This window comes from Mytilus galloprovincialis, chromosome 10 (assembly GCF_965363235.1).
Source record: "Mytilus galloprovincialis chromosome 10, xbMytGall1.hap1.1, whole genome shotgun sequence".
Classification (NCBI taxonomy): domain Eukaryota; kingdom Metazoa; phylum Mollusca; class Bivalvia; order Mytilida; family Mytilidae; genus Mytilus; species Mytilus galloprovincialis.
In genome coordinates, this window is record NC_134847.1 from 51,588,043 (window position 1) to 51,704,256 (window position 116,214).

At 32.6% G+C, this 116,214-nt stretch overlaps 4 protein-coding genes and 3 long non-coding RNA genes across 8 annotated transcripts in view; 4 read left to right on the forward strand and 3 right to left on the reverse strand.

Moving 5' to 3' along the window:
- Positions 1 to 4,784: 4,784 nt before the first annotated feature.
- On the reverse strand, positions 4,785 to 24,752 carry LOC143047783 (lysosomal acid lipase/cholesteryl ester hydrolase-like). The gene is made up of 10 exons (XM_076221040.1): positions 24,562 to 24,752; positions 21,319 to 21,520; positions 13,224 to 13,338; positions 12,238 to 12,388; positions 11,047 to 11,133; positions 10,382 to 10,537; positions 10,035 to 10,106; positions 9,535 to 9,603; positions 8,517 to 8,603; positions 4,785 to 5,158 (listed from the first exon to the last, which is right to left on the reverse strand). The coding sequence occupies exons 1-10, from the start codon at positions 24,697 to 24,699 to the stop codon at positions 5,018 to 5,020; spliced, it is 1,218 nt and encodes a 405-aa protein (XP_076077155.1). The 5' UTR covers positions 24,700 to 24,752; the 3' UTR covers positions 4,785 to 5,017.
- A 2,241-nt stretch (positions 24,753 to 26,993) lies between these two features.
- Positions 26,994 to 34,970, forward strand: LOC143047784 (uncharacterized). The gene is made up of 4 exons (XM_076221041.1): positions 26,994 to 27,673; positions 28,981 to 29,112; positions 30,133 to 30,248; positions 34,295 to 34,970. Exons 1-4 carry the CDS (start codon positions 27,598 to 27,600, stop codon positions 34,604 to 34,606), a joined length of 636 nt encoding a protein of 211 aa, XP_076077156.1. The 5' UTR covers positions 26,994 to 27,597; the 3' UTR covers positions 34,607 to 34,970.
- A 5,262-nt stretch (positions 34,971 to 40,232) lies between these two features.
- On the forward strand, positions 40,233 to 47,754 carry LOC143049521 (large ribosomal subunit protein bL21m-like). Its single transcript, XM_076223127.1, has 7 exons — positions 40,233 to 40,386; positions 42,118 to 42,217; positions 42,973 to 43,037; positions 43,666 to 43,832; positions 44,501 to 44,553; positions 46,283 to 46,386; positions 47,582 to 47,754. The coding sequence occupies exons 1-7, from the start codon at positions 40,233 to 40,235 to the stop codon at positions 47,647 to 47,649; spliced, it is 711 nt and encodes a 236-aa protein (XP_076079242.1). The 3' UTR covers positions 47,650 to 47,754.
- Positions 47,755 to 53,391: 5,637 nt separating this feature from the next.
- LOC143049221 (kyphoscoliosis peptidase-like) lies at positions 53,392 to 67,667 on the forward strand. Of its 2 annotated transcripts, none has more exons than XM_076222930.1 (5): positions 53,392 to 53,617; positions 58,124 to 58,312; positions 62,986 to 63,098; positions 64,844 to 64,942; positions 67,392 to 67,667. In XM_076222930.1, exons 1-5 carry the CDS (start codon positions 53,615 to 53,617, stop codon positions 67,633 to 67,635), a joined length of 648 nt encoding a protein of 215 aa, XP_076079045.1. In that variant the 5' UTR covers positions 53,392 to 53,614; the 3' UTR covers positions 67,636 to 67,667. The 2 variants fall into 2 exon arrangements, with proteins under 2 accessions (XP_076079045.1, XP_076079046.1); XM_076222931.1 differs by having other exon boundaries at positions 53,414 to 53,534.
- A 3,619-nt stretch (positions 67,668 to 71,286) lies between these two features.
- On the reverse strand, positions 71,287 to 84,378 carry LOC143047785 (uncharacterized). Its single transcript, XR_012969659.1, has 5 exons — positions 84,201 to 84,378; positions 79,804 to 79,944; positions 78,867 to 79,300; positions 76,718 to 76,886; positions 71,287 to 75,651 (listed from the first exon to the last, which is right to left on the reverse strand). It is a non-coding gene; the product is annotated as an uncharacterized LOC143047785 (long non-coding RNA).
- Positions 84,247 to 96,495, forward strand: LOC143047786 (uncharacterized). Its single transcript, XR_012969660.1, has 3 exons — positions 84,247 to 84,375; positions 88,704 to 88,806; positions 95,350 to 96,495. It is a non-coding gene; the product is annotated as an uncharacterized LOC143047786 (long non-coding RNA).
- Positions 96,496 to 114,817: 18,322 nt separating this feature from the next.
- The window catches only part of LOC143049222 (uncharacterized), a 4,027-nt gene continuing 2,630 nt past the window's right edge, over positions 114,818 to 116,214 (reverse strand). The window contains exon 3 of the long non-coding RNA XR_012970134.1: positions 114,818 to 114,877. This is a non-coding gene — a long non-coding RNA (uncharacterized LOC143049222). The remainder of the gene's footprint in view (positions 114,878 to 116,214) is intronic.

Below are 116,214 nucleotides of genomic sequence, written 5' to 3' on the forward strand. Positions count from 1 at the left end.
AACATTTTTTTTCAAGTTTGACCAAAGTGAGCGATGAATCTGAAAGTACATTGAACAGTATAGTATGCTCACATGAAGGTTAGATTGTAGTTCCTGAAAAAAATTGAAAGTTTTATGGGACACAAAGAGTCACAGACAGAAAGACCACATACAAAAACCAGTAAGCCCTAACTTTTTGAGCAAGGATGAAATAAATCCTACACCTTCTAGATTCAAATAAAACCACAAGGAAAGTGCAAATCTAGAGGATGGAACTAGTTTTGTTAGAATTGAAACTCTCCTTATTACCTCAAAAATCACTATAATGTAGCTAGGTTTGGTTATCTGTTTATAATACAGAAGTAACAGTTGACATAATACTGTGGTGAGAACTGGTGGATGGATATATTATACATTATACTTTTCATTTGTCTTCATTTGCCCCTTAACTGACCAACCTGGACATCTGTAAAGGTATGCTATTTTTATGCCCCACCTACGATAGTAGAGGGGCATTATGTTTTCTGGTCTGTGCCTCCGCTCGTTCGTTTGTTTGTTCGTCTGTCTGTGCGTCCATTCGCTTCAGGTTAAAGTTTTTGTCAAGGTAGTTTTTGATAAAGTTGAAGTTACATCAACTTGAAACTTAGTACACATGTTCCCTATGATATGATCTTTGTAATTATAATTCCAAATTATAAGTTTGACCCCAATTTCACGGTCCACTGAACATAGAAAATGATAGTGCGAGTGGGGCATCCATGTACTATGGACACATTCTTGTTCTTTACTGGTTGAAGTGGTTGTTTAATATGGCAGCCACAATACGATATTCAGATTTGCTGCCCAATAACAATTGAGATGAATATGTTGTGCCTCATCTAAGCAAAGATGACCAGGAAACTGCAAAAACTTGTCTTGCCAGTTTATTATACCAACATGAAAACCTTATTGAAAAACCAGTTTCTTCATGCATGTACTAGGGTGCATCTTTTAAGGAATCAGATCACTAAATATGAGATAATATGTGTCCACACTTGCACTACATGAACTAGATTCCTTAAAAATAATAGATTATATCATTCAGAATATTTCAAATTTGAAAAAAGTTTTAAAAAGTTAATTATCTTTCTTAATTTTTATTTACTGACTACAATACTAGTAGAGGGGCATTATGGATTCCTGTCTGTCAAGTATCAGGTTATAGGTTAAGTTTTATTTTGTATTAACTTAAATTTGAAACTTAATGCTCAAAGCACACCTCCTTGTGTGAGATTTTCTCTCTGAATTAAAGACTCATTGGTGGCCTTCTACTTTTTTCTGCTCTTTGGTCGGTGTGTTGTCTCTGACACATTCTCCATTTTCATTCTCAATTTTAAATTCATTATGAAGTGAACTTTTAAATATGTAAATATATGCTAAATAAGGGTTTTGACTCAGATTTCTTGGGGTCAGTTTTTGGTTATTTGTTAGTTATGGTCACATCAACTTCAAAAGGAATACAAATATTCATTTTTAAGTGAACTGTTCAATCAATTTGTCAAATTAACAGTTTGAGCATAATTTTATTGGTTACTGAACACTTAAAGTGATAGTACAAGAGGGGCATGGTGGCATTGGAAACATATTCTTGTTTATCCTTTTTGGGCTATATTAAAACTAAGAACATATATATTTACAAAATTTATTTTCAATGCAGAAAATACATGTACATGTATAATCTTTGTTAGTACATATGTAATACAAAAAAATAAAAATAATCAATAAACATCATTTCTAATGCTTAGTATACATGGGAGTTACTTCATTAATAGACCTTGTTGCTATTTAGTCCACCCCTGGAAAAAAACAGTCATTTTCAGTGTGTGTCAAGTGATGCAAAAACAAGGGGCATCAGTAATGGGGAAGAAGAAAAAAGTTGAAATTGAACACTTTGAAAATTTAATAGATTATTATCTATTTTTTGAAAAAAACAAATCAAAGACCTAGAAATGCTAAGCTTTAAATGTTTACGATGGCTAAAATATGACTGAAAAGTTTTATGCACAATACTTTGATAGCTTCAACTTATTTGTAACATCCTTCTTGACAAGTATGGTAATAAATAACAAACAAATATAATTTTGTAATTTTATAAAATGCCTAGAATGGATAGGATCTAAAGAATTTACACCCAAATAATGCCATTCTTAGTTAATGTCTAATAACAATGGAATGCCAAATAAAAAAAAATGTCAAAATCAACACAGCTAGTCATGCATACTGTGGATTTATTATTATTGGTTTGATACCAATATGCATGGGTTTCGTGGGTGCAGGTGAACCACTAATTTAAATGTTCAACGAAAAACAAGTTGTATCCAGACTTTGGCAGAACCACAAAATCAAATATCCACGAAAATTGGTACCAACGAAAATAAAAGAATCAACAGTACTTGATTTATCAGGAGATGTTCTCAAAGGGACAACATCTTTAAAGGGAGTATAAAAATACCTTCAAAATTAATTAGAATCTCCATATAAATGTATCAGAGTTCCAAATAATAATGCATGCATTGTCATGCTTATAGGCATATCCAAATCATAATTCTAAGTATAACAAAAAAATAGAATAAATATTTGACATAAAACTTATAATGGCCTGACAAAATAAAAATTATATTATAAGTACCAGTAAAACAGACAGTAGGGCAACTGTAAATGCTATTTACATGTATATCCCTCACCCATAGGCTGAGGGTATAATATAACAATAATGAGATCAAATGCAATTGACATAAAAAATCAGAAATACAATAACAAGTATGAGAACTATATACATCAATAAAATCATAATGGCAAGACTTCACAAAAATAAACATAAAAAATTCTCATTACAAAAATAGATACATAAATTGTTGGTTAATACAAAAAATAAAATAAAAAAGGCTAGTCATTCAAAAGTCAGCAGGTTGAGAAAAAAAACTATCTCTATTTGGTATCAGCATCTAATTCTCTTTAAAAGGCCACACCGCTTTTACTTATATCTAATAACAAAATATGCAATCATCCTGTATATGATTTAATGCACATTATCTATAAAATGCTTCCACATTACAAAACAGATATATGAAAGACTAGGTATTAAACAAGATGTAACCAGGTGACACCAATCCCCCACCTGCAGCCTCATTATGAACAAGTGAAACTGCGAGCTACTGCTCACTGATGATACCCCCGCCGCAAGTGGATAATATTAATAGTGTAAAAATATGCAAGTGTTCGGTAAACAGGAAGTTGTCGAGTGATGAATCTGAAAACGCATCACACGGTATAGCTGACTTATAAAAATCCTGAAACCAAATTTCAGAAATCCTTGTATTGTAGTTCCTGAGAAAAATGTGACGAAAATTTTTAACTTGGTTATCATGTGTAAAATCATACAATTGTTCGGTAAACAGGAAGTTGTCGAGTGATGAATCTGAAAACGCATCACACGGTATAGCTGACTTATATAAATCCTGAAACCAAATTTCAGAAATCCTTGTATTGTAGTTCCTGAGAAAAATGTGACGAAAATTTTCAACTTGGCTATCATATGTAAATTCATACAAGTGTTCGGTAAACAGGAAGTTGTCGAGTGATGAATCTGAAAACGCATCACACGGTATAGCTGACTTATATAAATCCTGAAACCAAATTTCAGAAATCCTTGTATTGTAGTTCCTGAGAAAAATGTGACGAAAAATTTCAACTTGGCTATCATGTGTAAAATCAGACAAGTGTTCGGTAAACAGGAAGTTGTCAAGTGATGAGTCTGAAAACGCATCACACGGTATGGCTGACATATATAAATGTTGATACCAAATTACAGAAAGGGTGGATGTGTAGTTCCTGAGAAAAATGTGACGAAAGTTTCATGGGACGGACTGACTGACGGACGGACTGACGGACGGACTGACGGACGGACTGACGGACGGACTGACGGACGGACTGACGGACTGATGGACGGACTGACGGACAGACAGAGGTAAAACAGTATACCCCCCCTTTTTTAAAGCGGGGGTATAAAAACAGTCAACCTGAGAACAAGGCACACTCAATACATAGGTCATTAATATACAGTATACACATGATACACTAATGTACCAAAAATCAGATCCATATCTGTAGGCATTGCAATAAAAAGTCCTCACTAGTACATATTTCATGGAATGTAAATGCTATTACTTTGCTAAAAAAAATAGATAAAAGGGAACTCTATACTATTTTATTAAAAAAGAGCTACAGATCTTATGCTTTACAATAAAAGTCTTGACATGAAAAATTCATTAATAGTACCAATAAGTCCACAAAAATATCTAAACAATATACAATTGCAAACTCAATCTGTCATTATTAAACACAAATACACCAAAAATCTAATCAATATTTACAGGCAGAAAGAAAAAAAGTCCCAAACTATTTGATTTCAGAATGAGGTTAATACTGACATGGGTAACCCTACATACATACAAAATAATGCTTTTCTCTCTAAAAAAATTAAAGTCATAAGAAACCAGTGACTGGTGAAAAATAATGTCTATCCAATTCTTGAACCAATGCATCTATATCTTATTATCGTCAAAAAATATTTCACTTGGTCTGTTATGATGTGAAAATATATCAGCTAATCAACTGTCGTGTTTTGAAGTCAAAGTTTACATATAGTCACCTTAGTAAGCAAACAACAAAGAAGCATGGATATTGAGCACATGTATATTACATGTTAAAATAGAATAATAGTTAACTTCAATGACAGAACAGATTTTCATGAGAAAGGTCATGCTGAGTTCACTGCATACAGAAAATATGTCGACAAATAATTGTCTGGGAAGCCAATTATTAAAAAAAAAAAGTAAATTTCTTATAAATTTGGACAAGCTATAGAATTTTCTTGAGAAAAAAGTATATGTAAATAACTAGCCATTTAGTTATAAAAACATTTGCATATTTTTTTTTTAATTTGAAGTTTCTTAAGACTTTAAGAGCCATGGAACATTTCTCTGATAAAATCAAACTATTAACTTTTCAGAATTTGTATGAGTTGACTATACAGTATTTTTCCAGCATCAATTCCCCAAGTAAAGTCCAAATGATTCCACTTAGGAATTTCTGTACTGTTGTATCTGGTGTGTAGTTGAGTTTTCAAGTAGGACACATCCTGAAAATTACAGAAAAAAAAATCAAATTCTGGTTATACTGATCATTGAATGTACTTCCTTCTTTAAAGATTAAAAATAGAGCAGGAGCCTGTAATACAGTGGTTGTTGGGTCATGTGTGTCATCTTTGTTTTTATGTAAATTGTTTTTTTATAAGTTAGGCAATTTTTCTCCTTTGAATTGTTTTCCTCTTTTTTGGAGACTTTTACAGCTGGCTATACAGTATGTGTTTTTCTCATTGATGAAGGTCATACTGTGGCCTTTATCTATAATTGCTTACTACCACTTCATTTTAACTCTGGTGGTTATTTGTTTTAGAGACAATCATACCAAAATCCTCCTTTTTATAGTACTAGATCACAACCGCGAATTCGCGGGCAAACACAGTTGTAAACTGTTGTAGGATGAATTTTTGTAAAAGATATTATGTCTGGAGAATTTCATAAAAGGTATCAAAAGCCCCCTCACTTTTGTTCCTAAGTCCGTTATCTGTTGCCTTTCTGTTAAATTCAATTATGTTCATGTCTCTGGCCTCAAACCACAATTATTCTACCACTTTGCTACAATGCATTTTCTTTGTAAAAGTCAAATCAAATTATCAAATTAAAAATTTGCACTGCTTCAAACATAAAATAAATTTAACTGCTTATAGACCATTATTATTCAATAAACAAAAATAAATATGCTTCTAGGACAATCCATCAAGGCTTTTTTTTCTTTTGAGAGCCCTATTAACATGCCAATGATAGGATTTGAATCTTGTATAAATGACGAAGGCTAATTTGAGGGGTCACAGGTCGGAGGGGTCCTCATCCAGAAATCCCGGGCTTAAAAACATGAAATCCAGAGGTGCCGAATTTAAAGACATTCATATCCCGACATCCCGAAATTCGATAAAAAAATATTCCCGGATCACGAAATGATCAATCCCGAAATCCCTAGCTTAAAAACACCCGATCCTAACGTCCCGAAAAAGTCCTGCCTCCCTCAAGCCTCCACCCTACTTTCATTTTAGCCAAATCACTACTTTCACTTTCAACAATAAATTTTTATGCTCCATTTAAGGGCATTATGTTTCCTAGTCTGTGCCACCGTTTGTTCGTTTGTTCGTCCGTCCGTCTGTCCGGCTTCAGGTTTAACTTTTTGGTCGAGGTAGTTTTTGATGAAGTTGAAGTTCAATCAACTCGAAACTTAGTAAATAATTATGTTCCCTATGATATAATCTTTCTAATTTTGAATGCCAAATTAGAGATGTTACTCAATTTCACGGTCCACTGAACATAGAAAATGATAGTGCCGATATGGCATCCGTGTGCTATGGACACATTCTTTTTTCCACATGTTTTACTTATTTCAATGATATATGCAACTGGTATGACCCCTTAAATAGTCATTTCAAAGAAAACAGTAGACAGAATTATACAGAAAGTCTCTTTATATCATAGTATTATAATCGTAGCTTACATGTAGATAAACACGAAAAATAATTGTCCTCTCTAAGGAGGTATAATAGTTGTGGTTCTTTCGATCTAAACACCATGATATGGAGAACGCTCTGATTGGCTTATTTATTTTTCATTTTTGTTATCCATCATACGATTGGTTGTAGTTGTGCTTGTTTAAAACCGGAAAACCTATCTATGACCAAAAGTCAGTCATGTGACGGAATCAATATCCGGACACCCTTTTTGTCCTTTTTCACCCAAAATAACTCAATCTGAATAATCATAAGAATGGATGACAAATGCGACTATGCATGTTACCTATAGGACAAAGAGGCATGATGATTAATTTATTGTCAAAGGAAGAGAAGCGACACACAAAATGAGGTCTTCTCGTTTAATAGTATAGATACAAATTTCTCCAGCTGGTAAATAGTTATGAAAAAGCAGGGAGTATTATGTTTTTAGGTCCGTGTCTGTGACAATTTAATGTTAATGCATTTTTGTAAACATGTTCATTATGATGTCAACTTTTAAAGGTATATGCCAAGTTTAGGGTTTTGACTTATATTTCACAGTTCACTGAAGATGGAAATTTGAAAGTTAGGAAATGGTGTCCTTATTTCGACATTTGAGTGTCTGAGTGATAATTTTTTAATGCAACTGTTATTTTTGATTGCTTTAGTAATCATTGCAAATATTTAGGTGCTGCTATGAAGATGAAAATATTCCAAATTCAAATATTTTTTTTTCTTCAGGAAACTCATTCCGAAATTTAACTGGTTTTCAACATTTGAATTCTGAAGTTGATTCCATGCATGATCTCTAAAGTTCACTGATAACCAAATGATGCAAATATTGATTTTTTATTTATTGATTGAAAGGCATCATATAAATCTTTAGTCCAATTGTGAAAAAACACAGACCTATAAACAACTTCATGTTCATGTCATGTGACACAAAAAAACATAGGACATCAGTAAAGACTTGAGGGAGGAAAACACATAAAAAATGAATATTTTGATATTTTGATAGAAATGATCAACAATTTTGAAATTTTGATCACAAATTAAAGTCTTATCAAGAATGTGTCAATAGTACATGGATGTTCTACCTGCACTATCATTTTCTATCTTCAGTTGACTGTCAAATTGGGGGCAAAACTCTAATTTAGCATTAACGTTAGAAAGATCATATCATAGAGAACATATGTACTGAGTTTCAAGTTGATTGGACTTGAACTTCATTAAAAACTACCTTGACCAAAAACCTGAAGCAGGACAGATGGACAAATAGAAGGACAAATGGAGGAACAAACGGACGCACAGACCAAAATCAATATTGCCCCTAAGTTGGGAAGAAAATACTTTATTTGAAGTGTGGATGATGGTTTAAACATAAATATATCCTTTAAAATTTCTATACACAATACATCGTCTTAGATAGCTTCAACTGGTTTATTACGTCTAGAGCAAGTTGTGTAATTTCAGAACTTATTGGAAACAAGAATGTGTCCATAGTACATGGATGCCCCAATCCAACTATTATTTCCTATGTTCAGTGGACCCTGAAATTTGGGTCAAAACTCTAATTTGGCATTAATAAGAAAGATCATATCATAAGGAACATGTGTACTAAGGTTCAAGTTGACAGTACTTCAACTTCATCAAAAACTATCTTGACCAAAATCTTTAAACTGAAGCGGGACAGATGGACGGACCAACAAACGAACAGAATGCCCATTAATGGGGCCAAAAAAAATAGAGATGTACATAATGGCTCCAACTACATGTATGAGTATCTTTATAAACTTTCAGAAAGAGAAAGGGAGTGAAACTCAATAGATAACTTTGTTTACTTGATGAAGAATGGACAATATATGTATAATTCCATGTAATCAAAGTAAATAATTTGTACCTTTGGATCAGCCAACCAATCATTCACTGCTGAATACAAAAGTACAGGTGTCTTCATGTTACCTACATCATACTGGGGTGGTGTTTTCTGAAATAAAATTAATAATTCATTTACATGTATATATTATGTAAGATACATGTTTAAAATATGTGGATCAGATACTTATTGATTATAGTAGGTCATCTCAACAAGATTGATTTTCACACATGAGCTGGTACGGCGAAAGTGAGAAAAACAATGGAGTTGAGATGACCAATGATACTCAGTTTATTGCTATTTTACCTATGACAAAGTTTGTTAATTTCATTGATAAAGGCCATGTGCTCCCTTAGTTTCTAGTGATAATTTTTCATTTCACTCTACTGTGCTGAGAAAGGAAATTATCAGTCAGTAAATCAACAAAAAATTTCTTAAAATAGCAATAAATATATTTTATTTAGGAAATACATTTAAATTTTCTATTAATAATGACTTAAAAAGAAAATATGTTTCTTCTCCCAATTGTGCAAAAGCATTATTTTTTTGGGTACATTTTGTCATAAGAAAAAGAGAATGTATCAAATGGGACACAGTTGCCAAAGCTTATACAATTGAGGCAGTTGTAGCATCAGTTATAAAAGGGTTGGAACAGTTTTTTTTTTATGTGAAGACAAAAAGCTTTATCATTAAATTGGACAGTTAATTAAATAATCTCTACAGGAAGCATTGTCAGTTGCTGTATTGTGGAGCAACATGACAGGTGCCACATGTGGAGCAGGACCTGCTTACCCTTTCAGAGCACTTGAGATTACCCTCAGATTTTGGTGGGGTTGGTGTTGCTTGGTCTATTGTGTCTTGTGTACTATTATATGTCTGTTTGTCTTTGTTTGTTTTTTAGCCATCCAGGCGTTGTCAGAATATTTTCAATCTATGAGTTTTGATGTCCCTATGGTATCTTTTGCCCCTCTTTCAAATATCTTATTTGCAGTTAAGAGTGGAGAAAGTTGGCATTTGAAGATCAAATTTTTACTTCTCTAACCTGGCCATAGTGCTGTTTGTTTCCAACAGGGCCATAATCATACTTCTGGTACTTTCCTGACTTTATTGCCTGAAATGCAGTTCATATAAAATATTTATTAAGGATAAAAAAAAACGCAACAATAAAACATTGACAAACCAATACTAGGTTTAGTTGACATGAAAATAAAATATGACTGCAGCTTTCATAATTTTGCTAAAATTTCTTAAACATCAAGTTGAAAAAAATAAAACTGTGAAGTTTTAGATATGACCAGGGTTAATAAAAAAATATAACAAAACTGATAAATATATAAAAATATTATTTTCAGACAACACAGACCAACAAATGTACAGAGAAAGAGGGCTATTTTACAAATGTATTTAGTATAACTGATGAGCTTCACTGGACAAGCACCTTTAGAAGTAAAATTCAAGGTTTACTTCTTTATGAGATAGTCATTGAAATGTTTCAATGGTCACCTATTTTATCGGACAGTCATTAAAGCATTTTACTCATACCTGTGAATAATGTATCATATTTTTGACTGATGTTCCTGCAGGACTATGGCCGACATATACTGGTAGTCTGGACTGAAAAGTTACACAACAATATCAATCTAACAATAAATATATATATTTAAATTTTTCTTCAAAATTGGTATAAAAGTTTTATAAATTATGTTTCAAGGAGGAACCTGAGTCAATCCAAATATTAACAGAAAATAAATATTAAAGATAAAAAAAATAATAATTAACTCAGAGGAAAATTCCTAACTGAAGTCTCTAAGCATATGACAAAATCAAAAGCTCAAACACATCAATTGAATGGATATTGACTGTCATATTTCTGACTTTACTGTATGTACCTGATTTAGATTTTTGTAATCATAACCACAGAGAAGAAATAATACATTGGTACAGATTGGTAGGGTCAATTTGTCTCTACAAGCTGTTAAAGCCATCAACTTGAAGAACCAATTAGAAGGCAGAAAATCCTTGTCTCCAAATACATCATAGTAAACCTATAAAATAAAAGTTTTTTTTCATAATATGGCCATGAACAATATAGTTTCACTATTCAGGTATGGCAATACACATAAAAACATATGCTTTTTTTAATATATGAGTATACATATTTATAACCCTGAGAGAGGAAAAGATTTAGGAATGCAAGATTACTGATCACTGATTTTGTACTTACCATAGGCAATATGGTGGGTGCTACTAGTGGAGCAAGATCTGCTTACTTCTCTGGAGCACCTGAAATCACCCCTCATTTTTTGTGGGTGCTCAGCCTTTAGTTTTCTAAGCATTTTTTGTGATGTTAATTTTTAGTTGTTTATCCTCTTTTGCCAAGAATCTTGTCAGTTTCTATTCACCTTATGAGTTTAAAATGGACCTGTGATATCCCTGGCTTTTTATTCAAATAATTTTACTGTTAATGGCTTAAATCTACAGACCAATGTGTAAATTCAAGTCTTGAATGTTAAGTATTAAAATAAAAACATTTGTATTGAACTTATTTGCCAACCTGTGCAGGCCAATGAGCCAGTATCTTCAGTGGAGTTTCAGTATGTCCTAAATAGGCTACTGGTGCTAATGCTATAAAAAGCTTCACCTGAAAAAATAAATAAATTCAGTAAATTCAAAAAATTTTGCATACATGTTTTTTTTAACTGTTGAAAAATGGACAAAGAAGTGAGTTACAATTATAATGATATTATGAAATGCTGCATAGAAATAATGTTATAAAATTTAAAATGTAATTATTTGAGCAAAACAAGGTCCAGCATTTTCCCCAATAATAAAAATATTGCATCATTCTAGAATACAACCAGGAAAGATGGATGTTACCTAGACCCAATATTGCTATAACGTATTAGAAAATGTGATTTGCCATAAGATTTCAATATGTGCTACAAATGCCGCCTTGTCTGCCAGCTATTCAATATCAAATAAAGAGTGTTTTTTGTAAAATACTTGTCTTCCAATCCTTAATACCCAAAACAAAAAAAAAGTTTCCATGTACTTTCAGTGGAGATTTTGTAAATGGCCACATCAGAGTGAAAGATAGTCATTGGTGGCCATGTTTTACAGTTTATTGGAAGCCAACAAGGATTATTTGCAAAAGACCTTCCATGATTCAATCATGCCAAGTTTGTCTAAAATTCGAAAGGAGTTTCATGTTTTTGTGACAAGTTTACTGATAACACTAAGTGATGACAAAAGTTCACACGGACTTTAAAGCTAGATCTGGTCTTAAAATTAAAGGTTCATTTAGCATAATAATTGTCTATTAAAGACTCAATAATTTAATTTTGAACAAGGTTTACTTTAAGGCTTACATCGGCTTGTTAAAGTTCCTTCTCTTTCAGAGCAGTGGTGTACATTAAATTGGTATTAACTTATGTTATGGTAGTTGTTGTTTGTTGCTGTGTATCTATTTGTTTTTCGTTTATTGTTTGGTACATAAATCAGGCAGTTTTCTTTCTCGTTTGAATTGTTTTAAATTCATCATTTCGGGGCCTTTAATAGCTAACCGTGCAGTATGGGTTTTGCTCTTGTTGAAGGCATTATAGTGACCTACAGTTGTTAACTTCTATGTAATTTTAGTCTTTGGTGGAGAGTCTCATTGACAATCATACCACATCTTCTTATCTTACATAGTTGCGTAACTATACTTCATTTCCTTGACTAATTTTTGCTTTCTATTATTTATTACCTTTTTAGCAATTTGTTGATTCTGTGAAAAGGCTGAGAAACCAATGAGAGTTCCTTGGGAATGTCCAATATAATACAATTGTTGTTGGCCTGTTGTATTTATGATATAATCAATGGCTGCTGGAATATCATATTGGGCCATTTCATCCCAACTAAAAGTTTTTAAAATTAATCACTTTTTTATATGTGAGTAAAAAACGTTCAGTATAATTATTAACAGTTTATTTTTGCACTTCATGATAATCCATATTTAGGTGATGTTTATGTAATGGCCCAGTCTTTCAGAATTTTATGAAATTTTGTATGCATTTAGACCTCATTTAACTGCTTCAGAATATTTTAAAAATATGTATCATTAATTTTTTACAAATCAGGTAAAAAAGTGTGAAATAGATCTAAAAATTGTTCCCTTGTGTAAATATGTCTTATGATTGAGTTAAGCCATTCAATTGATAATTCCTAGTGTGTCAATCTATGTTGTGATGTTACACTATTGTTTTCAGATAAGGGTAAGGTTTGGTGCCATAAAATCATGTAATCCCGCTGCAATTGTTTGCACCTGTCCTAAGTCTGGTATCTAATGTTCAGTAGTTGTCTTTTGTTGATGTGGTTCATAAGTGTTTCTAGTTTCTTGCTTTTTATATAGATGAGAACATTGGTTTTCACGTTTGAATGGTTTTACACTAGTAATTTTCGGGGCCCTTTATAGCTTGCTGTGCAGTGTAATCCAAGGCTCCATGTTGAAGACCGTACTTTGACCTATAATGGTTTACTTTTATAAACTGTGACTTGGATAGAGAGTTGTCTCATTGGCACTCATACCACATCCTCTTATATCTATAAAGAACATGTAAAAAGAAACAGAGAAAACAAAGATGCATGAAAATGAGATAGTTATCATCTCTATATCTTGCATTCTTTGACACTTGGTGTAGGTGAGACATAACTTGTATTTTTATTGTTTTCACAACTTTGAAGTTTATTTACCTCCAATCCCAAAACTTTGGATTTTTAGGAAATAGTGTCTTGTGTCTTCTGGAATAGGTGTTTCCACGAGAATTGCCCAGCCAAACATCAAATCCAGCATCTGCTAGCAGAAAAGCTGAAAATATTCTATAACATTAATCTAATATATAAATCAAATCAATCAAATCAAATAATTTTATTGGTGTAAATTCCTATACAAAAATGATACCAGCCGACATTTACAAAATACAAATACAAAAATAAACAAACAAACAAACAAATAAACCAACCAAACATATTTTCTCAATGATCATGATAAGAGATACATATTTTATATTTACATTGCGTGGAGGTGTTATTCATACAATATTATTAATCCAAGCTGTTACAATCAGCTTTAATAAGTACTATACAAGAGGCTCTCAAGAGCCTGAATCGCTCACCTTGATTCTTTTGGTTAAATCTCTCATCAATGATTATTTTGGCTTTTCAATTTATTTAAATGTTTTTTGGATCGTCCTATTTTCTTCAAAAGCCAAAAAAAATAATCATTTTCTCCTATGTTCTATTTTAGCCATAGGAGCTATGTTTCTTGACATACAAGGAAATAAAATATAAAATTTATACTAGATACTCTGAAACTCATTTAGCCTAAGTTTGGCTGAAATTGATACAGCAGTTTCAAAGGAAAAGATTTTTTAAAGTAAGTCAACATGATGAACAAATTGTGAAAAAAGTCTTTAAAGGGCAATAACTCCTTAAGTGGTCAATTGACAATTTTGGTCAATTTGACTTAATTGAAGATCTTACTTTGCTGAACATTATTGCAGTTTACAGTTTATTTCTATCTATAATTACATTCAAGATAATAAACAAAAACAGCAAAATTTCCTTAAAATTATCAATTCAGGGGCAGCAACCCAACAACAGGTTGTCTGATTCATCTGAAAATTTCAGGGCAGATAGATCTTGACCTGATAAACAATATTACCAAACGTCAGATTTGCTCTAAATGCTTTGGTTTTTGAGTTATAAGCCAAAAACTTCATTTGACCCCTATGTTCTATTTTTAGCAATGGCAACCATGTTTGTTGATAGATCATAACTTCGGATACAATTTACAAACTAGATACCCTAAGGAACATTCAGTTAAAGTTTGGAAGTATTTGGCCCAGTAGTTTCAGAGGAGAAGATTTTTGTAAAAGATTTCTAAGATTTACGAAAAATGGTTAAAAATTGACTATAAAGGGCAATAACTCCTAAAGGGGTCAACTGACCATTTCCGTCATGTTGACTTATTTGTAAATCTTACTTTGCTGAACATTATTGCTGTTTACAGTTTATCTCTATCTATAATAATATTCAAGATAATAAACAAAAACAGCAAAATTTCTTTAAAATTACCAATTCAGGGGCAGTAACCCAACAACAGGTTGTCTGATTCATCTGAAAATTTCAGGGCAGATAGATCTTGACCTGATAAACAATATTATCCCATGTCAGATTTGCTCTAAATGCTTTGGTTTTTGAGTTATAAGCCAAAAACTGCATTTGACCCCTATGTTCTATTTTTAGCAATGGCGACCATGTTTGTTGATAGATCACAACTTCGAATACAGTTTACAAACTAGATACCCTAAGGAACATTCAGTTAAAGTTTGGAAGTATTTGGCCCAGTAGTTTCAGAGGAGAAGATTTTTGTAAAAGATTACTAAGATTTACGAAAAATGGTTAAAAATTGACTATAAAGGGCAATAACTCCTAAAGGGGTCAACTGACCATTTCCGTCATGTTGACTTATTTGTAAATCTTACTTTGCTGAACATTATTCCTGTTTACAGTTTATCTCTATCTATAATAATATTCAAGATAATAACCAAAAAGAGCAAAATTTCCTTAAAATTACCAATTCAGGGGCAGCAACCCAACAACAGGTTGTCTGATTCATCTGAAAATTTCAGGGCAGATAGATCTTGACCTGATAAACAATATTATCCCATGTCAGATTTGCTCTAAATGCTTTGGTTTTTGAGTTATAAGCCAAAAACTGCATTTGACCCCTATGTTCTATTTTTAGCAATGGCGACCATGTTTGTTGATAGATCATAACTTCGGATACAATTTACAAACTAGATACCCTAAGAAACATTCAATTAAAGTTTGGAAGTATTTGGCCCAGTAGTTTCAGAGGAGAAGATTTTTGTAAAAGATTACTAAGATTTACGAAAAATGGTTAAAAATTGACTATAAAGGGCAATAACTCCTAAAGGGGTCAACTGACCATTTCCATCATGTTGACTTTTTTGTAAATCTTACTTTGCTGAACATTATTCCTGTTTACAGTTTATCTCTATCTATAATAATATTCAAGATAATAACCAAAAACAGCAAAATTTCCTTAAAATTACCAATTCAGGGGCAGCAACCCAACAACGGGTTGTCCGATTCATCTGAAAATTTCAGGGCAGATAGATCTTGACCTGATAAACAATATTACCAAACGTCAGATTTGCTCTAAATGCTTTGGTTTTTGAGTTATAAGCCAAAAACTTCATTTGACCCCTATGTTCTATTTTTAGCAATGGCGACCATGTTTGTTGATAGATCATAACTTCGGATACAATTTACAAACTAGATACCCTAAGGAACATTCAGTTAAAGTTTGGAAGTATTTGGCCCAGTAGTTTCAGAGGAGAAGATTTTTGTAAAAGATTACTAAGATTTACGAAAAATGGTTAAAAATTGACTATAAAGGGCAATAACTCCTAAAGGGGTCAACTGACCATTTCCGTCATGTTGACTTATTTGTAAATCTTACTTTGCTGAACATTATTCCTCTTTACAGTTTATCTCTATCTATAATAATATTCAAGATAATAACCAAAAACAGCAAAATTTCCTTAAAATTACCAATTCAGGGGCAGCAACCCAACAAGTGGTTGTCTGATTCATCTGAAAATTTCAGGGCAGATAGATCTTGACCTGATAAACAATATTACCCCGTCAGATTTGCTCTAAATGCTTTGGTTTTTGAGTTATAAGCCAAAAACTGCATTTGACCCCTATGTTCTATTTTTAGCAATGGCGACCATGTTTGTTGATAGATCATAACTTCGGATACAATTTACAAACTAGATACCCTAAGGAACATTCAATTAAAGTTTGGAAGTATTTGGCCCAGTAGTTTCAGAGGAGAAGATTTTTGTAAAAGATTACTAAGATTTACGAAAAATGGTTAAAAATTGACTATAAAGGGCAATAACTCCTAAAGGGGTCAACTGACCATTTCCATCATGTTGACTTATTTGTAAATCTTACTTTGCTGAACATTATTCCTGTTTACAGTTTATCTCTATCTATAATAATATTCAAGATAATAACCAAAAACAGCAAAATTTCCTTAAAATCACCAATTCAGGGGCAGCAACCCAACAACGGGTTGTCCGATTCATCTGAAAATTTCAGGGCAGATAGATCTTGACCTGATAAACAATATTACCCCTGTCAGATTTGCTCTAAATGCTTTGGTTTTTGAGTTATAAGCCAAAAACTGCATTTGACCCCTATGTTCTATTTTTAGCAATGGCGACCATGTTTGTTGATAGATCCAAACTTCGGATACAATTTATAAATTAGATACCCTAAGGAACATTCAGTTAAAGTTTGAAGGTATTTGGCCCAGTAGTTTCAGAGGAGAAGATTCTTGAAATAGTTTACGACGACGACAGACGACGACAGACGACGACAGACGACGACAGACGACGGACGACGACGGACGCCAAGTGATGGCATAAGTTCACTTGTCCCTTCGGGACAGGTGAGCTAAAAAGCTCTTAACAACATTATGTTTGCTTTAAATGAATGTTCAAATCATACATATCGCTTATTCCAGCTACACTTACAGTACTAATGTCCATATCATTACTTTTCAAAATGAAACTAAACTTGTCTTATTCACACATATTAACAAAAGATGGAACTATATCACTTAAATTACTAAAAAGTACATTTCTATTAAGTTCTAACGCTTTACATTGAATGAGAAAATGGAACTCATCTTCAATTCCATCCTTACAAATTGGACAAATTCTCTGTTCTAAAGGTGTTCTAGTATATCTACCAACTTCTATTAGTAATTTACTATTACTAATTCTGATTTTTACCATTTTAGAAATAACACTTTTGTTAAGGTCCAGTAGAAGATATTTTTCTAATTCAAAATTATTTTTAACTTTGCGATATGTTCTTAGTTTATTACCATGACTATTACCATTATTAGAGTCACAAAAAAGAGCTTGTTTCCAGTATTTTATGAATTCCTCTTCTAATTTCTTTTGAAATGAAACAAGAGGTTCTCAAGAGCCTGAATCGCTCACCTTAAATTTTTTGCTTAAATCTTCCATCAATGATTATTTTGGGTTTTCAATTTATATAAATGGTTCTTCGATTCTGTCATATCTTCTTCAAAAGCAAAAACAAGAGTCGACACACTGAAATGTCTCGTTTGTCTCGTGTTCATAATATAATTTATGATGAAAGTATAAAAAAACATTGTATACCCCAAGCATTACATTATTGCTGTTTACAGTTTATCTACATCTATAATAATATTCAAGATAATAACCAAAAACAGCAAAATTTCCTTAAAATTACCAATTCAGGGGTGGCAACCCAACAACGGGTTGTCCGATTCATCTGAAAATTTCAGGGCAGATAGATCTTGACCTGACCCGTCAGATTTGCTCTAAATGCTTTGGTTTTTGAGTTATAAGCTAAAAACTGCATTTTACCCCTATGTTCTATTTTTAGCCATGGCGGCCATCTTGGTTGGTTAGCCGGGTCACCAGACACAATTTTTAAACTAGATACCCTAATAATGATTTTGGCCATGTTTGGTTAAATTTGGCCCAGTAGTTTCAGAGAAGATTTTTGTAAAAGATAACTAAGATTTACGGAAAATGGTTAAAAATTGACTATAAAGGGCCATAACTCCTAAAGGGGTCAACTGACCATTTCGGTCATGTTGACTTATTTGTAAATCTTACTTTGCTGAACATTTTTGCTGTTTACAGTTTATCTCTATCTATAATAATATTCATGATAATAACCAAAAACAGCAAAATTTCCTTAAAATAACCAATTCAGAGGCAGCAACCTAACAATCGGTTGTCTGATTCATCTGAAAATTTCAGGGCAGATAGATCTTGACCTGATAAACCATTTAACCTCATGTCAGATTTGCTCTAAATGCTTTGGTTTTTGAGTTATAAGCCAAAAACTGATTTTACCCCCATGTTCTATTTTTAGCCATGGTGGCCATCTTGGTTGGTTGGCCGGGTCACGGGACACAATTTTTAAACTAGTTACCCCAATGATGATTGTTGCCAAGTTTGGTTCAATTTGGCCCAGTAGTTTCAGAGGAGAAGATTTTTGTAAAAGATAACTAAGATTTACGGAAAATGGTAAAAAATTAACTATAAAGGGCCATAACTCCTAAAGGGGTCAACTGACCATTTCGGTCATGTTGACTTATTTGTAAATCTTACTTTGCTGAACATTTTTGCTGTTTACAGTTTATCTCTATAATAATATTCATGATAATAACCAAAAACAGCAAAATTTCCTTAAAATTACCAATTCAGGGGCAGTAACCTAACAACGGGTTGTCCGATTCATCTGAAAATTTCAGGGCAGATAGATCTTGACCTGATAAACAATTTTACCCTGTCAGATTTGCTCTAAATGCTTTGGTTTTTGAGTTATAAGCTAAAAACTGCATTTTACCCCTATGTTCTATTTCTAGCCATGGCGGCCATGTTTTTTGATGAAATGGGAATTAAAACACAAACTTTATTCTAGATACCCTAGGAATCAATCAGATGATTTTTGGTTTGAATTGGTTCCGTAGTTTCAGAGGAGAAGATCTTTGAAATGGTTTACGACGGACGGACGACGACGGACGCCAAGTGATGGCAAAAGCTCACATTTCCTTTTGGAAAGGTGAGCTAAAAAGTAATTTTTTCTTTGACATAGTATTTTGATTTTCCCAGACATGCTGAAAACCAAGTTTACCTAATAACACTTTTAATTTACTACAAAAACCATTAGGAAAGTTTAAGTTTTCATTGTATGCTTTCTTTACCATACTCTCACTGTCCATATTAATGATATGAAGCCAGAAGTTAATTGTATTTTTAAGGACTGACAATGAAAGTGGGAATAAACCTAATTCAGAAAGTACAGCATTATTAACAGCACCTTTATTTACACCTAATAAAAATTTAGCAAATTTTATTTGAATTTTATTCGGACTGAAGTTTGCATAGTTTGACTCGATGGTAGTATTTTGTTTCACTAAACTAATAGTAGCCCAAACTTCACTGCTATATAACAGAATAGGTTTAACGCATGAATCAAAAAGCTTTAAATGTGGTAGTAAATTCATCTTTTCAGAAAATAATAGTTTTCTAATACAAAATATAGCTTTACTAGCCTTTTTACATAACTGATCAATTGCTGTGGTAAAAGATCCAGATGGTTTAAAAATTAAACCTAGATACTTGTATTCATCAGTTAACTCTAGTAATTTTCCATTATAATAGAATTTGTGCTTTTTAATAATTTTCCCTGCTTTATTGAATATTACAATTTTGGTTTTATTAAGATTTACAGATAGATTCCATTTTTCACAAAATAAATTTAATTTATCTAAAGCATTTTGTAGGCCAGATGCAGATTCTGATATTACTACTAAATCATCTGCATAGAGAAGACAAGACACTTGTTTATTATCAAGGCATGCCGGATCACATTTGTAATCAAACATTTCAACCAGTTCATTTATACACAATGAAAATAATGTAGGGCTTAATATACAACCCTGTTTTAATCCTACACATGAGGGAAACGTTTGTGTTAGTCCCTCTTTTAATTTTACACAGAAAGATACATCTTTGTACATATCTTTTAAAATATTGAAAAAAAAACCTTTTATATTATATTTTAGTAACTTATGAAAAAGCCCATCTCTATTGATTGTGTCAAACGCTTTTCTTAGATCTACAAAGCAAGTGTAGAGATGTTTAGATTTTTTAAAGGTCTTGTCAATCAGAGTTTTTAATGTTAAAATGTGGTCACTTGTTCTGCTATTTTTCCTGAAGCCTATTTGCTCCTTATGTAATATACTGTTAGTTTCTAGAAAGTTGTCTAATCTGGTAGATAATATTTTTAAGAAAAATTTACCTAAACAGCTCGAAAGAGCTATACCCCTGTAGTTTGAAGGATCATTAAAACACCCTCCTTTAAAAATAGGCTTAATTATGTTTTCTCTCCATACAGAAGAAAAGATTCCACTTTTAAATATCAAATTAAAAATCAACACATATGTTTCAACTAATTTACCACATGACACTCTAATCATTTCATTTGTTATACCATCACAACCAGCAGACTTTTTTAACTTTAAGTCTTTTACAACCTTTAACACCTCCTCCACAGTAATATTATTATTCAAACAATCATTATTACAATCAATACTACTAATGTTTTCATCAAAATTATTACAATGTTGAAAATTCATTAAATCTTTCAAATACTTAAACCATTCATCATGAGAAATATTGGAACTAGGGTCTTCCTTTGTTTTCTCCTTTAATAAATTTACAGATTTCCAAAATTCAGCAGGGTTTTTCTCAGATAGGTCAAGTATATTTTTTAATATTTCATTTTTATAGACCCGATGTTTTTTACGTACAAGCTTGTTGAAGTTTTTTCTCTCCGTAAAACTTTTTAATCTCAAACTGGATAAATGATTTGAAGTATATAAAAAAAATTAAAAAGTGACATTTCCTTTTCTGAGGAGATTTTTTTATATATTTTGATCCAAGCATACTTGTGCTAGTCCATGACATGTAAAACATGCCTTAAATATGACAATTAAAGAATCTGCAAATAAAAAAAGATTTAAAGTTTAAAAATCAAAGTCTGGACAACTGTTTGATAATCAGAATGACTCATCAACAGACATAGTTAACATTTATAAATAATAATGAAAAAGGAATGAAAAAAAGTATTCTTGCTATGACTTAAATGAAGTAAAGAAAGGAATTAAAAGTACCTAAGCTGTCTTTTACAATATTTGTAACCCACAAAGTAGAGTCACAAAGCAATCCATGTTGTAAATACACTACAGGCCTTGGTCCATTTCTTACTCGACCATGAGCTCCATGTGGTATTCTCTGTATCCCCAGAATAAAGCCATCAGCTGTGGTTACTGTGTGATCTTGACAAGGATAGCCTTTACTTGTGATCAGCTGTGTCTGAAACAAACAGTCCTCAAAATACAGTTTTTTTATACTCACTAAATTGATGCAGAAAGGTAATTTTCCCCATAAATTCACTTTTATGCTCTGTATTTATTCTACATAAATTTAAAAAATATATATACTTAACAGATAACTGACCAACTAATCAGTCTTTAAATTTCGCTATCTTTACAAATAATTGTATTGAGTTATATGTAATCTGAATACGTTAGTCAAATAGTGATGTCATTGTTACAATAGATTAACTGTTTCCTGCCATATTGCATTGTAAAATAGCAATACACAATCAGTCCAGTTCTTTCCTAAAAACAGCAAGTTTTGGAACAGATGGCAATTAATATATATGACTGTTTATCTAAATAAAAAAAATAAGTGATTTGTTGCACTATTTAGAGTTTCAAAAAATATCAAATATTTGTTTTTGTTCGATTAAATTTTTTACTTAACCATAAGTTGCGATCTCTTAAAAGTTTTTTTTTGTAAAGTAGTGTTAATGATTTATTTTTTTTACTTTTAGCAAGAAAACAAGGGGAGATAACTCTTATAGAAAATATTTCATAAAGGAATGTTTCAGCAAGAAAACAAATTTCAATGACATCATTCTTTCTGTTTATTTTTTAAAACATATTACGATACCTATCTTTTAAAAAAATAAATTACACATTGTAATTCTATATATCTCTTTACTACATTTGTACTATACAAAACCTTGCTCACAAATGTCTATTTATTTACAAATAAGTGTTTCTTCATCAATATTACAATAATTTAATCAAAATTGAACTGTTTTGCTTGACCAATAGATTGAAAAATTACATATGTCACCCATACTTTTGATTTTATTTTTGAAAAAAAGAGCATGCCACATTTCGTCAAAGTAAATCGTCATCATTACTTGTACTTTTCAGACTACACGAATGAATTTTATTTTTACAGGACATTCGGTCTGGTAAGCATCCTAGCTTTACCAGACCGAATAAAATTTTACCAGACCAATTTTTTTTACATCTAATTGTATATTATCCGACAAAAAACAACAAACATATGACATATGCCCTACTCCTCCCCAAAATGCACAAATTAAAACAAAATGATGTAACAAGAGGGTATATTGTTATGAAAGTTGTGCACAATTGCTTGAATGCATTTCAGTGAAGAGTAATGTCCCATTTTATTGGATTTTGACAATGTTTGTGGACTAAAAATAATTTAGAGTTTATGTATAAAATATTATTTCCTGTTTCTTCTTTCTTTTTCATATATCTTTTGGTTTTCAATTCTAGTGTTTATATTTCATAGCTAAATTTTGTGATCTGCTTGGATTTTTATTCAATTATTGTATTTAATCGGTAAACCCGGAATTATCCTTAGTTTCTTCTTTATTCTTTCCTCCACTATCTGGAGTACCACTACTTTTGTAGTGTAGCACGATAAGCAACTGATTGGTACATGTACTATAAGCAACTGTGTGCATGTGCAGGAATATTTTACAGTGAATATGATCGGTGCACAAACCAGTATTATTTCGCCTAAGATTAATTGTTCAAGATACTGGTGTATAGGATATCATCACAGCCTGGCGTACCCACCACCAATTTACAACGCAACGGCAGTTGGTCTTATCCAAAATGAGCTAAGGCTGCTGGGTGCTCAATTAAATCCTTATCCGTTCCCAGAATCTGATCCGGTTTTATTTACATTTCCGGTTGTGCCAATGATGGCATTCATTGTTGTTTTTGACAGTCAGATATGTTTTTACACATTACACATTACTGGTTGGCGATGTTCGACATAAAGCTAGCGGTTGAACAAAATAAACATCGCTGTGATGAATAATAAAGATGAAAATGAATTTGAGATCGTTTGGCAATTTTGCTAGAATGTTAGAAAAATCCATGAAAAAAAACACCGGACGTTCGGACCAGAATTCAACAAAATTTTACCAGACCGATCCATTATTCACCGGATTTGTCCGACGGTCCGACGAATTTCATGTAGTCCGACTTTTAGGGAAATCTTGCAGCTGGTACAATATTTTTGCACTCATTTTTTACTTTAAATATCTAATTAGTAATTGTAGATCTGTATTTCTGCTGTTTAGTCAAATTTGTTTTATATAAGAAAACATCAAAGCCAATCATATTCTAACAGAACCAGTTTTTACAACTGTTGTTTATAAGTTTTGTTAAATCAGTGCTGAAGTTTGACTTAGCATGATACACTTAAACTTGCTAATTGGAACATGTATACACCTCTATCTCTAATTGTTCCCCATTATTGGACATCACAAAGGTTTCCCAAAAATTTGGTCTTCATAATACAAAATATCCGACGCCAAGATGGCACGAATTGAAAAGTAATTGTTGTACGACGTCAATAGTTCAAGCAGGGTAGATTCTTGTGTCAACCAGGATGGATTCCCAAACAGCAATATGTTGTATTCATCAGGCTTAGTTAGTCCTATAATATAAGACTTTGACTGGCGAAAGTTCATTTCATTAATTTACATTCAATTTTTTTTCTGGATATTTCTTTTTTTACTATCAATGATCTAGGACGTATAACTAACATGTAATATATGTCCTTGCAATGATGAACCATTCAACAATTGAACATTGATAGTAAAAAAAAAATATCATTAAAAAAACTTTGAATGTAAATGATGTGAACATTCAGTCTTGTACACCTAATAACTAGTCCTAGCTGACCTGAACACTTGAACTTTTGACGTCATACAACAATCACTTTTCCATGTGGCATCTGATATTTTGTTTTATGATGTCAAAATTTTATGGCAATATGATATCCAGTAATGGCGGACAAATAGCGATAATAAGGTGTATTATTTATAGAACTATAATCATGATAATAGGCTAAATCAGTGTGCAAGCTGGAACTTTGATCGTCCTTGATATGTATGATATATTTGCCACTGGACGTTAAGTAACGAACAATCAATCACAGCTTTGAATGTAAGTGAGTGTACATAAACAGATAAACACAGGTTTAATTTTCGGTTATAAACAAATTCTTACAATGTTGCGAAATACATCAGGATCAACTGCATGACAGTGCATCACTTGAATGAAGACAACAACACAAACAACAAAAGAAAAGCCAACTTTCAGAAGCATAATGTTTGTAAATGTTTTCTTTTCCAAACATTTCCTCATTCAGCATTCATTTCCCATTTCAAAGTCCATTTTGCAGACAACACAAGGGAGTTAATCGTGAACTGATATTAAAAGAGAAAATCGGAATCGGAATATCGTAAAATATCCGTAATTTATGGTCAACGACATAACAAAATCACAAAAACCAACAACTAGTACAGTTGTGAAACTATAATGAAATGCTGTAAACCATTAACCAGTCATTAAGCATATTAGATCATATAACTAGATTAATTCATCTATCGAAACATGGTTTTCCCCCTGATAAGCTAACTTGAGGAGGCACTGCATGATACAGCAATGATTAGTACTTGACGTGTGATCATTTCCTAAAAATTACTTCATTCCTGTCAGTTTATCCAATCTAAAAATTTATTATTAATAGTTTTTCCGACAACATCTTTGGTCAATTTTTAATCAGTAAAATTGAGAATGGAAATCGGGGGAATGTGTCAAAGAGACAACAACCCGACTTTAGCAAGAGCAGACCTGGGAGCAGACAACAGCCTATAATTGCATGCAGGAATGAATACGACTGTCAAACAAATCCATTAAAACTCTTAGAAGATTTATTAGAAACGTGCTTGGAAATGTATAAGGTTAGGCATGGCTGAAATAAATATCCTTGCCTTTGACAGGATGAAAAAAAAATATTCTTCACTGACAGAAAATGCCAGAAACAGTTGTGTCATAAAAGTGAAAATACGGGGCAAATCATTATGTGTGGCACACAAATGAAAATAAAAAGTCATGCCACCAAAAAAATCAAATGGTCCTTCACTAATGAATATTCAGCAGCTTTTCTCATTGAAAAGCGTTTGACTGCCTACCCAATGTCATTCTTATCTGTAAACGTCATATGGCATACTATGTGAGAGTGCTACGTTTTGCTACAATGATCGCCATGATAATATGTAATAGATACCAAAACTGAGAACAATAAGGAATGGTAAAGATTTTTTTAAGTAAACTGTTCTAGTTCTCTTCATTAACTCTCTTCCCGACAAATAACTGAGATAGTGCTCAAATTTAAGTCCATTATATATGCTGGAGGAGTAAAGCATGTCCCCGAGCTGCATGGCCGGGTTGTTTACAGATACATATATACATCTATAGATATAGTTGTCATAATTAAAATAAAAACTGCTGTTAGTGAAAAAAATATGTAAGCACTCCAGGCCCTAAAGAAGCTACACTCATGTTCATCATACCGGTAAGCAAATGGTAAAACAAATGTAAAAGTCATCTTGATTCTGAGTGATTTTTAATATTCCCTGTTATATTTGTCTTTGTCTGTATTACATAATTCATTTGGTATGCACATTAATGTGATGACGCAATTAAACAGCTGTTGTATTCGTCTGGATGTTTTCGGGGAAATTGAATAAGGGACGACATCAAAAGTTCAATGTAGGATAAAAAACTTAATTCACATAGTTTTTTCACTGACCCCCCCCCCCCTCTTAACTTAATTTGGGAAAAATTGATTTACCAAAAGGGATATATGTAAAAATCGATTTTTGATATACAAAACTTGCAGAATTTTACCCCCCCCCCCCCAAACTATTTGATTTAAGTTTTTTATCCTACATCGATCTTTTGATGTCGTCCCTAAATTGAATAAAACTAAAGATATGAATCCATTATGCATTTTACATGTTTTAACTTTGAAATAAAAAAAAAAGCAACTCAATAAAGAGTTATGAAAGATGATAAAAGCTACACAAGATACCAGTACATTAAAACAATATGTCATATAAGCTATAGGTATATTTGCAAAACACTGGCAAACTCTGATCTGTGTTTTTTTTTTTTTTTTAATTTAAATAATATCGCAGGTTTTGGAACATATTCTGACTATACACTGATATCGAAAAATAAAAATAATTAAACTATTTTCTACAATGTTAAAAATTCATAAGATCTGGTTCCAAACTTAATACTCCGATAAACATATAAAATCCTGACGAAAGAGCATATTATGTGATTTAATTATGGCACTCTTTCCATTTTTTTCGATGTAAAATTATATTTTGATCTTTTTTTTTTTTTTTTTTTTTAAAGTTTAGAATCTCTTGGTATGCCATATTATGTTGAGGTCCCTGTAATTACATGGTCGTATTGAATATCGCTAAACTTCCATTTTTGAAGAGCGGCATTTTTTAACCTACTAAAAGTTAGCATGTAATGAAGTAAAAAGTAAAATAACAAATAAACCAAACTCAAGGAAAATGCAAAGGAAAAGGAATTTCCTTATGTAGAAAATGGTGATATAGCTAGCCAAACTTCTCGCTAGTAATGAGTTGTCTATCCGTACTAGGTGATCTTAATTACCGAACGTTTAATTTTAATGAATGTTCTGACTGAATCTAATGTTTCAGAGTTTAAAGCAATAAACACATACATTGGTTATCATTTAGGAAAGTATAGATTTGACATTACTAAAATAAAACAGAAAAAAAGATGATATAAATTTTTTCTAATATCTTTATATTCTCATTTATAAAATTTCGAATCGAATGATTTATAGTTTGATGTTACATTCCTTACCAATTGTCTGGTAAGTTTTGCTTAACCGTGGTAATATAGACTTTATAAAAAACGAGAGATGGAGTAGATATTTATTTGACGCTTATAAAATGTCTGTGTAATTGTGTTAAAAGCTGATACATTATACTAGTACTTTTATGAAATCTTACAGCTGGTACAATATTATTGCACTCATTTTGTACTCAGTTTAATATCTAATTACAACCATAGACACTTCTGCTGTATAATCAAATTGATTTCTATATATGTAAACATCAAAGCCAATCATATTCTAACAGAACCAGTAACTGTTATTTCTAAGTTTTGTTGGACCAGTTGTTTTAAAGTTTTGCTGAAGTTTGACTCAGCATGTGTTCTGGATATTCCTTTTTTGGAACAGCATTTGGGTGTCTTTGCATTTTCATTTGCATTTTCAGCGTTACGAGTAAGTAGACCGGGAAAACAAATCACGTATTACTCAAAGTAGATAGAAAAAAACAACGCAAGTAGCTATAAACTAGGAATAAAATATAATAATACTTTATTCAGAAGCAATACAGCTTATAGAATATATAATTTTACAATATTTTGTATCAGTGAAATATAAATACGATAATTATACACAATACATGTATGGCGGAGAATGAAAATAAATTCATATGATAAATAATTAATACAACTACATATTACGAATTTTTTCAATATTAAACAAAAATTAAAAAGGAATAAAAAGCAGGTAAGTGGCTTCACTAGGAATAAAAAGGAATAAAAAGCACGTAAGTAGCTGCACTAGGAATAAAAAGCAGGTAAATAGCTAGATCGGGAATAAAATGCACTACAAACAGTGACGAGACACGCCCTTCGTATACAAGTTGAAATTTTTACACTATTCAACAGAAGTAATTAAATCAAAAGTAAAAAGAAATAAACATGTAGAAACATTTTCTCTCGTTTTTGGATGGACTGATAAATTGACGTACGGACAAATCGGTAGATAAGGTAATGCGTCCCTTTTACAAAAAATCCTCGGGATTTATTTCTTTTCAGAATCAGATTCATAATGTTTTTTTACAATTATGGTTAATTCAAACTCATGTCCGCCTGTAAACGCTCATTTTGTGGCACATACCAATTTGCTAACATCATCTTCTTAAGCGGAATATGTTCAAGGAACATATGACAACGTTCAGTACTTTAATTGTGATATTTTTTTTCAAATGCTTCTTACTTCGGCATGTGTCATTTAGTGCAATATCCATCATTTTTTAGTACAGGTTTGAGAACCTCGCTAATTGTATATACATGTACAACGATCAAGTGTTCGTTAAATGACATCCCTATAAAATAAAATAAAATAAAAAGTTTAGAAACATAGAATTCATAGCGTATAAAACATTATAATTCTCAAGTTGCCTATTGTTTGTTATTTGTAACTTTGCTATCATTCCGATTCACTCAAAGAGAATTCTTAATATGTACGCAAATTGTTCTAGTAAAATTCTCTTTCGAGTTGGTGTTTATCGATGTCGTTGGATAGAAATGAAGAAGTAAAAACTGAAACAAACAAAGACATGAATTTCGGTATTTAAAAAATAAGAACATGCAAATCATAAAAATATAAATGATACGAGAAAAATAAGACGGTTTAGGCACTTAGTATCAATGAAAAGTATGTTTTTATATTTAGTCTGTATTTGTTTCTTTTCTTTCACACCAATCAAAATACATTGTTCATTTGCACACATATTATAGGCAACAGAAAAGTGTGTAGAGCTGTCAATGGAAAATGCAAATCAAAATCAGCTGACTGTAGTGTCCTTGGATCTGGATTTGAAGCTTATTCACCAGGAAACTGCTGTGGAAGGACAAAGTGTTGTGCACCATGTAAGTTGTCCAGTAGAGATCTGTAGAATATAACAGAAGAGATAATTCATATTTTTAACGTGCATATTAAAATCCCCGTTTTTTTTTGTGTGTGTATTTCGGGTTGCTCTCCCGGTTGCTCTTTAGTTTTCTATGTTATGTTTTGTATACTTTTTTTATTATTCTTTTTTGGCCATGGTGGGCGTTGTCAGATTATTTTCGACTTGCACTGTTATCATGTAATATCACCCAGAAAGATGGCTGCTTTTAACGCACTATTCACTTGCTTCAATTATGGAATTTCCATCAAAAGCACAGATACAAATAGAGTACAACAACCATTACTAAAAGAGATGGCATATTTTTCTAGAATTTATTGACGTTTCATCATTTTGGAACGATTAGTATGACAAGTGTTTCCACCGTACGCCAGCCCTTATTCTATATACCCATATACATATGTATTTTAACTACTGACCCTGTTGTTCAGGATTTATATGTCATTCCCATGTTTATATATGTGTCAAAATGTCTACCGGATCTACATTTATCACCAACGTATATATTTTAGTTGAACCAGACAGTTATGCCTCGTTCACACGTACATTTAATTCGAATCGAATTCGCCAATCGCGTTCACACACTCTTCTTTTTTAATTCGAATTGGTTAATTATCCAATTCACATTAGAAATATGCTTTTGTTATGCTGAGTTCACACGTAATTCGAATTCAAATTAAAAAAAGAAGAGTGTGTGAACGCGATTTGCGAATTCGATTCGCATTCGATTCTTATTCAATTCGAATTAAATGTCCGTGTGAACGAGGCATTAATACGAACTTAATCTAATTCGAATTACGTGTGAACTCCGCATAACTTTTTTTCTTCGGACAGCCAGAAATCAAATTACGTTTAATGGAGAGAAAAAGGAACATGAAGACTAAACTCGTGATTTAAACTGGATCTCTATTCCAACAAAATAATAAAAAAAAAATCAGATTGCCATTATTGCTCCCAATTAATGAATTTATCTTATCTACAGGTGACGCTGCATGCATATACGAACATGGCGGGAATTGTGTACTTGAGAGCGAATGCAATATGATTAGAAACAGCAGCCTGTGTACATCATGTGCTGGTTTAATATGCTGTATACCGGTAAGATTCATCCCTTTAAATGTACTCATCCTTTTGAATTTATTCATGAAACTAGTTTGAAATTACGATTTGTGTACGTTCATTGCTCAAGGAATGTTGTTTTGTGCTATTCCTCCTTTGTTTAACAGTTTATGACATTTCTTAATCTGACCCTCAGTCTCCAAGTGTACAAAAATCATCAGTGCTTCGATTTTCGAAGGATTGTGTCTTATAATTGAGTCCTTAAAAATCATGTAATTCAGTGTGTTAGAACAAAGTATGCAAATTCTTTACGTTAAAAATAACATGTTTTGGCAGTTCGATTATGGTCGTATAATGGTTTTGCATATTTTTTAGGTTTTAGATTGTTCGTTGTTGTGGCAGTGCTATTGATGCTGAACCGGTAGATGCTTTTGGCAGTGCTGTTGAGGCCGGATGTATACATGGTTGTGACATTTATGTTGAAGTCGAATTTTGTTTTTGTTTCGGCCGTAGATAGTTTTGACATTTCTGTTTAGGCCTTATATGGTTTTGACAGTTCTAACGACGCCATAAACTTAGATGGTTTTGACAGTTTTGTTGGGGTCATAGTTTATTTTGGTAATTTTGGTTAGATCGTAGATTGTTTTGGCAGTTCTGCTCATGACTAAGATGGTAGTGGCAGTTCTAATGACGCCATAAACTTAGATGGTTTTAACAGCTTTGTTACGGTTATATGTTGTTTTTGGTAGTTCCGGTGAGATCGTAGATTGTTTTGGCAGTTCTGTTTTGGTCTTAGATTATTTTGGTAGTTCCGGTGAGATCGTCGATTGTTTTGCCAGTTCTGTTTTGGTCCTAGATTATTTTGGTAGTTCCGGTGAGATCGTAGATTGTTTTGCCAGTTCTGTTTTGGTCCTAGATTATTTTGGTAGTTCCGGTGAGATCGTAGATTGTTTGTAGCTTTGGTTAGATCGTAGCCTTCTTTGACAGGTCTGCTGTAGTCATATATTGTTTTGTAGTTGTGGAGTAATGATCGTAGATTGTTTAGGCAGTTCTGTTGTGGTCAAAGGTTTTTTTTTTAAGTTCAGTTGAGGTCGTAGATTGTTTTGGGAGTTCTGTTATGGTCATATGTTGTTTTGGTAGTTGTGGTTTTTTTCTTGCTCTCCAACAATGTATTTTTTTTGGCGTTTGAAATTGTTGACGTCGATTGTAACTGTTGATAATTATTGCTTAAATCCGTGTTGTTTCCATGGAATTCATGTTAGCATTATTAATCAATTATCTAAATGCATGATATAGTTTTCAAGGGGAGGAAAACAATCCATTTTAAACGACAAACGAAACGTTGTGGTGAAAGGTAAAGTAATGTAATGTAAATACAATAATGTGATGACTCGACTCATTATCAACAAAGTCGTACATGCATAATACACAGTGTTTACTTTTTTGTGAACCTTATCTTTTCCTTGTACGACTTTGCCCCCCGCAGAGCTATAGAAAAACAGTACATTAACGGGTGTTACACGGACTCTTTTTAGACGATACACGGACTCTTTTTAGTTGTTACACGGGACACTTTTTATGAATAGAATCACTCGTGCATGATCGGTGAGTTCATGGGCACTTTAACTTTCAATTAGATTTGAACTTTTTGGTTCACCGACTTATTCCTGTCTTTTTATTGAACAAAATATTTACGTTAGCATCAATATCTTTTTTTCAAACATTTCCAGTTAAATACTATTCATATCAGTACACTTAGGGATTAGACATTAAACTTCAATAGGGGGGGGGGGGTGGGGTTATGGTTTTCTCCTAAAATAGATATTTTGATCCCAAATTTTATGAGAAAAAAATTATTATGGTCAAGCAGATGACAAATTAATGTTTTGCATGATTCTTGATTTTCCGAATACCGTTAATAGTGCTCATTGGCGGGTCCGGGGGGGGGGGGGGTGGAGGGGGGTACCCCCCTTTTTTTTGGCCGATCAATGCATTTGAATGGGAACATATAGTCCTGGCTTGGACCCCCTTTTAAAATGGCTTGATCCGCCCCTGGTGCTAATTTAAACAAAAACATTTGGGTGATGGCGTTGAAAAGTAAATAGTTAATATACTAAAAAAAGAACATACCTCCCACTTTATGAAGCAAAATATTCGGTCAATAAATTCTTCAATATATGGACATGAATAGTATTTTGGACAATGCTTAAAGTAAAGAAAGGATGATACTGACGTGTATATTTCAATAAAAATAAGACAGGAAATAAGTAAATAAAAATCTAATCTAATATCAAAAGATAAAATCCCTATCAACTCACCAATGCACGATTGATCCTATAAACAAAAAGTGTTCATGTAATACACGTCCAAATAAGCAGCAAATCTAGAAGAAAATCATTCAACTTATGTCATCAATTTTGGGCGGTAAGCTGCGATTGGATCATATAGTAACACGTGTTTAATCCCGATCAACACTTGCAGATCTAGAGACGAGCATGAATTTATAAAAAAATCAAAGTATATGGCTGAATATAGACAAAATCCATTTTTTTCATAAACATTTAATTCACTTTTATCGAATTTATATCAGTGGTGGATCCAGGTCTAAATCAAGGACAAAACAGGGGGGACCAACTTTATGTCCCCATTTAAATGCATTGATCGTCAAAAAAAGGGTTGTACCAACCCCCTGGACTCCCACCACTGCATATTAAATTCATGTATTTGGCAACAAACGCGCGATTTATACGATTTTTTTTAAGGGGGAATGGGGGGATGGAATGGCACATCCTGCATTTTTTCATCAAAAATAAAAATCACAGCCTGTTTATTTTAAAATGAATTAGCCCCTCTCCCCCCCTTTTCCCCGCTTTCCGTTTTATTCATAAAAATCAAACGTTATCTTACTTACCACTAAAATATTTCTTTAATAAATTACTTTTTTTGCATTTTAAAAAGTCTTAAATGTGTAAAACATTTATCTTTTACTTGAAATGGTTCTTTTTTTTTTTTTATCAAATTATTAAATTCCTGTTTTTTTTTAATGAAAAAAAATCTCGGTTGAAGGGAAATGAAAAACAAATGTGTTTATGCTATAACTTACATTTACTGCTTTATGGCTGTCTACGTTTCTCAAATGTTTAGTCTTGCTAAAAGTATTATTACTTTCTTGAAACGTCGTACAAGTCAGATAAAAAACAAAAGTAACAAAAGAAACAGGCCGGTTACAACCAGCCGAATAGTTTTTCTGCACTTGTAGTCAGGTCAAGGTCCTCGGCTATCGCCTCGGACCTTGACCTGACTACTCGTGCAGAAAAACTATCCGGCAACGGTTGTTACCGGCCTGTTTCTTTGTTACCTTTGTATTTTATCTAATACATAAACTCGGACAACAGTTTTAACCTAACAACAAACAATATTTTTGCATACTTCATCTGCCAATCCTCTAATACATATTTTAAAACACATGAGCAGTATTCAGAGAGCTACAGTGTCGTTGTTCGCTCATATATATTGCTGTGAATTGTTGTGCCATTTGGTCTCTTGTGGAAAGTTGTCTCATTTAGCAATCATATCATGTCTTCTTTATTTATATTCCAAGTTCTTACTAGGGCGGGATATTTAGCTATAAAAATTATCTGGCACCCCTTCATCCATATATGAAATTGTAATTAACTTCGTCCCAAGCTTACTATAAAACCCCATATTATTTTTGCATCAACATCTAACTATAATTCATAAAAGAACTTAATTTTGAAATTATGAACTTTTTTAGCAGGATTTCTTTTATAGTCGTGTTTAAATCAGAAATAGTTCTGCTGTTGTTTTTTTCTATGGTCGGGTTGTTGTCTCTTTGGCACATTCCCCATTTCCATTCTCAATTTTATCTACTTTAATATAATGTCTAAAATGATTGTTAATGCCTGTGTCGCTTTTTTAATTTGGTTAGATGCAATATGTAAAATCACAAAAAAAAACTGAACTGAGAGGAAAATTCAAAACGGAAAGTTCCTAATCAAATGGCAAAATCAAATGATAAAACACATCAACTGAATGCAATAGTATTAAGTGCTGTTTCGTTTCAGCAACCTGTGATGACATCTCAGTGGATTGGAACTTACTTTCAGGACGGTAAAAATGTAGAATTTGGATTTACTCTTACGTTCGATGGAAGTAGCATAACAGGACAAGATTCTGAGGGCAATGGAGCTTTAACACTCGATGGTACTTTGGTAGTTTTTCCAGGTTTTATTCGTGCTGAGTTTACAACGGCTTCCTCATTGACGGGTACAGAGGTTGGATATTCTGGATTTTTATTTAATGATGGGCAGACTATATCAGGCAGGTGGGAAAGTGGACAAAACAACGGAGCGTTTGTACTGAATCGTGTGCAATGAGTTAAAAGACAAAGTTATGGCAGTATCCTAAACGCTAATAAAGCAACAACGAGTCGTTACTGAAACAAAGTGTTTTTTTTTTATATTTTAACATCGTCTAGTGCCATTTGAGGAGATGAAATCACTGAAGCATTTGTCGTCTTTTTTTTCTGAAGTCTTTCATTTTACAGCAAATTAAGACATGATTTTTAACCTGCATGATTCCCTATTCATTGCAGCTTTTTTCATAATGCTAGCAAGACAAATGATTGTTTGGCTTGCTTGCTTTGTTTGTATCAATGTTTGCTCAAGCATCGTTGTAATTAAGATTGACATCTGAAAACAACATAAAAAGACGGATTAAAACTTGTATGCATTATATTAAAATTTAATTGGACATTATCAATATAATACTAGTATGCAATAACACAAAAAAAGTAGCTTTATGACAAAAACTCTTATATCGAATTGACTGCCTATATTACGTACACGTTTGACGGATACTGACTTGCTGATCTTTTTGCCAGTTGAACTTTTTTCAGTCTGATTAAAATATAGAACTCCGATTGCGTTATACTCCATATCATATGGGTCGTAATGAGGATATACCTTCATGAAGAAAAGGGTAAACATTCTTGCCAAATGACGTTTACGGTATTTTTTCAGTGGTGCATGATGTACATTTTTTTTATGATGATAAAAATATTGACTGATTTTGTAAAATTATGTCCATAAATTACGGTAACAGATAATTATTTGAGACCTCTGTCGAATCACAATGAGGATATTTTGACCCATCAATAAAAGATTTTAATCGATTTGACGACTGACGGTAAAAGCATTCCTACCCTCAGCTATAGACCCCAGATTAAAAAAATGTGAAACAATATGATAAGAAAAACCCATATCCTGAATATAAGAATATTGAAAATCCAAGAAGTATAATATAAATATAATAAATATCAGAGTTGAATATATCAAGCAGGTAATTTTCACTGGATTCCAATATGTCTGCAGTTTAAATCTACAAGAAACAATGAAAACCTATATTAAGACCTTTGGCCTAAAGATTGACCAATCAAAAGAATTTTCCCTTCAACCTTTAAACGAAATACATTATAATTCTAATAACATATTACTAATCCTTACCAACTTGTGGAGCAAGGTAGTTACTGTTGTGGCACAAACCAATTCAAACGTACATACTGGTATATCACACAGTGATATTTATATGACAGCTTACAAATTCTGTAAACCAAAATTACAATGTTAAATAACGGATTTTAATGAAACCGTATTTAAACATAGACCTTATTATAAAACATACAATATAAATAGTGTCCTTGTGTATAAAATAAAACATAACTCGGACAATACTTTAAATATGTGCAGAAACGTAGTTCGCTATCTAATACAACTTTGTTTATGTTTTCTATTTATAATCAATCAACAATGTTATTGTGTACGGACTAATTCACACAAGTAATACACGGTGGTATTTAAAATCTACTCATAACAAAGTCTTATCGAATACACCTCAAAGTATCGATCGGAATGTGTGTACTTTCTAAAGTGATTTACATATAGCTCTAACGAATGACTACCAGTACTTTATATAATAAAATAAGTGTATAATATATGCATTTTATGTAGCGATAATACTTTTCGGGATCATAGAGAAAAATAACCATTCATACCAAAAATCATTCAATCTATGAAAATATATTAGAAATATTAATAAAGAAGTAGATAAAGAAAACTCACGTCAAAATGTCAAGTCTGTCAATACAATACAATGCTGACTATTCAATATACTTTCAAACTATTTCAATGGCTACTGGACATACACATCTGTCCATTTCGACTCCATTAGGCAGCAACCATTTGATTTTCTGGGGGGGGGGGGGGGGGCTATGGTTTTTTTTGGAAAAAAAAGTTTGTTTCCAGTTTTTGGAGAAAAAAATAATTTGTTTTTGATTCTGAGAAAAAACAATTGTTTGTTTCACCCTCAGCTGCCACTATATGTAATGCTAAAATTGAAAGAAAAAAATTGTTTTCGACTTGTCGCGAAAAAAATAGATCAAATGGTTGCTGCCTTAGTCCTTCTGGCTCAAAACAAAGAAACTAAGAACTGAGCGGTAAAACTATAAACTAACCAATCAAATCCAAGTAATCATGAATAATGTATGGAAACATTTCAGCGTAATAAAAGTTTATATGATACAATATCTTATGAAGTTTATTTAATATTAACATAATTATACATCTTTATTTTACAATTAAAATATACACAAAATAAAGAGGTTACCACATTAGGTTCACACACTAAGATACCAGAAGAAGCTCTTTTTACCGGCGTATCGAATTAACACATACATAACATAAAAACAGAGAGCAAGCAAATAAGATACATCAGCAGCATATATTTCAATGTATAATAGATAAAGCACTTACATATCGAAATACATCACGGTACATGGAAAGCACTACTACTCTACACATCTAAAAATGGTTAAACTGAAGCATGGTTAAAATTAAAGCACAACTAAAATCAAGTAAAACTTATTTAAAGCACAACTAAAATTGAAGCACATATCCAAAATTTAAAGCCATGATGCAAACATTAAGCATAGCAGTTTTAATGTAAAACGCTACAAGTATTATTATCGCACCGCGGGTAAATTATCACGTTGTGATTGGTTTAACGCCGTCACGTGGTGTCCCCCTATAACAGCTACATTTCGATCCATTCATGGAATGTATAATGCTCTTGAGTTGTGAAACCCTGGTCAGGAAGGCTATTCAACAGAGTACTAGCTGCAAATTTTAAAAAAAAATTACCAAACCGTGTTTATTGTTCTTGGAAAAATATCAAGTACATATCTATATCTGAAAAAAAAACGTTCATATATGATGTTCTCTCAGTAAATGAATCAAAATTTGATGATCACTACTAAATACTGAATGCATCTACCCTTTCGAACTGGAGATAAAGAACACAAAAGCTACAATTAAGTCTCCCTTATATCTTGATTTTCATCTAGAAATTGGCAATGAGGGTTGGATGAAAAATTTACGACAAAAGAGTTGATGTCAGTTTCCCATTATGAACTTTCCATTTCTATGTAGCAAAATGCCAGAGGCTCCTGAATACGGAGTATATATTTTACAGTTGAAACGATATTCCAGGGCATGTATTTCATTTTATGATGTATTGATAGAGGGTTGCTGCCCAAAAGGAACTTTGCACTTTCAAACCAAGAGTGCCAAGTGGCAAATTTGAAACCATTACTTTCCTTTACGGACGCTATCACGACTTTATAGACCGTTGTTGAATATAACCTTTTCACAGATGATATTTTGTTGTTCATGTAATATCGTTACTTTGATTTCGTCTCATTTTAGCGACTGAGACCTACCGACTTAGATTTATTACCAGATTTGTACTAACATAAGCAACACTACGGTTGTCACACGTGGAGCAGGATCTGCTTACCTGTCCGGGTAACCTCGATCACCCTCAGTTTTTGTTGGGGTTTGTTTTGCTAAAGTCTTTAGTTTTCTATGTTGTGTTTTGTATATAATAGTTTGTCTATTTGTCTTTTTCCTTTTTAGCCATGACATTGTCAGTTTATTTTTGTCTTGTGAGTTTGAATGTCCCTGTGGTATTTTTTTTTTCTCTTTTTTTGCAATCGTATGCATTTAATAAGTTTTTGGTTGGGTTTGTGTTTCTTAGTCTTTAGTTTTCTATATTGTGTCTTCAACGGTGTACTATATATCATTTGTCTATTGGTTCTTTTCTTTTTTAGCCATGACATTGTCAGTTTATTTTTTTAACTTATGAGTTTGAATGTTTCTCTGGTATCTTTTGTCTCTCTTTTACAATGGTATATACTTAATAGGTTTATAGATCACAGACAGGTAATATTGCATTGACTATGTTAAAAGTTTCAGTAGTCATTGATCTTTGTCTCTTAATTAATATGCAGGAAATGCAGTCTTCTTTGCTTTTTCAAGCCACTGTTGGAATGGACTTTAATGGTCTTCATTCACAAACTCTTGCTTGTACCTTTTTTATTTTTATTTTTATTTTCTCAGTACATAGAAATACCATGCCAAAGTACAGAAATCGAAATTGCTAAAAATAAATGCACAAGTTTGACAATCTACACCATGTACACCAGTAACCCCAAAAAATTGTTGAAGAAAACGGCTTGGTAGTGTTATTCACAAGTTTTTTGCAGATACCACCTGAACAACACCTTAAGAAAATGTTTTATATTGACATAAAATTTGTTTGAAGTTTTGTAACACGTTTTCTCAGTTTTCTTTTACCCCCCTCCCTGTTTTTCTGTTTTTTTTTTGTTTTTTTGTTTTTTTGTTTTGTTTTTTTTTATCTTTATGATAATTGACAATATATAATAATATGGCTGTGCTCTGATTTAAATATCTTACTTCAAGAGGTGAGCATATAGATAGCATATTTCTATAGAAAGAGCTATTTTATTACCGGCAGCGGCAATATAGTGGATTTGTTGTTTTCACGGTTCTTTATAAAGAGGGAAATTTGTATTTGCCTTGGGAACCGTACTACGAAAACGTGCACTGTCAACATAACTGACATATACTGGTAGTTAAAAAAGAAAACAGCTGACAATATTGAGAATCACAATACCTGTAATCATGTAAAAATATTCAACAGTCAAAGAACTACTGGAAATAAGAAAGTATAACAAGAAATGAATATAAAATATTTAGCATCATATTGTTTGGTAATGCCGAAATCATATCAAAACATGATATGCGGTTGAATTTTATTTTACTTCTAAAATCAGTCACAGTTTCATGTTTCATGTCACATAATATTTGCACAAGAAAACAATCTCAGATTTTCTAACTGTATGTAAACTGTGTAATAAAATAAATGAAAATAATACTATACTATAACAAACGACAAAATAAATAACAATCCTTTCTAAATAAAGTGGTATTCTGTCAACGTTTTATTTTTTGCTGAATAACTCATAATTATGTTTTGGTTAGTGTATCGCTATAACTTTGTTTCAATCATTGACTTGTTTCAAAATAAAGTGAGATTCTGATTTTTTTGCGTGTTGAATAAATTTTATCATGTTTTGGTAATAATAGTGTATTGCTATATTTTATTGTTTCATTGTTTCAGATCAAATGGACCAAGCTGTTAAAAGCAATTATCTTTTGTGTTTTTCATTTAAAATCTTCAATGTTTTACTCATACCAAGCTAAATAAATTTAGAATTTAAACCTAAGCAATTTAAAACAACAATCATGATTTTCCAATTATTCAACTGGAATTTGAACTAAAATTGGGTGCGAACTTGTAGAGTGCGAACAGACCTTGGGTGCGAACATGCGAGGTGCGAACGTGTATTGGGCGCGAACGGACCTGATACCCTTCACATACGGCTTCACTGAAAATTGCATATTTTCTATTTGGCTGGTGATGGCATGCACATAGATCGGATGTTTATTTACACTTTGTAAATGGTGTGTACAGCATGTGTTTTGCGATTTTCAAAATTTTCCTATCATTATTCCTTCTGTTTGTATGGTTACTCTGGCAAAAAGACAACTGCAAATGTTATCTACTTTCACTTGAAAATAAAAAATGGATTATCACCATAAAAAAGGTTCCGATCGAGGACCAGTCTCTAAGGTTTTATACACATCACTGTCAGTCATGTCTTCCGGTCAGCAACTTGCTCGAATTTTTCAACGGTCTTTTACATTATTAAGCCAGAATTTAACTAATGTAAACAAAGGTAACTGTGTTATCATTCTTAAAAAAATCTTTTAAGTAATTTGTGTTGTTAATGCAGTTCAATTAAATCTACTAGTTTCCGTGGAGCTATAAAAAAGGGGGGAGCAAACAATTTCTTTTTTGTTTGTTTATCTTGCATAACTGAGAATAACATAAATCAGACACCATTCACTATTCGATATTGATAAATAGTCCTTAAATATCTCCACATAGTATGACCTTTCAGTGAAAACTGGAAAGAAATCTTTGCAAATCTACAGGGATCTCCATGGCCTGTTTAACGTTTGCGCCCCGCCATTGTTCAAATGTCTTGCGCCATCGTCAAATGACTTGCACCATCGTTCAAATGTCTTGCCCCATCGTTAAATGACTTGCGCCATCGTTCAAAACTGTGATCGTTTTTATAGCCTGACGCCATTTTTTTAGCAATTATAATCAAATGCATATAATTGCACAACCTTCAGGCTTTCTTAATAGTATAATCCAGTTCTAAGGCCTGAGGGATATCTGGATTAAGATCGCTAATCACTTGTACCTGAGCTTGTACAGGTAGATCAACAAAGCAGACAGGAGAATATTATCTGAAGATAGACGATTCATTTGTCGAATTATTTAATTAAGTTTCTGCAAATGCTTATGATAATTCAGATTAAATAAATAAATTAATAGTCCAGTTACAAAGTTTAACAAGTAGAACACATGCTTTTATTTTGACTTACGCAATCAGCATCCCCCTTTTTAAGAAGTACAAAATAAGACGTAAAACAGTAATTATTATTTCATCGCAAATAACTCGAGTACTGCTGTATTGTAACGATAATATAGAATTACTTTAAAAGTTAAAAAGTAAAAACTTTTAATATTTCCTGTAAATAAATATTGTATCGTAAAATTTCAGACTTCATTTCGTAGTTTACAGTCAAATTGATACATCCGTGTTTCCGGTTTCTATTAAGACTCGAAAGATGCATGTTGCATATAGCATGGATTTGCTAGATAAAGTCATTAAAAACCTTTTCATTTGACAATTTTCGCTTTACAAATCTTTTTAACCTTTTACATAACCCGTACGACTCGTTTTGTTGTTGCTGCAAACCAGCCATACTGGTAATGGGTTCATGAATTCTGAATTTGACAATGTCCGTGAAAAATAAGCTCCACATGAATTTTAACCCCCCTTACAATCACCAAAAATAGCAAGAAAACTACATTGGGACCTTGGTGATAGCTATTGATCATTCTCAACTAAGGGAAAGGGAGGGGGCATGAGGGATTGGCCTTTGAAGGGTTACAAACGGCAATTATTGAAAATATATATACTTTTATATAGTATTTATAATAATGATAATAAATATAATTTAAATAAGCAATGAATTAGCATGTTCACCTATCCTTATGTGGAGGGATGAAATACTTTCGATCCCAATACACTGTACGGCGTAGATACGGTTTATGATGGTGAAAGTTCCTCCATCGTTCAATTTTCATCCATGGAGATCCCTGATCTACATGTAACAACAGACCAAGTGTTTTTCCAACTTCCAAATATGTTTTAGTCCCTGTAGCACTGACACCAGAAGGAAGTACATTAAAAGATCCTGCAGTGTGTTAATTTTCGTATTTCATTATGGTATAAAAAAAACACACCAAAAACCCTAAGGATGTACTGTAAACGTTTAGCTTTACCACAATAATATAACATATGAAATAAAAATTTCTACTTTATTTTCAGGAATAACTTGTGGTTGCAGAGTAACCTCAAAAAAATATCAAAATGGGACATTTAGTGTAAATAGATTTCTCCATACCTCAACCAATCTTGCACAGAAAAAGTTAGTGGTATTACTTCATTTGTACTTATTTTTCATAAATTTTCTTTCCATTGATCATGAACAGTTTTCATTTGATTTCCTCAGAAGTGTTTCACATACATAGCAGAAAAAAACAATTGGAAACATATTTGTCATTCTGTTGGTTGTTTTGAAAAGTTTTCACACTGCATACAACATGTACAACTGCATTGAAAAACTTTAATTCTGTAAATATATTAGTGTTTTAACTGTTTTTATTAAGCAAATTTTGCTAGCTGTATTAGCCACATAGATCTATGAAGATGTGGTATGAGTTCCAATTAATGAGACAACTCTCCAACCAAGTCACAACTATAAAAACTTAAAAGTACAGTGCCTTGGCTCACACCAAACAGCTATCTATACATGGTATAAAGGGCCCCAAAATGACTAGTGGAAGACTATTATAACAGGAAACATGTTCTTATTTAAATTGGACAAAATTATGGAAATATCATACATGTACAACTTGATCAAAGACAACCGAATTGCTTTTGACTTTTTATACTGTGGATTCATTTATTTTCGTGGGTACCAATTTTCGTGGATTGGTAAAAACTTCCATGTTCTTGGATATCTAAATTTCGTTGATATGGAAAATTCTGCATACATTCCTTTTAAAAATGTGTATTTTGTTGGACATTTAAATTCCTGGTTCCTCTGAACCCACGAAATCCACGAAAAATTGGTATCCAACAAATAATAATGAATCCACAGTATTTATAATCTGCTTTCAGTGGACATAACTTCAGTACTGCTTCAGATGTACAACTACAAAAAGACAATGACCCTAATAGTAAAGGTAAGGTTAACTTCTCAGTTACAATTATAAGTGGATTTATTATTGTAAATTCCAAAACTATTGCATTGCAATGTTTTTTACAAATGTGACATTATTTTGACATAAGATCAATCAATAAGTACATGTACATGTATGTGTGTTTTAGGGGTTCTATTCTAACAGGAGAAATAGGGATAGTTTGTTGTTGTAGTTATGTCACAAATTGTACATTGATTCAAACTTTCAATAGAATTATATCTGAAACATTTAGGGTTAAGAAGCATTTTATTGTTCAAAAAGTAAGGCTAGGTAAGGGAATTTTTAACATACACAATTATCATAATTAATCAATATTAGTCTTACTGTTAGTGCTGATTACGATTTTTGTTTTCAGTTATACCAAAATGAAATGATAATCTCATACATTGTGTCATATCACTCAATAAGCTTTTGAATATAACAAGTACATATATCATTTTTCTCCCTGCAAACTTCATTGCAAAATGCAAGGCTTAGAGATTATAAACTGGAGTCTGCCATAGTCTTAAATATCTGATTTGTATATATGTATAATTTTAATATGTCTATTATCATTGATATAATATTATTCTGGCAAACTTACCCGTAAAATCTTGTTATCAATTTTTAGATTTAGTAATAAGTAAAGTGAATGATACATTACACAGAGAAGATTTAGGACGATTATTTGCTGTAATACATGTACAGGGAAAACAGCGAAAAGTAACGGCAGAAGATCTTGTGGTACTAAGAGGTCATTTCTATCCCACGATTGGTGACAAAATTAGAATGGAAAAGGTAAATACTGTAAAGCATGTTATTTCGCGGATGTTAAATATCACGATTTTCATTTAATCAAGTATAGGAAATATTTTGGTGGTTATCATTTTGGTGGATTCAAAATTTTATCAATACCACTGAATAACAAAATGTGGCCATGTAATAAAACTTGTTTGCTGGTACCCCCTTCCCCACCTACTAATCTAGGATAGTGTGTAATAGCTTAGAACAACAAATTTTATTTCTTTACAATTCAATGACAGCCTTAAATGATTTGATTTCTATTATGATAAAATCATCATGTAATATTGATACAAAGTGCAAAAATTTGACTCAAAAACATTAACTGCTTTTTTTTTTTATTAAGACACTTCTTTTTGTGATTCATGGTATAACATTGCTATTTTCATCATTTCATTAAACAAAATGTGAACTTTTAGTGATGCTCCATTGTGGTTAGCCTTGATTGTCAATCTAAAAAAAAAATTTTTTTTTACTACATTTCAAAATTTTATAATTTGATGATTTTGAAGGAATAATTGATTGATTGTCCATTGGCAAATATTTCAAGAATATTCATAATGAGTGTCAGGATTGTATACAATTTATATGTGAAATATTTCTACAAAGTCCAGGTAGATGAAATTATTTTATAAACACTATACATATGTTTTATTCTGTTATAGGTTTTACTTGTTGGAGGAAAAGATTTCACATTAGTAGGTAGACCAATTTTAAGGTGAGTTTTTTCAACTTTTTTTGGTAAACAAATTTATTCGTTTAACTAAATGAGCATACAATGATCATAAAGTTGGTTTTTTATATATAAAGAAAACATATTTCTTAACACATGAAGCAAAACCAGTAATAAAAACAAAATTACTGTTAAGGTAGCACAATACAAAGATTTTTCATCGCCAATCAGACATCTTTAAACTGGTGTAATTCCACTCATCCTTCTTTAAATTTTATAAATAAGGTATCAAAAGAAAGAAAAATGATTAATCTTTCACATTGTGAAAATTTAATTATGACATAATTATTACATAATTAATTGTTATGTAATTAGTTGCTATATTGTGATGTCCATACTTTAATGAATTTAGCATCTTTGTTATTGATAGCATCCCAAAATATTTTATAGATTCTTGCAGAACACAGTTTGACCTCCAAAACTGTGTTTCAGATTTTCCCTATTGTATTTCATTCTCTCATAAATCTTCAATGAAGTTTGCAACATCAATTCATAAGCGATCACTAAATTCAATTGGGTATAACATTTGTTCTATTGATGTTTTTGGAAATCTGAGTTTTGGAGGTCAAGCTGTGTTGTACAATAATCTATAAAATATTTTGGGATGCTATGAAGAACAAAGACGCTAAATTCATTCAAGTGTGGACATCACAATATAGCAACTAATTACATAACAATTGATTATGTAATAATTATGTCATAATGAAATTATCACAATTTGCTTTCTTCTTTCTTTTGGTACCTCATTTATAAAATATAAAGAATGATTAAATGAATTACATCAGTTTAAAGTTATCTGATTGGGAGTGAAAAAATCTTTGTATTGTGCTACCTTAAATGGACCACATGTACATCAATCACACAAAAAATGTTTCCCTTTGTCTATCTAGACCATGTGACAGTAAAACTAAAACACACAATTAAAAGGGCACCCATTACAATCTGACAACACTACTTTCAACTTTCTGTTCTGGTTATGTTGACATCAGCCAATGAAATTGCAGGCTTCACATATTAGAAAGTGTGTATCATTACAACAAAACCAGAGGATCCCAAAAGGTTCTTTGAACAGAAGGTAGAATGAAGAGTTGGTAGATTGCTGAAAGTGACACATGGACATAGGATCTAAATTTTAATCATATTGTGCACAATGCAGCTTCACATAGAGTCTCAACAGAAACACAACCAACTTGACCAAGAAAATTAAAGCGCATTAAATTGAGTTTTCTGCATTACTCATACTGATTTTGTTTTCTGATTAAACTATTAAAGCAGATCTGTGAATTAAGAAAAGTCTTTTATTTGAATGAAATAGTTTTTGAAATTTTTTAAAACAAAAATTTGCTGTCGCGAGAATGGTTTAAAATGACATTGTTATAGTAAAATTACAAATACAATGAATAATCAAAAAGTTAAATACAGAGTCTGATCCAGGTTTTGATGTTTTGGAGAGTCTTGAGAATGAGGAGGTTAAGCAATAAGGACCATATTTTAATAATAAAAAAAATAATGCCTGTAATTTACCTATAAATTGCATTTTATTTTCTCTAATTAGAGGGGGAACAAGGGATACATTGTCTGATTCAGTGTCTAAATTGGTAAGATCAACCAATTCATCCTTACCGTTTGTTGATTTTATCAGAAGAAAAATCTTAAAATAGCAAGTCTACAGTAAACCATTTACATCCATAGTAATTTTTCCTCTTCATTGCAGTCGAAAACAAGTTAAAGTAGAAGCAACGGTACTTGAGAAGACATTATCACATTTTATTGTTAATTTTGACTACAGACCTAGAAGGAAACTGAAGAGATTTAATTGTAAGTTTGTATTTATTGTTTTACAAGAATTATAAAATTTTTGATGTTACACGACTGTCTCTAGTAAGGGAGAGGGCTGAGGATTCACCATCGTGCCTTATCAAAACCATGTCATACTGTATAGAGGGTTATTTTTGCTGGGTGTACATTTAACTTAATTTGTCCATAGAACAAAATCACCAAAATAATTCTGCCAATTTAAAAGTGTACATGCAAATGTATTAAAAAAAGTTTTGAAACTGCTAAAATATTAACAGCCAAAATATTTTGTATACCTTATTGAATGAAATTTTACACCCACAAAAATAACTATTCAGTATTTTAAACATGGCTGTCTCAAGCAATTATCTTGTAGTCCAGTGGTTGTAGTTGGTTACTAAAGCCTTATTATCTTTCATAATCATCTCCCTTTTATGTTATTAGCTGTGACATCTGTAGATTTCTCTTTTGAATAGTTTCACATTTAGGTATCAGAGGCTTTTGATACTATACAAGCTCTTTGTATGTCATGCAGTGAACATTAGTTGTTTCCATTCTTGTCTTTTGTTCTTCATTAAATATTTTTTTCCTTGGCAATCTAACCACATCAGCATGTTCTTTTTTTATAGATATATATTTAATTTTATCAAAAGAATTTTTAAGACAAGGGACATTTTCAGAAATTTCTATGCATGTGTTAGAAATTGAAATCTCTCACAAAGTTTAGAAGGGTCAAAGGAATATCTATCCCATGTACAATGTATGATGTAGGAAACTCTGCAGATATGTGGTATGGGTTTTTCTCATTGATTAAGGCTGTACAGTGACATATAGTTGTAAATTGCAAATTGCTGTGTTAATTGGTCTCTTTTGGAGAGTTGTTTCATTGCAACTATACCACATCTTCATATTTTTATATAGATAACCCAATTTTTGGGGCAAAAAGAGGGGGGGGGGTGTAAATATTGCAATCTAAAGCCTTAAGTGCCTGTCTTGATCAATTTTTCAGACTTTACACTTCTTTTGAGATAATTAAAACATAAAAACATTGTGTGCAAATTTTTAATTTACAAGACTTATATATTAATTTATTAAGTTAAATGAGAAAATTGTATACATTGAAGTAGACTAAGCACTGAAGTTTATTCAGGGCTTTAAACAACTTAAAAGCAAAAGATAGATTTTTTTTTAAAAATTTGAACTTTTTATTTTTCAGTGAAAAGAGATAATTATACAGTACTCTTGATCAACTCTATTGAGGTGAATCCAGTACTAGAGACGTAGAGAGAATCATAAGATCCATACAAGTCACTACAATCCTAGAGACTACCTGGACTTAAAACATTTTATAGTGATATGCATTGATCTGTTATTAAAATGGAAATCTATTCTTATCTAATTATTCAAAAGATATAGGAAGATGTGGTATGAATGCCAATGAGACAACTCTCCATCCAAATCACAATTTATAAAAGTAAACCATTATAGGTCAAGGTACCGTCTTCAACATGGGGCCTTGGTTCACACCGAACAGCAAGCTATAAAGTGCCCCACAAATACCAGTGTAGAACCTTTTAAACGGGAAAACCAACTGTTAAATCTATATAAAAAACCAGAAACACTTATGAACCACATAAACAAACGACAATCACTGAACATCAGATTCAAGCATTGAAAGTCTGATCTATTGGTATTTACTTAATATCAAGTTGCAAATATTTCAAGGATATGAGTAGTGTTTTGAAATTTGGATAGAATATTGAAAGTGGAGATTATTTTGACTGCCCTCTGGTAATAAAGGGTGTTTTGGAAAGGGCCAGTTTATATAAGCAATAATTCATGGGGGCTTGATTTTATATGACTGGCCGTTTATGCTCAATATTTTATGACAAGTAACAGTGAGGGTATCAACATAAAGAGCAACCCTGGGGAAAAATCAGAATAAATTCAAGCCCCTGTGAATTATTTCTATTCTAATAGGAAAAATATGGCAATTCTTTTAAATGGAAGCGCTCTACTAGTCTAGCTGAAAACAAATATTTACTGTTCCCATAAATAAATAGACTATATATGCATTGAGAGAAATGAACAGAGCAACCTGAAAAAGTGACATGCTTAAACTTTTTTCAATAATGTATTGAGATAAGTTGGGATGAATTCCAAGGATAATTTTACTTACATGCCAAAAAAATAGGTTTTAATATAGTTTAGCATTGTTTGTTAATATTTCCTTGTGATGATTCTTGGTTACCCAATTATATATCTACCTGTGAAAAGCTTATATTCTTGCATCATCTTCCAATGACTTCAGGTAGCTAATTCATTAAAAATACATGAAGTGAAAGTATGCTGTAACAACTCAAACAAAATATTAACATTTTACCAAAGGTGTGTAAACAAAGCGATTGAAGAACACCATATCAGAATTGATGTTAAACTAAGGTCAGAAACTTATCCACCTGTGATTTCACTTTATATAGAAAAATTATGGTTTGATATGAAAGATCTGCTGAAAAACATTTGTGAAATGGAATTACCCTTCAATTGACTCATAAATACAAACTTATCAGGAACAATTCTTCTTCTGTAGTTTTATTAGAAGAAGTAAACAAGCATACAAAACAAATAACAGCAATAATGTTCAGCAAAGTAAGATTTACAAATAAGTTAGCATGACCAAAATGGTCAGTTGACCCCTTTAGGAGTTATTGATCTTTATAGTCAATTTTTAACCGTTTTTCATAAATCTTAGTTATCTTTTACAAAAATCTTCTCCTCTGAAACTACTGGGCCAAATTAATCCAAACTTGGCCAAAATCATCTTTGGGGTATCTAGTTTAAAAAATGTGTCTGATGACCGGGCCATCCAACCAAGATGGGTGCCATGGCTAAAAATAGAACATAGGGGTAAAATGCAGTTTTTGGATTATAACTCAAAAACCAAAGCATTTAGAGCAAATCTGACAATGTAAAATTGTTTATCAGGTCAAGATCTATCGGCTCTGAAATTTTCAGATGAATCAGACAACCCGTTGTTGGGTTGCTGTCCCTGAATAGGTGATTTTAGGGAAATTTTGCTGTTTTTTGTTATTATCTTGAATATTATTATGGATAGAGATAAACTGTAAACAGCAATAATATTCAGCAAAGTAAGATTTACAAATAAGTCACATGACCAAAATGGTCAGTTGACCCCTTTATAGTCAATTTTTAACAATTTTTCGTAAATCTTAGCAATCTTTTACAAAAATCTTCTCCTCTGAAACTACTTGGCCAAATTAATCCAAACTTGGCCACAATCATCTTTGGGGTATCTAGTTTAAACTAGAGGCTCTAAAGAGCCTGTGTCGCTCACCTTGGTCTATGTGAATATTAAACAAAGGAAGCAAATGGATTCATGACAAACTTGTGTTTTGGTGATGGTGATGTGTTTGTACATCTTACTTTACTGAACATTCTTGCTACTTACAATTATCTCTATCTATAATGAACTTGGCCCAGTAGTTTCAGTGGAAAATGTTAGTTAAAATTTACAAATTTTATGAAAATTGTTAAAAATTGACTATAAAGGACAATAACTCCTTAGGGGTCAATTGACCATTTCCGTCATGTTGACTTATTTTTAAATCTTACTTTGCTTAACATTATTGATGTTTACAGTTTATCTCTATCTATAATAATATTCAAGATAATAACCAAAAACAGCAAAATTTCCTTAAAATTACCAATTCAGGGCGAGCAACCCAACAACCGGTTTTCAGATTCATCTGAAAATTTCAGGGCAGATAGATGTGGACCTGATAAACAATTTTACCCCATGTCAGATTTGCTCTAAAGGCTGCGGTTTCAGAGCTATTAGCCAAAATCTACATTTCACCCCTATGTTCTATTTTTAGCCATGGCGGCCATTTTGGTTGGATGGCCGGGTCACCAGACACAATTTTTAAACTAGATACCCCAATGATGATTGTGGTCAAGTTTGGTTTAATTTGGCCCAGTAGTTTCAGAGGAGAAGATTTTTGTAAAAGATGACTAAGATTTACGAAAAATGGTTAAAAATTGACTATAAAGGGCAATAACACCTAAAGGGGTCAACAGTATTTGTAGATCTTACTTTACTGAACATTTTTGCTGTTTACAGTTTATCTCTATCTATGATAATATTCAAGATAATAACCAAAAACAGCAAAATTTCCTTAAAATTACCAATTCAGGGGCAGAAACCTATCAACGGGTTGTCCGATTCATCTCAAAATTTCAGGGCAGATAGATCATGACCTGATTAATCATTTTACCCCATGTGAGATTTGCTCTAAATGCTTTGGTTTTTGAGTTATAAGCCAAAAATTGCATTTTACCCCCATGTTCTATTTTTAGCCATGGCGGCCATCTTGGTTGGTTGGCCGGGTCACCGGACACAATTTTTAAAGTAGATACCCTCATAATGATTGTGGCCAAGTTTGGTAAAAATTGGCCCAGTAGTTTCAGAGGAGAAGATTTTTGTAAAAGCTAACGACGGACGACGGACGCCAAGTGATGAGAAAAGCTCACTTGGCCCTTTGGGCCAGGTGAGCTAAAAATGTGTCTGATGACCCGGCCATCCAACCAAGATGGCTGATATGGCTAAAAATAGAACATAGGGGTAAAATGTAGTTTTTGGCTTATAACTCAAAAACGAAAGCATTTAGAGCAAATCTGACATGATGTCAAATTGTTTTTTAGGTCAAGATCTATCTGCTCTGGAATTTTCAGGTTGCTGCCTCTAAATTGGTAATTTTAGGGAAATTTTGCTGTTTTTTGTTATTATCTTGAATATTATCATAGATAGAGATAAACTGTAAACAGCAATAATGTACAGCAAAGTTAGACCTAAAAATAAGTCAACATGACCAAAATGGTCAATTGACCCCCTAAGGAGTTATTGTCCTTTATAGTCAATTTTTAACAATTTTCATGAAATTTGTTAATTTTTACTAACATTTTCCACTGAAACTACTGGGCCAAGTTCATTATAGATAGAAATAATTGTAAACAGCAAGAATGTTCAGTAAAGTAAGATGTACAAACACATCACCATCACCAAAACACAATTTTGTCATGAATCCATCTGTGTCCTTTGTTTCATATTCACATAGACCAAGGTGAGCGACACAGGCTCTTTAGAGCCTCTAGTTAAATTTTGCTCACCTGGCCCAAAGAGCCAGTCAAGACTTAAAATTGTCAATTAAGCTTGTTATCAGTTATCAGAACTTAGTCAGTCAGCTTAGGTCAGCTGAGGTTCAATGAGTAGTTGCATAACTAAGCATCAGTGGGTATAATTTTCAGAATCTTTTTTTTTTAGACATCCTTAAAATGCATTCTATTGACCAACTTAAAGTCATCACTTCTTAATGTCATTCAAACAGTTGATTTGGCTATGCTCCTAGGCTACGTTGTTTGTTCTTGAGCTTCGAAAATTCACACATGTATAAAAGTAGTGTCATATTTTTGTATTAAATGCAGATCAAGATTTATTTGTATAAAATTCAAAAAATGGGAATGCTTCAAAATAGTACAAAATAAACAATACACAGCACAAATAATATATCTACAAAATAAAAGAATTAGAAGAAAAAAATATTTTAGCCCCACCTACGATATTAGAGGGATTTTATTTTTGGTCTGTGCATCTGTTTGTCCATCTGTCCCACTTCAGGATGAAGTTTTTGGTTGAGGTTATTTTTTTTTTTATGAAATTGATGTCTAATCATCTTGAAACTTGGCACACATGTTCCCTATGGCAACACGATCTTTCTTATTTTAATGCCAAATTAGAGTTTTGCATCATGGTCCACTGAACACAGAAAATTATAGTGCGAGTGGGCCTTGGCATCCGTTTAAATTGACATGTTTTTTTTTTCTCTCTTCTTAAATGCTAGGCAACAAAAGAAATCATACGGTAGTCTAGATTTCTATATATCCAGTTCTTGAATTTATGACAATACTTAAATCAGTGCATGAATTGTGATGTAAACATTAATTTGAAAATCAACTTTGTATACGCCCGTTTACGGGACGTATTATGGTATACCATTGTCCGTAAACATGTCGGACTTATTCTCAAAAACGCTTTAAGCAATTTGCATAACACTTTGGTGATTTGTTTATATTTATTGACAAATGCTCCCTTTCGTTTTTTTATTTAATTTTAGATTTTACGTTTCCGAGTTGTGGGGTTTTGTTCATCAAAAGTGAAAAGTGGATTTTCCAGTTTTCGGACAATAATTCAAGAATGCTTTCACCAACTTGCAAGAATTTTTGGTGAATTGTTTATATCTATTGACATGAGCTCCCTTTTGATTTTTATGAATTTTAGATTTAACGTTTCCGGGTTGCAGGGTTTTATTCATAAAAAAGGGGAATTTTCCAGTTTTCAAACAATAACTCAAAAATTCTTTCAGCAGTTCTCATGAAACTTTGGTGATTTTGTTTATATCTATTGATGTAAGCTCCCTTTAGAATTTTATAAATTTTACATTTCCGAGTTTTATTCATAAAAAAAAGAGTGATTTTCCAGTTTTCGGACAATAACTCAAAAATATGCTTTCAGCAATTTTCATGAAACGGTGGTGAATTGTTTATATCTATTGATGTGAGCTTCTATTTTATTTTCATAAATTTCAAATATTCTTTGAAAATGTGACGAGCGTATCATGCGCTCATGGCGCAGTTGTTGATTTGTTATATAATAAGATAGTTTTTATTTTAGCTCGAAAAAGCTAGCCATATCCTTTTTATAGTTGATGCCTAAGTCTATTTTAATAGCTCGATGGCAAAGATCAACCAAATCAATTTAATTCGTATGTATTTTTAAATCAGAAAAACATGATAATAAAAAAAGAAGCGTAAATAATTACTCCCCGTTTAAATCAATTACATAGGAATTTTAAACTAACCTAAATTTATCAAGACACGCAAAAGGAGATGAGCCTTTTCAAACAACTTACAGTAATTGAAAATTAAATATTTCTTTGATAGATTTATGATAAGGTGTTTCAGAATAAGATTTGATTTAATCCGGGTGATGTACGTATACTTTGTAAATACGTAAATGGAGACACCATAAATCTTATATACAAAGTTGGTCCTGTTAGATAAGATTTTTCAATTTGATTTCATATACTTAGGAGGTATGTAATGGTCATTGGATTTATCAACACTGATTGCATGCTGTTTTTAGAGATGGGATATTGACTCCATAGCAATTGTAATGGTAAGAGCAGCTTCATTTTAGTATAGTTTGTTGTACGAAAAAAAGTGTGGCTGAAATTGTGAAAAAAAACTTTCATTATCTTATTCCCCTTCACCTCTTTCCTTTTTAGACGAAATCGGCCTGAATGCAAAATATGATATTAAAATCTTTTCGTCAAGGGATGATTATTTTTTTCTCGAAAGTTCACCGAAAATTCTAGTTATTTTTTAGTGGCACCGAAATATTCACAAATCTGAGATTTTTGTTGCTGCTTTTACAGGTAACATATCATAACCATATCAAAGACCTACACGGTTTGCGGAAGTATTTAGAATGAAATTAATATTTACAATAAACTGATAAACTAAACAACATATTTGAATATGTATACGAATTGTGGATGGTAATCATATACCAATATTTACAGTGGACATTATGACGGCGATTTCACACACCCATATAAGATGGAAGTTAACGAACGGTAGTATATTCTATACAATATAGTTAAAATTGGATAAAAGTCTTGAATTTTATTTTTTTCATAAATGTGCCTGGCTAAAATCGTGGTTGTCGTGTGCCATATCTTAATACTTTTTGTCTGCGTTACCTCACCATTTGAGTCAATTTTTTATTAATCGTGTTTTGAATGTACTTTTTTTCTTGTACTGGGCTTGCTCAAGTTTACGTTTGTGTACGTTACATTCTAAACCGTTGTTATAGAGTTTATGCTTTTCGGATGTCAGTTTTATGTTGAGATAATGTACCAAAGTATAATATACCCTTTTTATAAGTTTGTTAGAGAATAATAGGGGGAAGATAAAACGTAAAAAAATAGAAACCTCATCAATGTTTTTTTTTAATTTCTAAATTTTCTTTTTCTTGTAATTTTGTGATTTTGTTTTGATGACAGTTCTCTTGTAGTCTCTGTAAAATTAATTCACATCCTTTTGCATTGGACTTTTGTTGAGCATAGCCTGACATGTAGCCTACATATAGACGACATATACGCATTTCTATTGTCAATTGCTAGTATGAAAAAATGTATTGACCCCTGATCCCTAGATTTTGTTCGTTTTCTATATCGTTTGATTTATGTATTATTGACATAAAGTAAACGTGCACCATCTTTTATTCATATCGTTAATCTATGCATATTTTTTTCTGTACATGTGCTGTCGTGGTCAGGACAGGAACCTGAGAAAAATAGATGTTATCTCTAATCGACTACTTTTTAGTTTAAAACCAGACAAATAAGCTAAAATATAAAGAAAAATCATCAGAATGTGAACTAGATTATGATTCAAGATAAATAGTGACAAGAGACTAAACAGTAACAACATGTGCATACGTCACTCGCCCTCCCCTTAAATTGTAGCTAGTAAATACTTGTTGAATCATAAATAGTCATTATAGGTTAATTGCACTTGAACTTTTATTGGTATTAAATGTTAATAAAACTGTCTAACCTTCTTCACCTGACACGAACTTACCTGTAATATCCCATTTTAAGTGAAAACCAAAACATTAGTTACAAAAGTATACCAACCACACGCCCATTTACCGACTATTGTCACGATAAACACAATATGATCGTCTTACGGTACGGCAGATACAATATGATCGACAATCGGAACGGCAGATACAATATGATCTGTTATCAGTTCAAAAGATATAATATGATCGGTTATCAGAACGGCAGATACAATAATTATGATCGGTTATCGGTACGGAAGATACAATATGATCGGTTATCGGTACGGAAGATACAATATGATCAGTTATCGGAACGGAAGATACAATATGATTGGCTATCGGTACGGAAGATACAATATAATGATCGTCTATCGACACGGTGTATACAACTTGATCGACAATCGGAACGGCACATGCGCTATGATCTGTTATCAGTACAAAAGATACAATATGATCGCTTATCAGCACGGCAGATTCAATATGATCGAAAATCTGAACGGCAGATACACTATAATTGACTATCGTTATGACAGATCCACTACGATTGGCTATCGTACGGCAGATACAAAATGATTGGTTATCGGTACGGTTGTTACACTATAGTTGACTATCGGTACGACAGATACACTATGATCGGCTATTGGTACGGCAGATACAAAATGATCTGTTATCAGTACAAAAGATACAATATGATCGGTTATCAGTACGGCAGATACAATATGATCGGTTATATATTAGCACGGCAGATACAATATGATCGATAATCTGAACGGCATATACACTATAATTGACTATCGTTATGACAGATACACTACAATCGGCTATCGGTACAACAGATTCAAAATGATTGGCTATCGGTACGGATGTTACACTATAGTTGACTATCGGTACGACAGATACACTACGATCGGCTATCGGTACGGCAGATACAAAATGATTGGCTATCGGTACGGTTGTAACACTATAGTTAATTATCGGTACAACAGATACACTATAGTTGACTATCGGTATGACAGATATACTACGATCGGCTATCGGTACGGCAGATACAAAATGATTGGCTATCGGTACGGTTGTTACACTATAATATGCTATCGGTAGATATATTATGATCGGTAATCGGTATGAAAGATACAATATTATTGGTATCGGTATGACAGATATACTATGATTGGTAATAGATACAGCAGATACAACATGATCATCTATCAGTACGATTGATCGGTTTACGGTAGGAAAGATAGATACAATATGATCGGTTATCGGTACGGCATATACAATGTAATCGACTATCGGTACGACATATACAACATAATCGGTTATCAGTACGGCAGATACAATATGATCGGTACTCAGCACGGCAGATACAATATGATCGGTTATCAGAACAACAGATACAATATGATCGGCTAAAAGTACAGCAGATACAATATGATCGGCTATCGGTATGGAATATACAATATGATCGGTTATCAGTACGTCAGATACAATATGATCGGTTATCAGTACGGTTGATATAGTATGATCAGCTATTGGTATGAAATATACAATATGATCAATTATCGGTTCGGAAGATACAATATGATCGGCTATCAGAACAACAGATACAATATGATCGGCTATCAGTACGGCAGATACAATATGATCGGTTATCAGAACGACAGATACAATATGATCGGCTATCAGTACGGCAGATACAATATGATCGGCTATCAGTACGGCAGATACAATATGATCGGCAATCAGTACGGTTGATACAGTATGATCGGCTATCGGTATGAAATATACAATATGATCGATTATTAAATGATATGAGCAAATAAGCCCTAATACGGATAAATCAGCATATGCAATACTAAAAACGTTCCACTGTCGATATAAATCAAGATTTAATATTGCTCTTCAAACAGGGCCAATACGGAAAAAAACAGGGCCAATACAGAAAAAAGCGTGAAAAAAGCCGTATTAGCCCTAGGCTAATACAGGACGTTCACTTCCGGTTTTCAATTTTCTAACGCCATTACTTAACTCTGGAAGTATCTTTATGCATAAAAACATTGGTATAATATTTTTTAAATTAAAGTCATAAAATAAACAGGTTAAATGATGTGCAATGTTTTGTAATGTCTTAAAGTTTTGAAACGGAAAAAACAGGGCCAATACAGAAAAAAACGGGAAAAAAGCTGTATTGGCCCATGGGCTAATACGGGACGTTCACTTCCGGTTTTTAATTCTCTTATAATCATTTAATAAAAGTGTTATGAACTGGCTGTTTCTGTATTGGCACTGGTATAGATTCTCGGTCAGCTGTATTGGCCCTCGACCCTACGGGTCTCGAGGCCAATACAGCAAACCTTGAATCTATACCAGTGCCAATACAGAAACAGCCAGTTAATAACACTATATTATTGGTACGGAAGATACAATATGATCGGCTATCAGAACGACAGATACAATATGATCGGCTATCAGCACGGCAGATACAATATGATCGGCTATCGGTGCGGCAGATACAATATGATCGGCTATCGGCACGGCAGATACAAAATAATCGACAATCGATACAACAGATACACTAAGCTCGGTTCTAAGTACGGCAGATACAAAATGATCGGCTATCGGTACAGTTGATACACTAGAACGGATATCAGTAGAATTATTCAATACGCTAACTACGCAAGTCATTGACTGATAGAATTATCAACTAAACTAACAAACGTATAAAATGATGTAAAAGATACATATATATGAATATAATAATGTTTAATTTCAAATTGGGTAGCACAATTAACACCCAATTATAGGCAAACAAAATGTTGGTCAATGACCAAAGACATTAACGCACAGCGAACACGGCTGGACTTTATAGCAATGTACTCGTATTTATACCACAATGTTAAATGAAGCTGAATGAAACTATGCGATTTTAATAGGATTTATCCCAACGAACCTTTAATATTACATGTACACCCAATCAAATGTTTGACAGATGACAAGTTGAACGATTTTTGTATACATCGTGTTAAGTATGTATAACAGATGTTATTTTTGTAGCAAACAACGTCATCAGTAAATATTATAAAGAAGATAATGGGTTGTGGAACTTCTATTAATTCTGTTGTGCCTTTACAATATTTCGAAAACGCTAACGGAAGTGCATTGAGGATTAACTGTCCTGGCAGCGACATTTTAGATTATGTATCAGCAGACGAGATTAAAGAGGCTGATGAACGGGTTGAACAGGTAAATAAAAGTACAAGTAATCTGCATATGTAAACACAGTGACATCATTCAAAAGATGGCGTAACAGGAAAGGCGGGGTAGGTGAGTTCGTCTCTCTACCCCCCCCCCCCCACCCCCCCCCAAAAAAAAACCCAAACAAAAACAAAATAAATAAAGAGAAATAAAAAGTTTAGGATTCGATCTGTAGTAAATACTGAAATTGGCCTTGAATTCCTAACTGATGCTTACTATCACAGTTTAAAAAACTATTACAAACAACTGGTCAAGCCCGCGCAGTACTACGGTTGGTTAATTCCATGTCCTTTTGTTTCCAGTTGATGTTGTATGATTACCAATGAGAAAACTTTCCATCAGAGACAAAATGACGTAGACATTAACAACTATTAGTCATCCTGGAGAGTGTTTCTCAGCAATTGTCGTAGGTTGGTTTCTGAAATATTTGCTTTTCGTTTATAGTTTAAACTTTTATGTCGAACTGCAACTTCTGTCGCAGAAAGCTCGACACAGGAAATGATCCGGGGGCGGCGGGATGGCGTTAACAAACTTCTTAAAAGCTAAATATCTTCGCAGGTATACGAACTGGATACTTCATTATTTGTATACATATAGATGCCCAATGTATGGAGTTTCCGTCTGTCATATGCATGTCTTTTGTCCTTGACCTCATTTTCATGGTTTAGTGATTACTTGAAAAAAATTAGATTTTAATTATTCTTATTTTCATTATCATGAGTAATAGGCTAACTATATTTGGTATACATATATATGTGTACGTTGCAAGGTCATCGTGCACGTCCGGCAGTTTTCACTTGACCTCGAACTAATTTATGGAAAAATAAAGAAGCCTTTTTGCACCTGTCGTAAGTCAGGAGCATCTGGGCTTTTTTTTTAGTCTTGAATGATTTATAATTAATGTTTATTATTTACATTTCGGAGTTTAGTATGACGTTCAATATCACTGAACCTGTACATATTTTTTTGAGGGGCCAGCTGAAGCACGCCTCCGGATGTGGGATTTTTTCGCTGTATCGAAGACCGTTTCTGCTTTTCGGTCGGGTTGTTGACACATTCTCCATTTCCATTCTCAATTTCAATGTTAAATTTTTCGTGGTCTAGTCCATATCTCAGATATAATCAATAGTTCTACTATATTTTCTTCTCTGTCAAAAGAGACATTTGTGAAATGATTTTTCGTATTTTAGAACGATTGCAGTATGATTAATGGATTATTAATGATTTTTTAATGTGAATTTAAGATTTATAAAACTTTTAAAAATAGTTTACACTCACGAAATTTACGTCAATTAACTCTTATTTATATCTTGACTGTATTTAAATTAACGTTTATGTTAAATTAAAGAAGTATTTAAAATGGATTTCACATATTTAGTTGCAATTAAAAAATCATCAAATTGTTTAACTCACGTTGCAAATTAGAATAAATGAATTAACGGAAAAAAAAACTATTTTGGTAATAGTTACCCAAGTGCATTAATATTGTGCCTCTTACAAAACATAACATTTTTCTAGATATAAGGATTTTCTACCTCAGGACTATATTACCATAGCTGTATTTGGAAAAAAAACATTCGGAGTTTTGGGTCATAAATGCTCTTTAACTCCGTACTTTATTTGGCTCATGAACTTACATAGAATACACGCCGAAGGGTTTATATGGATATTAAGAATATATATATATGGTACATAAAATTGAGAATGGAAATGGGGAATGTGTCAAAGAGACAACAACTCGACCAAATAAAAAACAACAGCAGAGGGTCACCAACAGGTCTTCAATGTAGCGAGAAATTCCCGCACCCGGAGGTGTCCTTCAGCTGGCCCCATAACAAATATATACTAGTCCAGTGATAATGAACGCCATACTAATTTCCAAATTGTACACAAGAAACTAAAATTAAAATAATACAAGACTAACAAAGGCCAGAGGCTCCTGACTTGGGACAGGCGCAAAAATGCGGCGGGGTTAAACATGTTTGTGAGATCTCAACCCTCCCCCTATACCTCTAACCAATGTAGTAAAGTAAACGCATAACAATACGCACATTAAAATTCAGTTCAAGAGAAATCCGAGTCTGATGTCAGAAGATGTAACCAAAGAAAATAAACAAAATGACAATAATACATAAATAACAACAGACTACTAGCAGTTAACTGACATGCCAGCTCCAGACTTCAATTAAACTGACTGAAAGATTATGATTTCATCATATGAACATCAGGCACAATCCTTCCCGTTAGGGGTTTAGTATCATACCATCATAACATATATGAGAAGAACATAACCCGTGTCATGCCAACAACTGTTTTTAGAATAAATGTGTTTAGTTCCGATGCAAAGATCTTATCAGTGACTCAATATTAACGCCAAAATATGCAATCTTTAATGACTTGACAACAGTATCGTAATTATATCCCTTCTTAATAAGTCTATTCAAAGGTTTTGTAAGATTCTGAGGTGAATACTGACACCTTTGTGCTTTATAAAGAATATTACCATAAAAATTGGATGTGAAATACCTGAACGTATTAGAAGTCTGCATGTTGAGCTATATTTACGAATGATGTCTTTATACCGATGATAAAATTTAGTAAACGTTTTGACTAGTTTGTGATATCGAAAACCCTGGTGTAATAATTTTTCAGTAATACATAAATTTCTCTCGTTAAAATCTAAAACATTGTTACATACACGAGCGAATCGTACAAGTTGAGATATATAAACACCGTAAGATGGTGACAAGGGAACGTCACCATCTAAAAACGGATAATTAACGATAGGAAATGAAAAATCATCCCTTTTATCATAAATTTTAGTATTCAGCTTTCCATTAGTGATATAGATATCAAGATCGAGAAAAGGGCAGTGGTCATTGTTAGTATTAGCTTTATTTAAAGTAAGTTCAACAGGATAAATTTCATTAATATACATACTGAAGTCGTCATTATTGAGAGCCAAAATATCATCCAAATATCTAAAAGTATTATTAAATTTGTTTATCAGATGTTGTTTCGATGGGTCTTTGCTTATTTTTGTCATAAATTGTAACTCATAACAATACAAAAACAGGTCCGCAATAAGTGGTGCACAGTTAGTCCCCATTGGAATTCCGATAATCTGACGATATACGGAATCCCCAAAGCGAACAAAAATGTTATCTAGTAAAAACTCAAGGGCATATATAGTATCAAAGCATGTCCAATTAACATAGTTTTTTTGTTTATTGCTACTAAAAAATGACCTAAAAGAGTTTGAACATATATATTCACATTCTGATTTTTTGAATACCCATTTAATTAGGTGTGTGAATTTTTTCTTAATGAGAATGTGAGGCAATGTGGTATACAGGGTAGAAAAATCAAAACTTTGAACAGATTCAAAATCACCAATATAAGCATGCAATTTATCAAGTACTTCCAACGAGTTCTTGACACTCCAAAAGTAATTTATTCCACTATTTTCGAAGGCCTTATTTGAACAATTTATTATCAGGTTTTTAATTGTACCAAGTGTGCTGGTAAGAAGAATAGACAATTTAGTAGTTGAACAATGGCTTGAAGACGAAATAAATCTATATTTGTAAGGGGTTTTGTGTAGCTTCGGAAGCCAATACATAGTTGGGACTTTCATTGTATTTGGCTCTGCTTGTAAAGCGGTGCCTAAAAGTTTATGTTTGTTACAGATTTCGTTTTCTGAAAATGGAGTCAGTTGGAATGTTGGTGAATTGGTGATTTCCTTTTTCAGAACCTCAATGTAAAATTTACGTCAAACAATAATAATATTATTAGCAGCTTTATCGGCCGGGACAAAAACAAATTCCTTGGCTAGTTCTTTTAGTTTTTCATGTATGGTACATGTATGTGCAAATGAGACAATTCTCCATATATGATGTATGGTACATGTATGTGCCAATGAGACAATTCTCCATATATGATCCATTAATGCTCTACTGTGCTTGTGAGAGTTAGAATCTGGTGTTCTTAAAACTATCAGCTACGAATATTAGAAAGGTTTGTTATGCATCATGTCTGATGATATCATTGGAGATAAGCAGTTCGCTAACAGAAGTATCGACCTAGTGCTTTAAAAGTAAAAGTAAACTTTATTGATTCTGTGTATTCAAAGTGCATTTCTGTATTAACCTTTTACGGGTACATTTAATCTCATCCCCATGGGCACTTGTTTCTATAAATTGACAACCGATGACTTATGACAACTAGAACAAACGAGGAGCTTTATGGTCCATCCATGGTCAATTCTTTTTGTGAGGTTTGAGAAAGTTCGAATCTTCGTTTCTTGATTCTTCATTGATCTTCATTAGGCACACCAATACCCCTAACATTTGAAGCCTGTGATGTATTACTGTTAGAATACTTGAGAGAAATATGACTTAAACAAGAAATAAAATTTCAGAAAGGTGTATGATAAATCATGTCAGTATCGAAGTACTGACAAAGTATATATTGAGCTGATGAGACCTTCGGGCACAGTAATTCGCAAACAGCGCTATCGAACCATTGCTTGAAAGAAAACAAAATAATACTTTATAATTGTTGTGCATCTGTTCAGTGAGCCAATGGTACATAACTACTATTTGTCGATTTAAAAGAAAACGTTATTTAGTCAATTTATTATGGTGTTTTTGTCTTTTCAGCTGAGTCCTTCCGAAGCATCTATAGATATTTTGTCAGAAAACTTGTGCCAAAATACCAAGAACAAAGTAATATGTGTGAGGTTATTCTTCAAATGGATTGTGAACAATATTAGGTAATTTATAAATGACTTATCTTAGAAAATGTCCCACATTCTCGTAATTAAAATGTCTCTCCCCTCCCAGTTCAGCATGCTCGACATATTATCTTAGCTTTGAAGTTCTGCTCTTATTAAGGACAGTAAGATCAGCAATGCGTGCAAGCGCTTTTCATTTGATTTTGGTTAGACATATAACTTAAAGGTTTGTTTGGTCCTGAATCAACTTTGCATTTTTTTGCCGGTCTTTGTTTTTGGAAAAGTCGGGCGTCACTGAGTAGTTGGTGTCGTCCGTTACAGTCAACGTTTTGAAATGTAACAATAGGTCGAAGTATGTTTAAAACATGTATGAATGATAGTTGATACGGATAAACGTAAATAAACGCATCATATATACCAGGATTGAAAGTCTGTACGCCTGACGCACGTTGCGTCTACAAAGGACTCATCAGAGATGCTCGAATGAAGAAAAAGCTTATAAAACTCCAAATAAAATACAAAGTTAAAGAGCACTAAGGAATCAAAATCCGAAAGGTTTTGCCTGAATACAGCTTAGATAAATGACGTAACGGTACAAATTAAGCATAAAAAAATATGCTGGACCCCGTACTAGTACAAGAGTAAAACATGCGCATACAATACTATACAATGAAATAGTTTATCTGCTTTTGACATGCATCATACGGATCGTTGCATTTTAGAAAAATATCCTGCAGTTAAACACTCAATTGTTGCCTGCTTTAAATTTTTGTTAGGTAAAGAACCGAGAAAACGGATTCCACTTGAACCTCCATGTATACTATATCATTCCCTCAACAGAAAAAAAGTCTTACCGTACTTAGAACCATGCAAATAATTCCAATTCATCTACTGCATCGTTTACATTACGCGGTCGTAATTTTCAACTGCGTAGGTTTTTACCGTCAAACTATAATTGGTTAAATCAGCCAAGTTAATTTGACAATAAGGCTGTACAAATATTATTGCAAAAGTTACACACACTATTTCTATTAAAAAGATAAGTCTATTAGCTGCATAAATCGACATCTGTTGACGGTGTTTTATTATACCTGGAACTGCTAGTACAAGCATTCAATGATACCGTATTTTCTTTATTTTTTTGTGTGGACATATTATTTTAACTTTCTAAAGCTAAGTCTGAGGGGCATTGTACAACCGTAAATAGTTATCAAAGGTACAAGGGTTATAATTTGATACACCAGACGCGTCAGTGACGCTCAGATCAAAATTGTTAGTGAAGCCAAACAAGTATAAAGTTGAAGAGCATTGAAGACCAAAAATTCCAAAAAGATGTGTCAAATAGGGCTAAGGTAATCTATGCCTGGGATAAGAAAACCCGTAGTATTTCGAATAATTCATAATTTTGCAAACAGTAAATTTATAAAAATGACCATATAACTGAGATTCATGTCAACACCGAAGTGCCGACTACTGGGCTGGTGATACCCTTGGGGACGAAACGTCCACCACTAGTGGCATCGACCAAGTCGTGTAAATAGTTATCAAAGGTACCAGGCTTATAGTTTGATACGCCAGACGCGCGTTTCGTCTGCATAAGACTCATCAGTAACGATCAGATAAAAATTGTTAAAAAGCCAAACAAGTATATAAAGTTGAAAAGCATTGCAAAAATTCCAAAAAGTTGTGCCAAATAGGGCTAAGGTAATCTACGCCTGGGATAAGAAAAAAATAATCCATAGTATTTCGAATAATTCGACTCTATAATAATGTCTGTTTTACAGATATGATCCAAATTCTCAGTGCACAGACGTCAATAGTATACTTAACAGCAAAAGAGGCTCATCAGAGGGATTTGCTAATTTATTTGAACACATGTGCAGGTATTATTTCTAGTCGTATATTATATATCTTCGCATTGTATTTTCGTTTTTAAACGTTTTTATGATGTAATGTTAATGTTTTTAATGCAAGTGTGTTGCAAATTATAAAAAATAAACAATGAAAAAAAAATATTTGTAAATAGCAAAATAATTATATGTAAAAAGAAAATATCCGAAATAAACAGAAATAGAAAACATTGTCATAAATCATAGGACTAGTTGTTTCCTCCCAATTTTTGGTTATTCAACCACGGAAAACCATATTGCTATTTTGATAAACCGTAAACGTTGACGATGATCTACCAGTATAGTAATTAACATGTTTTTAATATATTATATTAAATAGCCAGGAATTTCCAAGGGGGGGGGGGGTCGTTGGACTCACAAACTCGACTTTAACAGTCACAATTCGAACAGAACATTGACTTTAACAGTGCTTATTTGTTTTCAAGGGGGGGGGGGGAGTCGCCCGAACCCCCCGAACCCCCTGGCTACGGATATGAATATATTACAGATATACTTTATGCATGAACAAAATATGCCACATGGGCGTTTTTCAATAAAAGCGTAAATTTCAGACCTAAAAAAAAAAGGAAAATCTACTTGCCTAAAATTTAATTTCAAGAGTTATTTTGAATACCTCTATAATAGACCTGTTTGTAAACAAAAAGTGCAATCTTAAATATTCTTTAAAATGATATTATTTTCATAATTTGTGTACTGTTTCGTAGGGGAAACTTCTTCTAAACACACATATTTTTTGCAATTTTAAATGTTTCCTATAGACATTCCAGTTTGTTTACTTTAAATACTAGAAAAATATCATTTTTTTTTCTGAATTAGAAACTCATTTTTATCGATAAAGATTAGACAGTACTTCACATATGAAGGTTCAACTCATGTTACGTAGTGGACATTTTGATGCGTTTCGTAGTGGACAAAACCGTTTCGTAGTGGACAAAAAGTTTCGTAGTTGACATCAACCCTATTATATGTTAATAAGAGCATAATAAAAATTACATGAAACTAACCCTTGTTATTTGTTTTGCACGAATATAATTGAAAAAAGATTAAAAAAAAGACTCCATGGTAGTGGTAGTGTCCACTACGAAACGTTTTTCTCCCATACTTGTTTCGTAGGGGACCGTTTCGTAAGGGACGTATTCGCATGCTTTATTTTTTCCCCACAATCCCTATGTTGCAATAGTAACAAGACTGATTGTATTCATCAAAGCATTTATCAAGCTGTACACTGATATTTTTTTCATAATTTTAAAACCAGATACTGAAGGAGATTTGACCCGTTTCGTAGGGGACATTATCAAAAATACGGTATCACTCTAGTCCATTTGATGTGCTCAATTTTTCTTACCAACAATTTAATTGCCGTTATAAAAGCATCACTTCTTTTGTAAGACCCTAATGTTTATATCTCTTGCAAACAAAAATTACATTGATTTTATAAAACTGTTTATTGGCAAATTTTAATGACTTCGTTTCGTAGTGGACAATTTGTGAGGGACACACCTTCTGAAATTAAAAAACCTATATTGAAAGCTGTTTATTAGAATATGTTGGCTCTGAACATACTTTTGAATTATTAAAGAACTTATGTAAAGTAAAAAAAACATTAATTTCTTCATTTTTTTACGATATTTTAGAGTATGAATGTTGAACAGGCGGTCTAGGGACATGCCATTTTGGTTGTTTTGGACCATTCAGGAGTCAATATCTTATCAATCCCTCAAAAAATAAACTGTTTCTTTGCTTAAAAATGTTAAATCTAATTCAATGTACTGACTGCACAAAAAAATACTTGCAAAGATCAAACACATTTTTTTTAAAGTGGCTAGGACAAGAAAATACGTTTTTATTGAAAAACGCCCACATACTTTCGTCAGCACGAATTGTCAATACGTACCCCTGAAACAAAATAATCGGAAAGAAAATATATAATAATAGATTGCATCATTGTCAATATAATGGAAATTGATGCGACTGTCGTACAAGTGAGAGGTTTAGCGCTATAAAACCAGGTTCAATCCACCATTTTCTACATTTGAAAATGCCTGTACCAAATCAGGAATATGACAGTTGTCCATTCGTTTGATGTGTTTTATCATTTGATTTTTACATTTGATTAGGGACTTTCTGATTTGAATTTTCCCCGGAGTTCAGTATTTTTTTTATTTTCTTTTGTAAGATCACGAAAATCAAAAGTTTTGAACAGAACCATCGGTCCAAGACCACATGCATATGCTATGTTGTAAAAAAATATACATAAAATCTATAAAATGGTGTATATCTACTTGTGCTTAAGCAGTCCATGATGTACACTCTTAATTTCGTGACCTTGAAATAGGTTTTGTATTCTGTCTTGTAATTAGTTTTCACAAACTGGTTATATTGGTTATTTCATGTATTTTTTTTATGGTTTTTGTCTTTTCAGTTTTAAAAACATAAAAGTGATACGACTTAACAGTTGTATGAAAAGTTACAGTTTTATCTTGGATTATGAAAAACTTGACAACAAATATAATGTACACGTGTGGAATGCTGTTCTCATAGACAATATTTATCATCACGTGGACTGCACGTGGGGTGCGCTTCCGGTTAGTGACCAGAAATATGGTACTGATGGTACAGAACAATTCTTTTTTACATCTACGGATGTTATTGGAGATCTTTGTTGACGAAAAATGAATGAAACTGAGCATAAATTATAGTATAAAGTGTTTGAGCTTTTGATTTCGCCATTTGATTACAGACTTTCCGTTTTCAATTTTCTTCAGATTTCGATATCTTTGTAATTTTACCTTTTTTATCAATACCCCCCCCCCCCCCCAAAAAAAAAATGAGGAACAAATCATGGTAATAAATGATAAACAAATCGTATGATTTCTGTGTGATATGAAAGTGATAAAATTTCACATGCAAATGAGCTAACAAATCACAATAACAAATCACGAACAAATTGCTCACAATTCATAAGCAAATCATAAACAAAATGTCAAGAAATTGTTTTGAAATCATTAACAAATCAGAAGTTATTGCTTTCCTACTTCAAGCAAATCACAAACAAATTGTTTTCAAATCCTAAAGAAATTGTAAAGAAATTGCTCTCAAATCTTTAACAAATCAAAGTAAATCATATTCCTACCCCAAGCAAATCATCAACAAATTGTTTTCAAATTATGAAGAAATTATAAACAAATTGTTATCAAATCTTTAACAAATCAGAAGTGTTCTGCCCCTAAATCCCTAAACTCTGAAGCGCAATTGTCGTCACTATACCTTTAAAAGCTACTCCTCTAATTGTAACAAAGAATATTATCTATGGTTACGACGAGGCACGAAATGTCTCTCTGTGTAGGTTTCTCTTACTTCTCTCCCGAATTTGACTATAACGAAATTTGAAAAAAAACATGGACAACCACGTGTACCTAGAAGAATGATGTCGAATATGTGATGGCTCTTAGTCTTGGGCCAAATCTGCTACATTTTAATTTTGCCCGGGACCTTGTCAGTAAACATCATGAACAATTAAAACCTACAACTTGCCAGTGAATTTTTTCTGCTGAATCAGGACGCTAGTCTTTAAATGAATGTTTCGATCTGTTTACACATCTTTTACACATTTTTATTTTGAAAATTAATCCTTACAGTACAAAATCATAATGATTATAACGAGATACTGAAATGTACAGACTCTAAATTTTAAAGGTTAACGTTTGAATAGTATAAGTTGAATATGTGAAATAATAGATAAATGACTGAGATTCCTTACCACCATCATCTTTCATAAACTGAATAAAACTCCTCATCTTGCAACCTTCTTTGTTCAGTTACATGTAATATAGAACAGTATTTGAAATTTGATTTTGACCTCAACCGGAAGTTAGAGAGATAGATAAACAAAGAAAATTGAAATGCATTAACATTTTATTCATTGTAGCAAATCATCAATGAATCACACCATGCAAAGTTAACAAACATTTTCAAATCATTTCATAGAATAACGAAATCACACCATTCTAGCTAACAAAGTTATCAAATCTCTTTTCAAATCATTTAATACGATATTCTAGGTTAACAAATCATAAAGAAATCACACAAAAATAGAAACAATTTCCTTACAAATCATACAAAAGAAAGAAATCACAAAGAAATCAGTTTTAGGGAATTTTGAAAATTCTGATTTGTTTATGATTTGTTTAATAAATCGCAAGTAAATGGTACTAACAAATCGCAGAATCACGATTTGAAAGAGATTTGAATACGATTTGAAAGCAATTTGTTCATTTATTTTTCTGTTCGGGTAACTTTTTGTTAATACATTTTAGCATCAGGGATTTTGCTTAACTCAAAGAGTTAATTAACACCAGAAAGAATAAACAATACAAGTATACGATAAAAAATTCTTCTACTATTCTTAATAAAATAATATAGGAGAGCCTGGGATGTATTTAGTTCTGTATTTTGTTTATTTTTGAAGTAAGGAGAGAGCCTTTTTGATATTTGATATGCTGTAAAGTGAAGTTTAACTAGTCTACAACCGACTCTTCTGCGGACATAGACGCTAAAATACAAACAACAACGAGCAGAATATTGCTGAAATAGTCATGAAATATGGATGTTTGAATAAGTTATCTACAGGTAAAAACCTACATCTTTGCATTAATAAACAGTAAAAGATTCATGACTTATGTAAAATTTAGTCATATTCTAAGACAGATGTATTTTTTAAGTAAAATGTAAAAGGTTTTGTTGGTGGCTCAACGCCTTTAAAATATCATTAAAAAAGTAATTAGGATACTATTTTCTTTTCTTTTGATGCGTTTGGGCTCTTGAATTTGCCATTTGAAATAAGACTTTCCTTTTGAATTTTCCTTGCAGTTTGGTATTTTTGGTATTTTGACTTTATACTGTTGCTTGTTGTTCAACATCGTAAAAAAAGGATCGTTAATTTTTCATTTACTTGAAGGAGAAAGGTGGTGTCAATAAGGCGTAACATTTTATTGACAATTCTGAAAAAAACCATGCAAAGGTTTTACAGAACAGAGTACACAATTAGAAAAAGTTCAGGTTTTTCTTATGTACCCCATATATAGAACTTCTACAACAAACGTTTGTTGAAATCTAAAATTGGATAACATATTCTTCAAAATAGACATTGAACATAGATATAGTAACGAAAGTTTAAAGACTAAGACGATTAATCCAAGGATGATTAAATAAAAAGACCACTTTCACATTTTATATAGCGTTTCGTTTGAAAATTTATATAATATCAACCAGAAAAGGGTTGCAATTCTAGAGTCGTATGTTTTTTTAATTTTGTTTGATCTTGTTCTAAGACTACAATTGGACTTATATTGTAACACATTAAATAAAGAAAACTTCCAAATTTTACGGAATACGATCAAGTTTTGATAAATTTCATGCGCGTGACCAAATAGTACAAATGTAAATTAAAATAGTAGTAATATTTTTGTTACAAACAGTAGTATTTGTAAGGTATTGTAGCTATATGCAGGATATTACTGAACTTGAATCGAAAATAGCAATACAATGAATGAGCAGAAATATCTATCAGGTGCGAAATAACTAACAGAATACCGAACCAATTTTGAAGGACAAAATGACTTCGTCGTTTTATATATTACGAATAAATCGAATTTTATATACAAATTGACATTTAACATATGTATACCATGTTCTGCAACACACATATATGTAGCATAAAGTTATTCTCTGGGTTCTGTTAAGCAGCGAGTCAGTTTCCTTTCTTGGGCTAGCGAAAACTATCAATAGTATATTTTGTTCGAATGATCTGCGTTTGGTTAAAGTGTGTAAATCGTGTGATAAAAAAATCCAAAAACCACCATATAGTGCAAATTATGTTTGTCAAGTTGATGTCAGTCAAAACAGCACTTTGATTTACAGTATATGCCACATTCATACAAGTGAGAGGCTTAACTAGCTATCAATTTAAAACCTGTCTAATCCACCATTCTCTACATAAGAAAATCCAGGTACCAAGTCAGGAATATGACAGTTGTTATTCATTATTTTGATGTGTTTGAGTTTAGATTTTGTCATTTGCCTAGGGACTTTCCGTTTAAAATTTTCTTTAGGTTTTTTTACCTAACGATATTTAAATCAATTGTGTATAGAAAATATAAAATAAAATTTGAAGCATTACGGAAGGCGATACGAAAATGAAGTAAATGTCTACACAGACAAGGCATTCAGAGCATTGCATGGGCGATAATCTATAACTTCCAATTTGATACAGCTTTGTCTTTCACAATGCTTGAGATCATGATTCATTTATAGGCTAGTTGTGAGATAACCATTTTTAATCAATTTAATTGCAAGCTATACAATTTATCAATTACCAGAGACTGAAAACCTTTGTCAGTTCTTTAAACAGTTTGAATTTGGTGCTCTAAAGTAGATAATAAAAAGTAATTAATATCTGAATTACCACGACTGAAATGGTGGTAAGTTGTCCGTATGAATGCACAGAATAGAACCACTGTCCTTATAAGATGCCCAACAAAATATCTTCTTTGTTGACAGTGTAGATCCAGCAAGAATGCCACATTCGTTAACTAAATAATAAAGTTCAGACTTAGAAAACATTATATCTAGTGTCACACTTTGATCGTATAAGGTTAAAGTCTTTTTAGGATTAACGCATCCATATTCTTGACCTGACTGAACTTTGACGATAAATTTGCTTGTACTTCGCGGATTTGGTTTAGGTCCCTTCATTATTCCTTTTAATGACGAATTAAAAGTTCTTACAGTTCCAGGTTCCATAATAGGTTTTGTGTCTTTCATTTGGATTTGTATGGTGTATTCTTTATTTAAGAGTTTGCACATGTGCTTGTGTTTTTTCCAATGCCTTGTCTGACATTGTTTCGAACAGTATGTAGCTGTTCCACAATTACTACATTTTTTAAGCTGAAAGGATGAATGGTAACAGGAGCAACATGTTTGAAAAATTTGAACTGCATTTCTCGGGTGATGGAATCTAGTGTTATTGTTTCTTCTAATATTTCGGTTAGTGATAATTGGGGGTCTTGAATACTCTAACCGTTCCTCTGCAAACTGCATTTTGGCAAACCAGCTTTCCATCATAGTCTTTGCGTTGTCTGTCAACCCCATTTCAGAGGAATTTATAGCAAAAATGTCTGGCCCTGTATGATCCCGTATGGTGTTGCCATCAATAATAACAGACGCCGAATAGTTTGTTCCAATTCGTATTCCACCACATTTGTTTTCAAAAATATCATTTCCTACTATATACACCGATGATCTTGATTTAATCATCATTCCCCAAAGCCAGTTGTCTATGATTTTATTTCCAGAAACTTCGTAAGTACCACCATCCAATGACATCCCAGATAATCCGTTCTGAATGATAGTGTTCTTGGTGATAATTGCTTGAGATGTTTCATCTGACTTCATTTCAAGCATATGACTACTATTTGGATTTAACATTCCACCACAAAATATTCCCTCCTGTCCATTGCCTTGAATAAGGTTTCTACTTATTACTGCATAACCTCTTGGTCCAATTGCAATTCCATGAAACTGATTATCAATAATAACATTGTCTTCGACCTTCACCATTCCACCATTTCTTGCTTCAACTCCCATTTGCCTCATATTTTGTATTGTACAATGTCGTATTTCCAGACAAGCCTTATTTCCGTCAGCTAATACTCCCCCACCGCCACATCTATCCAGGACACAGTTTTGAACAATCAATTTACCTCCAGAGCCAACCCATATCCCCGGATAACCGACCTGACCACTGGCGAAATTAGCAAAACCTTCATTTTCTCCTTCTCTGTTACATTTTCCTGCTTCTCTCACACACCCTGAGCCACCATTGCACTGAGGAAAATCATCACAACCTTTCGGTCCATTCGATATTTTACATCTATAAAATGTGGCAATTGCATTGGAGAGGACTCCTATTTGGGCGCTTTCTGACACAAATGACACATTTTCAAAATGAATATGTATTTGTTTTTCACGCTGAAATGATATTTCAAAGGAAGAATCAGGCTGTCTTATTATGAGAAGGCAATATTTTAGGTAAATTTCAACATTGTTTTCTATTCCTATGATCTGAAGACTTTGTGTAGTAACGACAGGATCTGAAAGCCTGTAATAGCCGCTCTTTAACAATAATGAAGTGTATGGACGTTGTTCTAATGACGATATTTCCAAACCAAGATCATCTGACTTTTGAATGATCTTGAAAACAACAAGAGGGTAATGTATTTTCATTTTGTATTCTAGTAAACATTCGTCATTTAGTTCAGCGGCAATACATGCCGATGCGAGACCTACTTTTTCAAATTCAGCGGGCAAGTCACCGTTTTTCACTAAGTTTGCCATAGCATAAGCTTTCCAACAATGTGCTTTCCATTGTGTAGGAGCAAGAATAATACATTTTTCTGCATCATTCAATGCATTTTCATAATCGTTAATTTTGAGGTACATTAAACTTCGATTGGAAAATAACCTTACATCGACGAGGTCTTCTTTGGAGAATCGTATACCTTCACTGTAATACTGAATTGCATCATGATATCTGTTATCCTTAAATGCTTCGTTTCCCTTCTTCCTCAACATTTCTGTTTCATCTGTTCCTCTCTTTTCAGACTGAAATGACAAAACTGCTGACAAACAATCCTGAATTACAGATCTTTCTTTCTCCAGTAGAGGGATCTTGACTGAAGTAAATTCTGTACATATATCTTGTGAAATGTCAATAGCAGTCATTATATTTAATAGTTGCTCTTGATCTGCTAGGGCTTCATCTTGGCGTTGATGTACACTATGAAATACCGCTGTTGTATGAAAAAGACGCGCAATTTCTATGTTCAAAAACAATGTAAAGTCAATCTTTTTGTCCCTGGTGAAGTTCAGTATATGGTTTTTCAAAGTATTCGAATTTAAAGCTATTTTACTCCATAGATAGAGAGATCCCCTTTCCGAGGCGGTGGTTTTGTCAACACATAATGCTTTATATGGGGAGAATACAGATTCGAGTGCTTTGTTGATCATTCTAGCGGCAAAATGTAAAATTCTTTTGACATGATTTAAATCTTGTATGGTATCTCTGATAACTTCTTGTACAAGTCTGTGAACCGACAATGCATCTTCTCGATATTGCTGGAAAAGCGAAAACCTTGTTAGTATTTCTGTGATTTGTTTAACTCCAAATGTATCTTGCAGTGCTTCGCAAATTTCTTCGTCTTCTAATAAAGGTGAACCATTATTGATAATTTGAACCGGTATATCGTCAGGAAATAAAAAAGACGCAATTTCCATAATTTTAACAGCAGTAGTTCCTAGACCTTCCTCCTCAGATTGTTTTTGAATGTACTCAATGTTTAATTGCCACGTAGTTCTTACAGCTAGCCTTGCTTTTCCAATGTTCTGGCTTGTCTTTACGTGTATAGCATTCAATAACTTCTGTCGGAGTTTAGTAAATTTACCCATATATTGAATAAATGTACATTTTTTAGTCTTAATGTATGCTCCAGCTTGTTCGAGTGCAAGAGGCAAACCCCCTAGTTCTTCAATGAGTTCAATGATTGTTTCATTTTCATTATTCTTGTTTCTACACGTTCGTGCTTTCATAAAAATCAACCCTTCTTCTTTCGTCAGTACATCTAAGTAAAGGCAATTGCATTCGTTAATCTGTAAGGATTCCTCAACTTGCTGTGGTTCTCTTCTTGATGTTATGAGTATATGTCCTAATGTGTTTCTCTTCCATGATCCAAGCAATAGTTCTTTTGTATTGCCTAAAAGCTCATCAGCATCAACATTGTCTACAACTAGAAGCCACTGTGTTTGTAAAGAAGCTATCCATTTTAGGGTTCGAAAAAGTGTTTCTTTTGCGGTTGTGCCTATTGTATTAATATCAATTGCGAGATTTGATATTGATGTTTCTAACGTTTCAGTTGACTCTGCGGAAACCCAAAATACACCACCTGGGTAAAATGTTTGAAATTGCCAAGAATATTCTATTGCTACTGTTGTTTTACCACATCCCCCCAATCCACAAACCACATATGTATATTGTTCCCCTTTTCTTTTCAAGAAGTTTTCTTGAATGGAGCCTATCTCACGTGTACGACCAACAAAGAATTTAATGCGGTCGGGTGGATAAAAATAAACCTTCCCTTCTGGTCTGACACTTGAAGTGTACTTGAGGTTTTCGATATCTTCTTTAATCTCAGATATATTCTCATTTGTGCTGTTTAGATTTTCTGTCAAAGAGTAGACATTTTCTTTCATTTCCTTTGTTTGCGTATTCAAGTTTTCAATCCCATCTAGTGCCTTTTGTGAAGTTTTAAAAGATTCTTCAATCTTCTTGATACTTTGTTCTTGGATATTCACGATACAAGCAGTTTTATCAGTTAATCCTGAAATATCTTCTTTATTGTTGGCAATATTGTTGGAGCATATTTGTTGACTACTTTCAATTTGCCGAATGCGCTGAGTGAAAGTGCTTAATTCATTTTGTACTGTGCGCAACTTAATTTCTCCTTCGTGAAATTTTTTATCGGTTTCATCTGTAGCCTTTAGGACATACTTGGCGAGTGCCGTAGTATGTTTTGTAATTTCCTCCAATAAATCAAGTCCTATTGTGTTCCCTTGTAAAAACTGGATACCTAGAGAAAAAATATAAATACCAAATTTGTGCAGTTATATTATGTCAGTACATATACCTTACAATTCGGCTTTCAAAGTAAAAGATACGAATACAATTATAATAACTCGTTCATTCTTTGTAATGCATAAACGATGACACAATGAAATAACCTAATTCAAAGACAACATGGACAATAAAGCGCACGTATTATTTGATCTGTAACTTTCAGGTGGCCTCTAGAAATGAATCAACTGTAATTCCAAAATAAATGAGAGCATTTCTGAATTGATTATATTTCATTTGTGACTTCTTTACTGTATCTTTCTTTATTATTTTGAATGAAACAGAAGACAAAATGCATAAAATGTTTAGACCTGGCCTATGTTTGAGTCTATATTCCTTGAGCGTTGTAAGTTATTACAAAACAAAATGTATTCTGAGTACTAAAACATCTAAGCAACACGAAGAGTTTAAAGACAGAGAGAGACGAATATATTCATAAATTACAAGTGTCAACACTAGTTAACACTAGATGTTGAAATGTCATCAATCGAATAAGCAGTAATGACTAACAAAAAACTGAGATATTAACACGCGCTAAAAAGGGAGCTAGAACCGGATGAAAAGTATTTTTTATTTTTATTTGTTACCAAATCGTCCGCTTTTGTGTATGTTGGCCTTTGTTTTTGTAGTTCAGTGTTTCTGTTGTTTTTAACTTATACATGTTATAGTTGATGTGTTTCCCTCGGTTTTAGTTTGTAACCCGAATTTGTTTTCGCTTATATAATCGATTAATGACAATTGAACAGCGGTACTGAACGTACTTTATTTATTTTAAGAGATGTGTCCACAAAAGTCGTATAAACCGAAATATTATTATTAAACAATAAGAATCAAGAAAGACATCGGGTGGTCATTTCTTCTCTTCCAAACCAATATAAAATGAGGACTTTTTACAATTAACAAAGGTTCTGCAATACATACTAGTTTTATCAAAGTCGGGTAATTTTGCTATAGGAAAGAAGATATGGATCTGATGAAAACTAGAAGATAAAACATCAATACTTATTTAAAACGTAGATTACCGTTTGATTCCCAGATCTTCAGTTCTCCTAATAAGCTATTTTCATCTGTAGCTGATAATTTTAGATTCTTTATCAACTGATTCATCATTTGGAAAGACGAAAGATATTTTATGGAGTCCCATTCTGTAAAATTACAATGCGCCCAAGGATTTCTTATATCTGATCGTATCTACAAATAAAGTAAATTACATGACACGCAATGATTCGTTTTCAGTCATGTTTACATTTATACTGAACATAATTTTTTTATAGATTTTACGAGGTTATGGATACGATTAAAAGTGGATAGTACATTTTCTTAATTGAAATTTCTCAGTTTTTTTTTTTGAAATGATTAATGTAAACTTAGAACTTATAAATGTCCATCTTAATGAATTTACAGTTGAACACAACATATACACATTTTCGAAATGTACACAGTTTCTCGAATAAAACAATTATTTGCATTTTATGAGAAAGGAAATCTGGTACCGTTTCATACTCTGATGCCATGTTGCCCTTCCCAGTTCATTTGTACAAGTTTTTCTGGTCAAAGTTTTTGATGATAGTTCGTTTCAACCATCAAATGTTTGACGGATTCGAGCAGAATAGAATCTTATCATATTTTCTTGAAACTTTGATATACTTGGACCTTAGATATTAATATTTAGTCTAGTTCACAAATAATGCAAGTCAGGTTTGAGTTATAGTGTCTAGTTATGTATCTGTTTATTTGCTTTTTAATAATCTCTTTATTTGTCTTTGAGCAATTATAGTTTTTGGTCGTATGAATCTTGACGTTATTCAGTGTTTGAGTTTATCCTAGCTATAACACAATGTTTCATAGGAATTGCTCGTGCCAAGTCACGAATATTGCGGTATATTTTTACCCGATTCGTTGGTTGATAGCGTTTGATTTTGTCAGTTTTATTGACTTCCTTCTTTCAATTGCTAGTTTAATCAAAGTTGCTAGACCATGACCTAGGGACCAGAAACTGGCGTCAAAGTTATATGTCCTGCTAGTAATGCAACTTTACAATGAATATCAATGATATATCACAAAAGTGGTTCCTATCAAACTAAATGAAACATATAACTGCATAATTGTTGACGCCAATACCGTCGCCAGAATATCAATGCCTATGTCTTGCTTTCCGCGAGTTATATTAATATCTGAGATTCTGTATTCAAGCAATAATTAAACTCTACAAGTTTAAGAAACAAATATAAATATATCAATGAACAAGGAAGATAGCACAAAATTGAACGTGAAAATAGAATCATCACATTTTGCAATTTAAAACGTCCAAATACACTTAAATTTTGATATCTTATGACCTGTAGACAATAGTCAATGCTTGCACCAACATTGTAAGTGAAGGATTGTGTAATCCGGGCACACATCCGTCTCATAGATGTTTATTTGTTTCTTATATTGTGTTTTCCCTACCATTCCATTGTTTAAGCATATTTTATCAACATGTAGTTGCCGATGATCTCAAGAGGAGAGTTGCCAAGTTAAAATGTCATAACTTTCATAAGCACTCTGGGTGAACAAGTGTTAATAGTAATGTCTTACTGTTTGTAGAGTAAGACTTTAGTTGGCATACTTGTTTCGTTTGTATAAACGTTTGCTCAAGCATTGTAAATAAGACTGTCATCTGCAATTATCATATATTGTGCTGAGTTAACTTCCAGGATATCATCCAATCAAATTTAAGTAAAATTGATACAGGTTTATTTATTTTATATTGATTGCAGATGTCAATCTAAATTACAAAGCAAGCCAAGCAAACCTTTAAACTACAAGAATTTGGAAAGTACAAACTGAAGCAAGATAAAGACAGTTACCACAAAATTGTATGTTTTGTAGTGAGACAAATAATTTTTGGCGGGTAAAATGCTCCTGAATAGCTAGAAGGAAAAATATGAGCAAATGTAAAAAACACTTTGTATATTTGATGGTCAGTCTTTCGGGATCAACATATCATACAAAAGAGTAACGCTCTATGGCATTCAACAACAGTAATGAAAAATTTAAAAACATCTAGGAAACCGATTAATAAATAAAACATGGGAATTAGGAAGGGCGCATCTTAAACTTGATTGTGAGCACTGTTTAATGTTATGATTATGATAATGCTTGACTACAATCCTTTATTATACGAACCTTTTCTGCAACCTTTTTTACATTAGGTGGAAATGTATCTATGTTTATCAGGAGGCCAAGAAGTGCTGAAGAGTCACATGTGTGGTCGAACCCAGTAAAGTGGGCCATATGAGTAACCAAAAACAACTTTGAAAAGTCAACTCCATTTTGTATATCATAATTGTAACTAGAGAGATCCTTCTTTCCGCGGATATATGGTATGTTTTTATTGTTATTAACTGCTTCGTAATTGAGATCTCTGTTAGTCGGAGGATATTTCTTTAAATGATTTGGAAACATTTGATTACGTATGCCATGAACCAGCTGTATAGAACTGTACAAGCTGTTTAATTCTACAGCAACATACTGCCTTAAAGCAGGTGTAATGATAGAATTTAGACAAATACCAACTATCAGCCATCTCTTTTTGTCGTCGTCTAAATCAGGTTTGGAAACTGTAAATAGATTTATGATAAAAGAGATCAAGTTTTTTCTCCATTGATTATATATAATGTTTGACAAAAAATAGTTTGTGAAACTAATAAAAACAGTTTTTGTTTCTTTCTTTTAATCAATATTTATCTTCTTCCATTCATAGTATTGATTATCTGTTTATTTTGAGTGAGTATAACTTATAAAAAAGGAACTTGCTGATGCTCTTCAACTTTACACATCTATTGTAACAATCCCAAAGCGGTAAAGCAATGCATTTAAATTATTTGATTTAATACATGGTTTTGAAAAAAAACCCTTTTTTTCAATCAAAATTACTCTTACAAGGTGATGCATTACATTACAAGTATTTTCATAAAATCGCAAACTAGTATAAGCTTCTTCATAAAAACAGACAAATGGAGGTAATTCAGTTCTGGTCCCTCAAAATGTCAAAAACAACAAACGACAAACTAATATTTCAACAATACTATTTTTGTATAAAGCTGTCACGTGTTTTTTTTACCTTGAAATGAAGAACCAGGAATCTGCAAAATTTCACCTGTTAATTCTGCAGGAATCTTGTCCTTTAATTGTATATAGTGGCAGTCCATTTATAATCACTCAGACTTTTATATCTCATAATGGATAATCAAATGCATGTTTTCTAAAAAAGACAAAATAACAACATTTAATTACATTAGATGTAAGTTTCACTATATCACGTTATTCTGATTGGCTAACTGCACATCTAGTGTTATTCCTTAAGCAATTGCATTACTCAATAAAACTTCATAACACGAGGTCCCACAATAAAGTGCACCAGTGAATTAAATGAAAAAAAATATGATAAAATTCGTATTTTCATGATCCTAGCTAAAAAATGTAATTGTAAGTATTAAATGCTTCTTTTTGTAACTTCATAGGGTTGTAAATGCGTTGACCGTGCGCACATTTTTAAAATGTACTTCGGTCAACGTTTTTACACCCCAATGAAGTAATAACAAAAAGAAGCATTCAATTCTTAAATATAGATTTAAAGAGATTGCATCAAAGCGTTTTCATGTTAATTAACGGACCACTGGCTGTTTGGCAGCATCCCGTCCACCTCACCGCCCTGCATTCCCAAATCAATAATCAATGTTTTTTTTAAAACCCTGTTGAAAATGATAACTAGCATAAAAGTGTATTGAAATCATGCACCCCATAAAGATGATACACACATTAAACTATATTGAAACGTGTAAGGTGAAAAGTTGTAGAAGCGAAAGATGAAACATTTTAAAGTCAGAAGGTGCGAGTTCTGACAATTGAAATATCAAATCCCAGACATTACCTGTTAAACATTATAAACGAAGTTCAAACGGGATATTTTTTCAAACCAAAATACCGAACATACGTATTCATATCAACTTACAAGCTATATAGTCGCTGATAATGCTCTGTAAAGCTGTGATACGAGGATTACGGAGCGACAGAGCAGGGTGATATAGTTGTCGGGAAGGGCGATAATCAATATTTCCGTGAAAATTAGGGCGTTATATATCTCTCTTTTTTTAAAGGTTTCTAAAATTTGATAAAAGCATACGAATCTCAATCCTTCTGATATTGATATACTAGTAATCTTATGAGTTATTGGATGCCAGTTGCGATTGATAGATATATTTTGATAAGATTGTCGGCATCCTTGTATTGATGGGAGAATTTACAGAAGGTTTTGATTTAAAATTTGTAAACACAAAATCCCTGACATAATATTTACCAGTTAAACATAGATGACTTCGTTGAACGGTTCACTAAAATCTAAATCGTCACTGTAATCACGGGTATAGCGAAATATTTTAGAAATATAACATTAGGGTTCAAAAATTTATGATCCAGACAAAAGTTTCCATTATGTGTTTACTTTGTAGATGTATACCCTTATGTACTATACAGTTCCACCACTTCAATTTTGATGGAATATTTGATCATAGAAATATGAGTTTGTCTAATTTGAACCGACATTCGACGAGCGTGATTATAAACAATGAAGTGTTCTCAAATAACACCAAACTGAGTTTTCTAGCGTTCAATATCTATGAGTTCATATATGAAGCCTTCTGCATTTATTTGGCAACTTTCCAGCAGTGAATAAATAATTATATATGTGTACCGTAGAGCGTATCCAGGCAATCCTGAGATTGTAGAGAAGTCTATTAACGCGATCCTTGACAATTGCGGACAATCAGAGGATTTTCGCCTTGCTGTCAAGCGAACCAGACCTAATACCCTGCAGGAGCCGGTAAATAATTCTGTGCAGGATGAATGCTTAAGAATTGGAGAGAAGGATCTCGTTAGCCAGCATTTCAAACCAGTTCAGCGGCCGATATTTGAAGTTGAAGACTGGTATAGTGATGAAGATGTAACTACAGAAGCAGAAGTAACACGAAGAGAAAATGTCGACAGAAATAATGTTCCTGATAATTACCCACGGAATAACGGTATAGAGTCCCGAGTGCGATTTTATAACCGTGATAGATGGCGTGGAAGAGGCAGATCTCCGATGTTTAAAAATAGTCCACCAGAATTTCCGGAACCGAGAAGGGGACCGTAGAGATTATCGAGAGACAGATTTACGTAGAGGAGATCGACACCAGAGGCCAGGTGTCGGTCATCCGGGCACGGACGGCCTAATGAAAAAGAAAAAATGAAACAACGGAAGAAGATAGTGAAAGAACCAAGTGACTTTATGAACAATTGTTTATTTATTGTGTAAACTATATTAGTTTATGCAGAATTTTTTCTGTGACTGTTTTGTTTTATGCAGAAGTTTTTCTGTGACTGTTTATAGTCGAAATTTAAATTTAATTTGGTGCACGAGACCCTAAACATATTGTTATGGTGTCACGGAGCCCTTTAAAAGTACAAATTGGTGCATGAGACCCTAAACATATTGTTATGGTGTCACGGAGCCCTTTAAACAATGATTAACTACATTTTTTTTAAAGAACAGTAAATTCTGTTGTTTTAAAAGTTTTAAATCTTAAAAAAAATTGTAGACTTAAAATATATCATTAAAAGCACTAGTTAGCAAATATATATATTTTTTAATATTTTTTTTATTTTGATAGGTGCTTATTCTTATTTTTACATAGACTTTAATTTTGTTCGCAAAACTATTTTAAAGTTTATTATGAACATTTGGAACCTGTGACCCTAACTTTTTGATTGGTGTCAATCGGAACAAATTTTATTTTGTCTTTTAGGTTACTCTTGGATCCCAAGTTTTTTTGGTGTTCAAGGAATAGTTAGAATATCGTTATGAGATGAGTAATTTTTATAGTTTTATTATATTTTTCATGCTGCATAAACTGAAAAGTGGAAGTTCAGGGCTAAGAGGGGGGCTGTGTAACGTTTTTCGTTTATTACATGCATCATTGGATTTTAATTATCATGGTATAATTAGATTACTTATTCTCATTAACCGTTATAAAGTAATTCCTTACAATCTATTTTTATCGCCTTCAATCAGATTAAATGTCAAATCAATCATGTTAATCAGCTGATACCCCTTTGCTTTGTTTATACAGGTGCCTCGGTTGACCTCAGTGTCGGTTGACCTTAGCTCCGGGCTCCGGGCTTTTGTAATATAGCTCCTGTAGAATATTTCTTTGTTCAGAGTCATTTAACCATATTGGTATCAGAATACTGGAGTAGTATAAAAGAGAGAAATAGATAGTGAGAAGATAGACGAGATACGATATACGAGGAGGGGAGACGATTTTGTGTACGAGAGGTGTGTACTTACGATTTATGATTATACCACCGTATTGTTGAGCCTGCAGTTTAGATGTTGTAAACTTATATTACTGTTACATGTAGTTTGGATTTTTGAATAATACAGTATTGAACTTTTAATCGACTTTGTGTTTATCTGTTTATGTTAACTTGCAAGACTTCGTTCAGACTATATCAGGATCCATTTATTTATTTATGTAACCAGGATTCCCTTAATCACGCTACCACAGATTTTTAGGGTAAACCTGTTAAAGAGTATACTTGGCATTTGTCGTTCCGTGTACAAGTGAAACGTAGACACCAAACAAGACAGCACACACACAAGAATACACACTTGAGTTCAAGTTGCATCACGGCAAACTAACCAATCAAACACTTTTTCGTCACATATATATACTGTAAAAGCACAAATTTTCGTGGGGGATTTAATTTCGTTTATTTCGTGGATAAAAAATTTCTACGAAATTAAAACCCCAACGAAAATTTAACTGTAGATTTACATTATTTTATGATCTGACTAAATCTTATTGATATTATATAATTGATGAACATAAATGCAGACAATGAAATAAATAGGTTAATTGATTAGACATCGATATTGAAAGGTTTTCTTTAAGTCAGATGATAATCCTAATCCTTTGTTTGTACAGTAATTAATAATCACCAAAAACTGTCAATCAATGTCATTTAACAGTCTAATGCGTCTGTAATGCCCTCAAGTTGTAATACATTTATTACACAATCATTGTCCTTGGATAAAACATCAAAGGTGTGTAACAGCCAATTAGCGTGTGCAGGTTACAACACTTGATTAGTGCTCACTGTTACTATGAAATGCAATTATTGATTTTTCCCAACGGCAAAAGTTCACATCAGTTTTATTGAGTATTGTCAATTATAAAGTGACATTTGTATATTTTTTTTCTAAACTTAAAACCACGAAAATTAATCCCCACGAACTTACTTTTGGATACAAAACCACGAAATTTTAACCCCACGAAAATTAATGTTTATACAGTATATAGAATGTGTGTCAATAAATAAAATTATGTACTAAGCTTAAGTGAATAGATTGAAAATTAATATTTATCATACACAAATGTCTAATATCTTTCACAATAACGCATTAAAATATGAACTTACTTCATGATTCACCGACATCTAGTCTTTCACGTGATAATCACGCAGTCATTATGTGTGTAATAACACACGTTTACTAAGTGGAAAATTTCAGAATCACTCAGTTTTGACAAAGACCTTGCAGACACTGATTTTTCATTGATTTCATTAGTTACTGTATAACTGTGTATACTGCACGGTAAGTACAAATAACTAATAACAGTCATTTCAGCATCTAATCTTAGTGTGCATTTGGCATGATGCAACTTTAAATCTAAAATAAAAATATTTATACTGCAACTAGTTGTGTTTATTTCCTAAATGTAGAATAGAATATTTTTAGAATATTTTATTATTCTAATCATGGGCCCTTGATGGGCAACATAACATGTACACATAACACAATACATCATGATTTGTAACAGAAAACATTGTTATAAAATAAAATGAAACATTAAAAAAAAAAAGTTCAGACAGATGTTATTATCTTCATTCTATAAAATCATATACATTTAATTCCAGGCAGGATCAAAACTATAAAACCATTATAATTATCATTGTTATTACATACATTAATTAACAATTCGTCTAACATCTAGACATGTAATAATGTAGCTCCCTAAATATTTAAGTACAGACAAATTTTCTTTAGTGAATAACCAAACAAATTTTGCCTCATTTGAAAGTTGTATAAAATGAGGACTCAATTCTTTATTTACTTTAAACAATACAGTTTATCAGTATAATATGCATAAATATACAGTTTACAAGTTGTATAGCGTTAACATACACATAAATAACAAACGTTAGAAATATCAGTTACATATTATACAGTTTGTGAGTTTCATACTACATATAATAAACATATAGATCTTAAATATTATTCCTGCACTTAAATGCAAAGAGTAAGTACTTTCCTAAATTACAGAGTTCCTTAGTGTTTTTAACAGAAAGCAATTGTACTAATTTATAAGTTGACGGTCTAGTCCAATAATATTTCTTGATAAACTTTTTACGTATATCATTATAATTTGTACATTGTAAAATAAAATGAAATTCATCCTCTACTACATTTTTATCACACACAATACACATTCTACTATTTATACTTATTCCATAAAAACGACCAGTTTCAATGCATAGATTATGTGAGGACAGGCGAATTCTCGTTATCCATTTACGAGCTATTACAGGAATACATTTTTGTAAATAAAATTGTAATTCTACATTTGACACAATAAACTTATATAATCTACACTTTGGTGATGTTTCAAGCGTAAAATGCAACTCTTGTTTAGCTTGATCATATATTCGTTGTTTGGTTAATTGTAAAAATGAACTATCCAAACAAAGTACCCATTGGTTGTCCCAATAATAATAATGAGGACACATACAGTTTATCTCCTTGAAAAATAGCTCCCTATCATTTTTATATAGTAACATAGCTATATTTTGTATAATGTTAATTTCATCACGGAACACTTTCTCTACAATCAGGGGTTCATTAAGGGATGACAAAAAGTTTGACATTTGTGTTACGATTTAAAAAGCTACCAATGTAAAAGTTTAAGTTGCAGTATAAAAACAATATTTAGGTCAATGTCATTAAAAATATAAACTTTGTATACTGGTCGCAAAACGGGGGAAGGGCTCGGTAGAACCTCGCCCTTCTCCAGTTTCTCAGCTCATGCAAAAAAGGTTATATTTTTCTTTCATTGACCTGATATTGTATATTAAGCGATCTAGGCGTGAAACTCTCTGATTGTGTATAAAAAGGGGGACTATGAATACATGTATATTGTGGGTACAACGTGGATTTAGCCACAGTATAAAACAGGTGTAAGATCATTAACACGGGCATGGAAAGTCTACGATGCCATTTATTTTGCAGATGTTTTTCTCGCCAACGACGATAGTCGTGGAAAGGTAAACATAGGCCTCTGTTGATTTGCCGGTGTACATGGTGTAGTTAACAATTGTTTCTGCGCTAGTTAGTTTGAGGCAAGTCCTAATCTTGTAACTTGCATTGTTGTATTTTACTCCAGAATTTATACGCTTATTAAACAAACCTCCCGGAGAGGGGGACCTGGAACAGTTTTAATGCATGTCACTTATTTAAGTGACAAGAATATTAAATTTTAAATACATTTATATTTCAGAAATTATATGCTTTTCTGAAATTATGAATTTCAATATGAACGAAAGAGCTTTTTTCATTACAAGCATCCGTCGATCGTTGTCTGTAGATGTTGTCCGTCGTGTTGTCTGCCCCCGTCGTGATTGTTGTCGTTTTCTTTTACAAAAATAGTCTACTCTGAAATTAGTGAACCAAATTTAACCAAACTTTGCCACAACCAAGATTGCCGATATGGCTAATCATGTTCCAAAGGGGTAAAATGCAAGCTGTGTCTCTTATTTCTTACAGTCAACGAAACCTGTATTGAGAGAGTTCTTTCTGTCAAATTAATTGGAATTAATATTGATGAAAATTTAAGCTTGGAACATCTGGTTTATCGTTTACGTAAGACAAGTAATAGCTTTTCTAAATCAAAACTAGCCGCTTTTAACTTATGAAAGTGGAAAATGTTCTTTATTAAACCAGGAATATCGTTACCATAAATTACTTAAAACCTTTACTAAATTTTTCCATAGATATAAAGATTTGGTTTTGAAGTTTGGTTGTACCTGTAGAAAACTTATTTCAAACGGGATAGCACATCCTCATTTTTACGGAAATGTTGTTAACCGTGCCCGAAAATTTAGAAATGATCCATGTAAACTTGTCGCTCCTTTAAATAAACTTATTCTAAAAGGTTACCTATTCAACACTGTAATAAGATCATTGAATATTGTTTTTATTGGTATAAATATTGATTTTTTTATCAGTAAATTAAAAGCTAACTAAATATTCCTAGTATGTTATATGTATATACACATGCATGGATCTACAATCTGTCGATACCTGTAACTTGGCATTGCACAATGTCATGTTTTTCTCTGGGTGTTTATGACGTCTTTACACTAAATCCATTGGATGTTGGATTCGTACGGATTGATAGTTTAGTCTTAGTTGCATGATTTGTTTTTAGTTGTTATTGGCTTTGAACTAGCTGTCAGATAACTACGAGTACTCTCAGATCTGTTCATCGTGTCTTTTTTTGTGTCGGGATGTATAAGTACCGGGCCACGTCTACTTGTATTTTGTCCATCTGATGAGTTAAGCCTTTTTCAACTGATTTTTATAGTTCGTTCTTTCTTATGTTGTACTGTTATACCACTGTCCCAGGTTAGGGGGAGGGTTGCGATCCCGCTAACATGTTAAACCCCGCCACATTATTTATGTATGTGCCTGTCCCAAGTCAGGAGCTTGTAATTCAGTGGTTGTCGTTTGTTTATGTGTTACATATTTGTTTTTCGTGCATTTCTTTTTACATAAATAAGGTCGTATGTTTTCTCGTTTGAACTATTTTACATTGTCTTATCTGGAACTTTTATAGCTCACTATGTGGTATGGGCTTTACTCATTGTTGAAGGCTGCAAGGTGACCTATAGTTGTTAATGTCTGTGTCATTTTGGTCTTTTGTGGATAGTTGTCTCATTGGCAATCATACCACATCTTCTTTTTTATATATTTGTAGATTAATTCATGCAGAATAGCCTTGCATATCAATCAACGTGCTTTACGGAACACCGTTATGAAGCAGCATACCGTTTTATGTTAGGTGTCAAATAAATGTCCTTATCTTACGAATCCTTTAAAGCTTAACATACTGGATTGACAATCTTGTGACCGTTCTTTACAATTGCCAACAGTATATTCGTATTTGAAATTTATAATTATTTTGTTTTATTTCTCTGTCTCTCATATTGCATGTTCATATAAATATTTTGATAAATAAAAAGTCAGAAAATACATGTAAAAAAAAAACCACAAAAAAAAAATCACATTATAAATCGAACATTGTTTCTCTTAGCACTTTCGCCGCATTTCTTACGGTTAACCAGATGACTTGTGACGTTTCTGTAATTAAAAGAGTGAAAGTCCACAAACAGCAGTTAAAGGACCCCAAAAAATAGAAATTCTCCATGTTTTGAACACTTTGGCAAATGTGGAAAGAGAAAATTTAAAATTTATCCCTATTATAAAATTCAGCCTGAAGCCAAGAAACACTATTGTATTGAAGTGTACGAGCTGACATAAAATAGAAAGTGAAATTCGGTTCGTGAATATGATTCCGTAATGTATACATACTTCAGCTAAACGTTACTGTTATATGTATAAGTATTGTAAAAATGGTCAATAAACACCAAAACAACTACTAGAGGTTTGTTCTTGATCCTGCTCATTGTTTTCTATATATCATAGCTTGACTTGGGAAGATTAAAACATTAAACGTAAAATGTTGATATGACATGTCCAGTTTAGAAGATCGTAGGTTGAATTTTAGAGGTAAAAAGTTTATTTTGTTGTTTAATTTGGCTGCTGTCTAAATCAATTACGTATACTCTATATATATATATTTATAGGAAGAGCCAGAGAAAGCTACACAACGTTCAACCCACCTAATACCCTGTCTTCAGATGAAAAATGGGGGAGTGCATTGATCATACTTGTCATTTATATTAAGAGGTAGAATATTTCTTTATTTAAGGTTCATGAATAGTTATCAAAGCTACCCGGATTATAATTCTATACGCCACACACGCGTTTCGTCTTCTTAAGTCTCACCAGTGACGCTCACATCAAATGAATTATGAAGCCAAATAAGTACAAAGTTGAAAAGCATTGATGACCAAAATTCCTAAAAAATTGTGCCAAATACGACTACAGTACGGTAATCTATTCCTTGTATATGAAAAAAAAATATTTAGTTTTTCGATAAATTCAAAGTTTTATAAACAGGAAATTTATAAATGACCATATAGTTGATATTCATGTCAACACCGAAGTGCTGACTACTGTGTGGTTGATACCGTCGGGGACCAAACGACTACTAGCAGTGGCATCGGCCCAGTGGTGTAAATAGTTTTCAAATTACCAGGATTATAATTCAATACGCCAGCCGCGCGTTTCGTCTACATAAGACTTATCAGTGACGCTCAGATCAAAATAATTTTGAATCCAAACGAGTACAAAGTTGAAGAGCATTGAGAACTCAAAATTTCAAAAAGATGTGCTAAATATGACTAAGGTAATCTATTCCTGGAATAAAAATATCTTAAGTTTTTCGAAAAATTCAAAGTTTTATAAACAAAAAAATTATAAAATGGCCATATAATTGATATTCATGTCAACACTTAAGTGCTGACTACTGTGCTGGAGATACCCTCGGGGACAAAACGTCTAACAGCAGTGGCATCGACCCAGTGATGTAAATAGTTATCAAATGTTCATCATGATATATGATGAGGTCAAGAAATTTATGTGATATAACTGAAGACACTTTAGTTGTTCTTTAGAAAATAATGATAACTAGCGCTCATCAAAATGCATTGACACAATGCACCACATAAAGATGGTTAACACATTAAACAATATTGAAACGTTCAAGGCAGAAATTTGAAGAAGCAAACAATGGCACATTTTGAAATCTGAAGATACGAGCTCTGGCAATTGAAACAATTTTGAAAATATCAACTCCCAGATAACATGTCAAACAATATAGACGAAGTTCCAACGCGATATTTTCTAAAACCAAAATACCGTACAAACGTATTCATATCTTCTTACAAGCTCTATAATCAATATTTGTGCTGATAATGCCTGCTCTCGTCTCAAAGCCGTAATACGAGGATTACGGAGCGACTGAGAGGGGTAATATAGCTGTAGGGAAGGACGATAATCAATATTTCTGTAAAAATTAGGGCGTTATATATTCCCTTTTTTTTAATAAAAAGTTTGTAAAGGTTAACAATTGCATTCGGAATCTCAATCTTGTGACCCTCTGACTTTCAAGTAATCGTATGAGTTATTCGATGCAAGTTGCGATTGATAAAAATATTTTAATTATACTGACGGAATCGATGGATGAATTGACAAAATGTTTGAATCAATTGTATTTTATAAAGAAATCCCTTACATAATATTTACCAATTAAACATAGATCACTACGTTCACTGAAATCTAAAACAGGTATAGTGAAAGATTTTAGAAATATAACATGAGGGTACCAAAATTTATGATCCAGACAAACGTTCCATTCAGGATGTGTTTATTTTTTAGATGTATACCCTTATGTACTATACAGTTCCACCACTTTAATTTTGTATCTCAATTTGAACAAAGAAAAATGAGTTTGTATTGTTTGAACCAACATCCGACTACCAATGATTTTATGAAATGAAGTGTTCTTATAAACTGTTTTCTAGCGTACAATATATATGAGTTCATTAATCATGACTACATTTATTTGACAACTTTCCTACAATGATTACTATGTATGTGTCAATAAATAAAATTATGTACTAAGTGAGTAGATTGAAAAATTATTGGTATACACAAAAAAATGTGTCATATATTTTACAAAAAAGCAATACCATATTAATTTACCTCATGATTCATAATAATACACAACTTTTCTTCCTCGTGGCATGTTAGATGAATAACTATTATTGATAGTTGAGAATCGATAGTCTACAATTGAGACATTTAAATAAGGGACCTTCTCAAAAGAGTAGAACTAATTATTTATTTACTGGGTACATTGATTTTTTTAAACATTGCTGCACATGCACGGATCCAGCCAGGATGTTCCAACATCTGGAAAACCATGAAACATTTATATGATTTAAAAAAAAATGGAAGACATAGGGGAGTTCCGGATCTCGACGATGATATTTAGCAGTTCAGAGAGCAGAGTCACTAAATTATTTTTATCGATACAATGTGTTTTGATACGAACCCTTTCAAATTATTATCGTCTCATGACTCTCGTTTGTTGTTTGTGAACAGTAATCATTTATCTTACACGTCTAATATTAGTCTGTGTGTAGTAAACACACGTTTTCTACTGTATACTGCATGGTAAGTATAGATAACTAATAACACGAAATTTAGTAACACACGTTTTCTACTGTATACTGCATGGTAAGTATAGTAAACTAATATCACAAAATTAAACTAATAACACGAAATTTATTGACACTAACATAAAATATTTACCGACCAAGACGTGAAACTTTCTGATTGTGTATAAAAAAGGGGGACTATGGATATCTATTGTGGCTACAACACAAATTTAGCCACAGTATAAAACAGATGTAAGGGTATATAAGTGGGCACATAAAGTGGACGATGCCATTAGTTTTGCAGTTTTTGTCTCGCCGAATAAAGAAAGTCGGGGAAAGCTAGACATATGTGATGCTTTTCCGGTGTAGTTAACAATTGTTTCTGCTCTAGTAAGTTTAAGGTAAGTTAGAATTTGACTTAGGTAATGAGAAAAACTATCTAGTTTAAAAATATATCCGATGACCCTGCCTTCTAAATAAGATATGGCCGACATAGCTAAACAAAGTTCATAGGGGGTAATATGCAGGTTGTTTCTCTCGTTTTAACGACGTTATCAATACAGAAAATCTAACAGGACAAGAATTTTGAAAATTTTGAGTTCTACAAATTGTTCATTTAAGTCAAATCTGTCAGGATTTATTGCCTGTAAAAGAAAAGAGGGACAAAAGACACCAAAGGGACAGTCAAATTCATATATCGAAAATAAACTGGCAACGCCATGGCTAAAAATGAAAAAGACAAACAGACAAACAATACTCCACATGACACAACATAGAAAACTAAAGAATAAACAACACGAACCCCACCAAAAACTAGGGGTGATCTCAGGTGTTCCGAAAGGGTAAACAGATCCTGCTCCACATGTGGCATCCGTCGTGTTGCTTATGTAATAACAAATCCGGTAAATATTCTAATTCGGTACGTCACATTCATGAAAGGAAAGAGGATTGTTGTTACAATGTAAGACATATCCGATATCATACAATTTTCATCCGTTATGCATTGAAAGCTATAATAGATAGAGAGAAACTTCAAGTTGCAATAGTTATCAAAAGTACCAGGATTATAATTTAGTACGCGAGACGCGAGTTTCGTCTACATGAGACTCATCAGTGACGCTCATATCAAAATAGCTATAAAGCCAAACAAGTACAAAGATGAAGAGCATTGAGGATCCAAAATTCCAAAAAGTTGTGCCAAATACGGCTACGGTAATCTATGCCTGGGATAAGAAAATCCTTAGTTTTTCGAAAAAAATCTAAGTTTTTTTTATAAAAATGACCACATAATTGATATTCATGTCAAAACCGAAGTGCTGACTACTGGGCTGGTGATACCCTCGGGGACGAAACGTTCACCAGCAGTGTCATCGTCCAAATGGTGTAAATAGTTATCAAAAATACCAGGATTGTAATTTAGTACGCCAGACGCGCGTTTCGTCTACATAAGACTCTTCAGTGATGCTCATATCAAAATAGTTATAAAGCCAAACAAGTACAAATTTGAAGAGCATTGAAAGTCAAGATTTATGAAAACGTGTGAGCTGGTCAAAATCGTCAGTCAACTCCTAATTAGAGAAATAATTGCCCTTGAATGTTAGATTTTTACCATAATTTTTTCTCGCAATTTTGATTTTCGAAAGAAAATTATGTTGTTGATTTGGGGATGTAAGTGTTTGTTCATTAACATGAAAACATTTTGACGAAATGTTTTCAAGTTCAGATATGTTGTGACTAAATAAAGGTCAAGTTCAATTTTCAAGATTTTAGCTTTTCTCTTTGTTTAGGTGCAGAATTCTCAGAAGAATTCGATTTTTGAAATACTTATTAATTACTTAATTTCTGTTCAAAGGAAAATACTTAATTCCTGGGATATGTTTATTTTTATTTTAGTCTCCGATGTATATTTTTTTTAAATTATTAATTGATATTGGCTTTTGAATAGCTTTCAGTAGCTGCGAGTACTCTCAACTCGTATTTTCGTGTTAATTTGACCTGTTGATACAATTTGTAATGTTTTTTTTGTTAATTAATGTTCACTTATTTGTGGTTATATCTCGTGTCTCTATTTTTTATATATACCAGATTTGATAAGCGTTTGGGATGATTATTTTTCACTTCTGTTCTCATCTATGAATAAATTTTTCATACCTGTGTACATTATTCTTTTTGAAAGCATTTGTACAAGGTTATGATTGCTTTTCTGAAATCGTTTAACATCTAACACTTATGCTATTTTGATCTTGTATTTACATTGTGTCATAAATAAAGTTTATATCTTTGTATATGTTTGTGTATGTTCATTTGTGTGCAACTGATTTTATATAGTGTGTCTTTCTACCTTGTGATGTTACACTATTGATTCAGATAAGGGTATAGGTGGGTACCTATTAAACGTTTACACCCGCAGCATTTGTTTACACCTGTACTAAGTCAGGAATCTGATGTTCAATAAGTGTCGTTTGTTGAATATGTGGTTTATAAGTGTTTATAATCTCTCATTTAGATTAGACCGTTGGTTTTCCTGTTTGAATAGTTTTACACTGATATTTTAGGGCCCTTTAAAGTTTGCTGTTAGGTGTGAGCTTAAACTTTGTGTTGAAGGCCGTACTTTGACCTAAAATGATTAACTTTTACAAATTGTGACTTGAATGAAGAGGTATCTCATTGGTACTCATACTATATCCTACATATATAAATTAATTGTTCACTAAACTTTTGAATTTTTTAAATTCTAAGGCTTTTCTAACTCAGGAATAGATTACCTTAGCTGTATTTTGCAAATATGTTTTTGAATTGTGGTCCTCTATCCTCTTCAACTTCTGACTTTATTTGGCTTTTTTTTTTTTAACATTTTGGGATTCGAGCGTCACTGATGAGTCTTTTGTAGACGGAGCGCGCGTCTGGCGTAAATACAAAATTTTATTCTGGTATCTGTGATGAGTTAATTTATTCTTATACCCAATAACTCAAATGCATTTAACATAAATTTTCATTTTGAGTTATTTTCCTTATGACAGAAATTATGTAATTGAAAAGTATTATGATAGACAGTAAATTTTTAAGGACAATTGTGTGGTAATTGTATTTTTTTTAAATGATTATTGTCTGAGTTTTTAGTTTAAAGGGTTCAATACCAATACTCTGTGTGTATGGTTTTTGGGATTTAAGTCTGTTTTTGAAACATAAGGTCTAAAGGGTCTAAAATTGAAATTTTTAATTTAGCGGCCTGTATTGTAATTCGTCAACATTTATGTCCAAAGAGTCTATGATTATCTAGATTAGGGGCATGGCCAGCTCATATGATTTTATTATATATTTATTAAGCATCTAGATTCAGAGATTTAATTGGACAATTAACATGACTAACAATAATTATGACATCATGTTTAATTTTAGAGAACAAGTTTTCAGTGATTAAATCATATCTAACTTCATCTATTTTTGTTGTACTAAGATTTTGGATGTTGGATATTGGTCCATAAAAGCCTAATTTAAAATTTTTCCGTATTTTGACTACATTCATTTTGTGTCACAAACATATGCTGTGTCAAATATTCAATCACAATCCAAAATCAGAACTGTTTTTAAGATTCAATGTTGTGTCCATATTGGCTCAACTGTTCAGGGCTCGTTCGACCTCAGCAGAAAAATCCGGTTTGCTGTCACTCTGTCAAAGTACGGTATTCAACGCGGAGTATTGTGTCACACCGAACATCAAGCTATACAAGGCACCACAATAACTAGCGTAAAACTATTCAAACAGGAAAACCAACGGTCTAATCTTTAAAAAAACGAGGAACTAGAAACACTTATGAATTAACGCCAACCACCAACAACAGGATCCTGACTAACGACAGATACAAACAAATGCAGCGGGTTTAAACGTTTTAAAAGCAGCTAACCTTCACCATAACCTGTAACATTACAATATAAAAAGACACACTATAAAAAGATCGATCGGAATGGCTTGATTCGAAAATATATATATATATATATATATAAAAAACCTGACTGTGTACTATCGTTTATTGAGTCAACTCCATCATGCTTGCTAAAGAGTTAAAACGATTCAAAAGTTTATAAACTAGAATAGTTTTAAAAGAAATTTATGACGTGTTTTTTCATTTTTTAAAAAGACTAACAGTCATTTGTTTTTTTATAGAAAAATGAATTCATCCACACAGATACAACAAGAGAAAAGGAAGAAATACGAAAAGGATATAAAAGAGTTATCTATGCCTGACGGCGAAAAAGATGTAAAAGAGTTATCTATGCCTGACGACAAAAAAGGTGTAAACGAGTTATCTATGCCTGACGACGAAAAAGAAATAACACGATTGCTAAGAGATGACCCCAATTTTAAACTCCGCGTGAATAATCTATTAGAAATGAAGAAACAGCTCGTCTTACAGAATAACGACGCACACAGTGTGTTTTTACGACCAAAGTGTCGGATGACACCTGCTATGTTTACCGCTTACCCTGATTCACCAACAGCGCAACGATATATGGAGGCTTTCGATTTTTTCTTATATGGTTGGCTCATTCTAAAAGACTACAACAAAGATGTGGTTGATAACGAGAATGATTGTGATTTTTTACAGCCTGCATTTCATGCATATTCTTACGGTGAAATGACCGAACAACATCTATTTAGTCAATTTCAACCTCCAGAAAATACGTCAAACTTAATAAACCAGTACTTGAAATTACGACCAAGGGACGTTTTAACTCAGTATTTTAAAACAATTCTTGTTTTTAACCCCAACTTATCAAAGTACAAATCAGAAAATTTTTCCGATTTCGATTTCCAAAAAACAAAAATTGTAACAGGCGAGGAATTTATACATCAGCGTTTGCCATACGCTGATTTAACAGGAGACGACAGATCCATGCTCAAAAGTTTATACTACCAACTAGGAGCAGTTTATGTTACAACATGTCAGGTAAAAAGGGCACTAGATTCTTTCCAGAAATGCTATGATCTTGACAAAACAAATGTGTCAGCCTTGTACGGAATAGCATGCCAGTATAGGGAAAAAGACCCAGAGAGAGCTATCAAATTGTTATTGCAGTTTATTGATCGAGCACCTGATTGTGATAAACAATATCCAAACGCTCATTACCAATTATCACATCTATATTTAGAGCATTATAAAAATGATCAAGAAGCAATGAGATACTGTAATCTTGCAGAAAGAGCCGAAAAGAAACGGCTTTCGTTTTTGTATCCAGTTGATATTCCTCAAAAGAGGATGGTGCAAATGTTCAAGCTAATGTACCAGGAATAAAAAAAAGCTACATCATTCTTTTTTGTATCAATTTTTAAAGTTTTATTATTAAATTGATTTACAAGAAGGGAAACAGAACTATTCAAATGTTCAAAAGAGGGACGAAAGATACCAAAGGGACAGTCAAACTCATAAATCTAAAACAGACAACGCCATGGCTAAAAATGAAAAAGACAAACAGAAAAACAATAGCACACACGACACAACATAGAAAACTAAAGAATAAACAACACGAACCCCACCAAAAACTAGGGGTGATCTCAGGTGCTCCGGAAGGGTAAGCAGATCCTGCTCCACATGTGGCACCCGTCGTGTTGCTTATGTGATTACAAATCCGGTAAATAGTCCAATTCGGTAGGTCACATTCATGAAAGGGAAGGGGATTGTAGTTACGACGTAAGTAACATATCCGATATCATTTGTGAAACGGTTATTCCATAACGGTCAACCAACTCGTGATGGCGTCCGTAAAATTTACGAAGGGATTTCAAAACTATACACCACAATATTGCTGCAACTATCAAAACAGGAACTGCTCCTCTTATCACATTGAAAAAGTTCACTCCTGTATTCTGATGGTGATGGTATTGGTCAATTTCAGTACTCCTTGTAGTGTTTTTATTGGATTGTTACTTTTCCCTTTGACTATGTTGATGTCTGTGCTTTTCGGTTTATGGTTGATTTTTATAAACTCATTGAATTACAATCAAGTATGTACGTATAAATTAGAATCTGTAATTTTGATTTGTTGACAACGCTCGTGAGACACTCTAATATCATATTGCTGTATGTATTAGTGGGTAATATAGTAACAAAATATTACTTCCCCTGTAAACACTGAAAACTAAATCAGTGTTTGTTCTATTTGAGCAAGGGCGCTATCAATTATGGATTCACGGAGAAATATTCTGGTAAATAGCAAAAGTAGAAATAAATTGAAATATAAACAAAACTTACACTCAAAGATATTATTTTCTTGAGTAGCCAAAGACGAGTACAGCAGGCTTTATATGCTTGGAGTAAAATTGATTCAAAAGTTGCTATGCGAACAAATTCCGGGAGTACTAACTTTAATTATTTTTTTACCTCTCTGTAACTAGGTAATTGTTCGATATATATATTCAGCTAGATCAGAGCAGGGGTGAATCCAACCATTTTAAAAGGGGTTTCAACCATATTTCCACATTCACATGCATTGATCGTCCAAAATAGAGGGGCTCCTACCCCCGGATATGCCACAGCCGAGGAAGTCCGGAATTTATTTTGAATTATATCGAATGATATGCAGCAAAGATTGGCACTTTTTAAATCAAGTAAAACAAACAGACCTTATCTCGATGTAAACTTTGAATCTGAATAGATCGTGAACACCGCTAGTAATTGTACAAAACTCGAGACAACCATTTCTTGAAATATTATACAAAATAGTAGGAAGATACCTACCTTATTAGAACAAGTTCTCTTTATTTTTTTAACCTGTACAGACAAATTTTAAATTGTTTATAATCACGAAAAACAACAATTCTCTATTGAATATATATGTAACAAGAGCACACCGGTGTGCATACTTTGGAAAATTGTAACGTACAAAACGTTTTGGAGCAGTCAGAAAATTGGTGACTTAAAAGATCTCTTGATTTTGTATGTACCTGATTTTTTTCCAATTTTTGTTTATCAATATGCAGCACAGATTGACAGTTTTTACATTTCAATTTCGCAAGCTTCTATATCAATTATCTCGATAAATTCTTAATATTAAACATCGTGTATTTGAATGTATTTTTCTTATAACACAGTTTAACAATTAATAATTTCTTTCAAATGTACAATATTTATTAACAAATAACTTAATCAGTATCGTCACCGGTATTGTATTTATTAGTGAATTTCTCGACTCTATCATAAGAAGAGTGCATTTTTTTCTATTTTCGTAAAATGGATTATCCACTGGTATAAAATACACTCGCTATGACTACACATGTTAGCTTAGCTGTGACAATATTAAAATAATGCATAGAAACACAAACTCATAGCTTAGTAAACTCTAATTTTTCATTGTCAAGCTTAAAATTTGATTATAATAATCGAAAGCTTCTTTTTAAAACTTGAAGCTAATGCACTTCGATAGCTTCGTTTTATAATCTTATAAGATTGTAAAAGCTGTCTTAGTGCGGACATTTTTTAAAACCTTTAATAAATTTACATCACAATAAAACTATAAAAGAAGCTATCTTGTATATATACCAGCTTTGATTATTTGGAATATCTACTAATTTTCACTTCTTCGTACTACATTCTTATGAATTTCAAGATTATTCTCCATAAATCTGTACAGGGAAGTTTTAGCAAGCTCTATTTGTACAGTTTTATTGTTGATATTCACCCCAATTTGTATCTAGTGATAAATTATGTATTTATATGACAGAACTTTCTTGGTATTCCTAATTATTGGAAGATTTTTATACACATAAGAAGTGTACCTAAAACGACAAAGTTATTTTTAATTTACCTGTATATATTATTAAAACCGGTTTTTTTAAAAGTGATTATTTTCGAAGGGTTAAATATTTCGTGGTGGTGTCTTGCAATGGCTTTGTTTGGACTTGTTTGTTTGCTTTTTGGCCTTGAATGTTTTATTAATATCTTATTAACTGTGGATTTGCATTCAGATATCGCAGATCAAATTTATACGTCCATAGTGTGTTAATTTACATTTTTGATTGAGTTAAGCCTGCCAATTGATATTTTATCTAGTGTTTTTCTATGTTGTGAAGTTATGCTATTTATTTCAGAAAAAGGGAGAAGGTTTGGTACCATTAAAACGTTAAATCCCGCTGCAAATGTTTGCACCTGTCCTAAGTCAGAAATCTAATGTACAGTAGTTGTCGTTTGTTTATGTAATTTATACGTGTTTCTCGTTTCTCGTTTTTTGTATAGATTAGACCGTTGGTTTTTACGATTGAATGGTTTTACACTAGTGATTTTGGGGACCTTTATAGCTTGTTTGGTGTGAGCCAATGCTCCGTGTTGAAGGCGGTACATTGACCTATAATGGTTTACTTTTATGAATTGTTATTTGGATGGAGAGTTGTCTCATTGGCACTCACAACACATCTTATATCTATCAATACTGAGCTGTTTTTATTGTATGTACAACCGATATTTTAGGAGTCAAGTTTTATTCCGGAACTAACATTTTTGGACGTTCTACTAAGTTATTTTAATATCTTACTTTAAAAGAGTCGAGTACTACAATAAATACATATAGTTTTAAGCCTTATCGAATTTGTACACATCCTTAAGCAAGCACCACGCGATGGTTGTCATTAACGATATATTTACATTTCTGTTCTTTTTGGAAGTTAATGTTGAAATTTTTTTTTAGATAGATTCACAATTTGTAAGTATATGCTTGGGCGATACAAAAATGGACGTATGTTGTGACCACATGTATTTTCTTAATACTGAATAAAGTTTTCATGGAATGGATTTTAGCTAGACAATACTTGTGTGTAATTTTCCCATGGTTGTATCTATACTTCAGCTAGGACCCTTCGTGTTTTCTTAATCTATCAAATAAAGTAACAAAGAGATATTTTGTGCAATGTCGATTTCATATCAAATCATTTTTTTCGTAAATGTGAATATAATTGTAGCAACGTTCATCTGCAATTGAAAACAATATAAGGTTAATATTGTACAAATTGAATACAATTTAATTTTTGTATTTGACACGATTAAAAGGCTCAGTAAATTTCAGTCTTCCCTACTTTCATATCCTCATACATTTTTCTGACATTGATATAGTATTGTTCTTATGTTTGTTGATATTGAGACATAATTTTTGTCGAGCCTGCAACTCTTGTAGCAGAAAGCTCGACATAGGTATAGTGATCCGGCGGCGGCGTTAGCTAACTTCTTAAAAGATTTATATTTTAGAAGGTGAAAGACCTGGATGCTTCATACTTTGTATATAGATGCCTCATGTTACGAAGTTTTCGTCAGTCACATGTCCAATATCCTTGACCTCATTTTCATGGTTCAGTGACCACTTGTAAAAAAAGTTCAGAATTTTTGTAATGTTGAATTCTCTCTTATTATAAGTAATAGGATAACTATATTTGGTATGTGCGTACCTTGCAAGACCCTCATGCCCGTCAGACAGTTTTCACTTGACCTCGACCTCATTTCATGGATCAGTGAACAAGGTTAAGTTTTGGTGGTCAAGTCCATATCTCAGATACTATAAGCAATAGGGCTAGTATATTTGATGTATGGAAGGACTGGAAGGTGTACATGTCCAACTAGCAGGTGACATCTGACCTTGATCTCATTTTCATGGTTCAGTGGTTATAGTTAAGTTTTTGTGTTTTGGTCTGTTTTTCTCATACTTTATGCAATAGGTCTACTATATTTGTTGTATGGAATGATTGTAAGGTGTACATGTCTAGCGGGCAGATGTCATCTGACCTTGACCTCATTTTCATGGTTCAGTGGTCAAAGTTAAGATTTTAAGTTTTGGTCTTTTTATCTAATATTAAATGCCAAAGGTCAACTATATTTGGTGTATGGGAATATATTATGATCTATATGTCAGTCCCGCATGTTTTATTGACCATGACCTCAATTGCACGGTTCATTGCACAGTGTTTAGTTTTTGTGTTTTGGTCTATTTTTCTTAAACTATCAGTAATAGGTCAACTATATTTGTTGTATGGAAGCTTTGTTAGCTGTACATGTCTGCCTGGCATGGTTCTTCTGACCTTGACCTCATGTTTAGCTATCTTGGTTTATGTTAAGTTTATGTGACAGTTGTAATAAAGCTTTATACTTAGGACTATCAACATAATGTCAATGATTAGTAAAGAAGGCGAGACATTTCAGTGTGTGCACTCTTGTTTCTTTACATCTGTCTTTAAATTTGTCTTTGATTAACATTATAAAACAATGTTGACTACTGTATTTTTGACATTTTTACTAATTATGTCTGTTTGTTTTGAAAAACGCATCGTTGTCGATATAATGGAATTTGAAGTGACTGTCATACACGCGAGAGGTTTAGCTAGCCATATAACCAGGTACAATCCACCATTTTCTACGTAAGAAAATGCTTGTACCAAATCAGGAATATGACAGTTGTAATCCATTCGTTTGATGTATTGGAGCTTTTTGTTTTGCCATTTGATTAGGAACTTTCCGTTGTGTATTTTCCTCGGAGTTGTGTATTTTTTGTGATTATACTTTTTTCATCAGCTTGACGGTCCCATAGGGTGAGCTCTTCTTCATCGCGCCTGTTATCTTAAAAACAATAATTAAGATTTCGGGAAAGTGTAAAAGGAAAAAATGATTAGAAGGACATGATTTGCAAAGACTACTCATCGAAGTTATTTCATTTAAATATCTGTTTCTGTTTACAAATGTTGTGCAAATACTTCTGGTTTTTTAAAAACAGTAATAGAGGTAGACAAAGTGTTAAAGCCAAAAAAAATCAACAGTACACATTACAAGATCTACAAAAGTCAACATGAACAAAATCATCAGTCTATTGCGATTTTACTGTAAAACAAAGATAGGCTTGCGACCAAGATCCAGTTATCACAGAAACATTATCAAATGCTAAATCTTGAATAGATTAGAGGATATTGATAATCAAATCACAACTATATTGTAATAATTGACAAGCTGTAGATTATTGTATTGAAAAAAATGCTGATTTGCCTGCAGATATGTTTGTTAAAATTAGAGCAATACACAAAAGAAAGGTGGAAAAATGGAAAGAACGTCGAAAGTCAAAGCAGAGATTGTTCAACATGGTTATTCTGATCATGCCATAATGGTATATGGTATGTAAAAGGGGCATAAGCTTCATTATAAAAAATATAAAAAATAAGTAAGATGGTTATTTATCCAATCATGAATGAAAGTGAAATAGTGAAATATTAATTCACTAGTAGCAGAAGGCTTGGTTCGATTTTGACGTGACCTTCAATTTAAACTATTGGTTAAAGATAGGATACGCATAAACTAGGGCGGCTGCAAAACAGTGTTCATTTATTAACATGACAACGCTTCGACGAAACTAAGATATGTTTTTTCCTGATCCAAATTGAGGGTCCAGAATTACAAATCTCATTTCCATTAGATAATAATTTATTTTTTATTCATCCTACAAAACTACAAAAAATTTTTATAAAAGATTTTTACAATTAACTAAAAAAAAAAAAAGTAAAAACACAAAAATTCCGAGGAAAATTCAAAAAGGAAAGTCCAAAATCAAATGGCAAAATCAAAAGTCCAAACACATCAAACGAAGGGATAACAACTGTCATATTCCTAAATATACTCATTTCTACATGCATTGTGATTATTACAATGTATCTGCTATTAGTTTATTTATGCAATAGTTTTCACCTTGTCTCAAGATAACAAACATATGGTTATCATCAGCTAACAAAGTTATAATTGGAGGGACACATTTATCTTTGATTTCGGTCCAGTCTTCCAGATGGTCCAACTCAGGTTTCAAAATTCGAATATGAACTTTTGTATGATTTCTTCAAAAATTGAAATCTTTGGATTCTTACATATGTTGATTCTAAAACTGTTCTTTTTGGATATTGGACCATAATAGGTAAATGTCAAATTTCAAATATTTCAGTTCTTTGACCACATTCATTTTGTGTCACAATTCTATGCTGTGTCAAATATTCAAACAATCTAAATTCAGAGCTGTTTTAAGCTTAAATGTTGTGTCCATACTTGATCCATTGTTGATCGTTAAACCTCTGCAGGAAAAACCGGTTTGCTGTCACTTTGACAGCCTCTTGTTAACAGTTTTTAGGATTTATATCACTTGAAAATTATTTTAATGATGTGAATGTGATTTGATTTAAAAATTAATTAGTACAATACTGCCTGGTATTCATCAGTCACATTTGTAAAAAGGAAGTAAGTTAATAATGTAATTTTAAAATATGTGAAAAATAACAAAGGAGATAAACATGAGATGATACTTACTGTATGTAATAAATTCATGTCATTCATTGGTAACATACGAATTCGGTCACTTAAATAAACAGTTTAATTTTATCTAAAGAAGTAAATCAGTAACGAATATCTATATTACCACGACTGAAATGGTGGTAAGTTGTCTGTATGAATGCACAGAATAGCACCACTGCATTTGAAAGTACCCAACAGAATATCTTCTTTGTTGTGAAGGTCCCACCAGCAAGAATGCCACACTCATTGACTAAATGATAAAGTCTTGAGTTGGATAAATTTATATCTAGTGTCACACTTCTGTCATATAGCATAAGGACTTTGTTTGGATCAAAGCCTCCATATTCCTGGCCTGACTGAACTTTGACAACAAATTTATTTGTACTTAAGGGATTTGGAACAGGTCCCTCCATTATTCCTATCAGGGAGGAATCAAATTCTCTTACTTCTCCAGGTTTCATAATAGGTTTTGTGTCTTTCATTTGGATTTGTATAGTGTATTCTTTATGTAAGAGTTTGCACATGTGTCTGTGTTTTTTCCAATGCTTTTTCTGGCATTCTTTTGAACAGTATGTAGCTGTTCCACATTTACTACATTTTTTAAGCTGAAAGGATGAATGGTAACAGGAGCAGCATGATTGGATTATTTGGACTGCTTTTTTGGGGTGTTGGACTCCAGTGTTATTGTTTCTTCTAATATTTCTGTTAGTGATAATTGGAGGTCTAGAATACTCAAACCTTTCCTCGGCAAATTCTATTTTGTTCTTCATACTTTCTATCACAGCCTTTAAGCTCTCTGGCAAACTAGTTTCAGAGGAATTTTTAGCAAAAATGGCCGGCCCGGTATGATCTCGTATGGTGTTTCCATCAATAATAACAGACGCCGAATAATTTGTTCCAATACGAATTCCTCCACATTTGTTTTCAAAAATATCATTTCCTACTATATACACCGATGACCTCGATTTAATCATCATTCCCCACAGCCAGTTATCTATAATTTTATTTCCAGAGACTTCATATGTACCGCCGTCAAAAGAAATGCCAGACAAACCGTTCTGAATAATTGTGTTCTCGGTTATGATGGCTTGTGATGTTTCACTCGACCTCATTACTCTTTGATTGTCAATGTCTAACATTCCTCCGCAATATACTCCTTCATGTTTATTGCCTTGAATAAGATTTCTACGTATAGTTCCGTAACTTCTGTTGCATATTGCAACTCCATGAAATTGGTTATCAATAATAACATTGTCTTCCACCTTCGCCTTGCCACCATTCCTTGCTTCAACTCCCGATTGCCTCATGTTTCGTAATGTACAATGTCGTATTTCTAGATAAGCGCCATCTCCGTCAGATAACACTCCACCCCCACCACATCTTATGAACACAGTTATGCACAAACAATTTACCTCCAGAATTAACCAAAATTCCAGGATGACCTACCTTACCAGTGGAAAAATTAGCAAGACCGGTATCTTTTTTGTCTTTAGAACAGTCTCCTTCAATGTTTATACACCCTTGGCCCCCATTACAACGAGGGAAATCATCACACCCTTTAAAACCATTCGATATTTTACACCTATAAAATGTTGCAATTGCATCGGAGAGAACCCCTATTTGTGCACTGCCTGACACAAAAGACACATTTTCAAAATGAAAATGTATTCTTTTTTCACGCTGAAATGAGATGTCAAACACAGCATCTGGTATAAGGCATATCTCAAAGTGTTGTTTGAAATCGATTTCAACATTGTCGTCTACTCCTATAATCTGAACACTTTGACTTGTTATGACATGATTTAAAAGCCTGTAACACCCACACTTTAATAAAAATGTTGTATATGGTCGGTGTACTAATGAGGATATTTCCAAACCGAGATCATCTGAGTGTTGCAGGACCTTATACACAACTATAGGATAATCGATTTTCATTTTATATTTCAGTAAGCATTCGTCATTAATGTTTGCAGCTACGCAGGCTGAAGCAAGACCTACTTTTTCAAATTCGACAGGCATCTGACCATTTCTTACTAAGTTTGCTATAGCGTAAGCTTTCCAACAATGTGCTTTCCATTTTGCACAATCTAGAGCAAGACATTGTTCTGCATCTTTTAAAGTATTTTCATTATCGTTAACTCTGAGATACGTTAAACAACGATTTGAAAATAATTTGAAATCGACTCCTTTTGAAGACCTTATACCCTCAGTGTAATACTGAATTGCATCATGGTATCTTTTATTCTCAAATGATTCATTCCCTTTTATTCTGAGTGATTCTGTTCGATCTGGAAACTGAGTATTTTCCATTTCTGTATGCAATGCCACAACTGATGACAAACAGTTTTGAATAATATTTCTTTCCTTCTCCAGTAGAGGAATCTTGACTGAAGTAAACTCTGTACATATATTATCTGGAATGTCGATTGCGGTCATAATATTAAGTAGTTGCTCTTGGTCTGCAAAGGCTTCATCTTGGCGTTGATGTATGCTATGGAATATTGCTGTTGTATGAAAAAGACGTGCAGTTTCTATGTTCAAATGCAAAGAAAGGTCCATTTTATTAGCTCTGGTAAAGTTTAATATGTGAACTTTCAAAATATTTGAATTTAAAGCAAATTTGCTCCATAAATAGAGTGATCCCCTTTGAAAAGCTTTGCTTTTATCAATACATAAAGCTTCATATGGAGACACTGTAGATTCGAGTGCCTCGTTGATCATTCTAGCTGCAAGCTGTAAAATCAATTTGACACAATTGCTATCTTTTAATGTACAGTGAAACCTGGGTAAACCGAACCCTGATAAAACCGAATTTCAGTTTTAACCGAACAATTTTCAAAGTCCCGAAAAATTTCCCTATCAATTAACATTAATCTAACCTGACAAAACCGAACCCTGTCAACACCGAATTCCGAACGCTTTTTGAAGGCTCGTTAGTAAATTTGTCTCTAAAAATTACCTGTCAAAATCGATCAATAGCAATCAAAACAAAAAAGTATTTTTAATTATTTGCATGATTTAATTAAACAAACACAGGAAGACATAGTATCCCCGAGGATATTTGAGGTTAATTAACTGGTGAGTTGTTATTACATGTTAGCATGTTTGTGTCCATGTCTAAAGTAATTTTTTGTAAAGAAACGTTAAACTGGTCAGCTACCCCCATGGCCGATAATGACAAGGAAGGAACTTTCAGATCAATTAAATGCATGTTACTCAAATAATTACGACCAAAAAATCGCAACTGCCATTTTGTAGCTAAACTGTTTAATTAAATAATAGTTTTAAAGCTTTTCACTGGATTAAGAAGTCGTGCAACACAACAAGGTCAATGGCATTCCCGTTAGAGGCCCAATATATTTGATACGGATGCTCCCAAAGACTTCCGTTAGCTATTCAGCAACGATAAAGTTCGAGAATAAACTGGACCTCGCTTTTGTTTCACTCTTATCGTGTGCCGATGTATCAATCAGCAGGTGACCAGTTTAGTCCGAGAACTCGTGTGTACAATGACGTTCAGGATTCAACTACGGAATCGTCATTTGACAGCGACTGCGAACCTGAATTAGTCAGTGAATTGTAGATAAGAAAATAATTATCAAAAGCAAAATCTCTCTATGTCGGACATCTCACAACGACGAGCGTGATTGACGGAGTGGCGTTTGATTTATTAATAAAAATGAAGCAAATCGTTGATCATCATCTACTTATATTTTTTACATTTACATCTAAATCAACACAAAAATAAATTGTCGTCTATTGTGTCACCAATAATCCCTTGTCAGTAAGTGCCAAAATTATTTTGGTGTCGACTTCCGTTTACCTCTATAATCCGAACACCTGTGAAAACCGAACAAAACGCAAAGTCCCGTGGGTGTTCGGTTTGGACAGGTTTCACTGTATCTCTTATAATTTCTTGAACAAGTCTGTGGATTGACAATGCACCTTCTCGATTTTGCTGGAAAAGAGAAAACCTTGTTAGTATTTCTGTGACTTGTTTAACCCCAAAAGTATCTTGAAGTGCGTCTTGAATTTCAACGTCTTCTATTTGAGGTAACCCAATATTGATGATTTGCACCGGTATGTCGTCAGCAAACAAAAAAGAAGCAATTTCCACAATTTTAACAGCCGTAGTTCCTAGACCTTCCTCTTTCGACTGTTTCTGAATGTAATCAATGTTTAACTGCCATGTAGTTTTAACAGCCAAACGTTCTTTTCCAATGTTCTGGCTTGTTTTCACATGTATGGCATTCAATAACTTTTGTCGGAGTAGGATGAATTTTTCCAGATACTGCTTAAATGAACAATTCTTAGTTTTAATGTAAGCACCAGCTTGTTCGAGAGCAAGGGGCAAACCACCCAGTTCTGCAACAAGATTCAGAATTGTTTCATTTTCATCATCGTCGTTTCTACCATTTCGTGTCTTCATGAAGGTCAACCCTTCCTCATTCGTCAGTACATTAAGGTGAAGGCAGTTATTTTCAGCAACATGTAAGGATTCCTCTACTTGCCGTGGTTCCCTTCTTGATGTTATGAGTATATGCCCCTTTGTGTTCCTTTTCCATGTTCCAAGCAATAAATCTTTCGTATTTCCTGAAATCTCTTCAGCATCAACATTGTCCACAACTAGAAGCCATTGATTTGGTAACGAGGCTATCCATTTGAGTGTTCGAAAAAGTGTTTCTTTTGACGTTTTACCCGATGTATTTATATCAATTGCAAGATTCGAGACTGATGTTTCCAATGTTTCATTAGACTCCGCAGACATCCAAAATACACCACCTTGGTAAAAATCCTGAAATTGCCAAGAATATTCCAAAGCAACAGTTGTTTTGCCGCACCCTCCCAATCCACAAATCACAAAAGTAAACTGTTCATCTTTGTTCTTCATAAAATGTGATTGTATATTCTCTATCTCATCACAACGACCAACAAAGCATTTGATGCGATCTGGTGGATAAAAAAAACTTTTCCTTCTGGTCTTGCACATGAATTGTACTTGAACATTTCCATATCTTCTTCAATCTTAGTAACCCTTTCATTGAGTACTGTGTTTTGTTTTGAATTATCCTCTTGTATAATTGTCATAGAAGCAGCTTTATCCTTCAGGTCTGCAATATCATTACTAGATTTTTCAACAGCAGTGGAGAATAATTCTTGATTGCTTTCAATTTGTTTTATGCGCTTAGAGAAAGTGCTTAATTCATCGTGGATGCTAGACAATTCCTTTTCCACTTTACGAAAGCTTTCGTCTGTTTCATCTGTAGCCGTTAGGACATACCTTGCGAGTGCTTTAGTCTTTTTTGTGATTTCCTCCAATAAATTTAGTCCTATTGTGTTTCCTTGTAAAAACTGTATACCTGTCGAAAAGAAAAAAAATATCTTAATGTAAGAGTCATGGGATAAAATTTGTTTCATAACATTACGAAAATACTATAACCTCTTGATCAACCGAAGTCATGGCATTGTTGCACACATTTCGGGGTAGATGTTCCAAACAATGATTTCTGACGTTACTCATTTGCTTTAAGTACACACAGATGTATAGCTAATATATTTGATTGTGAACTTGATGTATATAAATAATGAGCTAAATAACAAGTGTAGTGTTTGTTGTTTCTCCTTTGCATTGTTATAATGTTATCATAGGAAACATGGGCTTTCATTGATGTTGCATCGTATTTTTTGATAACTTTGCGATTGTAATGCGATAACCACATGCTTTTAAATCATTCGATAGTCAAACAAGTAAGAGGTTTAGTTAGCTATAAAACTAGGCGCAACCAACAATTTTCTACACCAGGAAATGCCGTATCAACACGGCTGTTGTTTTCCATTCGTTTGATGTGTTTGAGCTTTTGATAATTTCATTTGATATGGAGCTTTCTCTTTGAATTTTCAGTATTTTTTCTTTTACTTTTTTATTCTCGTTCTTTTATGTATATGATAAATACTTAGCGGTGTTTCTTTTTCTTTTCTTAGACGATACTTCAGATACTTAAAACCACTTTGATATGTTTTTTTTCCGGTAATTTATCAACGTTCTGAAGTTAAAGTGATCCCTTAAAAAATTTCAATGATCACAAATTGGTTTACCATTATGTCATAGTTTTTTCAGCGATGTTTCAATTGTCATTATCACATTCGGCATCTTCCCTAGAATTTTCAATGAATTTGTACATGCATGAGAAACACGATGGGTACCACACGCACAGCAGGATATGCCTACCCTTCAGGAATACGGGAATACAAGAGACCACTCCTAGGTTTGTTTAAAAAGGGTACGTGTTATATCATCTTGTGTATTATTTGCTATGACGAAGTTACCCTTGGAATCAAATTCGTGGTATATATTTATGATAAGGCGAAGAAAGCTTGGTCTGTTGTCTGTATAATCTTATGATCTGTAGTCCGGTGGGACATATTATTGTAATCGAACTAAAAAAATGTACATGTTGATAGAGACAAGATAATGAAAACACTTGTGCAGTTTAATGATCTTGTTTCTATGCTATTTCTGTTTTTAAACAAGTGTCTAAGGGAACTTGTATGGCTAGTATGAAAATTAGAAGAAAGGTCACCAAAACGAGGTGCACTGTTGTGTCTTATAGGAATACCTAGAACCTGCAGGAAACCTCAACAAATATGTTGTCAATGAAAAACTCCCCCAGACTCATCATTTGTTTTCGGTGTTGTTTCATGTGTTATCCTCAAGCTAATTGTTAAATAAGAACTCTGAATAATGATGAACAGAATTGGGGTTTCAATTGCTAATCTTGTAAGGTGGTGTAAAGTAAGAGAAATTTCAACGTTCAAATACTATATAACTTATTTCGGAGAAAAATCTAGTTTTGAAGTTTTCCACAAGTACAACAAAGTTCTCAAGAATCCACATGTTTAATACCACTACGCACATAAAAGGTATCACAGTATTTATGTATTCCCTCTCAAAGCGGACATTCATTTGGTCAATCTAACGTAAACCTCCTCGGAAGAACGTGCAGGTGAGTTGGCAATGTGTAGTAGTTTGTACTAAGCTGTATGATATTAAAGTATGTAAAACAAAAGAAAGGCAAGTCCTCAGAATTGATGCTCAACATTGAACATTCAATCAGGTCATGTAGGACCTGTAAACTTTCAAGATTTCATTGTTATCATTTGTCATTTTGTTTTTGGAATTACCAGTGTTCAATTATTCATTATTCTCTCATAAACACATGTAGTAATTTAAAGACAAAAACAGTGTTTGAAGCATTTCTCATTGGAACAACAACTTGTATATAGCGAAAAGAGAATCGACATTTCGCAGCTTTCTGATCTCTTAATACGGGCTTATGTCGAACATTTCAACTTGAAAAAATTCTCAAAATTGGGTATAATTTCATTATATATATAGAAAGTCAAATGCAATTTTTTTTAATGTTTAGTCGTGTTTGGTTTGACTATTAAGCCGTGAAAACGTTATAAGCGAACATATTTGATACATCTTTCCGCTTCAGATTCTTTTATTTTTTATATATATATTAAGGCTACAGGTTGATATATTAACATTAACAAGAGTCTCTCTCCAGAGCCTGAATCGCTCACCTGTTATCTTTTAAAATTTAAAATTTAAAGGGGCACTAGCTACGATATATATAAAAAAATAAAGTATGATTTTTTTTTTAGATCAATCATTAATCAAATTGGAATAATGAAATAATAATTTGCTTTTAGCAATCAATTTCCTTTAATTTTGTTGAAATAAGCGATTAAACATACTTTTTGACTGATTCACTTGCAAGTGAAAACGTCATCATCATTCTAACCGGTATTCATGTGAACTTCAAGTTAACCCCTAGCTAGAGATTGACAACGCACGCATTGTACGTGTACTGGTTATTTAAAGAAAAAGAATGTCAACAACGAAAGTGAAACTACGGTAAATCATTTGATTACTAATTCGATGCACATAAAATCATTCTTATATGGTTAAAAACAATGAGAAACATCTATTTTTAATCTATAAAATAAAATCAAACAGACCTATAAAAATGCAATTGCGCGTGTTGGTTTAATCTATTCGTATCTTTATTTTTGTTTACATCGCTTATATGGTCATCTGAGGTCAAATCGATAGTTAATTAGATGGCGTCTGGACTAAAATACACACGAAACGAACCTATATATTATCTACCCCATGCTCTGTAAACTAATTATTTTAGACTTTTGATAGTTTGGATAAATGTTTTACATTGTTATAAACCAAATATGAGAATTTGAGTCAAATCGGTTACAATGAATTTGACAGCTAGTGCCCCTTTAAATGTTTTGTTAAATCTTTCATCAACGATTATTTTTGCTTTTCAATATATATTAAAGAGTGGCTTACAAATGCCATTTAAATGTTCATTTTCTTCAAAAGCAAACAAATTCATTTAACCCTTATGTTCCATTTTAGCCATAGTGTCTATGTTTCTTGACGCACAAGGAAATACAGTACAAAATTTATAGTAGATTCATTTGAGAAGATTTTTAAAGTTAAATGACATAAACAACTTGTGTAAAATTGTCCTTAAAGATCAATAACTCCTTAAGGGGTCAATTGGCAATTTTGGTCATATAACTGTTTTGTAGATCTTACTTTACTGAACATTTTTGCTATTAACATTTTATCTTTATCTTCAATTATATGCAAGATAATTGCTGTTTACAGTTTAAATCTATCTAAGATAACAACAAAAAACTGCAAAATTTCCTTAAAACTACCAATTTATAGACAGCAACCCAACAATGGATTTTCGATTCGTCTGAAAAATTTAGGGCTGAAAGATCTTGACCAATTGAACAATTTAACCCCATGTCAGATTTGCTCTTAATCTTTAGTTTTTGAGATACAAGCCAAAAACTGCATTTGACCCCAATGTTCTATTTTAGCCATGACAGCGATCTTTGTCGATGGATTTAAATTTTGGATACACTTTATAGACTTGATACCCTAAGGAACATTTAGTTAAAAAAAGAGGGACGAAAGATACCAAAGGGATAGTCAAACTCATAAATCTAAAACAAACTGACAACGCCATGGCTAAAAGTTAAAGTTTGAAGGTATTTGGCACAGTCATTTTAGAAAAAAAAAAAGATTTTTAAATGTTAGCAATTTGATAAACTGTTTGAAAAATTGTGTAAAATTGTCTTCAATGTGCAATTACTGCTTAGGGGGTCAATTGACAATTCTGGTCATATAATTTCTTTGTAGATCTTACTTTGCTGAACATATTTGCTGTTTACAGTTTATCTTTATCTTCAATAATATTCAAGATAATGACCAAAAACTACAAAGTGTTCTTAAAATAACCAATTTAATGGCAGCACACCAACAATGTTTTTTTTTTATTTGTCTGCAAATTTCAGGGTTGATAAATCTTGACATTTTGAACAAGTTTATATCGTGTCAGATTTGCTCTTAATGCTTTAGTTTCTGAGATATAAGGCAAAAACTGCATTTGACCCATATGTTCTATTTTTAGACATGACAGCGATGTTTATTGAAGGTTAAAAAAATACAATGGATACAATCCATAAACTAGATTCCTAAAGGAACATTCATTTAAACATATGGAGTATTAACACAACAGTTTAAGAGCAGAAGATTTTTTAAAAGTTTGATGAACATATTGTGTTAAATTGTCTTTAAAGGGCAATAACTCCTTAAGGGGTCAATTAACAATTTTGGTCATTTATTTTTGTAGATCTTACTTTTCTAATTATATCTATCTATAATAATATTCAAGATAATAACAAAAACTACCAATTTAGTGGCAGCAACTCAACAATGGGATTTTCGATTTGTCTAAAAATTTCAGGGCTGATAGATCTTGACCAATTGAACAATTTAACTCCGGGTCAGATTTGTTTTAGTTTTTGAGATATAAGCCAAAAACTGCATTCAATCCCTATGTTTTATTTTTAGCCATGGCGGCCATGTTTGTCGAAGGATCAAAACTTCGTATACAGTTTATAAACTAGATAGCCTATGGCATGCTCCCCAACTTTGATACTATTTTGATCTGAGCGTCACTGATGAGTCTTTTGTAGAGGAAACGCGCGTCTGGCGTATACAATTATAATCTTGGTACCTTTTATAACTATTATGTTAAAGATTGAAGTTATTTAGCCCATTTTTTTTTTAATGTTTTAGATTTTTGGAAAATTATGAATCGTAATGATGTTGTGTGGATTAATGTTTCGGTTTTCAAGAGCTAAATTGACAGTGCGTCATACATATAATGACTACCAGTTTTACGATTGAAACTTGAAATAATGAAGGGGCTTAAGGGGGAGATAATTTTGAAGAATTTTAAATGACAGAATGTACGAAATGCGCATCTGGTGCAGGAAAATTGGTACCGTTAATGTTATTACTACCACTGGGTCGATGCCTCTGCTGGTGGACTGTTAGTCCCCCGAGGGATCAACAGCCCAGTAGCCAGTACTTCGGTACTGGCATGAAAATACGGATTTTTGTGTTATTTAAATTTGCTGTTACAATATGTTAGAAATTATTATAAATTAAGGAATGTATCTCCCTCATGCAAAGCTCTGATTCCTTTCACGGATTTGGCTATACTTTTTGAATCTTTTGGATTATAGCTCTTCATCTTTTAAATAAGCTTTGGATTTCAAATAGTTTGGCCACGAGCATCACTGAAGAGACATGTTTTGTCGAAATGCGCATCTTGTGCAGGAAAATTAGTACCGTTAATGTTATAACTACCACTGTTTACGATGCCTCTGCTGGTGGACTGTTAATCCCCCGAGGGTTTCACCAGCCCAGTAGCCAGTACTTTGGTACTGGCATGAAAATACGGATTTTTGTGTTATTTAAATTTGCTGTTACAATATGTTAGAAATTATTATAAATTAAGGAATGTATCTCCCTCATGCAAAGCTCTGATTCCTTTCACGGATTTGGCTTTACTTTTTGAACCTTTTGGATTATAGCTCTTCATCTTTTAAATAAGCTTTGGATTTCAATTAGTTTGGCCACGAGCATCACTGAAGAGACATGTTTTGTCGAAATGCGCATCTGGTGCAGGAAAACTAGTACCGTTAATGTTATTACAGTTTTGCAATGGTATTTCTATACATTGTAATTTTAAAGTATAATCAGTGAAGCTTTTGATAGATCGGAGTAGACAAAAAAAAAAAATAGAAAATAAAACTAAATGACTTTTATTCTAGTAATATTTACCATTTGATTCCCAGATTTGTAGTTCTCCTATGACTCTGATTTCGTCGGTGGCTGGAAGTTTCAGATTTTTGATCAGCTGGTTCATCATTTGGAAAGATGAAAGATATTTGATGGAATTCCGTAAAATCACAGTGTGTCCAAGGGTTCCTTATGTCTGATCGTATCTATAAATGATGTGAATTACATGAAAAACCAAATATTTTTAAAGTTCACGGATACTTTATACTACACCTACCATTGAAAGTACGCAGTTATCAGTTAGTTAATGATTACTCCGATATTAGATACGATAAAATAACATTCTAACATACATATTACATAACACTCTGTCAAACTGTCACAATTGGTCATAAAACTGTAGTGATATAAGTTTTAAAATAAATGTTGATATAGTTCGAATGTGATGAAAAAAAAGAGAGTCAAAAGCGAGAAAATTAATCTTCCACGCAAAACTGTCGCCTTTAGTCATACTGAGGAGTAACAACATTACCTTGTCCTCAATATTACCCCTTTCAGACGAATTAGACGTATCGTCGTGTTGCTTATTGATTTGTTTTGTAATTTGTATTTTGTAGATTTTTATAACGGAACCAAATATTTTATTTATTTCTCTTTTATAACGGAACCAAAAACTCCGTACAGCAAGTGTGTGGGAGACATTTTTGAGTTTTTGCTACGTTATTATTTTCAGAGCATATACTCTGAACTTTCACAGTTGGTACCCGAAAGAAAGTATATATCACAATTTCAATTTTGATTAAGACTAATCGAGAGAAATTGAATTATTACTGAAAAATCATTACAGGAGGGGTTTCAATATCACAAACTAGTCAAAACATTTACAAAATTTTATCATCGGTACAAGGAAATAATTCGTAAATATAACTCAACATGCAGACATCTTATACGTTCAGGTATTTCACATCCAATCTTTTATGGTAATATTCTTTACAAAGCACAAAAATATTAGTATTCACCTCCAAACCTAATAAAACCTTTAAACAAACTTATTAAGAAGGGATTGAGTAAATGTGCCCAAGGGTTCCTTATGTCTGTTACGATACTGTTGTCAAGTTATTAAAGATTGCATATTTTGGCTTTAATATTGATTCACTCACGACACTTACCAAAGAGGAAATACTGGATAATCATAGGTCTGTTCTATGTTCCTTTGGAATATCAACCAAAGATGAAGAACTGGATATTCCATCACTGTATTGGATACCTAAAACTACATAAGTGTCCTTACAAACAACGGTATTGCTGGGTCTTCCAAGTGCTCCACGAAACCTCTTTCTAAATTATTAACATCTTTTTTTATCAACAATCAAAGACGGGCTTCAAAGTCGTTGTGAACTGCCTATTCTAGAGGTGGCGTGCATCAGATGTGGATACTTAAAAATTCCAAAGATCTTTTAGAGTACATACAATCTAACTCTCTTTCATCTTGTAACATTATTAAAACATTTGACTTTTCTACTCTTTACAAAAGTTTTCCACA

Coding starts and splice junctions, on each gene's coding strand:
- LOC143047783 (XM_076221040.1), bottom strand. CDS start 24,699: ATGAGGAAATGTTTGGAAAAGAAAACATTTACAAACATTATGCTTCTG. Junction 9,604..10,034: donor ATATGATACATTATTCACAG/GTATGAGTAAAA, acceptor ACTGCATTTCAG/GCAATAAAGTCAGGAAAGTA. Junction 8,604..9,534: donor ACAAACAGCACTATGGCCAG/GTTAGAGAAGTA, acceptor ATTTTATTTCAG/AAAACACCACCCCAGTATGA.
- LOC143049521 (XM_076223127.1), top strand. CDS start 40,233: ATGGATTATCACCATAAAAAAGGTTCCGATCGAGGACCAGTCTCTAAG. Junction 40,387..42,117: donor TTTAACTAATGTAAACAAAG/GTAACTGTGTTA, acceptor CTTTATTTTCAG/GAATAACTTGTGGTTGCAGA. Junction 44,554..46,282: donor GTAGGTAGACCAATTTTAAG/GTGAGTTTTTTC, acceptor TCTTCATTGCAG/TCGAAAACAAGTTAAAGTAG.
- LOC143049221 (XM_076222930.1), top strand. Junction 63,099..64,843: donor TGGATTGTGAACAATATTAG/GTAATTTATAAA, acceptor TCTGTTTTACAG/ATATGATCCAAATTCTCAGT. Junction 64,943..67,391: donor TTATTTGAACACATGTGCAG/GTATTATTTCTA, acceptor TTGTCTTTTCAG/TTTTAAAAACATAAAAGTGA.
- LOC143047784 (XM_076221041.1), top strand. CDS start 27,598: ATGTGTTCTGGATATTCCTTTTTTGGAACAGCATTTGGGTGTCTTTGC. Junction 27,674..28,980: donor TTGCATTTTCAGCGTTACGA/GTAAGTAGACCG, acceptor CACATATTATAG/GCAACAGAAAAGTGTGTAGA. Junction 30,249..34,294: donor GTTTAATATGCTGTATACCG/GTAAGATTCATC, acceptor GTTTCGTTTCAG/CAACCTGTGATGACATCTCA.